At 40.9% G+C, this 108,801-nt stretch overlaps 2 protein-coding genes, 1 long non-coding RNA gene and 1 pseudogene across 12 annotated transcripts; 2 read left to right on the forward strand and 2 right to left on the reverse strand.

Moving 5' to 3' along the window:
• Positions 1–319: 319 nt before the first annotated feature.
• On the reverse strand, positions 320–18,058 carry ARV1 (ARV1 homolog, fatty acid homeostasis modulator). The gene is made up of 5 exons (XM_038395007.2): positions 17,852–18,058; positions 10,931–11,050; positions 7,521–7,674; positions 5,432–5,656; positions 320–4,812 (listed from the first exon to the last, which is right to left on the reverse strand). Exons 1-5 carry the CDS (start codon positions 18,041–18,043, stop codon positions 4,706–4,708), a joined length of 798 nt encoding a protein of 265 aa, XP_038250935.1. The 5' UTR covers positions 18,044–18,058; the 3' UTR covers positions 320–4,705.
• Positions 18,059–18,099: 41 nt separating this feature from the next.
• On the forward strand, positions 18,100–102,725 carry TTC13 (tetratricopeptide repeat domain 13). 10 transcript variants are annotated; one of them, XR_006280076.1, is made up of 23 exons: positions 18,100–18,446; positions 24,215–24,309; positions 32,269–32,344; positions 36,991–37,061; positions 39,073–39,138; positions 43,059–43,151; positions 51,490–51,606; positions 53,334–53,444; positions 56,235–56,317; positions 62,070–62,211; positions 63,714–63,892; positions 64,307–64,462; positions 65,652–65,782; positions 66,368–66,500; positions 74,522–74,614; positions 79,830–79,913; positions 88,125–88,209; positions 90,424–90,533; positions 93,843–93,978; positions 95,048–95,127; positions 95,605–95,678; positions 100,699–100,778; positions 102,505–102,575. XR_006280076.1 is itself a non-coding variant. In XM_038395008.2 (23 exons), exons 1-23 carry the CDS (start codon positions 18,209–18,211, stop codon positions 102,626–102,628), a joined length of 2,562 nt encoding a protein of 853 aa, XP_038250936.1. In that variant the 5' UTR covers positions 18,100–18,208; the 3' UTR covers positions 102,629–102,725. The 10 variants fall into 10 exon arrangements, 3 of the variants coding, with proteins under 3 accessions (XP_038250936.1, XP_038250937.1, XP_043367273.1); XR_006280075.1 differs by having other exon boundaries at positions 95,605–95,778; positions 102,505–102,550; XM_038395008.2 differs by having other exon boundaries at positions 95,605–95,683; positions 102,505–102,725.
• On the reverse strand, positions 25,103–32,643 carry LOC122459407. Its single transcript, XR_006280082.1, has 3 exons — positions 32,631–32,643; positions 26,673–26,675; positions 25,103–25,272 (listed from the first exon to the last, which is right to left on the reverse strand). It is a non-coding gene; the product is annotated as an uncharacterized LOC122459407 (long non-coding RNA).
• Positions 53,934–55,765, forward strand: LOC119852543 (annotated as a pseudogene).
• Positions 102,726–108,801: the final 6,076 nt, after the last annotated feature.

The following is a 108,801-nucleotide window of genomic DNA, read 5'->3' on the forward strand; positions in this document are numbered from 1 at the left end:
ACTGGTATAACATCTAGAACTTCACATTAAGGAAAGCAGAGCTTTCTATATGCATTGTGAAGAGTCTGCAGCTACCTCTGCTATGGAACTGTATGTTAGGAAGAGTCAAAATCAATGCTTCACTTAACATAACTAAGGAGGATTCTTTAAACATGCCATCTTGAATAATTTCATATTCTCAGGTTCTTGGCTTGTCAGTTTTAATATCAGAGTTCAGAGTACTTACCGACTTCCAACCTGCAGCTAGGAGAAAAAACCTCTTATCCTTCTCATCTTCAGACAGACATTAGCCATTTAATTCTCTCATTACTCTTTTTTGTTTTTCCAATAAGAATTTTGTTGTAACACAGAGCAAACAGAATGTTCTTGCATTTAGAAGAATGTATTTGGTCTCTTGGTGGTGAAACGTGGTTTGTGCGGACGATGCAGAACTCTTGTGGCAGGTATTGTTACCCTCATGTTACAGACTGAGGGACAGCAGTAAATGACTTGGCCCAGGCCAAAGAAGACATCGGCCTCAGAGCTGGAAGAAAATTCAGAATATCTTGTTTCCGATTCCTTTGCTCAATTAAACCAGGACCCTCTTGCTCTAGTTTATGCCCAACAATCCTATTAGCTAAAAATGGTTTCAGAGTTCTAGCCCTGTGTGATTAAGGTTCTGTGGGTCATTTAGATTTAGGAATTTCAGCTAAATCTTACCCAGAAAAACAAAACAAACATTATCCTTTCATAAATAACAATGAAACCTGTATTGAGACTATACCTGGTCATTGCACCCTTTTCCCAAATTTGCTACTTTTTTATATAGTACGCAAACATGTGCTAGGGGTTTAGAAAGGTAAGCTAACAGGTCATATTTTTGAACTTTTTTTTAAAATGCTACCCTTCTCGGTTCCTCCTCTTAGCCACCACCAAAAATGCAGTATCACTAGAAATGCTGAAAAAGTCAGTTCAGCACTTTAAAAGCATGAGTGAAAAACACAAGTCACATTAGTGACCATCTTGCAAAATCCTCATAACTATATCTGGGAATGATCTTATTCCCAATTAACTCAATGACAAAACTCCTGTTGACCTCCCTTGCAAAGGAGCAGCCTCATACAGCTAGCATGTGTAGGCTCACTGAGTATAATGGTACTACTTGTGATAATCAGAGTTTGCACCATTTTGTAATCTTATAAAACAGATGTCCACTGCAAAGTAACTAGCATTAAACAGGTTTCATTGGTGACTGTATAATATCATGTGCCTTTATTTTTCAAGTCATCACAAAAACCAGTTATCTTACATACGCTACCATGAGCATTATCACCACCTATTTTTAACACTTCTACAAAGTAGAAAAAAAGCTTTTAATTTAAAAAAAATTGAATTTGTAAAGGTTTACATAAATTTAAAGTGTAAGGCCAAAATATTTAGTTTCTACAGAACTGTAATGAAATTTAAAAGGAAAAAAGCATACATCAACTTTGGAATACACTTTCCTATTGGACAGTTTTGAAAGCAAAACTAAGTCCCTTTCATTTTGGTCTCCAGGTGGCACTGTGGGCACTAGTATTGCTTGGTTGGAGAGCAGAGATTAAGTACTCAGAAAACATATGGCTTTCTTGACAGACAATTGCTTTCTTTTTTTGAAAAGAAGCTGGGAAATAACTTTTCAATTAAGATTAGTTATTTTATTCCCTGTTCCAGCCACAGTCTATTAAGACTATGCTAACAAATTTTAGTGTATATGTCTCTAGCTTGGCTAATGGGTTGACAGAATACTAGTCAATGAGAAAGGAAAGGAAGGCCTAGCTGAATTCCTTGTGTTTAGTCTGCTAATCAGGACATCTTCATTATAATACATTCTCAAGGGATGGGGCTATCAGTACCATATTCTCTAGGGAGATTTCCAGTTTAGGAGACCTCACCCTCAATGTTACGAAATGTTTCTTGGCATCTCTTTATACCATGTTGCCCCACTCAAATAATACTGGTTTCTTTAATGTTTGTCCTTTTAATATTTAGAGACATATGATATCCATATACACAATCATATAATCATTCCCTCAATCATAAGGTAACCCCTTCAGACTCCCTCATCCCCTTTACATTTATTGTGCCTCTCTCAGTTCCACAAAGCTTACAGCTGTCTTCCTACTACAGAGATGCTTGGGATTGTGCCTAATATATAAGGTGTAATCTCACCAGCATTGTACTGAAATTTAACTCCTTGTTCTATGACGTGTCTGTAGATATAGCTAAAGCTCACATTGATGGGTTCTTCTACCATCTCACATCGCAAATTTATCTAATGTGCTGTTGAAGAGATGTCCTAACAACATTAGTGCTTTCCATGTATTTTCTCCTACCAAATACTTGGGTCTTGGATGTACTTGCTCTATTTTTTTTTTTTTTTTTGCCCATGGGCTATACTGTGCCATCAGTTTTTAAGCAAAACTCCAAGAGCTTTAAGGGGGTGCTTTTTATGGCCCAGTGTTTTAACCTTTCTAGGTCCTTTCAGATAATAATCTTCCACTAGATTATTCCTAGGTATGAAGAATGACAGGTAGATTGTCAGTTTCTTTACCATGTAAAAGATAGTCCAATCTGTAACTCAGGCTATTCATCACAAGAGGTTTCATGCGGAACAGTAAAGAGATTGGAGAAACTATTTCAAACAGGAAGCCCCTTAAACTACGTTGTCTCTGAGGTTTCTTACTCCTAACAGAATTCATATGATCCACATATTTCTGTGCCCCCTGTGCAGAAAAATGCAAAAGAAATCTGTGAGGGGACATATGCCTCTTCCCCAGCAGCCCAGGTAGCACATCTGTTCAAGCATGCCTGGTCTCTGGAGCAGCCTCAGAGATACAAATCACTGTGCGGAGGGGGGGCTGGGTGTGCATGCTTGGGTGGGGGGGAGGGGGAGAGAAGATATTGATCACGGTCAGGGGGTGGGGCTGGCCAACAAGTGAGAGGGACTGTCCCTCTCACTTGCTACTGGGGCTTGCCGGGCAAGAAGGGGGGTATGCCTTTTTATTATGTATGAGGAAGGCTCTGGCCCCGAGGTAGAAATGTAGCAGCCTGCATGCCTAGTAACAGGTCTATAAATAAATTTAAAAACCCCCACACAATTAAGTATTAGTACTGTGTTACTGAAAATTGTTTGTTTTTAAATGAAAGAAAATAGCTTTTGTAAAAAAAACCACACAAAAACAAAAAAAACCCCTCCCCCCCAACTTTTTTTTTTTTTTTTTTTTAATGTTGCTGTTGATGGTTGCTAGGAAAATTTATGTGCTTTTTCACTTTTTTCCTGTGCAAAAGTGGCACAATGAGGTTAGTTTACAGTTCAGGATTTATTTTACTTCCCCATTAAAAACAAAACAAAAAGACCCAAAAAGGGCAAATAAAATATTTACCAAACAGCCAATAAAACGACAAGTAATCAGAACCAAGCAATTCTGAAAGTACCAGCCAGGTCTAGGACAATGATTAGCAAAACTGTAGGACTTTCATATGTGAAAGTCTGAGCAATTTAAAATGACATTCTACCTTTTTTTTTGGCTCTTTACTGTTCTGTAATGTAATTTAAATGAAAATCCAGGATTATAGCTGGAATGCAGGGTATTCGTTACCAAGTGTTTGTAACTTAACTTTCATATGTTTAGGAAATGCTGACTAGTTAGTGAATTTTTTCTGTAGTGTAGTTTAAATAACTTACCAAAACAATTGAAACTGTTGTTGATACATTGTATTATTTTGACAAATAAAATTTTCAGAATTTTTAATTTTTTGGCACAGAATCCTCCCAGGAGTAGTTTCTGAAGTATTTTTTCTTAAAGGCATAGGGTGGATTTCAGCTGGTATGAACTGATATTTACAGCAAGTTAGGATCTCACCTATATTTTGTGTTAGACCACTTCAAATCAATTTTACCACACAGGTTGGTTTGTTGTTGATGTCCCTTTTAACCCCATCAAACAGTGAAGGTGGAAATTTTAAATTAAACCTACACTGATTTTAAATGAAACAATCAGAAGCCTTTCTAAACAATTTTCAAGACAGACAGACACATTTAGGGTTTTCAACACTTCCTTTAAAACAGTCACAAATATTAAATTTTGTAGATTAAAATACAAATAGCTCCTTTATTGTTTTGTTTCGCAAACATCTAAGAATGAAGTTTAGTCTGTCCATTGTAATTGTACTGTACAACAGAACAGTTGATTCTGGCCATACTTAGTTCTTTATCTGTTCATGACTCTTTTAGAAAGTACTGGTTTTGTTTTCCCGTTTCAATTTTCTCAGTTACTCCTTTTCCCTTCTAAGGAAAATATCTCATCCAGCTCCTTCTGAAAAAACATCTGAAGTAGTGATTGGTGGTAGTACTGAAATTTTTAGCATCCATTTTTCTTTACAGCTGGATCTATAAAAGCTATGAGGGTAGTGACACTCTCATATTTTTGGTGGGAAAGCAAGTAAGTTCAGACTGAACTTTTCTGGTATAAACACAAAGTAGCCAGACTACTGGAGTTTCTCATTTAAAATCATATAACTGTTTCCAGTCAATTATCATGGAAAGTTTTTGTTCATGTAACTATTTGAGGCTGATTTGAGGCTTGCTGCAGGAGGGTTATTCTTTGAGAACGTACCATGTTGGTTTTTCTTTAGATTTTCAATGTAATCCAAGATTTAGAAAAATGAACACTGGGCTGCCTTTTCAAACATTCCATCCCATTCTCTGGAACAAGTAGACTATGCCATTTTCCAAAATGAATCCACTCAAGATGGCTAGCAAAGTGAGCTTTTGGCTTAAGTTCACGGTAACTGCAAAAGAAAATAAAACAAAATGCTCAATATGTTTTTGTTTTATAATTGGAAGAAGTTTAAACAGTTTGGGTGAAAACCTCTCTGAAGTCGATGGAAAGTTTGTGTGAAGCTTTATTTCAATATGTATATTTAAGCAGGTCACACAGAAAAGATCTGCTTTAAGATTCTATGCACAGCTGGGAAGAAAATGCCTCCTTAAAAGCTAACATACAATTTTCAACTTCAGTAAAAATGATGAAAATCAAACTAAATACATGTTACAAATAATGAATTCTACTTTCCTTCTTTGTCTGAGTGACCCACACTGAGTTGCCTCAATTTGTAACTGATTTGCATCTACAGAGATAATTATTCTGAGGTAAGTTTAAAGTTTTCCCACACATTTTCTGCTTCATTCACTTTTGATGAAAGGTCCAGTGTCAAAATTTTAGGCTTAAAGAAAAACCCACCAAAACAAGCCACCCCTATTTCAACAATACTTCAGAAATTAAACAGATTTTTTTTAAAATCACTGAAAATATAAGTAGAACAATGTGTAGTGGTAACTTATGTAACAGTAACAGTATCTCTTACATTTAAGAGATATTATACTAATAAAACAGAAGCAAAAAAGTACCTCTAATCGCTTGAGAGTTTGATGTCAGGACAAATACTTTTATGAGTTTGAGGCACAAAGGAGTATAGTCATGTTCCCAAATAACAGCTGGAATCAGTAGAAGTTTTCCATAGCTAGACAACAACAGGGCTTTCAGAAGAAAGATGAAGTCTGACTTTGTTTTCAGGCTCTCAGGTCTTGCTAGCCAAAGTGCAGTAAAGATGCCAACCAAAAATGCAGTTTGTTCTGAGTGGAAAATGGGAGAAAAAAAACAGCATGATACACCAAATCAAAACCTTTCTTGATTGATCTTTATGAAAATGACAAGTGCCAAACACATTAAGCTTCTGACTATTTAAAGAAAATTTTATAAATCAGTCATGAACAAAACATCCTCTCATTGCCTCCACACCCACCATGCATCTTTATTAGCCTAACCAAGCATGACTCATTCTACCAGTAACCCAAACCAGGCCAATCTCCATCAAAAGGATTCAGTCACTTATTTATATGACTGCACACATCACAGGAAAATTAATGTGCAAACTTTCCTCTATTTCTACTTTTCCTTCCTAAATACAGCCTGTCTTTTCAGCTAGTCTTTACCCTGTAAGCTAATGTCATCATTACTTATATTCCCTGAAAGGTTAGCAACAAAGAATCTTTTGGCTCAGGGAAGAACACAAAGGCTCAAGGTATTACTGAATTACTAGGCCTTCCCTACACTAGTAGCATTTGGGTTAATTCACCATCAGTGCTGCTCCAGCAATGGTAGCATTGGAGGAAGTGCTAGCGAAGACCAAGCTCAGAGGCACTTTTACCACCCTTTAATAAAAGCCTGCTGAGAGCAAGGTTAGATACAGCAATATGAACATCAATCCTCATCTACAATAGCACTTTTTGCTGAGGATGTGCACAGGTGATGAATTACAGTTAGCTATGCTACCAAAAACTACACCCCTATACTGAAGGTATTAAACTTCAAAGTTGAAAGAATCCTTATGGTTCTATTAGATGTGTCTGAATTACAGAGCAGTACCACAAGGATTTAAATATACTTAAAAAAAAAAGTTAAATTTTTATTTTTTCCCTTCTGTTGTTTCAAATGCACTTTTAAAAGCTTGGAAACATCTCTTCCCTACCTACCAGGTTTGTCATTGTTTAATTTGGCAAATGTTCTTAAAAATTTGTTTAAGGTTCAGAAGTCAACATTTTTTTTCCTGGTTACTGTTTATTTTCATAAGCATCATTGTCAATATCACTCCAACTCTGGGAATAAGCTTTGCAGGGAATCAATATGTAAGGAATTTATGTTTCCAGTTGCTTGTTGCTTCTTCAGCAACGGAATAAAATAACATTTGGCCAGTCACAAGAAGTGGTTTTAGTTTTCTTTCCTTTTTCAATGGCACCTAAAATAAACTAGCAATGGAGAATCCATACATTATTTCCTAAAGTTTCCCAACATTTTTAGAATAGGACAAATGAGAAACTTTAAATATAACCTGTTTAATGCACCTATTAGTAGAAGTAATATATTTGGACTGATCTGTCTTCAACATGTGGAAAGGCAACTGGCATTAAAATGTTATGGTGGGCAACCTAAAATAAGACAAAGCATGTGGCAGAACATGTTTTTAACTGATATTTGAATAAATTAAATCTTACATTAAACGCAGCATGCTGCTAATATCCTAGAAGTTCAGTCTTTGGAATAAGGCATAGCTGTCCATTACCCCTTATAAACACCACCATGTAAATGCATGCCTATTCAGACCTAATATTCTGAAATACTGCCATCTTCTGGTACTGATATTTAATGCTGATCACACCAGACTGCACTGTAATCAGGCGATTGCCATGTACAGTGGCATAAAGGAATGCAGGAAACAGTATATGAATAAATGAAGTAACTTATGTAGTGCTATTTTTCCCTGAAGGACCACAGAAATGTTTTAGACTGTCTATATATAAATCTATCAGAGATCACTCAGCCACCTCCAGGGAGAAATATGGCATGCATTCTGTGCTAGCAAATTCTTCAATGTATTGATCTTTAAGATTTAATATAAAAGATCATTTGAAAGTGATACGAAATAATCATAGTTCTCACCTAAAGAAGCAATTCCAAACATTCTATAAAAATCCCATTCTTTGGCATATCTGATTAAGTCATCAGGGTCTGTGTTTTGGCTTGAATCCTGTAGCTGCAGCCACCTGAGATAAGCTTCACAAAGCAAACAAAATATGCAAAGCTTCCCATGAATCTGATATGAAAGAATGTTGACAGCATCAGTATCAAGTATTTTTAATTCAAGGTCATCTCTTAGCATCTCTACGAATACAGCTGAGGTAGCTTTATTTCTATTCCTGAGAAAAAGTAACAAAATGACTTTGGTTCAGTTCTACTAGATTAGCACATGTTTTAATAACAATTAGCTGCTTTAACATATTAGCCCGATTGGAGAGCTTGGGCGTGGCAAGTCATATGAGCAGCTCTAGGCAGAAGAAAGCATAAAGTTGTGGTATGTGAGTGTGTTTGGATGTGGAGGGGAAAAATGGGACTCAATACAAGCATACTTTGGTGTCTCAAACAGAGCTTAAAGTATCACCTGAAAAATGTGCCAAAAAAAAAAAAAAAAAAAACAAAAAAACAAAAAAACCCCAAATATAGACTGAGGCATGTGTCCAAAATAAATGTGTATCCATATCTAATGTGCCTGGTTTATAAATAAAGTGAGGTTCCACCACTAGCAATAAGAAAACTCAACTAGGGAGATGACTATCAGTCTAGTTCAGGGGTATTCCATTTTTTGTCAAGTTCCAAATTTCTTGGTCAAAGTATAGTCAAGGTCCAGACCTCCAGCCAGCTCCCCTTCCCTTCCTTCCCCGCCCCCAAGCTCCCCAATTGCCTGCCAGCAAAGTTAGGTGACCGTATTTCCCTAATCTGAAAACAGGATGCACGGAGCTGATCTGAGCCACCTGGCATTGCTTCTTGTCCCCCCCGAACGTTTCTCCGTGCCCCATATTGAGCCAAGTGGCAGAGATGGAGGAATGGGTATGGGCTGGGATCTGGGCAGCAAAACAGGGTGTGAATGTGTACTTTTGAGCTTGGAGCCAGGATGTGAAGCTATTGGACTATGATCCAGCTAGTGGTGTGGAGCCCCTTTGGAGACCGGGATAGCAGAGGGGCAGAAAGGAGGCTCTGGGGAGATAGGGGGAGGCAGAGATAGAGGATGTGGCAGAAGAAGGTAACTGGAGGTGGACTGGGGAGGGAAAGAGGCCAGAAAGGGCTCCAGGGACTGGCACCGAAGGACGGGGTGGGGAGGACATGAGACTGGGGAGTGAGCTCTGGGACAGAGAGCACGAGACCAGGGTGGGGCAGTGGGCTCTGGGGACCGCTGGGAGCACAAACATAGCTCTGCATGGCTCCAGCTCCACCCCCAGCTCAGCCCACGTGCAGAGGTGACACATAGTTGTGGCTAGTGCAGGGAGGAGGGATGAACAGATGAAAGGTTTTGGGGGTAGGGGGTGTCACATCTGCCCCTGATTTCTCAGGATGCCCAGAAACAAGGAGAGCACACCTTCCCGCCCCAGCAGTGGCTCTCTGTGTCTCTGCAGCACAGGGAGCAGGAAGCAGCAGGGCGGCTGGCTGAGCTGCTCCTCCTCCCCCCTACATGGGGCCGCTTCACCTTTCCTGCTGCTGGAGTCCCATGCATTGCCTCTGCTTCCATGCCCCACCCCAAACCTTGGTGGATGATCTGCAAAGCAGGCAGCAGCGCTGGTACTCCAGGGCAAGAAAAGCAAAGCAGCCCCGCGGGGAGAAGAGCTCAGGCGGATGCCCTGCTATCTCCCCATGCTGCATAGACTCTTTGCTGAGCAGTATCGGAATTTGAGGTCTGCAAGTCTGTTTCCCCACTCAGAGCTGAAGTCAGTGAGATAAGAGTCAGATATTTTCTTAGCGTGGTCAGTTTGTTTACAAGATATATGCAAGTCCTGCTTCCTCAGGCGGAGGTATTCATAGACAAATCCCTCTTAGGCCTGGTCTGCACACAAAGCTGTGCCAGCATAACTAAAAGTGTTAAACTGCTGCAACTTTTGCGTGGATTCTCTTATATCAATTAAAAACTGGTTGCATAATTTTACAGGTGCAAGCAAAACTGCTACAAGCCAGGTTTAAGTCATATAAGAGTCCACACAAGAGTTACACCAGTTTAACTAAACCAATTTCAGTTACATTGGTGCAATTTCTGAATGTAGAAAAGCCCTTCCAGAAGCCTCAGGTACGACATCTCTATCCTGTTCCCAGAAGCAGGTATTTTGCCACTCTCATAAGTCTTATTGCTTAAACTCTATGCTCCTTTTCACCCTTCAACTCCAGTACTTCTCACCTGGGAAACCACAATTGCTCACCAAGATCACATGGCCTAGAAAGATGACTTACTTTCCTTTTGTGCAGCTGCTCTGCAGCACAAAGGGCTTGTCTACACGTTGCGATAATGTGTACTAAAAAGAGTGAATTCTAAAGTGCACACGAAGTGTTGTGCATTAACTGGCCTATGTAAACCCTGCTAGTGTGCATTAAAAGTTTTAGCGGGAACTTTTAGTGCACGCCAGCAGGGTTTACACTGGCCAGTTAGCACGCAACACTTTAGTGCACTTTACAATTCACACCCTTCCTATATGCATTGTTGTACTGTGTCGACCTGCACATAGGATCTTCAGAATTTCAACTGCCAGACACATGAAAGTGCTTTAACCCACACAAAGTGCTTTAACCCTCTCAACAGCTCTCTGGGTCCAGTCATTGCATGACAGCTTTAGCTCCTTCTAGGGCATTTCACCCTGGGTACTTATGCATCAGTGATTCTTAACATGCAAGTCATCATCATCTTTCGCCATAATAATTTTTGTAACTTATTTTACTATAGCAGAGGAAGCCTGTAAGAGGGCAATACTAGTCTTTTCTAGTATAGTAATATGTTAGTATTGTACCTTATACTACTGCTGAACTTGGAGACATTTCCAGTAGTGGTTGTAATTAACCATTTACAGCAGAAGCAGACCTCTTCCAATGGCTCTGGTCAGAAAACTGACTGCTGAAATATGGCCCCTTCTTATTCAAGAACTCTGCTCCTTGTGTGTATTCCAAAAATCACGTGTGCTCACTCTTCTGACAAATATAAGTTTTTAAACTGTTGTAAGCAATATCTTTAATACGATAGCTGTGTTTGCTAAGGTGCCACAAGTACTCCTTTTCTTTCTACCTGGACTGTAGCTCTCCTAGCAGCAGCTACAAAGTTTGGTATTCTACATGCTTTGTTTATAGCATTAGACCCTTAATTTGGGCAGAGAACAAAATAGTAGTTAAACTTTCTTGGACTTGTGGAGGGGCAGGAGAAAAAAACCCAACATCTTAGGGCAGCTAATAAATCTTGTTTTCACTGTGATTCTTATTTACTTGTCATTAGAGTCTCATACATCTTGTACAAAGTCAAAGAGGGAAAAAATCCAGCAACTTACATTTATCTGTGTATTGAAAAGAATATGCCTGTAAGCCTGTGTTTTGCATAAGATGGCATTAATCAAGATGATAACAGGATCATACTCAATGTACTTGTCCACAGGTTTCTGGCAGGATTTCTGAAATTAACAAAGGAACAAGTTGTAAAAACAAGCAAACTAGCATAAGTTTATTTAAAAATCTGCTGTTCTTATTTGTTTAGCACAGCAACACTATAGTGGCATCAAAGTATCTCTTAAAGTTATGTCAGGATTTCTGTGATGAAGCCCCTATTTTCAATGGATTTTAATTCAGGCAAAAAAAGTTAGCTCCATTTTTTTATCCTGGCGTTCAAACTTTCAGTTGATTTCCCATTCCAACCAAATAAAAAGATATCAGCTATTTTTATATGTTCTAAAATAAAGTTCTGATTTATATATAACAATAAATTACACTTGGGTGCGCTACATGGTATTGTGTGCCATCTCAGGCAGAGACAACTGAGTGCTTTCAAACATCTAAGGAATGCACCAGCAGCCTGCTAAGGCTTGTTATTTGAGCATGGCTGATTTATATTTTCATTTTTAAAAAAAAAAAACTTAACCTTACATTGCAATAATTTCTGTAACGTAAATAAAGATAGCCTTCTACTCTGAACTAAGAGACAATGTTGGTGAAAAGAACCCTTTTCTTTGCTGTGCAGCCCTTTCACAATATAGTAAGCACTGTGTTGTCCGGCTCTGTCCCAGCTGGAAAGCTCTATAAACTGGCATTTTATAATCTTCATAGAAAGTCTGGTTAATAGTCCGGTTGGCATGGGGCCGATGGGCTCCCTATGTGGCTTCCCGGAAGTGGCAACATGTCCATGCTGCTCCTAGGCAGAGGAACGTCCATGAGGGGTTCAGAGTGTGTGTGTGGGGGAGGAGGGATGCGGGGCTGGGGGTTGAAGCACAGGCTGTGAGAGGCTTTTAGGTGCAGCTGGGGGTGCGGGGCAGGGGCTTGGGGCATGAGAGGGAATGCGGGTTGCCGAATCCAGGAGGTGCTCATCTCAGGCAGCTCCCCACAGGCGGTGACCAGTCCCTGCGGCCCCTAGGTGGAGGCGTGGCAGGCAGCTGTGTGCTGCCTCCACCCCTGCCCTGCCTCCACAGCTCCCATGAGCCAGGAACCTCCATTTTTAATCCTGTTATTGCTGGAGAGTTTAAGAATCCAAAAACAGTTAATGAAATTCATCAGAAACCTGTCCCCATGAGTAGTGAAGCCACCATCAGGAGCAATGAATCACAAGGCTTCATGTTAGAGGTATGGTGCCCCCTCCCAAGCCAGTATATTTTGGCCAGGTTCTAAGGGAACCACATTTTGGATCAGAAAAGAGAATGTTATATGGGATTATGTAGCAGGACAGAGTTAGAGGTAATGGATTCAAAAATTTGACTCAATTAACCAGTAGTTTGATAGGCTTGAAATTAAAGTCAGAGAGATGGAAGACAGGATACAATTAATTGACGAATGTAACGACCATTTAATAGAGTGTAAAATCTACCATGGAACAGATAACAGCTCTAATTAAATGCAATGTCTCATTTCATTTCTTTTTCCCCCCTAAAGACGAATCATGAAAGAACATTCTGAAAAGGCATTAATTTACACAGGCTTCAGGCTGGTGTAGCACAAGAAACTTATAAAGAACTGTTTGGAGTAGCGTTCACAGAAACTCTGGACAGAAGCAAAATAAACTCACCTCTGAGCAGGTGTAGTGTAGGTGCTTGATGGAGAGACATGCAAAGTTTCCCCAGGTTCGCATTAAAAGTGCAAAACTTTAGAACATGGATGCATAAGTGGAAATCTAGGAGAGAGTTCTCTATTTGGAGCCAACAAAGAAGAAAAGGATGACAGAGCCAAAGCGAGGGGATATGCAGAAAGACTCTACACTGAAGAAGATCAACTAAGCAAATGCCTGCATCAAGGATACAGGCAGCATGCTTTTAGTGAATGATTTGCATGCAGTTTAGAAATACCATCCCATCCCACCCTACCCAGACTGGGGACCCAGAAATCCCAACAGGGATTCCTCTGAGGAGGCTGCTGTGAACACGCACCTATAAAATAGCAATTTTGATTACAACTGTGGGTTTTCTACTTTGCAGCTTCTGGAAACCACACAATGACACAAAATACACACACAAAACATATGAAACAGCCAATGTAGCATCAGGATGAGTAGTTCTAGTCTGTCACCACCAACACATGATATACATAGAACGCAACAGAAGAGGATTAGCAGGAACAAAAACTTGTCACATCACAAAACCATGGCTGGGTGTTTTGACAAATTAAATAGTCTGCAATAACTGCTGAAGTATGTAAATTAATCACCCTTCCTCAGCCATCTTGCAGAGATAAGATGCATTAAAAAAAGGGAATTGCTTATTATCAAATTAGACTATTTGAGTCTTAGATTGTATTGAAGTTAAATCCTCTGCCTTTATCCTGCCAGTGGCCCGACTTGCAGCTCCCTCACACTAATTGTAGGGAAACACTTCTACTACCACATAAATCTGCTGAATTACGTAAATAAGAATGATAACACAACCTATTTTATTTTCAGTTTTCAGAGTAGCAGCCATGTTAGTCTGTATCCGCAAAAAGAAAAGGAGACTTGTGGCACCTTAGAGACTAACAAATTTATTCGAGCATAAGCTCACAAAAGCTTATGCTCAAATAAATTTGTTAGTCTCTAAGGTGCCACAAGTCCTCTTTTTTTTTTTTTATTTTCAGTGTTGCTTTTGGATTCCTGACAGCTTCTTTGCCCCAGCTCCACCAAATGAATACTTAACCCTCATTCCTGCTTTCTCTCTCCTCCTTGCTGCTAAAAAAAAAAAAAAAAAAGGCTTTTCAATTAAATTTTAACTGCATAAAAACTAACTGCAGAATGTGTGTCTATTGCTCAATTAATCCAGCTGTTTTATTGTAAAGTGTGAGGGAGAGACTGGTTGAATTACATAAAAGTGCCTTGAATTGCTTATGTGGTGTCACCTAGGATTGTGATTTTTACCCCACTGAAGCCCGCCTTTTAAATGTGGCTAAGAGTTTTCCTACCTTCTCTTTCCTTCCTTCCATCAATGAGGTATATTTACAAAAACAGAAATTTTCTCTCAATTTTTGGGTATTGTCAAACCTTGATAACTTCCCTTTACTTTCTTTGCAGTATGTCTCCAGGATGGGAAGCAGGATAACCCTTTAACTATGGACACCTAAGATAAAGGAAATCATATGTCCTCTATCTTCCCTGGGGGCAATGAGGCATGGAGAAGACTTCTACATATTGGTTATCAATTGTCATTTTTCAGTAGAATTTGGTGCATTTATGTATGGATGTCCACATGGCCATCTAGTAGATCTCATTAGTGGAGACACGACTGCTTTGTCCTTAACTGTGCTCTTACAGTGTGAACTATGATGCTTGATGGAAGGAAGACTATTTCTTGAATTTACTTTGTAACTAAATGTTATGACAGTTGTGAGGACTACCTGTCCGAATAACAATACAATAGTGGGTCTCATCCAAGAAGGCTCCCAACTTCAAAAGCTCCTTTGATTAGACATAATTATTAGAAAGCCTGCTTTAATAGATAGAAATTATAATGACACCTGCCATAGGGATTCAAGTAAATTCTTTTAAGGACCAGAATGAAGTTTTTTTCGGGCTAGAAACAGGGTAGTTACCTTAAGGAAGCATGTCCGGGTTTGATAAAACTTCCTCTTTTTGAACATGCTGAGACCTTATAACACAGACACTTGATCTTTTGCTTGGACAATCTCAGACACCCACATTAAACCCTTGCTGGAGGAATTCAAAGCTATGTTGCATTTGGTTAATGTGGTAATTAAACCATTGACTTTGCTTCGGTCTGTAGAACAAGTTCTATTTGTTGACTACTTTCCAGGTCTGCAAATGTGATATTTACCTCATCCAAGTATCCATTTTGAACCTATTTGGTGTGGGATGGAGGATAAGTTTTGGCAACAGCTGACCTCCTCTGTGAGGTAGACACATTGGCCGGTCCAACTCTACGTTAATCAGGCAACAGAGATATAGACTCTTCTAACATAAACAGAATCACCGCGGCTTTCTCCATGCTATCTTTTGCATGATCCTGGGGATCACTGAAAAAGGCATATCACAGAGACCTTGCCCTGCTTTGCAGAGATTATCTATCACCTTGTATCCTAGGTCCTGATGCACAGAGAGGCCACCGGGCACTTGATTGAACTTTTTGCATCTGGAAACAGCAATCACCAATCCATCAAACTGATTTACAATGAATAAGGATACTTCTGGATGCAGGTTTCAACTTCTGCAATGTAAGATCAGGCAAATCCAGAGTCTGACCATCTTTAGGAAACACTAAAACCAAGGGTGGGAGGGAAGGGAAATGTCAATCTGTCATTGCCATGTGCATTTTTAAGACCTGCAGAAATCTCAATTATAATGCCTTGTCTTTGCCCTGAGAGATCTACTGAACTGCGCACATTTCTAATGAGTCTGCAGAGATTTTGAGCATGCTTGCAGCTGTTTGATCATTAATTGATTGCTCTAGTGGGAGAAGAAGAGGATGGGAATGTCAGCTTTCTCCACCATAATAAATAATTTCTCTCTGCCTAGTGTTCAGCCTCTTCTAGGTCAAGGAAGAGGCTCTCTCTCTGTTCTATCTCAGTTTATGTTAACCACTACTTTTTAAAACCCAAAACTAATCGAAGACCTTCACAAAACAGGTGTTTACTGTATATGCTGTTTACTATTAATATCAGAAATGTTCAAGCATAAAACTGAAGTGACAGAACACTTAAAGTTATTGTACATTTTGTCCAAATTCCCTGCTCAACTATTTTGTGTTGTATGCCCATCATTTGGAGTTTAGTTACAAATTTAGGGGTTGGCAAGTGGCAAGTTACATTGCTTTATTTCTTCTCAAGCTGCCAAGAGCCCAAATGTCATGCAAAACTATATGAGCTATATACTCAGTAATAACAATGAAATTCCAGATGATACAAGGGTAATTTTTTTAGCATAAACATTTTTCTACAAAATGTGCCACAAGCAATTTTTTCTGATTTGCAAGGAATAGACAAGTTCAGGGGCTGTACTGGGACATAACATAAACATGAATGGAAAACAAGGGGTAATTGAGGCACACTTCCAGGTACTTCCATTTCAAAACCAAAAGTCAAAATCAAAGTCTTTCATACACTAAAATACAATTCTGTAAGTGACCCTATTTTTCCACCTACTACTAGAAATACCCATAAACAAGCCATTGGCAACAAGAACACAGGTAAGTACTACCAAAAACTGAAAGCTATAAATAAATAAGGAAAGGTCTAAAACAGTCCTTAAAATAGAAAAGGAGTACTTGTGGCACCTTAGAGACTAACAAATTTATTTGAGCATAAGCTTTTGTGAGCTACAGCTCACTTCATCAGATGCATTCAGTGGAAAATACAGTGGGGAGATTTATATACACAGAGAACATGAAACAATGGGTGTTACCATACACACCTGTAAGGAGAGGTTTCAGAGTAGCAGCCGTGTTAGTGTGTATTCGCAAAAAGAAAAAGGAGTACTTGTGGCACCTTAGAGACTAACAAATTTATTTGAGCATAAGCTTTCGTGAGCTACAGCTCACTTCATCAGATGCATTTGGTGGAAAACGATCACTTAAGATGAGCTATTACCAGCAGGAAGGGGGTGGGGAGGGGAAGGAAGAAAACCTCTTGTGGTGATAATCAAGGTGGGCCATTTCCAGCAGTTGACAAGAATGTCTGAGGAACAGTGGGGGGGCGTGGGGGGAGAAATAACATGGGGAAATAGTTTTACTTTGTGGAATGACCCATCCACTCCCGGTCTCTATTCAAGCCAATGAAATGCACTGAACAAAGTGAGGTGTTTTGGAGGCAAATTGCCAAGAAAAAAGGTTAACTATCCATAATAGTAAAAAAAGAAATGCTCCTCAAATAGGTACTGCTTGAGATGTACAGCCTCTAATGCAGACATTAAAGACTGGGAGATGAAGAAGTAATTATAGCAGTTCTCAAATGCACATAAAAGTGACCACCGTTCTGACCCTGGTATTGAGGCAGGCTGCCTCCCAATCTCATTCAAGGCACTACAGAGTAATCTTCAGGTCTGGGTTTTGAAACACAGGAAACCCAGACGTGAGGGATGGGCCCACTTTGCAAGATAGTCCTGACTTTAGTATGAGACTGTGAGGTCTGGTGGCACGAAAATACCCTGAACTAGGCACAGCTAGCCAGCTATTAGGATCCAATCTGCTCCTCAAAAACACCCGTTACTAAAACTGACTGACCACCAAGCTGAGGGGAAGAGGAGACTTCCACTCCAAACATAGGGCCTGCCTATTGGGGGCTGGAGGGGATTGCAGGAGGATGAGAAAGTAGACAGAAAACAAAACACAATTTAGACTGAGGGGATTTAGTGGGTTTGGGGGAATGAGAGATTAAAGAGATGCGGGACCAAGAAGAACCACGCTGCACAACCTCCTGGAGCAACCTGTATTTAGTAACGGGGCGGGGGAGGGGAGGAGAGGAACGGGACAGAACCCAGGTGCCGGCTTAGACAGCCGGGGGGGTCCCGGCCACAGCGCCGCTCGCACAGGGGCTGCCCCTGGGGGGGGGCTGCCCCCGGGACGGCCGGAAGGGTGCCCGTGCTGCGGACGCGGCGTAAGGGTGCGTGTTCGTACGTACAATGCGGAAAGCAAAGGGGCCGGTCACTGAAACACCCACCCCGGAGAGCGCTCAGGGGGCCGGGCGCTTAGTCTCCGAACCGAGACAGGGCCTGAGCCCGGGTGACCCCACCCGCTTCTGAGCCGCCCTCGCTCCAGACCTCCCCGCCCCACCGACGGCCCCCGGCCCGGCCCACTCACGCAGATGGCGATGCGCAGCACCCCGCGCTGATAGTCCCTGTAAAGCTCGGGAGCCTCCCGGTTGCACTCGACGCACTTGTAGCCGCCGGGCTCCCCCATCTCTGGCGAGGGGCCGTTGCAGGAGGAACCCTCCCGGTTCCCGTCCGCTTCCCAGTTCAGGGCAATGAGGAGGAAAGACGCCGCGCAGTGCATCACGGGAGCGGTAGTTTCCAGACTGGGCTCGCTCAAGGGAGGCAAGGGCCGGAAACTACAAGTCCCATAAGGGAGCGAGGCCGCTGTTCTCCCCCCCCCCCCACCTGTCGCTGAGGGGGGCGCGGCAGAAAGGAACCACCTTGGGCATGCAAGTGGGGGAGGCGCATGCGCGCTGAGACGATGGCATCTGCCTCCGGGACCTGCTGCCGCTGTTGCTGGGGCACCGTTGCCCTGGGGCTGCTCGTGCTGCTGCTGGGGGCGGCGCGGGCGGCGCTGGACCTGACCGAGCAGTACCCGGCCCTGTCCTTGCTCAAGCAGGAGCGGCACCGGCAGCAGCGGCAGGGCCAGGCTGGGGGCTGCCCCCAGGCGCCGGACTGGGGGGAACAATACTCGGCCGAGTGCGGTAAGTCGGGTCCGGCAGCGCCACGTCCTGCCCCGCTGCCTGCTGGGGGAGCCGCCGGGCAAGGACCCGCGGAGGGGGCGCCCCAGGCGGGCGGTAGAGAAGTTCTAGAATATCAGGGTTGGAAGGGACCGCGGGAGATCATCTCGTCCAACCCGCAGCTCAAAGCAGGACCAATCCCCAACTAAATCATCCAAGACTTTTTTGCCCCAGATCCCTAAATGGCCCCCTCAAGGACTGAACTCACAACCCTGGGTTTAGCAGGCCAATGCTCAAACCAGTGAGCTATCCCTCCTGGGAGGGGATCCCCTTGTCCTAGGACCCCTGTGCGTGAGGGCCGCGTGTCACCCGGAGTGAGTGCGCGTGGGAGGCGGGTGGCATGTTACTGGGTGTGGTGGGGGGAGGCGCGTGGCATGTCCTCAGGCCTGAGTGTGCGCGCAGCGTGTCCTGCCTTGCCCATGGTTCTTGTGAGGCGGTGGCTGTCAGTCATTCTTTGCTGTCCTCCGCCGGGGGTCCTTTCTCCCAGCCCTGGATGGGACTTGCTTACCCCTGTGGTTACTTAGCTTAGGAGCGGTGGGTTTGCCCTGTTTTGCTTGGCCAACATTGGCCTCCCTGCCATCCCCCTGTGTCTGCGGTGCCATGAGCCTGGCGAGCCTGTTAGGTAAGAGGTGAATGGTAAATACTTGTGTTAGGTACCTGTCACTTGAAGGCAGTGGGATGTTGTGGACTTCTCCCCTCCTTTGACTGTATCTTGCACAAGGAAGAAGGTGTGAGTGATAGAGGCATTTCTAGTGAAATTCACTTCTTTTCTGTGCTTTGTTGGGCTGGGATGACCCTGGAGATGACTGAAAGTAAAACAGGAAAAACAAAGCACAGATTCATCTCTTGTCATAGGGACACTGATCAATTTTAGAACGTTGGCTCAGATCCTCTCAGCTGCTTTCCATGGGCAAACATCATGAGACTTAGTTTGGGCATAACTCCATGAGCGTGAAGAAATTTGTAGGCTCTGGCCCTTTAATTATAAGAAATGCTGTTGATACCCTGTTTTTTTGGAAGACTGAGCTTCAGTTAATCAAGATTTAAATGTGCAACGTAACTTATTGTTACAGCTTCTTTTGTATAAACTGTATCCCCAATGAACACTTTAAAGTTGTATAGTACGTTAAAAATAATCGGTGATGATCCCAAATCATGAATTTGTCTGTTGCAATAAGCTAACATGAAGAAAAAAGTTTTCAGTTTTCAGAAGGCCAATAGACAGTGCGAGTCCTCTTGCCTGATGTTGTTGGTTCTAATCCAAAATGAATGAAAAGAGAGCTGGCAGGTTTGCAATGTACAAATATAGAGCCTGTGCAAGCCTGAATTGTGTATTTGGTGGTATGGAGACTTGCCAGCTCCGTATTCTTTAGTGTATTGAATAGGATTCAGTTTAAAAAAAAAGTTGTCTTGCTGGTAAAGTTAATAATTGTTTCACTGGTTCTGTTTGTTTTGTTTGTTAATAAAGAATCTGCTTAATTTAGACCCTAATTTTGCAAAGGTTTAAGCATGTGCATAACATTACTCACGTGAGAAGCCATCAGTGAGACTAAAGTTCTGCATACACTAAAGTCTTTGTAGGACATTCAATATAACATTTGATCATAAGCGTCTATTTGTTCATCCTTTGTGACTTAGATATAATGCACATCGCTTACAGGCAATGCATGTGAACAAAACCAAATGAATATAGCAATATGAAAAATAGAAAAAACAAAATCCAATGTAATAGAGAAGCTGCCAGATTTATTTATGTAACTCTAGCTTGTGACTTCCATAGTTTCCAGTGTTGTTGTTTTGTGATGTGTGTACTGGTATATCCTCTTAGGTTGTTTAGAGAAGTTTAAAACAAGTTTAGCAAAGACTTGTGAAAAAAATATTTTTGTCTGTATGTATAAATATATATATTTGGATATGGAAATATATTTGGCTCTGCTCTTAAGACTGCTGCCCTTTAAATTGTTTATGTAAAGCATCCACCTTATAGCAAATGGAAATGATTAGTTGTTTATATTACTGTAGCACCTAGGAGCTTTTGTCAGGGACCACGTCCCCATTTTGCTAGGTGCTGTAAAAACACAATACAAAATTGCTCCCTGCTTTGAAGAGTATAAAACACAAAATTCTTAGCACTGTTTGTTTGTTCTGTGTAGCCTGCAGGCGAGGCAGGTCGGTACTTTTGTATGTTTGCAGGTTGCATCCTAATAAATATAAGGTAGCTTATCAGTGACTTGCTGTTTCTTATGTTTATAATGAAATAGGTACTTGTATGACAGGCTGAGTTAGAATTCTCCAATGGAGAGATGTTTGGAAGACAAAAATTTCGATGTACTGGTTGGGATACAGCTTGTATGAAAGATGCTGTGCAAAATAAAACATGTAAAATGGTAGATCATGATTAGTTGAACTAATAATATCAGGTACATTAACATTAAGTTGAAAGTTTTTCTTCCTTATGACTGGTTTCAGAGTAGCAGCCGTATTAGTCTGTATTCGCAAAAAGAAAAGGAGTACTTGTGGCACCTTAGAGACTAACAAATTTATTAGAGCATAAGCTTTCGTGAGCTACATCCGATGCATCCGATGAAGTGAGCTGTAGCTCACGAAAGCTTATGCTCTAATAAATTTGTTAGTCTCTAAGGTGCCACAAGTACTCCTTTTCTTTTTGCTTCCTTATGACTGCATTCATCATACAGTGACTCCTTATTGATTTAACTATGAAACAATATCCATGCTAGTTTTAAAACCAGTGGCACATCAGTCCATTCTCAGCTGTTTAGAAATCTTTCAGTTGTGGTTAAATGAATCCAATAATTGAAAAAACTGTTCTTTTGGCTAAGAGGATCTGGTTGTCTCAAACTTCCCTACTGCTGTCATGCGCTCAGTCAGTTCCTGTCTATATTGTAGATCCAGGATGGCTTCTCCTCTGGTTGGATTCTCTACTTTGTGGTTTGTAAAGTTGTCTTCTTTGTAACCTAGGAAACAACTTGATGGAAGTTTGACTGTATGTATTAACCTATAGATGAATGGGTAGTGAAATTCCTCCATGAGTACAGTAATGTTAGAGTTTTGAGAATCTTGTAAATTGGTCCAGGATTTTTTTTAAAATGTCCTCTCTAGCCTGTGATTTGTAACAGATAGTCCACTCTATTTTTTCCCCTTGTATCCCAGGGGTTCTCAAACTGGGGGTCACAAGGTTATTACATGGCGTGGTCACGAGCTGTCAGCCTCCACCCCAAACCCCGGCTTTGCATCCAGCATTTATAATGGTGTTAAAAATATTTTTAATTTATAAAGGGGGTCTCACTCAGAGGCTTGCTATGTAAAGGGGTCACCAGTACAAAGGTTTGAGAACTACTGTTGTATCCCTACGCAAATAACTTGATCATTAAATGACTAGTAGTTGAATTGTAGCTCACTGGCATAGTAAATACTTCTGATGTAATGGCACGCATCCCATCCCTCCATCTTGATTCTTTATGCAGACTGGGCATGTTGCAGGAATTACCAGATGATACTTGATAGCATGCATTAGGGAGAAGGTCACACTAGGTGATCATTGTAGTCCCTTCTGATCTTAAAATCTGTGAATCTTGGACTCCTCAAACAGTATAATTCCTGTTATGAGAATCATCCCTTTTATGGTTCATTTAGAACCATATCTTCATTTTCTACTTGCAGTGACTAATTTTTAGTTGCTGTTCCAACTTGTATTTTATAAATAGATTGTGTTGCTTTTTGTTCTGTCAATCTTTTTTTTTTTTTTTTTTTTTTTTTTAATTCAGCGTCAATAAGTGCAAAGAGCAGAGAATTACCTGGTTATACCATTTTTGTTTGTGTTTTATAATCCGGACACACAAGTAAGATGTTTCCTACAATAGTAAAGAGGAGGAGCAACAGCTTAACAATTGAAACAAGAAGGCTGTTATAGAGTTTTTTGCGTTTCCACTGTTAAATGTTTTTTAAAACATTGCTATTTGCAGTAGATAAGGAAAGGATTAATTTTGCTCCTTGCACATGTGGTAGAAGTCTTTTGCCTTCTTCAATATTTCAAACTGGTTGTAAAGGTTCCTTACCCACTCTGAACTCTGGGGTACAGATGTGGGGACCTGCATGAAAACCTCCTAAGCTTATTTTTACCAGCTTAGGTTAAAACTTCCCCAAGATACAAACTATTTTCCTTTTTCCCTTAGACTTTATTGCTGCCACCACCAACCGTCTGATATATAACCAGGAAAGAGCCTGCTTGGAAACGTCTTTCCCCCTAAAATCCTCCCAAACCCTATACCTCCTTTCCTGGGGAAGGTTTGGTAAAAATCCTCACCAATTTGTATAGGTGAGCACAGACCCAAACCCTTGGATCTTAAGAACAATGAAAAATCAATCAGGTTCTTAAAAGAAGAATTTTAATAGAAGAAAAAGTAAAAGAATCACCTCTGTAAAATCAGGATGGTAATTGCCTTACAGGGTAATGAGATTCAAAATATAGAGAATCCCTCTAGGCAAAACCTTAAGTTACAAAAAGACACAAAAACAGGAATCTACATTCCATTCGGCACAGCTTATTTTCTCAGCCATTTAAAGAAACAGAATCTAATGCATATCTAGCTAGATTACTTACTAAATTCTAAGACTCCATTCCTGTTCTGTTCCCAGCGAAAGCATCACAGACAGAGAGAGAGAGAGAGACTTTGTTTCTCCCTCCCTCCAGCTTTTGAAAGTATCTTGTCTCCTCATTGGTCATTTTGGTCAGGTGCCAGCGAGGTTATCCTAGCTTCTTAAGCCTTTACAGGTGAAAGGGTTTTTCCTCTGGCCAGGAGGGATTTTAAAGGTGTTTACCCTTCCCTTTAAATTTATGACACTGGTGAAGAAGATTTTTTTATTTCAGAGTTTCTTGTATCTGTAGTCATTAAACTCTGTAATGCCTGAGATTCTATTTTGATTTCTACAATTAAGCAATGTATTATTTTTTTTCTTCCCTTTGCTCTCCCCCACTTCTCCATGCCATTTACATACTCTTTCTGGGTGTATCCCATTTTTGGATTTCTATTCATGTTAGACTTTCTATAGTGCCTTTCACTGTAATATGTTAACTACTGCTTTTTCATGTATTTGTGTCCCATCCCTTATTTCTACTATTCTTTCTACTTTTGTCTCCTTAATCTTTCTCACCTATCCCTTTCCAGTCTTTACCCCACTCTTCGCTGGCCAGCATACCAGCCACCTTTCCTCCATCTGAAGGCTGGACGTAGACCCATCCAGTAGTTCTCCCTAGGACCTGAATGTGCTGGCTCAAGGAATTAGGGACCAAATAGTCTCAAACTGACATACGCTGCTTTTCCCAATCACTTTCACACTTCTTCCTCCTTATGTTTTTTTTTTTCCTTCTCTCCCTCATCTCCTCCTGATTTTCTTCCCATATAGCTTTTCTGTGCTACTACTCTTGCACACAAATTTTGGTCAGCTCCATAGGCAGAAATAGTAGTGAAACTAACTGTATAACAAGGTTCATGTCAGCTACTGCACTTCTTGCCATCACCCCTGGAACAAACATGATGTATGGAACATATGAACAGCCCTACTCTATGGGACTGCCCTGTAGAGGAATTTTTAAAAGGTGGGGTTGGCATTAGGAAACATGGCATTTGCATGATTTGGTACATTTATACCCTGCTTAAGTATAACAGTTCAAGTATACTATCCAGAGATAATTCAAATATTTGTTTTTGCAGATTCACCACTTTTGCATTTCCATGAGTCAGACTGTGAACTAAGAGGGTCTTCATCCTGTGAATCTCTACTTTCTCTCAATACTGAAAAAATTCTGGTATGGTGTATACTATTTTATTATGTACAATAAGAATGCTAATTGGTTGTAGATGTGAGGGAAATGGGTTTGTGTATTTATTTGCTAGAGGTTGGAATTATTATTAATAATAGAAATTATTAATATTATGGGAGACCATAAGACACTAATTTTACCAAAACCTCCTTTTTTTAAATCCAAAGGCCAAATGGTATTTGATAGCATTGCTCTAAACATGCCTAACAGCTTAAAAATAATCAGTCAGTTTAACAAATACAATAACAAATTTCAGAGTAGCAGCTGTGTTAGTCTGTATTCGCAAAAGAAAAGGAGTACTTGTGGCACCTTAGAGACTAACAAATTTATTTGAGCATAAGCTTTCGTGAGCTACAGCTCACTTCGTCGGATGCATTCAGCGGCTGAATGCATCCGACGAAGTGAGCTGTAGCTCACGAAAGCTTATGCTCAAATAAATTTGTTAGTCTCTAAGGTGCCACAAGTACTCCTTTTCTTTTACAATAACAAAGTATTCATAAGCATGTGATCAATATACTTACTAAATAGACTTGACCAAGGGAAAACCATCTCATTGTGGTGTGCTCCAACATGATCAGGTAGGGTCTGACAAAGAAACCTCAGATTCATAATGTGATGTGTCATTCCATATTCTTTATGAAAATATGCTTATGATATGAATATGACATAACTGAGCTATACTTTATGCCAGATGGCTCATGTGAGATATCATTAGAAAGGTTATGATTTACTGGATGTGATTATCCAATTTGTATACCTGTATCATTTCTGTATCTGAAGTTAGGAATACTGACTATGTATCTGTATTTCAACTATGCTACTTTGGGTGAGGCCCACTGCCAACACTTCAGGTACAACAATGGAAAAGCCAGACAGGGCGGATGGCCCGTCAGTGAGGACAATGAGCTGTGAAAAGCTTGGCTTTCCTGTGGACACTCCATACTGCCACTTTACTACAGGGTCAGATGGTCTTGTCACCTGGTACTAAACATTACCTCGGACTTCTTGTAACTTTCCACTGTAAGGGAAGGGGGGTCAAGTTTAGGAAACAAAGGATTCTCGGCTTATGTAAATCCTATTTAAGGGTGGGGAGGAAGGCAAACAGGACTCCTCCTCTCCCTGGCCTGTCTGCCCAAGAAGAAAGATTGCAAAAGGGAAGGCAAGGGTGGGGGAGTCCAGACTGAGACAGAGGTCCCATCTGAAAAGGAATATAACTGGAACTCCAAACCACAGAAACTTTGCAAACTTCCTGCAACAATAGCTAGGGTGAGAAATACTATCTGTAACCAATTTCTTTAGTGAAACTAGCTTAATTTGCGTGTTTGATTTCATTTGCTTAGTAATCTGCTTTGTTCTGTTTGTTTTCCCTTTTTACCACTTAACATCTGCCTTTTATAGTTAATAAAATGCGTTTTGTTTATTATTAAACCTAGTTTCTGTAATTTCTAACTGGAGTGCGGGGTGGGGAGGTGGGGGAAGAAGTGTGCACACTTCTCTCCACATTGAGGGAAGGGGCGAATTTCATAATATACCTTTGGGTCTGCACTCCAAGGAAGGTGGACATCTGAGTGCTGGAGCAAGTACCTTAAGCTGAGTCTTCTCAGGGCTGATCTGCAGGTAGCTGTAGTCCTGCCTGTGTGTGTGTGTTAGAGCAGGTTTTAAGAGCCTGGCTCAGCAAGACAGGTTAAAGGGGACCCATGCTGGCAGAACAGGTAGACTCAGTGGTATCTTAGCATATCTGGTGATTTTCCCAAGGGTTCCAACACATCACACACCACTTTTTTTATACCCTTTAACAAACAAATGATGTCATTGCCAATTATTGACTTCATCTAAAAAACAATTTGAGACAATCCACCCTTCGTTCCAGTCTTAATCCAAATAAGATTTTATTCCCAAAGCCTTTTGTCTCCTCCTCCTTGCTGACCAACAGATTTTCCATTGCAGCTGGGTCCACATAGACTTTACCTTTAAGATAACACTGGTATGTGTGGTGGGAAGGTTTATGTTGGCTCCTTTTAAGACAGATTCCTTTTGTCTTATTTAATACCATGTGAAGTCACACCTGTTGGTCAGAGTCTTCGTTTTTAGAAACTTCCCTGTATCATATTAGGTATTCTCTGAATGAGACATCCTCCCTACTTCATTCCTTCTGGCCTTATAACTCATTATTTTCAAGGCCTTCCTTCTACTTACTAGTCAGGGCCTTTCTTTACAACACATATATTTTCTTAACCAAACTTAAGCTAATTTTAAATTATTTAACTTCATATTTATCCTACACTACAAATTAGTTCAGTTTGGCTTTGTAGAGGGAATTTGTACAAATTGTTTGCTTCTATGACCACCTGCTCTTGGATCAATACACTACACAAGAAAAGTGCTCATGAAAGATTGACAACTTTGGATACTTAGGACTTCTACCCTTGGAACTAATGCCACCACCAGGCCAGTGCACTCTGCTTATTTGCACTCTGTTAGTATGTCTCAACTCCTTTCAAGAAATGCTGTCTCTGGAATTGATAGTTTAGTGCATGCTCTTCATAGTGAATCTTCTACTTCTGAGCCTGCCAAAGATGCCAGGACTATCAGTAACTAATTTAAGTTACTACAGAATGGCCACTATGAACTGGTGTTGTAAAAGGAAGAAGTTTTGTATCCCAATACCTGTCTCCTAATCAGTTCAGTCACTGTACATCATGTTTTGTTACATCGCAAGTGTCATCATCTACTATAGATGTATACACTAATGAAGGCAGATTATCATTGCATAGAGAATTCTGAAGGGACAGTTTCAAGATAAAAAAAATCATAGCGTTTTATAACAATAATGCTGGCTACCCAACTTATTTTATTAAAGATCAGAGTAATTTAGAGGATATAGGTTTCAGAGTAGCAGCCGTGTTAGTCTGTATTCGCAAAAAGAAAAGGAGTACTTGTGGCACCTTAGAGACTAACAAATTTATTAGAGCATAAGCTTTCGTGAGCTACAGCTCACTTCATCGGATGCATTTGGTGGAAAAAACAGAGGAGAGGTTTTCCTCCTTCCCCCCCCTGCTGTTGGTGATGGCTTATCTTAAGTGATCACTCTCCTTACAGTGTGTATGATAAACCCATTGTTTCATGTTCTCTGTGTGTGTGTATATAAATCTCTCCTCTGTTTTTTCCACCAAATGCATCCGATGAAGTGAGCTGTAGCTCACGAAAGCTTATGCTCTAATAAATTTGTTAGTCTCTAAGGTGCCACAAGTACTCCTTTTCTTTTTGCGAATACAGACTAACACGGCTGCTACTCTGAAACCTATATATAACTATAACTAGTGTGTATGTGTATGTGTGTGTGTGTATATATATATATATATATATATATATATATATATATATATATATATAATATTATATTGGGATATATAACTAGTCAATAATATTTGAGAGACCACCAACTACTAATTTAACCATAAATTCCTTTAAGTCCAAAGGCCAAATGCTATTTTATACAATTGCTCTCAACATGTCTTACAGCCTAAAAATAAGCAATTATACCTAATATTGTAACATACTAATCACATGCTTATGAATACTTTATGTACAAATAGGCTAGACCTAGGGAAAACCAAATTTAAGATAATGCTAATTCTTTAATTTCATACTTATTCTACAACTAATCTCTCTAATCCTGGACCCTGTTAATTTAAACTGCCCTGGAAAATTAAAGTGGAAACACCATTCTATTATCACAGCTGGGGATTTTTTTTCTGACTTCACTGATGCAAACTCTATATCCCAGCTCATTGGTGTCATCACCAGCTCCAGTGATTTGTCCCTATATCAACAGTTATGCAAGGTCCTTTTGATTGAAATTTATTTTCCACTTGAAATCTTGAGCAGAATGTTAGTTCCAACAACATTTAATGTCAGATGTATCTTTGGTTCCTAGACATATGGTGAAAGGTGCATTATAAATATGTGCAGTAGGGAGGAAGCAGATTATTCATATTTTAATTTTAATAACAAATTTTATAAGATTAATCTACAGATGTGAACTACAAAATCTTGTATGATGGATTTTCTATGAACAAAACCTTTTAGTTCATTCACCAATACCTTTTAATTACTGTTGACACTTAGCCCTGCAAAGTATTCTCTTGTAAATGTACCTTAAACATAGTGAAATCCAAAAATGATTACCAGGAATTTGGATTTCTAACTGTATCAGGGTGTTTAGTGTAGCTCTAATTTTCTAGTTGAGACAACAACTGAAAAATTATTACACTTTATCCTGTTGTTCATTCCAGTCTTGTATAACAAAGAAACCATGCCCCTCCCATCATATTTGAGGCATCAGATTCCAGAAACTGAAACAATAATATGGAGACTATATGAGAATTATGGCCTTTTCAATAAGAAATGCCAGTGTCAGTGGATAGGGAAATCATAATTAGGATTTATTGCATAGTAATAAAGAAACTGATATTCCTATCAATAAAACCCCAGTTAAATATCAGTGACTATTGATTTGCTTTCCCCCGAAGATTTTTTTTTTTAACCAAAGATAACAGGTATATATTGGCATTTGAATAATGCTAACAGTTTTCTGTAAAAGGTTTTTCTTCCAGCCAGTAGTATGGCTTTAGCATATTGGGCAGTGGCTCTCTTGTACAGTTAGGCAATGTTTGTTCTAGGGTGTGATCATTCCATTAGTAAGGCTAAGATTTAGTCACAGGTATTTTTAGTAAAAGTCATGGACAATTTACAGGCAATAAACAAACATTCATGGTCCGTGACCTATCCATGACTTTTACTATATAAATACCCCTGACTAAAACTTAGTAGCTCCTGGAGCCCCGGGCACTGCTGCTCTGGGGGCCCCAGAACACTGCCGTTGTGGGGCCCCAGCCACCCCTGCTCCAATGCCCTGGGGACCACTGCTCGGGTGCTCCCCAGAGCTGCCCCTGGGACAGTTGCTCCAGTGCTTTCCCCAGGCTAGCCATGCGAGCAGTGACTGGTGCAGCTTACCCCGAGACTGCCCCCGGGACCGCTGCTCAGACCCTCCTCAGGGCCAGCTGCCTGAGTAGCGGCTGATGCAACTGGCCCTGGGACAGCCCCCGGGACTACTGCTCAGACCCTCCTCAAGGCTGCCACTGGGACCGCTGCTCAGGTGCTCTCTGGGGCCAGCTGCCCTGAGCTGCCTGAGCAGTGGTTGGTGCTGCAGACGGTACCACTGCTCGGGGACTCCCTGGGGCTGCCCCCAGGATCGCTGCTCGGGCACTCCCTGGGACCAGCTGTCCTGGGACCACCTGAGCAGCACCCGGTGAAGCTGGGCCCAGGGCTGCTCCAGCAGCACCTTGTGTGGCTGGCCCCGAGATCAGTTGTGCTGAATGGAATGTATATTCCTGTTTTTGTATCTTATGGTTTTGCCTAGAGGGATTCTGTATGTTTTGAATCTGATTACCCTGTAAGGTATTTACCATCCTGATTTTACAGAGGTGATTCGTTTACTTTTTCTTTAATTAAAATTCTTCTTTTTAAGAGCCTGATTGCTTTTCATTGTTCTTAAGAGTCAAGGGTTTGGGTCTGTGTTCACCTATGTAAATTGGTGAGGATTTTTATTAAGCCTTCTCCAGGAAAGGGGGTGTAGTGCTTGGGGGGATTTTGGAGGGGAAGACATTTCCAAGTGGGCACTTCCCCTGTTGTTATTGTTAGACACTTTGGTGGTGGCAGCGTTTAACCTAAGCTGGTAAGAATAAGCTTAGGGGGTCTTTCATGCAGGTCTCCACATCTGTACCCTAGAGTTCAGAGTGGGGAAGGAACCTTGACAAGCTGTTATATTTAAATTCTTGAATGCATGCAGTTTGTGATACTTCCCTTAGAATAATTTAGATGAGCAGTAATATAAATATGGGTAGCATTGACTTCAGTAGCAAAAATCTTTCACCCAACTTTGGTTAAATTCATCAGATTTTTTTTTTAATTGTAAGTTTTAAAATTTATAAATGTAAATGTGATTACAAATAAGTAAAACTTTAACCTTATGGTAATGCCCAAAGGTCCCAGTCAGGATCAGACCCCATTGTGCTAGGTGCTGTACAAGCATGCAGGACAGACCAAAAGAATCAGACTGATCAAGAGCTTCAGGATTGTGTTCCCTCTGTACAGTGGGATTTGCCTTTGGTACTAAAAATGTTGCCCATATTTCTTTGATTCTTTTAGAATTAATATGCCTTAAATTTCTTTCAGCCTAAGGTTTAGCTTCATTGACTTCAACAAGAAAAATTGGAGACAGTAGTACAAAGTCTTTTTGATTGGTTGTTCAGCTACTGCTACTTCTGGCTACAATTTTGCTTCTATAATCCACTCTAATGCCTTTGGTTGTTTTGTGTGGTGTTTGCTGCACTGTATACTTACATTGTGGCAAAACTTGGCAGATTTATCCTTGAAGTTCTGGCAACTGGTATAATGTGAGCATATCTTGATGCTGGCAAGAGTTGGGACTCCTTGGTGTATACAGTTTTTGTCGGCAGAGAGACAAAGACTTTTATAATAGACATGTAAAGATAGCAAGTAGAGAGTTGGTAACTTTGGAGATCCATCTCTTTTGTTTATTTGGTAGCAATTGTTTAGTTCTTTTTGAAAATGTAACCAGCTATTACATGACAATGGACATAATCCATCTCAAAATAAAGGATTCTGATACATCTGCAGCGAGATCCAACTCTGGGTCTATGTTGGAACAGTTCAGTCAGCAGCTTTCTGTCATTTACCATTTCTGTTGTCAAGGTGGCCAGACATGACCCGTTGACTAGACATATGTTGCTCTGAATGGTGTGCGAGGGATATAATATGTACAACTCCTAAATAATGAGGTAGCTGATATATTAATGAAGCTATGTAATAACTTCTGCGATCTACGTTTGGGGGAAAAAAATGGGACCAGATCCACAGCTGATGTAAATTGACTTAGCTGATTGAACTCAGTTATGCCAGTTTAGTCCAGCGAGGAACTGTACAGAATCTTTTGATCATTTGGAGCCCTCTTTCTTCTCTACAGCTTTGACAAAAACGGAACTCAACCACTTAAAAATGTACTTGAATTAAATTAGTAAAGATTACTAGACCAGACACCATATCCTTCATTTAAGCTTGATCCATAAGAGGTATGTTTGCATCACGGTTTGAGAAAAGCATCTTTGTTACCCTAAACTGCAATGGGAGCTCTAGGCAAGACTCGGGGAGACAGTGGGAGTTCTCTGTATGAATCAAAGGTGTTTATAATTGTTTGGATATCTCCATGTACACTTCATTTTCATGTTATCATGTTCTGCAGATACATTTTCTGGAAAGAGATTTTTTCCGGGCAATTGTGCTTTTGTGGTCCCTACTTTCTCTATAATTCCAGTATATATGTTTTAATTGTAAAGGCATGTAGTAGTGAAGAGATTAACAATGCCAGATTTTAAAAAAAACATAATGAAACTTCTGTCTTTTATTATTGGGTCTATTTTCTTATGTATTTGTTTTATAGTCCTTCACTCTTCTCACTGGACAAAGGGTAAAACTTCCCTCCCACTATGTAATACATTGCTTAGGGACATTTCCATAATTCAAGTTAAAATGGGATGTATACTATAGTAAGGACATTGTTTTATATTTTTTGGTTGTCCTAGGTGTATATACTTTCATCTGGTATGTTAAGTTGGCTGTAGTATCAGAGGATAGCAGTGACATCTGAAAAGCAGTTTATCCCCTCACAAAAAGTTAGGAATATATTTTAGTGCCTTTCTTCAGTTTTGTTATATCATGCATTGTGCTTTAATACTAGTAGTTACTTTGATGTCAGATGTTCTTTTAAGGTTTTAAGCCGTAAATTGTCCAATGCTAAATTCTGATTTTGTAGGATTTTTTTTGCTATTGTCAGCTAAACGTTAAAACCATAATGTTTTACAGAACCAAGCAAAGTCACTTGCGGAACAAAAACGATTCCCATTTGCCACTGATGATGACAACACAAATGAAGATTTGGGTAAGATAATTATATAATGTTTGTTGGGGTGGTTCTAGATGCCGCTCACAGGCACAATGTTTTGATACTGTAAAATTATAGTTGGTAATTCTGATGGATGCTTTAGGATCACTTTTATCACTCCTTGAGCAATAAAATTTCAGCCTTTTATTTTTAATTATGTGGAAAGAACATCATGTACCTTTTTTTCCCCATAGTACTTCTTTCTACTCTGCACAGTGGGACATTTCACCGTTCATTTGGTCATGCAAATGTGAAGAAAATATTTTTTCAAACCCTGTTAAACACTCATGAACTCTTCCTACTCTCTCTTTCCTGTCATTGCTGATAACTGAAGATTTTCTGGATATTTGAGAGAAGCTTTCTGTCAGGTGAAATTGCTGCTCCATCGAGCTTGGAACTGCTGTTTTTCCTACCTTTTCCAAGTCTGAAAGGGGGGTGGAAGGTTCTTGTGGATTTCTTTCTCTATGCACTCGTTGGCACACTAGAAGGGCACCTGGTGAACTGCTGTGACGTTGCTCTATGGTCTTCTGCTTCTGTGCTGAGAGGCAGGTGTCTTCTAAACAGGTCTCTGAGGGAACCCTGTGCTGCTGAGGGTTTTATTTTTATTATTTATTTATTTAAATTGTTTGCCATTTACTCTCTCTCTCTTGCTTCAGCTTGGTCTCTGTCTGGTAGAGGGAAAGTTCTTGGAAGAATTTTGAGGAAGGTTGGAGACTCCCTTAGTCTAGCAGTAAATCTTGAACCCCCTCCAGTGGTTCAGCATTTGCCACATGGGAGCCCAGGTAGCAACATCAAAGGAACCCCATTCCTATGTTTGGCTCCAGGGCCTGTCATCCTACCTGCCCGACTCCTTTTTCGGATGCATCTTTTCTGGAGCATGTTCTTAGGAGTTTCCGAGTTGTCTGGCATTTTTCTGAGCCTAGGTCCTTCTATTTGTGCTTCTCCTGCTCTAGTAAACCTTAGGGGAAGAAATGTGAATTGTGTGGGGACTCCTCAAAGCGTGACCTGCTCATATTGCCTACAACATTCTAGGCAGTGTTTTTTCACTGTTTTGCTCCTTGCCCCAATCCTTCTCTTTTTCCATAAAACTAGTGTATTCAGTTATCAGTCTGCCCTTATGTTACAATAGTTTATTACCTTGGGAATGATTGTGATACCATATGACTGATGGCTAATGAAGTAGATTTAAGAATTTGGCAGAGAAGAAAGACAAATGAAGAAAATGCAAGGAGCCTCTCTAGCTGCCATTGGCTCCCTTTCGCTCCTCATACTGCAGCAATACTGTGTGCAGCCTCACCTCCTGACTGATTCTTAAGAGGTGTATGCATAGTGAAGTTTTTTGTATGTATACAAAGGCATATCCCTATGTAGTATAAACAAACACTTCACTCTGACATGTTAATAGTGGTGCAGGTTGGACTAGGCCCTCTCCTAAATCAATGCCCAGGACAAAATTAAGAACTGTCTCCTCACAATGACAGCACTGTCCACCTGGATGTGTATTTTTTCTTTCCTTTACATCGGCAATGGTTTGCAACAATGCCACCAGAATGTGTTTGCTTTGCAAAAGACAGGTTCACGTGACAGAAAAACATCGCAATTGCTGTTAATTAGCACCTTTTGTTGGCAATCTCAGCTGAGATGCCAAGGATTGAATAGGCCGAAGAATGGCTCTCTTGTCCCTAGAAATGATCCCTCCAAGTCAGGGTTGGGAAATATTGGCATGGGAAAATCTGTACTCAATCTCTACCTGTTCTGTGGATAGATGGGTCATTGTTCCCTAGGATTATATATCCAGCACCTTTCACAAACACTAAACTCACTGAAAAATATACTACATATTCTAAGTATTTCTGTCATGGTAATAGATGAACATGTTAGAAAAACGAGTTTTGTGATGAATGTAGATAACCTTAACAAAACTATTGTTTTCATCTTGCTTACCTAAAGAGTTATTTAGAAAGTGAGAAGTAGCCTGAATTCCTACTGTCTTTTTCTGATGACTCCTCTGACAAACTTAGCTGGGCTGTCACCAAAAACAAATATTTTAACACCTCTCCACTAAGTACTGCATCCTAAAATGAACGTAACGTGTTGAGTTTCTACTAATAGCTCTTTTGATGCTTGAAAAATAAAGCCTTGGTAACTCCTCTTAGCAATACAGTTGTCAAGGTAAACTAACAAAAAAAAAAAAAAAGTTTGATAACTTTAGCTGTCTTAATATCTGCAGTTATAAGATGTTCTGAACAAACGAACAAACTTGTATCTTAGGCTACTGCAGCCAAATTCTGCAATTTGATGGGCACATGCAGTTCTCATTATCTTCACTAGAAGTTGCATCTGTGTATCCAAGAGCAGATTTTGGCTTTTAAACTTTATTGAAGAGCTTACTGCCAGACCTATTTAGAAGACCTACTAAAAGCGTTTTATCATAAATGTGTAAAATTTTCATCCCTGACGCTTACAACGTAAATACTGCCATAGGTTGAGACTTTTCTCCAGTATAACTGTAAAAGGTAAGTTATCTAAACTGTTATAAGAAGTATGGCAATCTTCTACAAAAAACATGACGTACCACTGCTGAGTAAACAAGTGAAAAAAACACAGTAGCCTCTCACGTGAAGTATTTTTTTAGTTAAGTATTTTCAGTTGAAATACTGTGGACTACTCTTTATACCAGACAGTAAGCTGTAGAGGGCACATATTGCTTTTCAAAAAGAAAAATAACATTGTCCAAATGCCCCAACATTATATAAGTGCAGAAGACCGGATTAGGAAAAGCCACAACAAAAGATCTTTACATTCTAACCTATCATCATCATCATTTGTGTCTCCCAGCGTTGACCTATCTTGTGTATCTTCTAGACTCCAAGCTCCTTAGCACAGGGTCTGTCTTTGTGTCTTATTCTGCACTGATCACATCAACACTTAATAATAAGCAAAAATTAAACTAATCCATGTGTAATAATGTCTACCATCTGAGAATTTCAGACTGTTCTATGATCACTAATACATTTAGCCTTACTATCTTTTATGATATGGAGAACATTTTACACATAAGGAAACTGAAATAGGAAGGCTAGGTGCCTGATTTTCAGATGTTCTGAGCACCCACATCTACATTTGTGGAGCTGCAGGCACTCAGAACCTTTCAAAAATAATCCTTAAGTGACTTCCCTATTATACATAATAAACCTGTGTCAGAGATGGAATAGAAACCAGGTCTACTGACTCCCTATACTGTGCTTTAACCACAATACCATCCTATTATTTATATTACTCGCTTGCTGGAACATTAAGGTTTCAAAGTCAAGCACTCTACAGTTAGGAAATTACAGAATTAAGGTTACATCAATCCTAGTCTCCTGGTTCCTTATCCCAGACTCTTTCCCTAACCCACGGGCAGTCAGTCATTTTTTGTGAAGGTATAGACAAGGTCCAGACTCTAGAGAAAATAATACAAAAATAGATTATAATAAGTAAAAAAAAAAAAAAAAAAAAAATTTTACAGTCTGTTCAAAAGCATCTGGCTGTTCTGATTTGGTCCCCATTCTGCCTATTGAGTACTCCTGCCCTAACCAGTCCCAGTTCTCCTTCTGCACCCCAGTTTGTTGTTGACTCATCTCCCATTCCCCTGGTGCTGGTTCCTAGTCCAGTCTTTGTCCAGCCAGTCCCAGTCTCTTCTGGATCCTCATCTGATCTGTATTTCCCCCTCCCCCCCATTTCCCTCACCAGCTCCCATCCTCCTTGCCCAGTCAGTACCAGCCTCCCCTCTGTTTTACGCTCCAGCTATCCTTGCTCAATTAGTCCTAGTTCCTCTTCTCTACTCCCAACCTAGGGTTACCAACCCTTCTGGATTGGCTGGGACTCTACCAGAATCTGCATCGATCTCCCGATGGGTATTGAAAGCAATCCGGGAGTTATTAATAGGCTGCTAAAAGTCCAGTGGCAGTGCAGCGGGGCTAAGGCAGGCTCCCTATCTGTCCTGGCTTTGTGCAGCTCCCAGAAGCAACCAGCATGTCCCTCTGGCTCCTAGGCTACTAGTCCTGCCTATAACTATGATAGCATCTAGTGGCTATATTTGGGATTGGGATCTCCTTGTGCTAACTGATTTACAGTAAGATACTTAGCCCTGGTATACGCTGGGGCGGGAGGATCGATCTAAGTTACACAACTTCAGCTACGTGAATAACGTAGCTGAAGTCGAGCTATTTAGATCGACTTACTGTGGTGTCTTCACCACGGTGAGTCGACTGCTGCCGCTCCCCTGTCAACTCCTCCTGCACCTCTTGCGGTGGTGGAGTACAGGAGCTGATGGGAGAGCACTCGGGGGTCGATTTATCATGTCTAGACTAGATGTGATAAATTGACCCCCGCTGGATCTGATCCAGACATATCCTTAGTTTACATTTTGTTAAATGTGACCAAATATTAGAATATTTGAAAAACTGACACATTATCTATGTTGACAGGTTTCAGAGTAGCAGCCGTGTTAGTCTGTATTCGCAAAAAGAAAAGGAGTACTTGTGGCACCTTAGAGACTAACAAATTTATTAGAGCATAAGCTTTCGTGAGCTACAGCTCACTTCATCGGATGCATATGTTGTTTTTATTTTAATGTGTTTGTAATCTTGCTTTGCCAGCAATTGCCTACGTGTTGATTGGCAGCGGCCTATATGATGAAGCAATAAGACATTTTTCAACAATGCTACAGGTAACTGTTCGCTTGTTCTATTTTTGTAATTTTAAACTTAAAGATGATGAACCTTGAAATCAATCATTGAGGAAACTGATTTGTATAAAATACAGATTGTTATAAAATTCTAGCTTAGAACCATTATAGCATTTGAGGCTGGCAAAGCAGATAAAATATTTAACTCTTAATAAATCCCAGGACTTAAATTGGAGAGATTCTGCTATCAGATGTGAAAATGAATATAATAGATAAATGTGTTTTTTAAAAAAATCTCATGATCCCAGTCTCCTAATAAACTAGTAAAATATAAGCCAAACTAGTAAAATATAAGCCAATGTATTTAACTGTTTTAGAAGGAATAGCTACAAAAGAACAAAAACCATACTTCATTTTGCACAGTTCAGTTTCCTAAAAGTTCATTTGATTAGGACTTCTTAGTATATTAGATTGAAGATTTTTTTACTACATATTGTCAGTAACTTACTGGCAAAATAACCTCATATGTGGCACTGGCATTATGGGAGCTCCATGTTCTTATAAACCAGATTCCATCCCAGGTTAATACTGGATTGTCAGTTAAGAACTTAGCTGCTGTAATATTTAAGCAAAATTTTATTTATTCTCTAGTATAAATTCCTTTTCTGTTTGGATGGCGTGGAATCCATATTATTTTATCATTCAGATTGTTTCATGGCAGGCTGACAATTTTTTAAAAAGGGAACCATAGTTTAGTCAAACTTGATTTATAAATATGTATCCTTATGGACAAGATGGTCTAATTGACTGAAGCATAGGCCTGCTTTTTAAGCCAATACAGATATAAAATATATCCGTGGTAGGCTATAAAATGCCATTTAAAAAGTTCTGCGTTGTAATGTAATGGCATCCTTCTATGTTTTTTAACTTTTTCTAATGGCATATGTGTTTATTTGTACACTGAGGATATGTTTGCACTACAGCTGCTGCAGTGACACAGCTGTGGCACTGCAGCTATGCCTCTGTAGTGTACAGTTTCCACATCAACAGAAGGGTTTTTTTCATCCATGTAGGTAATGCACCTCTCTGAGAGATGGTAGCTGAAGTTCTTTTGTTTACTGGGAGTTAGGTTGACCTAGCTGTGGTGCTCGGGGTTCAAAATTTTTCACACTCCTGAGCGACATAGCTAGATCAACTTAATTTTTAGGTGTGGTCTGGGCTACCTTAGGGAGGGGGCAGCTCCCACCCAGGGCAGTAGCAGGACCTGGCTGGCTCCATCCTTGGAGGAACCCATTGTATGGATCAGCCCAGGGCTCCTTGCCTCCTTCCTCCTGCCCAGAGCCTCTTGCTCCTGCAGGCTCTAGAAGATCTAAAATATTGAAGGCTGCAACTGACTAGGTATCCAGGGCAGCAGCTGGGAGAGCATGCAGGGAGTCCCCAGCAATCAGGGAGGGGACGAGGGGAAGAGCTCCAGGCTGTTGCTAGGGTGGGGCTGCGCTTCTTCCCAGCCCCTGCAACCACTGGGGACTCCGTGCACGCTCTCATCTCTGTTGCCCTGCCTCAGCTTGGGCACTTGGCTGGCCACAGCCCTGTATGCCATATGGTGTGGGAACCTCTGAAATGAGCACAAAAGTTACCTATGTGTAGATTTGCTAATGACTACCCATGCCACATTTTAATATCTGGTATTTTTGCTATAGCTTTCATTTTAAAAAAAACCTCTGTGGTTAGAATTATTTTTACCATGGGAAAAGGGGTTTCTCCTCACTCACTCTACTTAGATTTGGTGAAGAGATTTTGCTCATTTTCCAAGTAATTCCCCTGTAGGCAGAGATGAAACATGGACATTTTCAGCTCATAAATTGCAAGTTATGAGCTTATGATGATGATGGGTTATAATAATCTCTCTTGTGTCTTTACCTGGAGACCATGACTAAGGCCTGTTAATATTAAACACTGAGCATTAAGTAAAAGTAGGCAGCTGAAGAAAGATACCTTCGATTCACTTTAATTTTTTTTAAAGATGGTTTTACTTGTGTTTTGCTCTGAATAGGAAGATCCAGAGCTGGTTAGTGCTATTTATGGACGAGGGATAGCATATGGGAAAAAAGGACTACATGTGAGTATTTAATAATTTAAATGATTGTCAGACATACTTTCCTACAGACTATAAGAGATTACAGGAACTATATCAACTAGAATTTATTAAACATATATACAGTCCCAAAGGCTTTCAGTGTGTATTGTCATGCTATTAATGTTTTCTCTGAAACATCCTCTTCCTCTTATCTGAAGATGCTATATGACTGGGGACCATACCTGTCAGACATCAAAATCTTGTGGGGTGTGTGTGTGTGTGTGTGTGTGTGTGAGATCTCATGAAGATCCCTAAAGACTGATAGGAAGTGGTAGAGGGGGACCAGCTACTTTTGTTTAGCAAACATACAGTGAGATGCTCATGATGGCATTACTGTTTGGGCTGTTTCAAGGAGCTTCTATTTTGTATTCTTTGAATTGTCTTATTTATACTTATTTATATTTATATATATTTATTTATATAGTGTTTGTTGCTACCCTTCCTCCTGGGGGTGGTCATCCCTAAATACATATCCCATTCTCGGATTCAAGTCTTCAGTGGCACTAACATGAATAATTTTTGTTTAACTAATAAGTATCTGAACTGTACTTTTGCTTAACACAATAGCGCCTAATTGAACCATTTTCAAAGCAGTTTGTAATATAAAGATCAATAGGTAAAGACCAACACAATGATCCAGAGTTTAAAGAGTTGCATATTAATGATTTAAAAAAATTAGTAAGGATTTTAAAAAATAGCCTTTTGTTTTATATAGTATAATTAAGCATCCAGATCCTGTCAGGAAGCTGCAATTGGCTTTTAGAATTCTGACTTCCTCCAGTCCAGATTAATTGGATGACTCAGTGGAAAATCCCATTATGCAGAACCACTGTGTGCTAGAGAATGTTGACAGGTACTCACTTTCTGTGATCTTCATATTCATTTCTATCTCAGCAAAGAGTTCTCTGGTTTTGGCAGCTGATTTAAAAAAAAAAAAATCCACTCTACAAAAGATGACTTCTGTGATATTTTGAAGTTTTTTTTCTTGACTTGATTCTAAAGATGGGCAAAGGGTTCAGACAAAAGCTTGAGGTTACTCAAAATTCCTTCCCTTCCCCAAAACCCAAACAAACAAATGAACCAACCAACAAAAACAAAACAAAACTCTTATCTCAAGTGGAGTTTCTCTAGCCCAAAACAACAGAAGAACCAAAGAAGCTATAAAGTCTAATGTGGACCTTGCCAATCTATTTTATGTGTAGTTACTCCAGTACTAGGATAATGTGTAGCAGTACTGCAAAACCTTTAGATAGGTAGGGGAAGTATTGGGAATGCCACCATATTTTCTAACCGAGATCATCAAAAGGTCTACATGACACTGGTTTAAACCACTAGTGCTCTGCACAGTTCCAATTGTTGCAGGTGAATCAGTAGTGATAATGGTGGTAAACTTTAGGGAAAAGTTTAATATAGACAAGGCCTAAGGAAATATTTTCTTCAGAGACTTGGGATAAAAAGAGGAGGCCTTATGAACCAGATATAATATTATCTGTGTAGACTCTACAGCTAGTTTTGTCATGGTTCAGCTAAGTTATTTGGAGATACAGATGTCTTTGAGTTAACTTGATTTTTGAAAGTCCTTGAAACTATGAAACATAGCACTGGCCTTTCTGACTGATGCAGCTAATGAATTGCTAATTTGTTCTTCCGGATAAAGCTTTCCTCCATTCTTGGGAAGTAGTGTCAGGAGGAGCTTGTGATGTCACAGAAGGGAAGGAACTCTGGTCACATTTATTTGGCTGTAGCTGTCTCTGCTGGGACTGCTTTACTCAGCAAGAAAAAACAATTAGTGTACACTGAATCAGACAAAACTGTTTTATGGTACACATCGTAGATCGGGGTGGGAAATCTTTTTGGCCTGAGGGCCACATCGGGTTTCTGAAATTGTACGGAGGGCCAGTTAGGGGATGCTGTGCCTCCCCAAACAGCCAGATGTGGCCCGGCCTCTGGCTCCTATCTGACCCCCCCGCTTCTTGCTCCCTGACAGCCCCCCTGGGACTCCTGCCCCATCCAACCCCCCCGGTTCCCTGTCTCCTGATGCCCCCCCCGGGACCCCACCCCATCCACCCCTTCCTGTCCCCTGACTGCCCCCTGCTGCCTCATCCAACCTCCTTTCATCCCTGACTGCCCCCTGGGACCCTTGTCTCATCCAGCCACCTCTTCTCCCTGACTGCCCCAGACAATCCCCTCTTCCTAATTGCCCCCCTGGAACCCCTGCCCCCATTCAGCCCCCCTGTCAGGGTTCCCTCCCCACTCTGAACTCTAGGGTACAGATGTGGGGACCCACATGAAAGATCCCCTAACCTTATTTTTACCAGCTTAGGTTAAAACTTTCCCAAGGTACAAATTTTGCCTTGTCCTTGAACAGTATGCTGTCACCACCAAGTGATTTAGATAAAGAACAGGGAAAGGACCACTTGGAATTCCTATTTCCCCAAAATATCCCCCAAGTCCTTATACCCCCTTTCCTGGGGAGGCTTGAGAATAAACAAGATGAGCACAAACCAGCCTTGGATTTTTAAGACACAAAAAATCCAATCAGATTCTTAAACAGAACTTTATTAGAAGAACAAAAAAAGATAAGTGAACAACTCTGTAAGATCAGAATGGAAGATAATCTTACAGGCAGCCAGATTCAAAACATAGAGAATCCCTCTAGGCAAAACCTTAAGTTACAAAAAGACACAAAAAACGGAACACACATTTCCTCCAGCACAGCAAATTTCACAAGCCAAAACAAAGAGAACATAGCGCATTTTCTAGCTAGATTACTTACTAACTTTACAGGAGGTGGAGGGCTTGCATCCTTGATCTGTTCCCAGCAAAGGTATCACACAGACAGACAAAAGCCTTTCCACCCCTCCAGATTTGAAAGTATCTTGTCCCCTCATTGGTCATTTTGGGTCAGGTGCCAGCCAGGTTACCTGAGCTTCTTAACCCTTTACAGGTAAAAGGACTTTGCCTCTGGCCAGGAGGGATTTTACAGCACTGTATACAGAAAAGTGGTTACCCTTCCCTTTATATTTATGACAACCCCTGTTCCCCACCCCCTGACCAACACTCCTAACTCCCCTGCCCTCTATCCAACCCCAACTCCTCCTTGCCCCCTTACCGCGCTGCCTGGAGCACCGGTGACTGGTGGCACTAAAGCCATGCCGCTCAGAGCACCAGGATAGGCAGCTGTGCTGCCCGACTGGAGCTAGCCATGCCATGGTGCAGCACAAAGCACCGGGTCAGGCTGCAGCTTTGCAGCTGTGCTGCCCAGCAAGACCTCACCGCCCAGAGCATTGCGCCAGCGGCGCAGTGAGCTGACGTTGCGGGAGAGGGGGAACAGCAGGGGAGGGGCCGGGGGCTAGCCTCCCAGGCCAGGAGCTCAGGGCCGGGCAGGAGGGTCCACGGGTCGAATGTGGCCCGCAGGCTGTAGTTTGCCCACCTCTGTTGTAGAGCCTCATATTTTTTGGTTATAAGGGAGAGTGACGATGACTTTATATTAGCTGACAAAATACACTTCATAGTACCACGATTCTTGGTGGAGAGATTTTGAGCACTAAAACATAATGCTTATTGTATAAGGAATATTTGCAGTGCAACCCCAGTAAGTGAAGATGAAACACCGAGGAGTCTGTTTGCAAAATATTGCAGATGATGCATATGCATAAAAGGTGTCCCTTTTAGTTGTTAAGTTTTAGTATACAAACAGTTTGTTCAGTTAATACTTGCACTATAAAGCATCTTGTCCCTATTAGAAATGACAGTGAAGTACTTTGATGGCTGGAGGTTACTGTTTATTGATTGTTTTTTGACCTTTGTCCTTAAAAATTATTAGTGTAACTCTAAGATCATTTAGTGTAATAAGAAACCATGCACTGGCTGCTTATATAGTTTAATTTTATCTTTTTAAGGACATAAACAATGCTGAACTTGCCCTGTATGAGCTGAGCAGAGTAATTAGTCTGGAACCAGATCGCCCTGAAGTATTTGAACAGCGAGCAGAGGTGAGATTTTTCTTTCTCAGACTTTTCAGTTGCAGCTCTTTCAAATATTTAAAAGTATTTCTTCTGGCTTCATTCACCTTTTTAATGGTTAAAACTCTTGCTTTCTCCACTAAATATATCTCCCTGTTTAAATGCTTTTAAAGTATACATATTTGCTACAAGAAAAGTACATATTTCATGGTATTTGCAAAAACTTGTACAGAATGTGTAGTGACTAAAGCCAAATAGATTGGCAGGTAAATGACATAAACAAGTGTTTAGCTTTGTATATATTGAATAATGCAGAATCATACTTTTCTTTGTAACCCGTCGGAATGAATCAATATAGTACATAAAAACCCTCTTCAGTTATGGTTATTGTACTACAAAAAATTCCTAAGTTCAATCATATTGCATTATGGCTGCCAGTTAAACCATCCAACATTCAAATTGTGTGTTAATATAGCGCTTTTGTGCTCAGAAACATAAATGTGACTAATCAAGAATTCCGTAACTTTTAACTGAAGATAATGTTCTATGTGGACAATTTCTGCAGCCCAGCATCTCCCACTATTCTGGATGTCTGGGCTGCTCCCCTCCTCTCTGCAGTTATCGAAGATGGAACAAAGTCCTGGTGCCTCATGCTCTGGCCACTCTCCCGTTCTCCCACTTACTGCCAGATTCTCTGCCTCCACCACAGCATGTGGACAGTAGTTTTGTCTCTGATGCCTATTTTCTTCAGTGACCTTTTTGGCAATTTGGGTGATGGCGAGTAGTGTTCTCCCTTTCCTCCTCCCTGGTTTGGTTTACAGTTGGTGACTTAACCCACCCTGCTCCTCTGCTGCAGTGTCTTTCTGCTGGCTCCTCTGCACCTCTCAGGCATGACAGAGCAGCCCAAAAAGCACCAAACAAAATCTAAACGGTTCTCCATTTGTGAGACAGCCTTCCCGGGCTTGGCAGATGGTGAGTTGTGCCCAGGCTGTACCCAGTCTTCTGTCCATAATTCAGTTAGGTCTTGGGGCTGTGACTTGGAAAGGCATGTGGTATCCCCTACTCACAAGAGTAGTTGCCTCTCCAACTTGGAAAAAATGGATGAGGATTCTCTGAGCAGAACAGGGAGAGGAATACCCAGCCAGCCAATTTAGGGGGTAAGCCCAATGGGCCCCTAGAGACCTCTCCCTTTTCCACTGAGGACAGTGAATTGTCAGATTCTGAATCCGAGCAGGAGTAGGTTAAAACTCAGCAAATATTTTTTTTTCCCCCGAAAAATTTGAGGCCAGGCGTTGAAAGGTTGTCTCCACTGTTCATATTCAACATGAATAGACACTACATTTCTACCCTCAAAATCCTCTTGTGAGGTTTTGATTCCCAAACGGTCTTTTGAAGAAGTGATTCAGGATGAATGGGATAAGCTCAATATGGGCAAGCACACTAACAAAGATGACCTCAGATTCTGTAAGATTCAGGAATCAAAAGCTCCTATTGCAGAGATAGTGAAGGTTGACACCACTGTAATGTCCTGAGCAAGAGATGCGGTTATCTCCTCAGAAGGGGAATTCTACCCTAAGGGCTCCACAGATAGTAAGATGGAGACCACTCAAAGACTTTTGAGGATCCTCAGCCACGCTTAGGGCATCCCCAGCAGCTACCTGCTTTGCAAGGGCATCTCTCTCCTGGCTGGAAGATCTCAGGGCCATAAAGGGTGAGATCACCCTGACTTGGCTCTATTTTAAATAGTTGCCATGGCATCAGCGTTCATAGGTGAGGCTTCAAGGGGTGCAATGAGGTTCTCAGCCAGAGCCATGGCTTCCAGTTCAGTAACCAGCAACTACCTACGGCTCCATCCCTGGACGATGGATACCCACTCAAAGCATGTTCTGTGCTCCGCCAAGTTTACAGACTCCCTTCTTTTCAGGGAAAAGCTACATAGGGTAGTGGTGGACCCTATGTGGAAAAATCTAGTCAGTCTTTTCTGGTGCTACTTACTGCCTTCAGAGAAAGTACAGACTGGCCTTCAGACAGAGAGGATCCTTTTGGCCTTCATCCTCTCAGATACACCAGTGAAGGCAGAGCAGGTTCTTCAAAGGAGAGCTGTGGGACCAGGCTTCGGGGGAAAGCCCAGAAAGAACACCACCCTTTCCAAAGCCTCTTTATAACAAAGACCACGTAGGCCTCTGCCCAGAGCTGAAGCTAGAGGGTAGGCAGAATTTCCTGTTTCCTGGAGGAGTGGATTGCATTGCATTGTGGACACAAGAACAAATGGGTATAAACTGGCCACCAGGAAGTTTAGACTTGAAATCAGACGAAAGCTTTTAACCATCAGAGGAGTGAAGTTTTGGAATAGCCTTCCAAGGGAAGCAGTGGGGGCAAAAGATCTATCTGGTTTTAAGATTCTACTTGATAAGTTGATGGAGGAGATGGTATGATGGGATAATGGGATTTTGGTAAGTAATTGATCTTCAAATATTCAGGGTAAATAGGACTAATCCCCTGAGATGGGATATTAGATGGATGGGATCTGAGTTACCCAGGAAAGAATTTTCTGTAGTATCTGGCTGGTGAATCTTGCCCATATGCTCAGGGTTTAGCTGATTGCCATATTTGGGGTCGGGAAGGAATTTTCCTCCAGGGCAGATTGGAGAGGCCCTGGAGGTTTTTCGCCTTCGTTTGTAGCATGGGGCATGGTTGACTTGAGGGAGGCTTCTCTGCTCCTTGAAGTCTTTAAACCATGATTTAAGGACTTAAATAGCTCAGACATAGGTGAGGTTTTTCATAGGAGTGGGTTGGTGAGATTCTGTGGCTTGTGCTGTGCAGGAGGTCGGACTAGATGATCAGAATGGTCCCTTCTGACCTTAGTATCTATGAATCTATTGACGAACAGACAGGTGGGTCAGGGAGATAGTGAGCCCAGGATTTTCCCTCAAGCAACGGGCTCCCCCATCCATTATTCATCCATTCCCCCATCTCCCACAACCCTATAAAGTGTAATCTGATCCAGAATGAGATGTCTTGTCTTTTAAATATGGGAGCAATTGAGAGTATTCCCTCAGAAGCACATGGCAGGAATCTGAACCATTCTTATCCTCAAAAAGCTCAACAAGTGAATGAAGAAAACAAAGTTTCGGATGGAGACCCTAGTATCTATAGTGTCATCCCTGTCTTGGGGAATTTTCTGACTTCAGTGGACCTAGCGGATACATGCTTCCATATTTCTATCAGATTTCTAAGGTTTGCTTATGGCAGGAAGCATTATCAGTACAGGATGTTCCCATTTGGCCTGTCCTCAGCCCTCAGGGTCTTTGCCACCAATTTCTTTGTAATCAGCCAGACTCAGGTCGCAGGGTATCCGATGACATCTTGATCAGAGCTCCATCTCCGTCTTTAACACACACAGCCACGTACTGGACACTTAATCTCCTGCAGGTACACTTCTTTGTTACCAATGTCAAGAAAAGCCTCTTGACTCCATCCATCAAAAATACCTTACTTAGGAGTGGACATGGGCAGATCTTTGCTATCAAGGTATCTATCTCTAGAAAGGTTCCAGAAGATTCAGGACCTTCTTCCATTATTCTGGAGCCACAGGAGGCCTACTGTAGCACTGGGCCTTCTACTTTAGGCTGCCGAGTGTTGTGCACAGGGATCACTCCAGGGGCGCAATCACACATCAGGTGTCTTCAAGGCTCCATCTTAAATGTGTGGGACCACTCCCAAGAACACAGTAAGTATCACCAAAGATCCTGATGCAGGTGCTTATCTTAAAATGGTGGTCAGCCCAGGGCAATGTCCATGAAGATATGCCCATATGTCTTCCAGATTCTCTGGTTCTCACAACCTAATCCCAGCCTGGAGGACTGGGGAGCACACTTGGGGATGCAAACAGCTCAAAGCATCTGAAGCCTGGAGGAAATGGCTCATAGTGTAAACCGCTTAGTACTAATAGCAATCAAGCTGGCACTGTGATGGTTCCAATCCAGGATAGTGGGGAACCACACCCTAATTCATTGTCACATATATGAACAACCCAGGGGAAGCAAGGAGCCCAGTGCTACATGTAAAAGAATGGAAATTATGCGGTGGGTGGAGCACTTTCTCCTATCCCTCAGAGCGATTCATGTAAAAGGGAGACCTGAACCAAAGGTGGACTGGCTCGACTCTGAATGGTGCCTGAATCACAAGGTCTTTGAGTTAATTGGCCAGCCTTCCTTCAGCTGACCTCATTAGAGAATCATATGAATGTGAAGAAACCAAAATACTTCACCAGGGTGGTGGATCCCAGATCCATGTGGAGAGATGCCCTATGCACAGATGACTGGAGAGTCTTCTCTGTGCATTTCTACCTTTCCCATTACTAGAGAAATTGGTCCAAGTATAAAGCGAGAGCAGGTGCCAGTAATACTGATAACCTCACATTAGCCAAGGAGACCCTGGTTTTCAGACCTGATAGAGCTGAAAATTGGATCTCCGCTACCACTTTCAAAGAGACAGGACATTCTCTTGCTAGGTCCTCTTCATCATCTGAACCTGAACTGGCTGCATTTAAGAGCCTGGCTATTGAAAGGGAAGTGCTAGTATTGCTGGGACTGCCCTCCAAAGTCATCAATACACTACTTACATATAGAAAAATATCCACACTAAAAGCATATTCCTCTGTCTGGGCCAGCTTCTGTGGCTAGTGCCAGGAACATGAGACACATCTCAGGAATTTTGGCCATTTTGAACTTTCTCCAAGAAGGCTTTGACAAAGGTCTCCAACTGAACATTATAGCATAAGAGCTTAAGAATGGGCATACTGGGTCAGACCAAAGGTCCATCCAGCCCAGTATCCTGTCTGCCGACAGTGGCCAATGCCAGGTGCCCCAGAGGGAGTGAACCTAACAGGTGGTAATCAAGTGATCTCTCTCCTGCCATCCATCTCCACCCTCTGCAAACAGAGGGTAGGGACACCATTCCTTACCCATCCTGGCTATTAGCCATTAATGGACTTAACCTTCATGAATTTATCCAGTTCTCTTTTAAACTCTGTAATAGTCCTAGCCTTCACAACCTCCTCAGGCAAGGAGTTACACAGGTTGACTGTGCGCTGTATGAAGAAGAACTTCCTTTTATTTGGTTTAAACCTGCTGCCCATTAATTTAATTTGGTGGCCCCTAGTTCTTATATTATGGGAAGTAAAAAACTTTTCCTTATTCACTTTCTCCACAGCACTCATGATTTTATATACCTCTATCATATCCACCCTTAGTCTCCTCTTTTCCAAGATGAAGAGTCTTAATCTCTTTAATCTCTCCTCATATGGGACCCGTTCCAAACCCCTAATAATTTTAGTTGCCCCTTCTCTGAACCTTTTCTAATGCCAGTATATCTTTTTTGAGAAGGAGACCACATCTGTATGCAGTATTCAAGATGCAGGCATACCATGGATTTATATAAGGGCAATAAGATATTCTGCGTCTTATTCTCTATCCGTTTTTTAATGATGCAGAATATCCTGTTAGCTTTTTTGACTGCTGCTGCACACTGCGTGGATATCTTCAGATAACTATCCACGATGCATGTCAGGTGTTTGTTCTTAGTAGTGTGATGTTTTCAGGATCCATGGGTTTGCTGGTGCAACAAAGTGGGAATTTTCTGTAATATTTTTATGAAGCCTGGACATGCCTCAGTTTCCATTGCATTGCTTTGCATTACTTTGCATTGCTATCCAGTGGGTATAAAAGGGTTAATGCTGCTCTTGGAATGGAGCAAGTGATATGAAGTGGTTGAGTCACCTAGTTGTCTGGGGTAGAAGGAATGGGTCATTAAAGGCCTGACTGAAACCAGCCTCTGTCAGTGTCGAATCTGGAAGGACAACAGAATTCCTAATAACTGAACAATTGACACCCAACGTCAGGAAACTCCAGCAGGTGGGCATGTGAATTCAGCACGTCTCTGCCTGAGGATAAAGAACCAAAAGGTGTCAGGTAGCTGAAATAAGGTTTACCCTTGCGGGTGAGACAGAGCACTCACTTTGGACTGACAGAGACCAAAGTAAAGAGCCAGCATGGACCCCACAGGTGCTTGGTGCTGGAATGCTTGCTTGGCCTGAATGGGGACTGTGTCTTAATCTTTATTTCTGTGTGCTAATCTAAGGACTTCCCAGTGCTGTGTTCCAGTTGACTAATAAACCCTACTCTGTTTTGAAAAGACAGCCTGCTGCAAATGCTTGCTGAGGTGCTTTGATCCCTGAAGAGCGTAAAAGTCTATGACCAGGAGTCTTTCAGTTAGACTCCATGGGCAGAGTTCATGGTGTCAAACAGGAGTGCTGGAGCTCAGTGGTTCAGTCTCAGGAATTGAGGCTGCATGACCTACTCCTAAGAAGGAGTGGGACCCCTTGGGGGGGTCTGCCACACAGAAGGGGTTCCTCCAAGGGACTATTTAAAAGTTTGTTTGTAGTACAGAGCCTGTGGCCTGGTAGAGAACCCACAAGTAGGCAGATTTCTTGGAATAATCTGATTAGCCAAGTCAGTGGTCAGGCTGCTTTTTCCAAGAACCCGTTGCTTGTGCTGAGAGCCCTGACAAGTCATATTTTGAACTACTAACGCCAGCATCAGCATTCCATTTGTCTATCATAACCTGCTTTCTGATAGCCATGATGTCTGCCACATGAGTGTCTGAGCTGGTGGCCTTATCTATGCAGGAGCCTTACTGCTTGTTCCACGAGGACACGGTGGTGCTCAGAACTCTGGAATAGTTTATTCCATGCTTCTCAGGAGGAGGTTCTTCCCTCATTCTATCTGAGGTCACAATATCCTACCGAAAAGAGAGAGTGCACCTTTGATGTCAGAAGAGCCTGAAAATCTACTTCAAACGTACAGAATCCTTGAGAAGGTTGGTTGCCCTATTCATGTCTTTCCATCCAAAATGCAAAGGACCCAGAGCTTCCAAGCCTCCATTGCTAGATGGATTTGTTTGTGCATTATGGAGGCATACAGGGCACCAGAGTCTGATCCTAGAAGGGTTCAGGGCATGCTCTCAGCTATCCCTGGCTAACTCATAGGCAGAAAGAGCAAATGCACCCACACAAGCAATTGGCAAGGCAGCCACCTGGTCAACGGCTGCTACCTTTATCAAGCACTATAAGGTGGCCTTCCTGTCATCTGCAGAAGCTCCATTTGGCAGGAAGGTGCTGGAGGCTGTAGCCCAGATATAAATCTTTTAAATGGGGAGGGATACCTTTTTTCCTCCCCTCTCTTCTTTCTGACCTTTTCTACAACCCTCCCTACATCTGTTCACCTCTTGCTACTTCCCAGACATCCAGACTTGTGGGAAACGCTGTACTGCAGAACCGAAAATTTCTTACCGACAGTTTCCTTTTTGCGGGTAGAGACTCCAACAATTCTACCCACTCCAAATGGTTTTTATAAGACAAAAAATCAGATGCTGGCATGGGATTTTTACCATGTGAATGTTTTATGGTTCACTGTACATAATTGGTCTAGTTACCTCCGGAGTGTTTGTTACTAATATTGTTTATAGACGCTTTTATGGCTTTGGAATAACTCATCTGATAGTAAGTGGAATCACAGTGGGAATGATCCAGAGCTCATAGCTCCAAGACTTTGATTTGCATCAGTGAGCTGCAGAAGGAAGGGGTGCTGCCCAGACATCCAAGTTTGTGGGAGACACTACTAGCAGAAAGGAAATGATGAGTAAGAAACTTTCAGTTCTTTTTGCAGTCCAAATATCAAGAAAATGAACATCTGTCAAAATACGACATAACGTGTATACAACTTTTTCTAATAAAAAGTTCTGATTCACAGTTTTCATGCTATTTTAGGTATGGTGGTTCTGCAATACTCTCTTAATTTGTATCTAGGTGTATATACTAGAGTTGGTCAAAAAAATTTCGATGGAACTTTTTTTCTGTTCGAAAATACCATTTTGTTTGAAATCAAAATGTTGATTGTGTCAACTTCAACTATTTTGACAGAAGTTTTAAAGTGAATTAAAATTAGAATAGACTATTTCAACTCATACTGTTCTGACGTTGTAGGATATTGTATTGACGTTATCAAAATGAAAGTATATTTCCAAATATTTTGTTCTGTGAAATATTTTGAGATTTTGACTTTGTCCTGAATCAGGAGTAAAACAAATATCAAAATGTCAGAATTTTTAGTGGGATGAAAATTCTGTTTTCTGACTAGCTCTAGTAAATACACAAATTAAACTACATGTATACTTGAGAACAAGATTAATTGTACAGGCATGAAAGTGAAAGCATATTGCAAGATAAAACAGTTCTAAGATTGCTCAGCATGCACTAGGACAACTCAGTGTAATCTTTCTAGGTTAATTGCTTACTTTGGATTTATAGATATTGTCCCCCCTGGGACGAATTAGTGAGGCATTGGCTGATCTCACCAAAGCTATTCAGCTGCAGCCATCGGCACGACTTTACAGGCACAGAGGTACTCTTTACTTCATATCTGAGGTTAGTTTTTGCCATTAGATGCTACTTTCATGAAAGAATAAGGATTTCTCCCCTCCCCATTGAAAACTGATCTTCAAATAGTTGTGATTGACCAGCAGTTTACATGCCTTTTTAGAGAATTGTGATCAGAGGAGGCCTTAAAGTATTTTCATGAATAACTTAGTGGAGAGGAGCAAAGTGGAGATACATTGTATAAAAATTAATGCAGACAATCTATAATCTCATAACTATATTTTTGTGCCTTCTGGGGTCTGTGGGGCTGCACAGAGAGCTGTAGCTCACGAAAGCTAATGCTCAAATTAATTTGTTAGTCTCTAAGGTGCCACAAGTACTCCTTTTCTTTTTGCTTTGGTAGTGAATACCATAATTGCCAATGGGGATTATTGTTGGATACTCATTTTTAAAAAGGAAAAATATACAGAACTACAGCTCTGTGTGTGTACACACACACCCTAGACCAGCAATATAAAGCAATCTCTTATCCTTGCAAAATGCTGAAATACTATCTTCTTGCTATGAAAATAATTATTACAGTAAAAGCTGTTTTATCTGGCACTTCATCAACCAGAAAGCTCTCTAAACTAGCATTTCTGATCTTTATTGAAATTCCGGTTATAGTACAGTTGGTGCAGGGGGTTGGGGCGTGGGAGGAGGTGTGGAGCACGGGCTCTGGGAGGGAATTTGGGTGCAGGAGGGGGCATGGGCTGGGGTGCAGGAGGTGGTATGGGGTGCCAGATCCAGGGGGCACTCATCTTGGGTGGCTCCCCACAAGTGGCGACCTGTCCTGGCTGCTCCTAGGCAGAGGCATGACGAGCCTCTGCACGCTGCTTCTGCCCACAGGCACCGCCCCCGCAGCTCCCATTGACCGCGGTTCCCAGCCAATGGAAGCTGCGGAGCTAGCGCTCGGGGCTGAGTCGGGGCAGTGTGCAGAGTTGCCTCCTGTGCCTCCGCCTAGGAGCAGCCAGGATAGGTTGTTGCTTGCGGGGAGCCAGCTGAGGTGAGTGCGCCCTGGATTCGGCATCCCGGATCCGGCATATTGCACCCCCTCTCATGCCCCAACCCTCTGCCCTGAGCCCCCTCCCGCACCCAAACTCCCTCCCTCTTGGTTAACCAGCATTTTTCACTTACCAGCACTTCCTCTCCCCCCACCCCCTTCCCCCAGCATGCCGGATAAAACAGCTTTTACTGTGTTGTTATTATTTTGGTGTTTTTAAGGACACGGCTTCAGGTTAGTTTAGATATTGTTGTCTCAAAAATGGTATGCACATTGAATAGCTGATATCCCAAGGGGATGATGTGAAATCAGTTTATTCAATTGACTTCACCCAGCCTATTTTCAACCCATTTCTCCATTCAATTAATCCAATTTTTTTCTTGCAGTAGTTGCTCTGAGAGGAAAGATGGAAATAAATTATGCAGTACATTCCCTTTAGTTTGCCATTCTGACTGACATTTGGCTATCTCTGCTGCTTTATATGGTGCTGGAGCTGAATGCCTTCTATTTTCCTTCTTAAGGATATTTGCTTTCCTTGTTCCTTCCAAAGAAGAGGCATTTTATATTAGCACTGTTGAGATTGAGTCAGCATATTAGTATAAACCTAGAACTCCAGATCACTCCGTTGGAGTAAAATGCATACATGTAACCATAAGAGGGTTTGTTTGTATTCCTCTTTATCAGCTAGATCTAGCAATGTCTGTGTCATCTGAAAGCTATTTTTGTCCAACAGGACTATGCAACAGCTCATGAAGACTTTCAGCGCTCCTTGGAACTGAACAAAAACCAGCCTGTAGCTATTCTATACAAAGGCTTAACCTTTTTCCATAGAGGACTTCTGAAGGTAAATTTGTTTTTAAATATCCACTTACTTACGAACAATGCCTTTAATATTAAAGTTACTTCTATAAAATATTCTGGCTATTGTAGAAATTCTGTAGGTGTCCTTGTTTTTTCTCATGCCGGAGATAAATCATCATACCAAACCTTTTTAGGCTCTGTTAAATCCAGTGGCACTTCTTGGTTCACTGAAAATATATCTGATGCATCATAGTGACATGTAGATATCAGATATTCTCACTGGAATGCATGTGACTGATGGAATATATGATGTCAAATAGCGACAGATTTTCAAAAGTGCTTGACACTCGGGGGCTGACACTGAAAATGTGTCCAGTTAAGTCCAAAATTTCTTTCTATCAAATGAAAAAGAATGCCTAGCAATATTGACAAGGAAGGGGGCTGGAGAGGAAAACAGTGATAGCTTCCTTACCGCACGGATTAGGAGAGGGTAAGCGGGGGTCCTCTCCGGGCAGCCAGTACGGATCTTTACATGTGCATTTCATGTATGTCAAACTTGAAACTCTCATGCATACATTATTGAAGGGAAAAGCTATGTGCCTCCAAAGACTCGAAACAGAAGGCAAATAATTCCCCTTCACACAAAATGGATTTTCTAAAAATCACATGATTTTTTGGAGGTCTGACTCAGATTTTTGAATGTTTGAGGTTGACAATACTGGATCTGTTCCTAACTTACTTGAGTGGGGAGGAGCTGCTGGTGCTTTTTTCTCGGGGTTTCTCCCTTCCCAGTCCATCACCTGGGTGCTGCTTGTTTTCCCCTATACTTTTTCCATTCCTGAACTTTTAATCAAAAATCAGGAAAGAGAAGGTTAAGGACCTTAAATGGTAAGGCTGTCTATTGTAAATCTTATCTTAAAGTAGCACAGCAGCCCTTGGTAGTGAACTAGATCACCAATGTAGTGCTGACGTGAGAGAAATGTGCTACCTATGGAATCACCGGCACACTGGGTTACCATTGGTGCACTTCTATCCAAATTGTGGTCTAAACTCACCCTGATTAATTTGAGACTTGATGAGATAGATCCGGGAGTGGATGCATGATTGTAATTAGTGCAATAACTGAATTCTTAACACACTCAAACTAGAATTGAAATACTGTAATTTGCTGGTTCTGTCGTTTACCTGTTCTCTAATTCAGAACACCTGTATTCATTTGTTTAAATCCCCCCCTTGCCTAAGGGCTTAGTGGGTGTTCTTCTACTGACTGAAGTCCTGCCTGTGCTTTTTGTCATTTAGTAAAGCATTAAACTAAGAAGTATGAAGAGAATTAATTTGAGTCCTAGTTAATGAGCTATGAGTCGGAGGTTTAGGTTAATGAAGTCTGGACCATATAAAGTAATTTGAACTCCAACTGACATGGCTCTGCCAGCAAAAAACCCTACTGTAGATCAGCAAAAAAAATGATTTTGCCAATGTAGCTTATTCCATTGGGCAATTAGTTTAAGCTATACCAGCGGAAGAACTCTTTTGCCAGTATAGGTTGCATCTCCATGAGTGCAATATACTGGTACATCTATCCTGGCAGACTGGTTTAAGTGTAGACTAGGCATAAATTCCCTCTGTAGGGCTTTGAGCAGGAATCTGTAACCACTTGAGGGGCTTTGAGCAGGAATCTGTAACCACTTGAACGTAGTGCAGAATACATCAGAACAATAAGAGGGGGAGGGCTGTGAAGTGAGTCTGCCTGGTCACGTGGTGCAGGCTGGGACCGTGGCGGAGCCGGGGGCTGCGTCTGCATCTGGGCGAGCGGGGAGCGGCCGGAACGGACGTGTTCCTGATGATCCGGCGCCACAAGACGACCATCTTCACTGACGCCAAGGAGTCCAGCACCGTGTATGAGCTGAAGCACATTGTGGAGGGCATCCTCAAGCGGCTCTCCGAGGAGCAGCGGCTCTACAAAGATGACCAGCTGCTAGATGACAGCAAGACCCTGGGAGATTGCAGCTTCACCAGCCAGATGGCGCGGCCCCAGGCGCTGTCCACGGTGGGCCTGGCTTTCTGAGCTGGGGATGACTCCTTCGAGGTTCTCCGCATCGACCCCTTCTCCAGCCTCCTGGAGCTCCCTGACATCATGAAATCCCAAGACTCCAGCAGCAGCGCGAACGAACATGCTGTGCAGTGAGATCAGGGGGCGGGTGGGCGCAGTGATTTCCCCCCCTCGTGCCCCCCCAGGATGTCTCCCGCGGGCCCCCAGCACACAGCCCTTGCTTCCCCATCTGGGATCAAACTCCCTCCACCAGCCCCCCCGAAATCTACCTTCTCTTCGGTTTGGAAACAATAAAGGTTTGGCTGTTTTGTTTTTTTTTTGGTTTTTTTTTTTTTGTTGTTTTTGTTTTTTTGTTTTGTTTTTTTTGTTTTTAACACAAAAAGTTAAAAGGGGTGTTGTAAATGAGGTGGGGGGGTCTGGAGAAAGAAAGGATGGCTTTGTAGTTAAGGCATAGGACTGAATCTCAGGAGAAGAGTTCTGTCCCTCGCACCATGTGATATTGGGAGAGTCTCTTACTTCATAGCTTAGTATAGCCATAAAAAGGATTATAGCTTTTTTTAGTTGTGTGATTTTAGCACAAACTACTATAATATTTTACTTGTACATTTTTGGATTTTGTAATGTATAATGTCTTGGTCAAACTTTCCACAGGTCTTGCATAACAGCACAAAATCCTTAGTAATTATTGAATTACTGTACTTTAAATTCAAAGTTATAGAATTTAACTTTAGACAGGGATAATTAATGACAGCTAATTATGATATCTACTTTTGTTTTATGTAGGAAGCTATTGAATCATTCAAAGAAGCCCTGAAGCAGAAAGCTGATTTCATAGATGCATATAAGAGTCTGGGACAGGCCTACAGGTAAGCATGTTCAGAAATAGCTTTTTAATAGCGCTGGCTTAAAGCCTCTAGCACACTTTCAACACTGCATATCAATAAAAATAACACAATAGTCTTTAATCATAGATTTGTTTCTCTATATTTTGATGTGTTATTGTTGATAGTTAATAGCATGGACTTCAGGGTTGAGCTCAATACAAACAAAACAAAGGCAAAGAGGTTTTAGTATAAATCCAAAGTAAACAGGTCTCTTAAAGTATATCTACACTGCAGTCAGAGATCTGTTTTTCGCCTTCCTCTGTAGCATGGGGCATGGTTGACTTGAGGGAGGCTTCTCTGCTCCTTGAAGTCTTTGAACCATGATTTAAGGACTTCAATAGCTCAGACATGGGTGAGGTTTTTCATAGGAGTGGGTGGGTGAGATTCTGTGGCCTGCGCTGTGCAGGAGGTCGGACTAGATGATCAGAATGGTCCCTTCTGACCTTAGTATCTATGAATCTATGATTGCAGCTTGGGTAGGTATACGCCTGCTAGCTTTAATCTAGCTAGCACAGCTAAAAATAGCAGTGAAGATGTGGTGTTGGGGGGCCCCTGAATGAGCTAGCAATGCAAGCATGTACCCAGGAGGGCTTGTATAGTCCATGCTTCCATGTCTTCCCTGCTATTTTAGCCCTTGCTAGCTATATTAAAGCTGATACGAGTATATCTACCCAAGCAGCAATCACACTTCCAATTGCCATGTACACATACCCCTTAGGGCCTCATTTACCTGATCTTTAGCTTCTATCAGTACCATAGTTGAAACATATCCTCAAGTGATATTGTATGAAAGTGGGGTAAACATTATGAACCACAGTTGACTATTTTACTCTCATAATAAGAACTTGCTAGATAGTTTCTGAAATAATAATATTTAGACAGCAGTGAGTGGTTTTTGCATGTTTAAGTTTTGACTTAATTATATAGTGCCACAAGTGTGATAGATGCTATATAAATGAATATAAACACAGGGTCTCTGCCCTTAAGTATTTGCAATCTAAATACTTACACTAAAACTGGGAAGTAATTATTTTTAAAAACCAACCTGTTGTTTTTGCTTTAAGTATCGGCAAAATAAATTCTTTTTGAAAAACCTAATGTATTTAAATTGGACTCTTATTCAGGAGTTAGGTAATGGGTCACTCTTTAGTTTTGCTTTTAATAATGATATGGAAATGACAAGAAGAGAACTTGACTTTGTTTATTAAGGTTTTGAATTTGTGTGTCTTTAAAGAGGTGATCTACAGATAATAACTAGGAAGAAAAGCAGTTGTGGATAGGTTATATATTTAAAAAAATGAATAATACATAAACCAGTCATCACCCTGACTACTATGCCTGTATACTGTATTCCTTCTCTTCCACACAACCCTCTGTACTTCGTCAGTTTTTTCTTTCATATTTTGGATTATTATGTTTGGAAAACACCTACATTATGTGATTGGTGCTGCTGCAATATAAATTGTTGCCTGTAATCTAAATTTGGCCCCCTGGCAATATGCATTATAATATAGTCTTGAATTACATGATCACCTACTATTTTTTTCTACAGGACCCCTGCCTCATTTTGTGCACAGAATGGACTGTGCTTGTTGACTGTGTACCTATTCACAAGTTTTTATCTTTAAAATACAGTCTCTTATTTGCCTATGCTTTATTTACCACAGGATCTAAACCTTGCACTGAGTATGCAATTATTAATTCTTCATGGGCTTTCTGTGACATTCATCACTGTAGTATGGATGCTTCATAGACGTGAATTCATTGATCTTCACAACATCCCTTTGAAGGAAGAAGTGGGGATTTTTATTCCTGTTCTGTACATGGAGAATGGAAGCAAAAATTGTCAAATGTCTCGTATGTTTGGGTGCCCAGTTTAAGGATCCTAGGGTCTGACTTTTTCAGAGAGTTCAGGATTGCCAACCCAAAAATCATGAGTCAAACCCCCCAAAATCATGAGATTATTTTTTAAAAGATTATGTTGTGATTTTGATCTGTCGTTTTTGAACTCACTGCCCAATGTGTGGCTGTGACGGTTAGCATTGCCTGATTTGAGTAAGGTGATTTTGGCCACCACTGCAGGAGCTTTTACTGTGTCCCTGATGCTGGAAGCTCTGCAGCATCTCCCTAATCCCAAAATTCTAATTTAATTGTCCCTCCATCTGTCCACCCCCCCATCCCTCCCAGCCCAGCAATTCATTATACAACCCTCTCAGCCCTCGCATCAGTTCTGTCTTCTTCCATCTCCCACATCTACTGCTCCTGCAGGTTCATGATTCTTCTCTGCCTGGAGTGGGGAAGGTCCTGGGGCTCTTTCCCTTCCCAGTCCTTGTGTTGTAGGGATAGAGAGGGGAGGGAGGAGGAGCAGAGGGAAGATTGATCCATCTTTCACTGCAGGGAGGAGGAAGCAGAGCCCTTGCACTGTTGGGCTGTGTGCTCCCTCCTGTGAGAAAGGTATAGACTGCTCCCTCTCCCTTCTCTCCGCTCCTGTGAGCGGAGCAGAGAAAAATCTGCCTGCTCCTATAGCTGTTTCCCAGGAGGTAGGTAGCCAATAAGAGGGTGTGGGGGCCCTTGCACCAGGCAGGGTTGAAATTCAGGAGAGGGATGGAGCTTCTTGCATCATTGTGAGGCTGATTCAACCCCCAGCCAAAATTGTGTTACGTGTGAAGAAATTGCAAGAGTTGGTGACACTGGAATATTTAATTTTCATAGCCCTTTAAATGTTCATAACACAGGTCCCATTGACTTAATTTACATTTATTAATGCTTAGCACTGGTGCAAATCAGACCCCAGGGCCTCAAGTTGGGAACCCAGAAAATGAGGAACACGCAATTAGTGACCACCTGTGAAAAGCTTGGTGTAAGTGATTTCTTCAGAGTCACATTGGAATTCTGTGGCAGAGTAGGGATAGAATCCTGTTCTCCAGGATGGCCTTCAACTGTCTTCACCATGAGATGCTTCTTTCTCTTCCTACAGTCCCCTGCCTCATTCATTACACATCTTCCAACTTCTGCAACAAATGTGGCAAGGATCCTACAGAAAAAAGCCTCCTTCACTGTGCACTCTTGCTTCATTCCCTGAGCACCATTCATCCTGTCCACTGAATAAATAAGGCAGAGGTGCTGCAGGGAAAAAAGTATGATTATCATGTAATTAAAGACTGTATGCGCAAGGAGGCAGAATTAACAATCGCACAAGCAACCTTATAATAGCATATTTTAAAAAAATAGTCGATTAAGGTTATATAGTGGATGTCTCAAAATAGACAAGGTAGGGTGGTATTTTAGAACATTAAGTTCGTACTTTTGTCTTTCTTGCCAAGCACAGACCCAATGCAATCACCAGTGCCTTGGTGCACATCTAATCATGCGCTTTCCTGGTAACATCATACCCACCATGCCTGAGTGCTGGAGTCTGCCTGCCTGTAAGGCAAGTCCTGTTTTATTTTCCCCAGTAGTGCTTGTGTAAATCTGAATCCATTAAGATACACAATGTTAACTTTTTGAAAAGTAATCTCTTTATTCTTGAGGAGGTTTTTCAGCACAAATATTGCTTTCTTTTCTAATATAGGCAGGCTCCGTCAATGGGGGTTTTGGCAATTGTTAGCAAAATGGATGTTGGGATATGTAATTGACGGGAGCGGGCAGTCATGGGTATGTGGCAGTGTTGTTTCATTTCTTATTCAGGTCTGCTTATTTAAAGTTTAGCAAATATTAAAAACATGCCAAAATGTCTCTCAAGTCACTTGGAAAACAAAGCTTTATTTGCCAACATTTTTCAAATATTATTTGTAGATCACCTTTTAAGATAAAGATTAGATCATAAATGTATAGAATATTTTTAAGGACAGAAGGGGTTCATTGTGATGATCTAATCTGACTGCCTACATAGCACAAATCTTAAAATATCACCCAGTAATTCCTGCATCAAGTTCAATAACTTGTGGTTGAAATAGACTATCTTTTTTCAGATCATCTGCTTTTGTAAAGGCATTTGAATCTGAATATTAATCAGTTAATGAACCAGCTTAAAAAACAAACTAGTTTTTCTGCTTGGTAATTGCATGTGCTTTGATTCTTTATTTTTAGTGCTGCTATCTTAAATGTGCGTGGTTGATTGGAACTCATTTAATATATTAAAATTGGATACTGTAAACGTAATTCAGAATCTTTGGGTTTTACATGCCAGTTTTATCAAAAGGATATTAACTTAATTTTATTTTTAAAACTATATCATGTTCTATTGGCTGTATCTACTTCTGAAATTATATAATTCTAAACATAATGATCAATTTGGCCATTAACTGAAAATTGGCACATGTTTTTTCAATTGGCAGCTTCTGAAAGACATAAAATTTACTTACACTTCTGAATCCATCCTTATAAATAGCTTTTGTTGATGGGGAAGGGATATCAGCTGGACTGGTTCAGTTGTATCTTATTCAAGGATGCTTATTGTAGGAGGCTTTCATTCTTGTTTTTTCCGAGGAAGTACTGTTCAGGAAATGCATGAAGTTTCATAGTCAGTCAGTGGTTAATGCCCACAAAATTGTGTGAATCCAGGGTCTAGTGCAAGGGTCTCAAACTCAAATGACCACGAGGGCCACATGACCACTAGTACATTGGCCCAAGGTCTGCACCACTGACTCCCTGCCCCCTGCTGCCCTGGCCCTGCCCCCACTCCACCCCTTCCGTGAGGCCCCATCCCTGCCCTGCCTCTTTCCACCCCTTCCCTGAAATCCCCACCCCAACTCCACCCCCTCCCTGTCCCCGAGGGGTGCAGGGTGCGGCAGGGTAGCTCAGGGCAGGGGGTTGGGATGCAGGAGGGGTGTGGGGTGCATCAGGGGGCTCAGGGCAGGGGGTCAGGGTGCCGGATGGGGCAAGGGGGCAGGCGGCTCACGGCAGGGGATTGGGGTGCAGGAGGGGTGTGGGGTGTGTCAGGGGGTCAGGGTGTGGCAGGGGGTTGGGTGCGGCAGGGGATTAGGGCAGGGAGTTGGGTGCAGGAGGGGTGTGGGGTGCAGCAGGGGGTTCAGCTGCAGGAGGGAATTGGGGGATGGGACCAGCACGGTGCGCACTGGGGCAGGGCAGGCTATCTGCCTGCCCACCCTGCCCCCGCGCCGCTCCGGGAAGCGGCCAGGACCTGGGGGGCACAGGGGTCTGTGTGTTGCCCTGGCCACTCCTTCAGGTACCTCCCCCAAAGCTCCAATTGGCCATGGTTCCCCATTCCCGGCCAATGGGAGCTTCGGGGGAGCTACCTGGAGGAGCGGCCAGGGCAACACACAGACCCTTGTGTCCCCCTCCCCCGGGTCCCAGCCACTTCCCGGAGCGGCGCAGGGGCAGGGCAGGCAGGCAGGGAGCCTGCCCTGCCTCTGGTGCGTGCCGGGCCGGAGCCGCTCTAGGTAAATGCTGGGGGGGCGGGGATGCAGAAAATAATCGTGTTTGAGACCCCTGGTCTAGTGGGATTCTATATCCAAGAGTAGATCCTTTTTAAGTGAAGAAATGTTAACAATAGTTTGGTTGTCACTGCTCAAGAAGTTGCAGATCTCTTACCTTAGTCAAAGAAATTGTCCCTGATGTGATTTTTAAAAAAAAGAAAAAATCAGCCCTAGCTATATCATATCTTTTCTTAATATCTTCATTTGGACTGCATTAAAATTATTTGGTAAAAAGGTAAGTTTGTATGTTCACCATTGCTTTTTATGTTTCTCACTTATGACTTTATGGAATTACCTAGGGAACTTGGTAACTTTGATGCTGCCACAGAGAGCTTCCAGAAGGCTTTGTTGCTAAATCAAAATCATGTTCAGACGTTACAACTCAGGGGAATGATGCTTTACCATCATGGTAGCCTAGAGGAGGCACTGAAGAATTTTAAGGTAAGCACAGGTAGACCTTAAAGATCCATACTAAATTAAGGATTGATATTTTTTAATTAGACCTAATGCTTATCAAATTACAATTAAAATGAAACACAATAATATTATCTTCCACATTCTGAATATGAATGAAAATTTGTATTGCAAGTAAAATACAATTCTGTATATAATCTCTGTTTTGTAAGTATGATTTGTAGTCTTACAATTAGTGAATGATGAACCAGTTCTGGCATGGGAGGGAACTGAGACATTTTCCCCCAGATTTACCAGTTGTTAATACTAGACTCTAAATGGTATTTTATAAGGTTCTGAAATGCTCAGATTGGTCTTATTCACTAATATTTTGGTCAGAAGTGGTACCCAAAGTTTTGAAATTCCATAAGAGGTTGGAGGGTTGTTCTCATAAGACAAGTAGCCAGTTCTGTAATCTCAAGGGTCAGATAAGCATCTGAAGTTTTGGATGCTTATCTAAATCTTTTGAGTTTTCTCCATCATGAACAGTAACAGCTAACACTTGTGTAGAGTGATCCATCTGAAATTGTAAAAACAGGTGCCTGCCCATGAGGTAGTTAAATTATATTCTAATTTTGCAGATCCAGAAACTAAGGCACAGATGTTAAATGACTTGCCCAAAGTTATACAGTGAGTCATTGGCAGAGCAAGGAACAGAGCCAAGTCTAAGAATCCCTTCTTCCCTATCTTAACAGGCACACTTTCCTTCTTATTTATTTAGAACATTGTATATCTTTATGTAAATTACCATGTGTCCCTGTTTTGTAACTTAATTTGTAGATCTTGTTGTATTTAAAAACCAGCTTAATTTTAAATAGCAAGTGCTGTATGAAGAGATGCAGATAACCCATTGGTGTTTAATGTATCCATATAATCAGAGAATTTTGTTTTGGTGTACCAAATTCTAAAGTATGCAGTTGTCTAGCATTATGCTAAACTATCATGATGTAGTGCAGAACTGACTGTAAGGTAATAGTAGTGCAGTGTGAATTTCAGAGCTATGATGCTTGGTGGAAGAGAAGAACTGATGGTGGATACATTGTATAAAGTTGCATCTTAAGAAAAATGTCTCCTATTTTTAGGGTCTGTTTGCACTAGGAAATGACGTGTTACGACAATGCTTATCAACAGTGGGTTCCTTGTAGCCTCACTCATCTGGTGCGTGAAAACTGTTTAGCTGCAAGTGCGCTTCAACAAAATTCACTTGGTTACTGAAAGTGTGATCAAGATCAAGTTTCACTAGCACTGTTACATTTGTGTAATGGTGCTGAAAATATTTTTCTCCACCTTAGCTAGCAATTAATTAAATTGTTTTTAATATCAGTTGAAGAAAAGTCATTGGGAAAACAGTTGCTGACAACTTTGAAAGTAAAGAAAACCATTCCCTGGTGTCGGCCTTGCGAATAAAGAGCTTAGTAATGTATATTAGACTGTTCCAAGATATCCAGGTTAATTTTTGTATTTATTGACTTATTTCTTTAATCTTCTAGAGATGTCTTCAGCTAGAGCCATATAATGAAGTATGCCAGTATATGAAAGGTCTCAGTCATGTTGCAATGGGGCAATTTTATGAAGGCATAAAAGCTCAGACTAAAGTTATGTTAAATGATCCACTACCAGGCCAGAAGGCTAGCCCAGAGTACCTAAAAGTGAAATACCTCCGAGGTAAGTTACGGTTGCGCAGGGCTGGGAAGAATCCTTTGATGTAGGATAAATTGCCTAAGTGTTAGTCATTCATGGAAAACTATTGTTAAGTAAGATGTATTATTCACCTGAGTGCTGTGTGAGTGAGCTGTCTTCACAATTGTCTTGGTGCTTTTTGTTCAGAGTTAAAAGCCAGGACCAGAAAATCAAATTTGGGTCTTGGTTAAGTAGTGAAAGTAACTATGGTACCACTTAACTGGCCTAGACTTTTAACAATTTAGCTAGGATCAAGTTAATATTGATTAATTTAGTAAAGTATTTATCTTAAATCTCTTAACAAATATACAATCCTGTTTTAAATTCTTATTTGGGGGTAAATAAACTGTTGGCCAAGAACAAAAATAACACTTATTGGTATTGTTTTTCTTTACCTCTGCAGATATTCTCGATATTTGCATGCGCATCTTGATACCCCTCTTACTGAATATAACGTAGATACAGATCTTCCTGGAAACTTTAAGGACCATTGGGCCAAAAACCTTCCCTTTTTAATAGAAGACTATGAAGAACAGCCAGGATTGCAGCCACATATAAAGTGAGTGGTTTTTAGAAGACCATTTAGAGTATTCCTGGTAGGATTATTTTTTCAAAAAGTGGCATCTGAGGGTTATTTATCACACATGGTTAACACTGCCTGAGCCCACAGAAAATGTTTGCACTTTTTAGTTCAGAGTGGCTGCAAATGCTTGATTTAGCTCACTAAAAAAGAGGCAGAATCAGAACTTGGTCAAAATGATCTTCTCTAGTTCCAAGTAATTCAGTAAAGATAATTCAGGTTACACAGCCATGTTAACTGTTTTGTTCTTTATTTTGTCTTGGAACTGGATTAGTAATTAGATTATAGATCACTTCAGTTTTAGAGAAACTCAGGATAGACTTCCATCTGGATATCCATCCTTAGTGTAAAAATCCCAACCTGGAGTTTGCTTACTGTTGAATATTTAAGGTTTCTTTTTTTTTTGTTTTTTTTTTAAAGGGTATAGTTTCTCAGACATTAAATATATTACTTGTAACTCTGACTTAATGTAATTGTGTTTTAGCATAATTTATGTTACATTCCACCTCTAGAGTGGTGGTAATCAGTCACAGAAGCAAAGGCTTTGTCAGAATAGGATTTAAAAGTTTAACTATCAGGGAAGTAGACCTTTTCCTCATATGAGATTTTCTTCTCTCTGAAAAAACTAACCTTCAGTTTTACGGTCATTTGACACAACATGGTTTAGAAACTTGTCATTTTGTAGATATGTGCTCAAACCTGCATTTCTTATGCATGCAAAACATATACTGACTTCAGTGGGAGTTTAGAGAAGGAATTACAGAATCCGACCACTAGTCTGTTTACTCCTCATGTTTTCTTCCATGCCATAGCTCTGATCCCTAAGAAATTCAGGATTAATATACACTGAGGAGATGACTCACTATAGAACCTTGCAATTTATTAGATATCTGTTGGAAATCACTTATTCTAATAATTAAGTCTGATGGTGAAATATTGTTCCTGTTGAGATGAATGAATTTTGCTATTGACTTCATTGGGGTCAGAATTTCATCTCGATTGTTTTGTGTGTGGTATCTACAACACATGTGTTTTTTGGTACTTGCTTTAATTCTTTTCTGGGCTTGTGTTACTGACCACCACAAATACAGATTGTTTTTAAGCTGTTTTCAGGAGCCATCATGGCAGATGGTGGTTGATAATTACTTTGTGACATTTTTTCTTCAAGGGATGTGCTATTTCAGAATTTTGAAAGCTATAAACCTGAAGTGCAAGAACTTGTATGTGTGGCTGATCATCTGGGTTCACTGATGCAATATGAGACGCCAGGATTCCTTCCAAATAAGAGAATGCACAGAGGTATGCAGGGAGACTCTGCATCTGGGAATGGCTTGCTTTGATAGCGCTATGAGCTAATAAACTTAAGGTTGTTCTACACCGGGTACTTACATTGGCATAGCGACGTCTCTCAGGGGTGTGCAAAATTCACATCCCTGAAGGATGTAGCTTTGCTAACTAACTACTGGTGTAGACAGCACTAGGTCGATGAAGAATTCTTCCGTAGGCCTAGCTACCGCTTATATGGGAGGTGCATTACCTACAGTGATGCAGCTGTAGCAATTTAAGTAAAAACATACCCTTAAAGTGATATGCAGTTCTAAAACTTTTTTCTTTACATTTCCATTTATCTGAAATGTATTAACCAAAAATGTTTAGATGTAAAATTTACAAATACCCACACTTTGTATCTTAACATGTACATATTTTCATCGTGGTCTAGCTCTGGACTGGAAGCCATGAACTACTGGGTCTTTATACCAGCATTAACACTAACTGCTTCTGTTCCCTTGAACAGGTCACTTAAGTTGGCTGCTTCAGTTCCTCCCCGTAAAATGGAGAGTCTCTGATTGGACTAACTGGTTCTACATATTCTTTGTTGTTCAGCAATGGGGCTGGCTGCGTTGGAAGTAATGCAAGCTGTACAGAGAACGTGGGCAAACTCAAAAGTTCGAATGAATGGGAAAACCAGATTGATGCAGTGGAGAGATATGTTTGACATTGCTGTGAAATGGCGAAGGTAATGCTCAGAGAAGAGAGCTACTAAGCCTACCTTGTAAAATTGATGCAAGTTCCTGTTAGTGGAATTTTAAGACAGACTGAACAACTGCAGGCTTTGTACTAGATGTGGAGGCAGATTTCTTCAGAATCTTAGTCCCTACTGCTTTAACTGCATCCTCACTTGTGGGCTGGTCCACTGTGCAGTGTTTGCAGCGATTTTCATAAAGGGATGTTTAACAACTCTTCATCCAAAGGAGGAATACTCTTGCAGGTTGAGGTCTCCTTGGTCTGCACTTGCCAGAGATTAGAGGCACTGCACTTTTCACAAGATGAATTTGAAGAGCTAAATAAATAAGTATTTTAAAGGAGACAGAGGGTAGTGAGATACAAATCCAGCTAGCAGAATAGAGGTTGGTTATTGTAAAATAATTAGACTTTTTTCACATGCAGAGGACACTTGCATTGTATTTTTTTTTTCCCATCAGTTAATCCATTTGGGCAAGGAAATTCATTAATAGTATGAACACTACTGAGTTAACTGTAGGAATCAAAAAGATTTGGTATGCAGCGCATGCTTTAAAGTTCCTTTTTATAAAGAAATTTCTGGGCTTTTTTTCTGAACTTTGCAAGGAAGAATAAAAACAAGTTGGTAGCTTGTGATGGCACTCATTGTTTTTAAATGGGAGCCTGGATCTAGCCATCTTTCTAGCCTCTGCTTTCAATTTTACTTGTTCTCAATAAGGTAAAAATAACTTGAATAGTAAGACTATTTTTGTTGTAAAAATTGTTAAAAAAATTTATACATTACATTACTGAGTATTTACAAAATCTTACATTTTTTTTCACCGCTTCCTCCAACTACTGCCCCTTCCTGGGAGTTGCAATTCAGTTTGAAGAACTTTGTTCTAGATTACTGTTTCAAATGCAGTCCAACTGATGACCAAAAGTTTCTGAGAAATGCACAAGGCACAATAATTAGCACCCTTAGTGACAGTCACAGCAGAGATATAAATGAGAATCAACTATTTCATTCTTCTTTGAGTGATTGGCCACATGGATGTCACTCTTGGCACATGTGTGTGAGATTGGATTATTTTAGTTCTTAGTGTCTGTTGGGGCCATGCCTGTGCTATAGATGGCTTTAAGCTGCCCACTCCTCCACCCCACACACACCTGGGGGCAGATGGCTCAACTGTCCTTCAGTTCCTTCTTACAGCCTGTGGCAGCGAAATGAAACCCTTGTAATGTCCACTCTTTGCTCTGTGCATTGCTAGTGTGAATTGGGATTATAGTTGGTAAAATGCATGTTGATTTAAAAAAAATTGCTTTTTTAGGTAGTCCACATAGACTAGACACCCCAACAGCCAATACAGGGTTGCTAGCAACATGGCAGAAGCTAAATCACCAGAATTCATTGCGTATCTCTTGTGTGATGAATGATGAGTATTCAGTGCCTACTCTGCCTAGGAGAGGGACCCATCCCTGGGTGGTGATCTGTATGTTGCTCCTTCGGTGCATGCACTTAGAGCTAGAGCAGCCTGCTGGAAGCTGTTCCTCCTTGAGAAATTGATACAAGCCTCCTCTGACTCAGAGAGGAAAGCTACTGCCCAGCCTCAGACATCTGGTAAGTCTTGCTCCATTAGTGCCCTGATGAGCCGAGTTTTCAGGCCACATCTACTCAAGGGCCCTATTTGTCTGCCATTATTCCAGCATTGACGTCCTCTGATGGGCAGGAGAGAGCATGGTTTTAGGGATGAGCAAAGCACAGGTCACCATCTCTGTGCCTAGTAAGTTGAGCACAAGAGTTGTCATGCTTCTGATTTGTGCTAGGCTCCATCTAAGAGTCAGAAGCCTGTTAAGCCCCTTCTGCTTCCCTGGTACTGACCACTAAGGAACAGAAGTGGCACCTACTAAATATGTGGACTCCACTTCTCTTGGTACCAACCTTACCACTGAGCACCTTGGTACGCAGAGTCTTGGCACCAAGTGCATCAGTACTAAAAGCCTAGTACCTTCAACCTCAGTCCTGGTTGCCTTGAAACAGTGTCCAGCAGTATCTACTACCTTGCTACCAGCTATCTTTTAGTACTAAAGCATACATGGTGCCAAATGGATTTGGTGCTGAAGTCACCTTTCTTTAAGAGATTTAAAACACCAGCTTCAGAGTTACCAGAATATCAGGCTAAGGAGCTATCCTGGTACTGGCCTCTCCTTCAGAGGCAGGGCACTCCCAGTAGAATGGCCCCTTCCCTTGGAGGAAGTATATTACTACTACTACTACTACTCCACCTCTGAGTATTGTAAGGACTCATCTCCCACCCATCTGCTCTCAACTTCCTGGATAGCACAGTGAGAATTGGGAAAGCATTCTAAAGAAGATTCCATGAGAAGTAGCAAAAAGAGATCTGGGAGTCATAGGGAACATCCCTCCTGGAACCTCTCCATGTGTTGTTCACACCACAGTGCCTACTATGGCTAATGCAATAGCAATGAGAAAGGTCATCGTAGCTTCACGACTTGAGGATTCCCAGAGAGTTCCAAACAACAAGCAAGGACTTACCATTTGAGGGCAACAAACCTCCACTCCTTTAAAGACCGGTAACTCTACTTTCTGGGCCTCTTTTTTCCGCCCCAAAAAGAAGTTAAACAAGTCAGCAACTCTTATTCAGACAGCACTTCTCTGTCCAATATTATCATCGGCCACAGAGGACTTCAGAGCTACAAAGGAAGAGAGAGATTCCACTGGAGATGGCCCTCTGTCTAGTCTTCTGCTGCCCCTCAATCTGAGGCTTCCACCAGGCAATTTCAAAAGCGTGGTAGAACCACCAGAGGATATTTTGTGCTTTAGACCCCCTCCCTGCCCTTTCCACATCAACATGGCAACTGCCTCTTTTATTTCCAGGAAGGTTGGGCTAGAATCATCTTGGACCAGTTGGTCCTACAACTGGAAGCAATGGAGGAAGTGCCCTTAGAATTTAGGGGCAGACATTTTTATTCCTGTTACTTTTTCATTCCAAAGAACCAGTAGTTGGCTACCCATCCTGGATTTTCAACATCCCAACAACTTCATTTGCTGTTTCAAGTTCAGGATGTCCACTTTGGCCTCCATAATTTTCTTGTTAGATCCTCAACGTTGGTTTGCAGCTCTTGACATGCAAAATGCGTTTCCATTCATCCAGCCAGCTAGATATACCTGAGATTCCTGGTAGAAACATCTCACTAAATGACCATTGTGGCCCCCTCATCGCCGTAGTATCTGAACATGTCAGTCTTTAATGCATTTATCCTCACAACACCCACATGAGGTAGGGATGTGCTATAATCTCAATTTTACAGACAAGGAACCGAGGCACAGAGAGACTAATTGACTTGTCCAAGATGACACAGGAAAACTGGCAGAGCAGGGAGTTACTCCTAGGCTACTGCCCTAAACATTGGACCATCTATCAGTGAGTCCATTAGTACCAGTACAGAGTCCTGCATTTTAGTTTTCCACAGCATTGAGGATACTCATCAAGGACTACTACAGACTCTGGCAAAAGAACTGAGAGACAATGGGGAGGGAAGCGTGAGGACATCTAGGGCACTGACATGACGCCAATCGATATTGTTGGCCAGAAGAATCCAGTCTCATGTGTATGCGCACCAAAAGCTGGAAGTCATGTGGACAATACATCCTGAAGAACCAGTTAGTGTATGTTTGTAACAGTTTAGACTAACGGTTTATACTAAAGTATTGCCTAGAGGCCTTAACCAAGTCAGGACCCCATTGTGCTAGACTCTGTACAGACATCAAAATCATAGAATCATAGAATCATAGAATATCAGGGTTGGAAGGGACCCCAGAAGGTCATCTAGTCCAACCCCTGCTCAAAGCAGGACCAAGTCCCAGTTAAATCATCCCAGCTAGGGCTTTGTCAAGCCTGACCTTAAAAACCTCTAAGGAAGGAGATTCTACCACCTCCCTAGGTAACGCATTCAGTGTTTCACCACCCTCTTAGTGAAAAAGTTTTTCCTAATATCCAATCTAAACCTCCCCCATTGCAACTTGAGACCATTACTCCTCGTTCTGTCATCTGCTACCATTGAGAACAGTCTAGAGCCATCCTCTTTGAAACCCCCTTTCAGGTAGTTGAAAGCAGCTATCAAATCCCCCCTCATTCTTCTCTTCTGCAGACTAAACAATCCAGCTCCCTCAGCCTCTCCTCATAAGTCATGTGCTCTAGACCCCTAATCATTTTCGTTGCCCTTCGTTGTACTCTTTCCAATTTATCCACATCCTTCCTGTAGTGTGGGGCCCAAAACTGGACACAGTACTCCAGATGAGGCCTCACCAGTGTCGAATAGAGGGGAACGATCACGTCCCTCGATCTGCTCGCTATGCCCCTACTTATACAACCCAAAATGCCATTGGCCTTCTTGGCAACAAGGGCACACTGCTGACTCATATCCAGCTTCTCGTCCACTGTCACCCCTAGGTCCTTTTCCGCAGAACTGCTGCCGAGCCATTCGGTCCCTAGTCTGTAGCGGTGCATTGGATTCTTCCATCCTAAGTGCAGGACCCTGCATTTATCCTTATTGAACCTCATTAGATTTCTTTTGGCCCAATCCTCCAATTTGTCTAGGTCCTTCTGTATCCTATCCCTCCCCTCCAGCGTATCTACCACTCCTCCCAGTTTAGTATCATCCGCAAATTTGCTGAGAGTGCAATCCACACCATCCTCCAGATCATTTATGAAGATATTGAACAAAACGGGCCCCAGGACCGACCCCTGGGGCACTCCACTTGACACCGGCTGCCAACTAGACATGGAGCCATTTGATCACTACCCGTTGAGCCCGACAATCTAGCCAGCTTTCTACCCACCTTATAGTGCATTCATCCAGCCCATACTTCCTTAACTTGCTGACAAGAATGCTGTGGGAGACCGTGTCAAAAGCTTTGCTAAAGTCAAGAAACAATACATCCACTGCTTTCCCTTCATCCACAGAACCAGTAATCTCATCATAAAAGGCGATTAGATTAGTCAGGCATGACCTTCCCTTGGTGATCCATGCTGACTGGTTCCTGATCACTTTCCTCTCCTCTAAGTGCTTCAGGATTGATTCTTTGAGGACCTGCTCCATGATTTTTCCAGGGACTGAGGTGAGGCTGACCGGCCTGTAGTTTCCCAGGATCCTCCTTCTTCCCTTTTTTAAAGATGGGCACTACATTAGCCTTTTTCCAGTCATCCGGGACTTCCCCCGTTCGCCACGAGTTTTCAAAGATATGGCCAAGGGCTCTGCAATCACAGCCGCCAATTCCTTCAGCACTCTCGGATGCAATTCGTCCGGCCCCATGGACTTGTGCACGTCCAGCTTTTCTAAATAGTCCCTAACCACCTCTATCTCTACAGAGGGCTGGCCATCTCTTCCCCATTTTGTGTTGCCCAGCACAGCAGTCGGGAGCTGACCTTGTTAGTGAAAACAGAGGCAAAAAAAAGCATTGAGTACATTAGCTTTTTCCACATCCTCTGTCACTAGCTTGCCTCCCTCATTCAGTAAGGGGCCCACACTTTCCTTGGTTTCTTCTTGTTGCCAACATACCTGAAGAAACCCTTCTTGTTACTCTTGACATCTCATTGCTAGCTGCAGCTCCAGGTGCGATTTGGCCCTCCTGATATCTTTCCTACATGCCCGAGCAATATTTTTATACTCTTCCCTGGTCATATGTCCAAGCTTCCACTTCTTGTAAGCTTCTTTTTTATGTTTAAGATCCGCTAGGATTTCACCATTAAGCCAAGCTGGTCGCCTGCCATATTTACTATTCTTTCGACTCATCGGGATGTTTGTCCCTGTAAACCTCAACAGGGATTCCTTGAATACAGCCAGCTCTCCTGGACTCCCTTCCCTTTCATGTTAGTCCCCCAGGGGATCCTGGCCATCTGTTCCCTGAGGGAGTCAAAGTCTGCTTTCCTGAAGTCCAGGGTCCGTATCCTGCTGCTTACCTTTCTTCCCTGCGTCAGGATCCTGAACTCAACCAACTCATGGTCACTGCCTCCCAGATTCCCATCCACTTTGCTTCCCCCACTAATTCTACCCGGTTTGTGAGCAGCAGGTCAAGAAAAAGCGCTCCCCCTAGTTGGCTCCCCTAGCACTTGCACCAGGAAATTGTCCCCTACGCTTTCCAAAAACTTCCTGGATTGTCTATGCACCGCTGTATTGCTCTCCCAGCAGATATCAGGAAAATTAAAGTCACCCATGAGAATCAGGGCATGCGATCTAGTAGCTTCCGTGAGTTGCCGGAAGAAAGCCTCATCCACCTCATCCCCCTGGTCCGGTGGTCTATAGCAGACTCCCACCATGACATCACTCTTGTTGCACACACTTCTAAACTTAATCCAGAGACACTCAGGTTTTTTCCACAGTTTCGTACCGGAGCTCTGAGCAGTCATACTGCTCCCTTACATACAGTGCTACTCCCCCACCTTTTCTGCCCTGCCTGTCCTTCCTGAACAGTTTTATAACCATCCATGACTGTACTCCAGTCATGTGAGTTATCCCACCAAGTCTCTGTTATTCCAATCACGTCATAATTCCTTGACATCACCAGGACCTCCAGTTCTCCCTGCTTGTTTCCAAGGCTTTGTGCATTTGTATATAAGCACTTGAGATAACCTGTTGATCGCCCCTCATTCCCAGTATGAGGCAGGAGCCCTCCCCTCACAGACCTTCCTGCCTGTGCTTCCTCCCGGTATCCCGCTTTTTCCACTTACCTCAGGGCTTTGGTCTCCTTCCCCCGGTGAACCTAGTTTAAAGCCCTCCTCACTAGGTTAGCCAGCCTGCTGGCAAAGATGTTCTTCCCTCTCTTCGTAAGATGGAGCCCGTCTCTGCCCAGCACTCCTCCTTCATGGAACACCATCCCATGGTCAAAGAATCCAAAGCCTTCTCTCCGACACCACCTGCGTAGCCATTCGTTGACCTCCACGATTCGACGGTCCCTACCCAGGCCTTTTCCTTCCACGGGGAGGATGGACGAGAACACCACTTGCGCCTCCAACTCCTTTATCCTTCTTCCCAGAGCCACATAGTCCGCAGTGATCCGCTCAAGGTCATTCTTGGCAGTATCATTGGTGCCCACGTGGAGAAGCAGGAAGGGGTAGCGATCCGAGGGGCTTGATGAGTCTCGGCAGTCTCTCCGTCTGGACAGTACCTGTCCAAGAGAAGTTAGTCTAAAAGACAAGATATAACATGGGTGAAACAAGTGAAAGAGGGGGATGTGGTAACAACAATATGAAAAGTTTTTATCCTAAACTTGGCAGTGTGCCAATTATTAGGTGTAACAAAGCTAATCAGTAACAGTAATCTGTTACTGTTCTTAAATGTAAATCTACTCCAAATAATATTTGAAGCATATCTGTCAGGCAATATTGAGGAAGCTTGCCCTCCCACCACCTGTGCTCCACCTGTTCTTTGGATAAATGGAGGACTTCGCTCTTGAGCTAGTGCCTCCCTTTTAGCAGCCCTATGTGAGAAAAGATAGGGAAGTGAAGTTACTGCCCTCTTTTCCTTATGGGAAGTGGTCCTCAGATACCAGAGGAGGATACAAGTTGCTAGGTTACGGCATGTGTTTAAAAGTTTCTGTGGGTTCATTTTTTCCTGAAAATACTCTTGTTTTCCCTTTTGTATTAGGTAGTTAAAAAAGAGCTGTGAACGATTGTTGGATACGTTGCAGCGATCTACTCTGCTAGCATAGAGTTAACTATTCCAACTGCCTAGCTGCATTAGTGAGAATTTTATTAACTGCTTTCTTTCCTGTTACAGAAGCTGATACACGTTTCAGTAAAAAAAAAAAAACTGAATCTTGTTTTATGATCTCTGAATTCAAGCTTTGCCTAAAGCCATTGATGCATGAACCAGCTTTTCAGAGCCACAGGTTGGCAGTTATGTTTAAGATGGAACTTTAGAAATTTTCACAACTGATATTTTCTCGATTTTCAAATATGACCTGTAATAAGACTTCTTTAGCTGCACCAATTTTAACAGGGTATTTCTTTGTAGGATAGCTGATCCAGACCAGCCCGTGCTTTGGTTAGACCAAATGCCAGCTCGAAGTCTTAGTAGAGGCTTTAATAACCACATCAATCTAATCAGGTATGAAGTTTTTGCCAAATCTTGTTTGCATTAGGAATTGTGCTAAAATATGTAGGCTGTTCATGAACTATTATAGCTGACAGTGTTCAGTGTGTACATACTATGTAATTTATAACATTTTGACTGTTTTGTTTTTAATTCTAGTAGAGCTTTTGTTTATTTTTCCACTCATTAAAAACAAATTATCATCTCTTCTGATGTTTTTTTCACCCCCTTCTTTTTTCTGAATCTAATGTTTTATGTTATCTTTATTTTGGGGAGAGAGAACTTTTCATTCTAGTTTTTAATTCCCAAATTAAAATACCTACTTCATATACCTAAGATTAAACCCATTGTGGTTGATGTATTTTCCACAAATGCTACTCCCAGAAGGCAATACTTCCAGCTGTAATTGCACAGTACTAAGCAATCTGTGTTTCCTACTTTGTAACCATCATCCATTAGTAGTATTTAGAGGAAATGTTTAATCATGGAAAGGTTAAAGACACAGGTGTCAAAATACCTAAGAAGCTGAAAGGTAACCTGAAGTTTCAGAGAAAGGTTTGAACTTGAAAATTCAAATTATTGTTGTACGTTCCTTCTTCATACCATAAAACAAGATTTTGTATAGCAAGCATTACAGCTCCACCTACCACGAAGCAATGAAGAAAGGAGAGACACATGTGGCAAAATCACTGTCAATCATGGATGGAGAGTGTGTACACCTGCAATATGTAGCTAGCTCCTATCTTCCCTTTATGGGAAGCAGAATCCTTGTTTAGTCTGCTACTTTCTTTCTGAACCCTGTTTTTCAGTGTTACTCAAAAAGGAAAAAATTAGAAAAAGATCTTTCTAAAAATATTTTACAGAAAGAATTCACTGATGTTTAAAGCTCTCCCAATACACAGGATGATAGTATTTGTCTCGTTCTCTCTCTCTCACTCACTCACTCACTGCAACTCCTACCATTTCCCATTCCACAGAATGTAGCTCAACAGTTGCCTTGTAGGGCAAGATACATTAGCTGTTCCTAGCTCTTCAGGGACACTGTTCTGCTCAGACTTCTGTATTCTTCCTCTCAAATTAAATTCTGCTTCCTAGGCCCCAGTCTTCTCTTAATTTTTGCTGTATCCTCCTCTCTCTCCCATTAAAAATGCAATAGAATCCAAACACTCTTCATTCTTAAAGTGTGGAGGGCAACCCCTACCTCAGGCCATAACTCATTACCTGTTGTTTTTTCCCCAATATGGGAGATAGAGGGAGAAGCAAAGCTTGAACCTCCAGCTTTGGCTTGTGTTGTCAGCAGAAAAAAAAAGAACTCTAAGGAATGCCCTACTCTTGCTAAGGTTATTAATAGTGAGAAAAGAGTGCCTGCTTTGCAAAGGGATTTCTCTGTTCCTGACCTCCAGTTCAGTAACCCTGCTTGTCTCTCAGTAGTCTAAATATTTTATATGCCTTTCTGTCATCAGATAACACCAGCAGTCCTATAGCTTGGTGTTCCAACAAGTCTAGTAAGTTCCTGTGAGATGTCTAGGCTATACTTATACTGTAATGGGTTACTGTAACTTCATAAGGTGCAGGACCAGACTGAATCAATTTCTGACCTTTCCTTTTGGCCTGACCTGTGCTCCCGGGGTTTGTACCATGGCTTGAATAATACTGATAGTGCTTTCTTGACAGAAAGATTGATTAATATCCCTACCTGGATTACAGTTTGCAAGGGCCTAAATCTTCCCAGACTAATGAACCTTCCTGCTTCCCCATCACAAGTTTTGACTGCATCTTTTCTGACTCCAAGAGCCCACTTTCTCCTTTTGCACATTACTGAATTCCTTTCTGAGAATAACCATTTAATCTGGGATTGAATGAGGCAGATGGAGAGAGTAGTAGGTAGTAGTACTCTCCCAAGCTCTGCCTTCCATCCACTCATGACATCAAAATGAGATATTACTTGCAATAGATTATGCAATACTGCTAATCTATTGCACAAATCTGCACAAATAGGATTATCCTTTCTTGTGTGCTTTAATCAGCCATAAAAAGAAAAGGAGTACTTGTGGCACCTTAGAGACTAACACATTTATTTGAGCATAAGCATTCGTGAGCTACAGCTCACTTCTTGGATGCATTCAGTGGAATACAGTGGGGAGATTTATAGACACACAGAGAGAACATGAAACAATGGGTTTTATCATTCACACTGTAAGGAGAGTGATCATTTAAGATAAGCTATTACCAGCAGGAGGGGGGGAGGAAGGAGGAAAACCTTTTGTGGTGATAATCAAGGTGGGCCATTTCCAGCAGTTAACAAGAATGTCTCAGGAACAGTGGGGGGGGGGGAGAAAACCCATTGTTTCATGTTCTCTGTGCATATAAATCTCCCCATTGTATTTTCCACTGTATGCATCCAATGAAGTGAGCTGTAGCTCACGAAAGCTTATGCTCAAATAAATTTGTTAGTCTCTAAGGTGCCACAAGTATTCCTTTTCTTTTTGCAAATACAGACTAACACGGCTGCTGCTCTGAAACCTGTCATTAATCAGCCATGAAATAGTTTTGCAATACTGCTAATTCATATATCATAACTAGGCTTCAGAATGAAAACCTTGTTGAGATTAATGGAATCATTTCATACCTCTGGGCTGTTGTTTCAGGCAGATTTAGGCATTGGTTTATGTTCAGTTTATATTTTGAAGGTTATTTTCACAACCATAAATGCTAGGGTCTTAATCTTTATCAAGCTTGGATTCTTGAGCACAAGATAGCAGCCTCAAAAAAGTTTAGTACTAATTTTCAGAGCTGCATGAACTAGCCCAATTTGATTTCTATATATAGTAGTTAGATGAACCAAAAAGTTGTGTAGGTTGTTTCAAGGAGTACCAAGAGCAGTAAGTTTGATTGCTTGCAGTAGAGCTCATAGTAGACTGCTGGGAGGCTGGAGGTGAACCAAAATTACCTCTTTATTTCCCCCACACACACACTTCGACTTGCAGGATAAAGTACGTGTTCTCCTGGGAGTGGGGAAAGGGTTTGGAAACTTGTTACTTTCACTCACCTGATTTCCTTGCATAGTTATGAAAGATCAGGTCAGACAGTGCTCAGCCTAGTCTCATAGGATCCCTTTGGCCCATACTGTCACCATTGTTTCTGTACATAATAGTCCTTTTGTTAGGTCCATACTAACAATACCTTCTTTGTCTGGGACTCCTTTATTCAGGGTCCAATTCCATTCAACAGTTCTTACTACCTGAGTCTGGCATCTTTGAGGATGATAAATGAAGGTTTCTGCATTCGATTTTTTCCTTGTAGAGGCTTAACCGCGGAGAGTCCCAGAAAACTTTCCATCGTAGTCTTTTAGTCACTCGAATATGGAACATTTCTGTTGGGTGGCCCTTTGGGAACACCTCACAAGTGTTTACGAAGTCTTTTCACTTGATTTTCTTAGGGTTCTGTACGGGTCTAGGGCTTAGCATTCTTAAGCTGCCATTTCTGCTCTTTTGAGACAGTATAAGAGTGCCTTAGGCTCACCTCCATCTGGTTATAAGTTATCAAATCTTACTTTGCCTTTTTGAAAGTCTAAACTTTTGTTTTTATGGGCAAAACAAGGATTTGAGACCTGTTCTTAGTGATGAAAGCTGTCAGTATTCCTCCAAGTATATGTTGAGACCCCCCCATTACTAATACCTGTTCTTGGGCATTCTGAAGAGGTGGCAGTGCCAATCAAGTAGAGGGAGTTGAGGAACAACAAATAACTCTTGAGCCTCTACCTGATGTCTTTCCTTATTCATTACCACTTCTCACTGGCTAGATCCAACATCCTTTTAGGCTGACTTTGATATCTGAGTTCTCCAATGAGTTCTATCATTCAGTTAAATGCTGTTTTCTTATTTTTACTCCTTCATACTTCTGCCTGTGGTACAGAAACCTTTTGTGTAGGATGAAATAAGATGGGACATACAACAAGGGCAAATCTTATCAGTAATTGTTTATCATCCATTCTCTTTCCCTTTCTTTTCTAACATACACACTTGAGTATTCTAATTCTGATCAGTGTTTATTCCCATTGAGGTAAACGAAAATCAGTAGGACTGTGTGAGTAGTAAGTAGTGCAGCACAAAAATGAGTTAAGGTACTATAATCAAGCCCTGAATAATTATAGAAAGAGGATAGAGACTGGCTATAAACATATCTCCCCATGATTGACAGTGGTTTTAGCCTTCTGGTATATGTAGCTGTAACGTTTGCTATATAAAATCTTATTTTGTAGACTGGAGAACATGAAGGATTCCTACAAATGCAATAATGGTACGTAATGTTCCCATTCAAGGCATTATGTATGGCTACAATTCTGACAGGACTCTTTTGAGAGTTTACAGGTTCATACCTAATGTTCAAGGAAGAAGGCACCAAGTCAGCTGTTTGTATGCTTGTGAACTGCTGATTAAATATTTAATTTCCTGGAAGAGCAGTAGAGTGCAGTATTTAGATAGTATCTAGAACTGAAAATCTTCTTGAAAATGTCCTGGAGTTTGAAACATCTGGTGTCTTTCTAGATGGAAATGTGTTTTAAAGTTATTGCACTCCACTCATTTTCCCCTACCCCTTTAAAAAAAAATGTGAATACTTGATATTTTGCAGTGTCCTTAAAATATTCCCCTACTCTGAATCTGGATTCAGTGAATCATCCCAGAAAACTTTGGTTTAAAACAAAAAAAAATTACAATTTTATGTGTTGGATTTAGGGAACAGTTAATACAAACACATCCATGAGAAGAGGATACTTAAGTTGTTTAGAACAGACATCATAATCACATACCAGTGCTCAAAGTAAACCAGTTACAGTTAGGATTATCAGTCTCTGCATTTTTCTTTACAGATAAACACATACAGCTTTCTAGTATACAAAAAATATTTGCAAATCCAAATTGGTAATTGTGGTACTGATTTTTTTTTAACTGTACACAAGAACACTGGAGGTAATGCGGGAGCATACATGAAAAGTAGCTTGTTGAAAAGCAGCAAGAGCAGTGAGACCTTGAAGATTCTACAAGCCCCTATTGAAAATAAATGGCTTACTTATTTATTCAGACAAACCTCTGATTAAGCTTCCACTGCTCTTCCATACACTACTGTATGGAAATCACATATCATGCTTTTATGAACAGCATACGTGTTAGTTATGAAGTGGACTATCCTAGTAGACATTTTAAGACTTTTATTTATCTTCTATCTACAGGGGACAAGTCGTTAACATGAGGTACCTGGAATATTTTGAAAAAATACTTCATTTTATCAAAGACAGGATCCTTGTTTATCATGGGTAAATGGTTTATTTAATATTTTTTCCTTCCTCCTTCAATATCAATTCAAATTTGTATTATATTCATAGACCATACAGAAAGTCTGGGGAAATATTTTCATAAAATTCCAGTACATCCATAACTGTGTCCTCTTACCAATGGGAGAAGAAATGCCATATGAAAGAAAGCAAAGTAATCTTCTCTTTTACATATGAATGATAATAATAATTCAAGTAATTAATTTTTAAGAGTACCTGTACCCATCCTTCTGGCCTATATCAGGCATGGGTGGATCTTAGCCCTGGCTTACAAGGGAGAGTGTTCAAAGTGGTCATGGAAAATGTTGTTGATTCATACACCAGATTACGGGAATATGAAATAATTAATTTTTCTGAACAGTATTGGTGGTTGATATGTGCAGCCAATAGCAGGGTGGGAGACATGGGCATGGCTTTGTATGGATCATCTGTAGAGGGTAATATGTAGGAAATTATCTTTGACAGGTATTATGAAGGCTGGGGATCAGCCCTTATAAGTGAGTCTGATCTGTAAGTTTAAAAAGCCACCCTAAAGACTTTTCTCTGGAATAGTGAAGTTTGGAGAAAGTTTGATGGGAGGTGATTAAGGACAAAAGGAAGATACTTAATATTGCTGTTGGACTACAGAGGATATTTTCAGACTTCCTCACAAGTGAATTACAACCTTCTAATGTCTCTACTTCCAAATACATGGTTCTTTTTGTAGCTAAAATGTTCTAATAGTGTTGTAAATTAATTGATATGTGTTTATAGCCTTTACTTCAATATTAGCAAAGAAATCTTGTGTGGAGTTCCCCTATTTTTTCTGCAGAAAGAACAAGGAGTACTTCTGGCATGTTAGAGACTAACAAATTTATTTGAGCATAAGCTTTCGTGGGCTAAAGCCCATTTCATCAGATGCGTGTAGTGGAAAATACAGTAGGAAGATATCTATATATACAGAGAACATGAAAAAATGGGGGTTGCCATACCAACTCTTAACAAGACCAATTGATTAAGGTGGGCTATTATCAGCAGGAGAAAAAAAACTTTTGTAGTGATGGTCAGGATGGCCCATTTCAAATAGTTGACAAGAAAGTGTGAGTAACAGTAGGGGGAAAATTAGCATGTAGAAATAGTTTTTAGTTAGTTTTAATGACTCATCCACTCCCAGTCTTTATTCAAGCCTAATTTAATGGTGTCCAGTTTGCAGATTAATTCCAGTTCTGCTGTTTCTCATTGGAGTCTGTTTTTGAAGTTTTTTTTGTTGAATAATTGCAACTTTTAGGTCTGTAATTGAGTGCCCAGGGAGGTTGAAGTGTTCTCCAACTGGTTTTTGGATGTTACAATTCTTGACGTCTGATTTGTGTCCGTTTATTCTTTTGCTTAGAGACTGTCCGGTATGGCCAATGTACATGGCAGAGGGGCATTGCCGGCACATGATAGCATATATCACATTGGTAGATGTGCAGGTGAACGAGCCTCTGATACTGTGGCTGATGTGATTAGGTCCTATGATGATGTCCCTTGAACAGATATGTGAACGTATCTACATAGGAATGTAAGACGTTAACTGGTTAACCGGTTAGCATTAATCTTACCGGTTAACCGCCTTAACTCTTAACCTCGGGCTGGAACTGCTGGTCAGCCCCAACAGTCCCACACCAGCTGGCCCAGTAGCCCCACATTGTCCGGAGTGGGCCCTGCTGCGTTGCCTGGCTCGAGCGGGCCCAGCCACGCTGCCCAGCCGGCCCGCCAACCCCAACTCCCCAACCCTGCCCCCCACCGGCCAGATCGGCCCCAACAGATCAATCAGTTAACTGTTTAAACAATTAAAATATATTTAGTTTAAACGGTTAACTTTTTAAACTGTATTTACATCCCTAGTTCCTCTAGATCAACTGGCAAAGCACAGTGTGGAAAGTTTGCGATATTGCTGCCTATGTTGTACGTACTCTGTGTGTAAACAGTATATTTCAATAGCTAGGGGGTGTTGATTTGCATCTTCCATAAACAGCAGATTTACTTTTGGAAAATTAAATTATTCTCATATTTAGGAATAGATAAACTTCTGTGCTTTATTAAAACGTATTGATCGGAGTGGTCCTGCATGCTCTTGTTTACTGAGCACTAGGGGAATACAATTTATACTCCCACATGATGTCTGAGAGCAGAAAGCTTTTTTTGCAAAGTCTAGCTATTGTTTCCTGACCCTGATCCTGACTCCCCCCCAAGTCTAAGGTATTTGGGCTGCAATATTAGAAATAGTTCCAACATGTGCACTGGGCTCTTGGCTTGACCATGCTCTTTTTCTTTGTGCCAGATTCTCCCAGCACAAACAGAGCAGCACAAACAGAGCAGTGGATTTAGCATTCCCCCTTCACCCATTGCAATCTGAGATTTAAATGCTGATTTTGGGGGGTGGGGGGCAGCAGGGAGCTAACTCTTGCAACCTAGTGTCTCCCACAGTTCTGGACATCTGGGCTGCTTTTCTCACCTTTCACCTCACAAAGACAGATCAGTGTTTTTGGTGCCATGCAGTCTGGCCACTTCCCCTGTGTTCCAGCTTGCTGCCAGATTCTCTGCCTCTTCAGACAGAGAGTGGCAGTTTCTTTTGCTCCTGCCCTAACTCCTTCTATTTTAACTTTTCTGCTCAGTTTTTTGGGCAGTGTTGAGCAGTGTTTCCTCCTCTGCATTCCTCCTCCTCCTCCTGGGTTGGTTATCCCCTGAGAGGTTTAACCCTCCCTGAGCCTCTGTTGCAGCATCTCCTTGCTGGCTCCTCTTCCCCTTGCAGGCATGGCAGAGCAGCCAAGAAAGTACTGGGTCAAATCCAAGTGATGCTCTATTTGTGAAGTATCCTTCCCCAGCTCAGCAGACAGTGAGTAGTGCCCAACCTCCATCCGTAATCTGTTAGGTCCCAGTGCTGCGAGTTGGATAGGCAGTTGGGATCCCTTGCCCATCAAGGCAGCCACAACTCCAATGGGGCAAAATGAACTGGGACTAGTCCTATTCAACATATTCATAAATGATCTGGAAAAAGGGCTAGATAGAGAGGTGGCAAAGTTTGCAGACAATACAAAATTACTCAAGATAGTTAACTCTTCACAGTCAGCTTTGGATTTACAGAGGGTTCTCACAAAATTGGATGACTGGGCAACAAAGTGGCAGATGAAATTCGATGTTGATATAAGCAAAGTAATGCACATTGGAAAACATAATCTCAACTATAGATACAAAATGATGGTGTCTAAATTAGCTGCTACCACTCAAGAAAGAGAACTTGGAGTCACTGTGGATAGTTCTCTTAAAAACATCTGCTCAATGTGCAGAGGCGGTTGAAAAAGCTAACAATGTTAGGAACCCTTAGGAAAGGGCTAGATAATAAGACGGAAAATATCATAATGCTTCTATATAAATCCATGGTACACTCATATCTTGAATACTATGTGCAGTTCTGGTCACCCTATGTCAAAAAGTATATATTAGAATTGGAAAAGGTACAGAGAAGGGAAACAAAAATTATTAGGAGAATGGAACGGTTTTCATATGAGGAGAGATTAGTAAGACTGGGACTTTTCAGCTTGGAGACGAGATGACTAAAGGTGGATATGATCGAGATCTACAAAATCATGACAAGTATGGAGAAAGTACATAAGAAAGTGTTATTTACTCCTCATACCACAAGAACTAGGGGTCACCAAATGAAATGAACAGTCAGCAGGCTTAAAACAAAAGGAAGTATTTTTTTCACACAATGCCCAGTTAATCTGTGAAACTCATTGCTAGGGAATGTTGTGAAGGCCAAAACTATAACAGGATTCAAAAAAGAACTAGATAAATTCATAGCCAAGATGGTTAAGGATGGAACCTCATACTCTGAGTGTCCCTAGCCTCTGTTTGCCAGAAGCTGGGAGTGGATGACAGGGAATGGATCACTCAATGATTGCCTGTTCTGTTCATTCACTCTGAAGCATCTGGCATTGGCCACCGTCAGAAGACAGGATATTGGGCTAGATGGACCATTGGTCTGACCCAGTATGGCTGTTCTTATGTTCTTAAGCCTTCATACTAAAGGTGTGGTACCATTGCCCGGAAGACATGAAAGATCAAGTACGGGTTCTGACAGATGTTCAACTCCTTACAGTGATGATCAGCCAACAACATCCAGAAAGACATACCCATCTGCCTTCCAGATCCTTTAGTCCTTGTAGCAGGCACAAGCCTGGAGACCCAAACAGTCCATGGCCTCTGGAGCGAGGAGGAAAAGGCTGACAGTATAAACTATACTTAAGAGGGGACTGGGAGCTTTTTCCTTTACAAGTTAATTAGATCAGGGAGTTTCAGGGATCAGACCAAAATTCCCTCTGTCGAGTACTTGATCAATGAAGATGGTCCAAATCACTTTGTCTCAAGAGCTGAACAGAATTCAAGGGTCCTCATGGAGGTATTACCAAAGAAGTATCCGCTGGTGTTTTGCCTGACAAAGAATATAGCATTGTTTCTGACTTCTTCCCAAGAGTGAGATCTGGACTTTCTTTAGGATGTTTCTTTGCACTGCGTCTCCTATTACGTCTCAAGATAAGGAAGCACTGGAGCTCAGGATCTCCACAACAGGTTAAAACCAAAAGGGGAGGTTGTAGGGATTGCCAATCTTACCAATGCTAAAGAAGCCCAAATATAGGAACAGTGCTCCAGATTCTAATCTCTTTCCACAAACTCTAGCTTCTCTTCTGAAGAAGGGGAACTCTTGGCTTTGGATAATAATAGACAGGAGTCAAAGGTGCAGGAGAGAGGTTCTATTTGTCCCCTAGACGTGTGTGAAGCAGTGAGGATAGCTTACCAAATCATGAGCTGGATTCTCCGTCACTTGAAATCTTTAAATCAAAATTGGATGATTTTGTAATGTATGATCCATCTTCATCCAAATTATTGGTTTTCCTATAGGAATTACTGGGTGAAACTTGATGGCTTGTATGATGCAGGAGATCAGACTAGATGACCATAATGCTCCCTTCTGGCCTTAAAATATATGAAACCATAGAGAGGTAGTGGGTGACTACCATTGAGATCTAGCCAGAGAGAGGATGAGTAGACTAAAGCCAAGGACATTCATCTCCAATCCAAAATTCAGATAGAATTTGCTATCCCCCTTGATTCATCTTTTGAAGAGATCTATAGGAAGAAGTAAGAATGCCCAACAAATGGAAGAGACTTAGTTGGCAGGCCCTGAAATTCTACAATCCTAAAACTAAAGGATTCTCTGTTCACAATCCACAGGATTGGAGCTGTGGCATCTTGGAAAAACACAACATAAAATATGAAGATGTCATTCCCAAAGATCTTATAGAAAGGGGAGTCAAGGCTTTCAGGGTATTGTATTTGTGGGAGAAGAGACTTCAATGGTGATACAAAATTATATTAATAAGTATTATAACTTATTTTTAAAGCCATTAAAAGCTTGTTTACACGTTTTCTGAACATTGATATAATTACAAGAATGTTAGAGCCAGGATGCTTGGAAATAAAAAAATTCACATTTAGCTAATTATATTACAAAATGTTAAAACTAGTGAAAGGTATTCCAGAAGGTTTCTGCTTCTATCTCCCAAAGATAAGCAAACCTCAAGCAGACACAAACCATGTAAATACTTTTTGGAAGAAACCTGATTGTGAAAGGAGCGTAGGTTTGTGTTATCAGAGTAAGAAATCTAGGTAAAGTGGACTCTACCAACCCCACTCTCTGGCAAAGAAATCTGCTTGTGCTCTTAAAAATTTAGAGGAAAATGTGTAGTTGGAAATGTTTTAAATGTTTTTATTTTTTAAATATTGGAATGATAAACACCTTTGTGAAACACAGACTTGCAAATATGTTAGCTAAATGCAAATCTCCTAATGCCATTGCTGTGTGAATGGTAAAATGCTTTATGTTCCACCATGGAATCTAATGACTTTGCACACTAGTGAGAAACAATTAGAGCTGGCCTAGCACTTCTTCTTGTTCTTTAAACTAAATATTTTTAATAACTTTTAAAAGAGATTTGGCATCCAACAATTTAAAACTACCCCTGCCTCCCCCACCGTAATATTGTGACTTTAGTGAAGCATGTACCTGCAAGCAAGGCTTTATGAGCTGCTGAAGAATCTTCCAAGTTCCTTCAAAAGGTGGCTTTTCCCCCACTCGCAAAAGGGTGTGCTCCTCTATCCCAGTCAAGGGTACTTGAGCCTCACAGCTTAGATACTGAGAGTACATGGTATACTGTCTGTGATTGCATCTACATAGACGATCGAGTCAAGCATGTGTAGTCTGTGTCTTAACCATTCAGTAGCTGAAGGAAGGGCCTTTAAGTCCATGAGGGAACCATCAAGTCTTTGCCAATGCGTGCAGTCTGTAAGTGTATGACCAACATCTTCTAACTGGCCACAGTGGCAAAATGCGGAGTCAAAAAGGACCCACTGATAATCATTAATAGCTCATCTGGTCACTCTGCATCAGAAGCAATTGGGCTTTACTCAGAGATGACGTGAAAGGTCAAAACTAAGGGGCTGGACTGTTGGATCTGTCATGATATAGGCATTTGCTATGTTTTGAAGCTTGATCATGACACCTAGTATGCAACCTGGAGGTAGTTCTCTTCTTTTCAGCTTTGTTTGTCCCAAATGTCTGAGTGCATGAGAGATCAGGCTCCAGAATGGAAGATTTGCTATCTTATTACCTGATTTCCTTTCTGTGAGTGACCTCTGTTCCCAGTTTGCCCTACCTAACAAGCTTTTTTGGATGTCTGTGGGCCTTTTGCGGATCCAGGTAAATGGTTAATATTGTTGAATAAGGCTTTATCATCATGTATGTGTTTAATTTCCTAATCAGAATTTAGCATTTCCTTGCAGCTTTGAAAGTATGAGTCTGGGGAAATGGTAAGAAGGGGTGTGGTGAAGTCTGAAGACCAGTCTGAATATTTACAGAAGAGATGCAATCTGAATGTCTAATCTGTGGTGAATTCAGTTTAGGGTTGCCAACTGTCTAATCACACAAACCCAAACACCCTGGCCCGGCCCCTTCCCTGAGGCCCCGCCCCACTCACTCCATCAGCCCTCCCTTGGTTGCTCGCTTTCCCACACCCTCACTCACTTTCACCAGGCGGGGGCAGGGGGTTGGGTTGTGGGAGGAGGTGCGGGCTCTGGGCTGGAGCCGAGGGGTGCAGAGTGTGGGAGGGGGCTCTGGGCTGAGTCTGGAGCAGGGGGTTGGAGTACAAGCTCTGGGAGGGAATTTGGGTGCAGGAAGGGGCTCAGGGCTAGGGCAGGGGATTTGGGGTGTGGGAGGGAGTTTGGGTGCAGGAGGGTGCTCCAGGCTGGGGCAGGAGATTGGGGTGTGATGGGGGTTAGGGGTACTGGTTCTGGGAGGGGGCTCAGGGTTTGGGGTGTGGGCTCTGGGAGGGAGTTTGGGTATAGGAGGGGCTCCGGGCTGGGGTTGGGGTGCAGAAGGGGCTGAGAGCTCTGGCTGGGCAACGCTTACCTCAGGCAGCTTCTGGGTGGCTGCACAGCAGGGCTAAAGCAGGCTCCCTGCCTGCCCTGGCCCCGCCCTGCGCCGCTGGTGGAAGCAGGCAGCACGTCCCTGTGGAGGGGCGTAAGGGGCTCTGTGCACTGCCCTGCCTGCAAGCACCGCCCCTGCAGCTTCCATCGGCTGCAGTTCCTGGCCAATGGGAACTGCAGGGGAGGTGCTTGCAGGCAGGGGCAGCATGGAGACTCCCTACGCCCCACACACACTCCCCTGGGCCGCAGGGACTTGCTGGTCGCTTCCCGGAGCGACACAGGGCAAGGGCAAGCAGGCAGGGAGCTTGCCTTAGCCCTGCTCGCTGCTAGACTTTAAGTGAGCTAAAATCTCCCAGATTGGCTTCAGTAGCCTCTGGGAGATAGAGCCCGATTCCGGGAGACTCCTGGCAAAACTGGGAGGGTTGGCAACCCTAATTCAGTCATAGAAAGAAAATCATTAGGTAAAAAATGTCGTCTTGTATTGTTTAATTTTCACCTCCTGACCAAATGGGAAGAGCGGGGAAATTTGCCAAGGGAAATGCAATAAAATGTAATGTAGTAGTTCACTCCATTGACCATCATAAATGGTTGGTTACATTGACACTAGATGAATGTTCTGAAAAATGCTAGATTTGTTTGACCGTTGTGTTTCTGTATGTTAAAATTGTTGCATATGTTTTATTATAGTGCTAATAATCCTAAAGGTCTGCTAGAAGTTAGAGAAGCACTGGAAAATGTACATAAAGTAGAAGACCTTCTTCCCATAATGAAGGTAAGTTTTGCAACAACCTTCAGCTCATGTGGGTAACAATTTAAATAGACAATTGTATGTCTAATTTAAAATGAACAACTGTAGGAACTATGGCTATATTCTAAAGAATTAATGTACTAATCAAAATAACTGCAAATCTGCTCATCTAAGGCTTGATCCTTTCCTTAGATGCATGTGATGTGTACCTGAGAAGACTTAATCCAATAATTATTTTTAATTAGTAAAAAAAATATATAATATATGCCTGTAAAAGGGAGAAAAAAATTCTATGTGTACTGGTTCCTTAAAGCCAGCCTTCCTAGTGATGAGGATTTTTATTTAGAACCTGAATGACTGGCTCAGCATAACTGTGTAAAACTTAATTGAACAAACTGAAGAAAAGAGTTTATGGAATTGGAGTTTATGGAGTATGGAATATTTTTTTCAGTTCAGTGCCACTGATTTGAATGTGGCTCAGAGCAGCAATGAGCAAAAGTAGTTGCCTGTTAATGGCTGATGACCAATGTGGAATGAACTGGTGGCTTCTACTCTGATCTAGTGGAAAAGTGCCAGAATCATCAAACCCAGCTCGCCCCTTCCAATTATTAGCACCCTGTTGGTAGCCTCTATAAAAAGGCTTTGGATTATGTGGCATGGAAACTGAGTTACTCTTTCATCCCTACTAACCATTAGGTCCTTCCAGCTCAGGGTTTAGTTCTAAGATTTTTCAAATAAATCTAATGTTAGATGAGTCAGCTGAGTATTTAAATCTTTGGGAATATGGCAAGAAGGGCTTGATTTAAAAAAAAAAAAATCTCTAAAATGAACAGAATATAAATAAAATATTCAGACTTGAATAATTCGGAAAGGAACATTCACACCAATCAAAGCAGGGTAATTCAAACTGATCAGGTATTAGGTCTTCACAGAAGCTTCAACACTGCTACTTAGGCTTTCTGTGTGGTTCTCTGATAAGTGGCGCAAATGTCACCTGCAAGTTACTTTCTTAAAGTGTATATTAAGGATTGTCTGAGGGGTAGGGCGGTTTAAGACCATATCTTTAGAGCCCTGTCAGCTCTCAGTCTCCAACCCGGTGCTCACCTTTTTTTTTGGAGTGGATACCAGTAAAACTAAACAAAAGCCTGGGAAGGAAAAATTGAAAGATATTTGATTGTGCTGTATAACACATTATGATAATGGAAATCATAATGTAAGGCCCTCTAAAGCAAAATGGATGCCACTTTTTGCAGAGGTACTTGACAAAGGGAAATGTTATCAGCTGATTTGAAAACACAGATTAGTACAGAGAGATGACAAAAATATAAAACTATTTAAGGAACTGTGAATGATTTAGCTAGAAATAAAGATCTCTTCCTAAGAATTGGCAGCAAATATTCCTGGTCTTCAAAAAATGATGATGATTTTGATCTGATTTGGATTGCATGTATACCGTTCTCAATTGTACATATCACATTGGAATGTTATTTCTCAATAAAAGCTTTTAATTTTTTTAAATAATGAAATCCTGTTGGCCAAAACATAATTCCATGGATCATACTATTGTATTTTAAGACATGGTTGCAAAAGCCATTCACTCAACAATGGAAATGGAGAAATTGTCTTTAATGCTGCATGGATAAATTTGAGAGAGCCAGTTAGTATTTAAGTGGTCTGGTTGTTCAAATAGGTGGGTAACTTTGAATAGAACTTGACTCTTAGCTTTATTTGAATAAAGTTATTGTGGTTTATAATTGACACATTAGTTATGGCCTTTGGCTTCAATTTTAAATTTAAATCACTATTTTTTGGCTTTGCAAAATTTGAAAATGCGTTTTTGTTTGTTTTTTGTTTTTCCTTCTGGTGAGGAGAAAAATATTCAAAGGATATTGAATGAGATTGGCTAACAGTAAAAAATTGTGAACTATGTTCTGGATTGCAATTTAGAGTAATTTCATTTAATTACAAAGTATAAACATAAAATACAGATTCTACAACTTGTATTACTGTTTTCACATTAATATGCCAAATGATGAATATCATACTGGGGCTTGGGAAAAACATTTGTCTGTATAGTTCTAGCGTAGTCTTTTTTTATTTAAATTTTTTATTTAGGAGACCATAGCTGCACTAGCTATCTCTTGTTAAAACTGTCCTCTAGAAATCAGTGTTACAGAACAGTGGCTAGAAAGCTTATCCTTCTATATTTATTCTAATATATTTCCTTTTTTCTGAAAGCAGTTTAACAGTAAAACAAGAGATGGGTTTACTGTAAACACAAAAGTCCCTAGCCTCAAAGATCAAGGGAAGGAATATGATGGATTCACAATTACAATAACAGGAGATAAGTACGTTTGCTTTAAAAATTCATATTTTTAATATTCTGATCTTTAAGGAAATGGCAACAAAGAAATGTTGAAGTATGAATTATCAATAGCAATTAATTTCTTGTTCTAATGACATTTTGTACTTGTGTGATTGGGCCCTTTGTGTAGATAACTTAGTTTCACTGAGTCTGGAAGTGGTTCTCAAGTGTGTAGCGTCTCAGCTGACAGTGACCCTATTATTCAACTCATGCTGTTGAATGCACATTGAAAAGTTTTATCCTTCATAATGGTATCCACAAAATTCTGATCAGCAGAACTGTATGGCTGACAGTTTTGATTCACCAAGCCATCTCCACACATATAGAGTAAAATGTTTTCTGCTCTGAGGACTTTTCAGTCTACTTCATAGACCATAAAAACAGATCTGAATGCTCTGAATCAGAATGGATTGTAAATCACCATCATAGTGGATCCATTCTAAAAGTGGGGATGGACAGAACAGGGGTTTTTGGCCTTCTCATTTTACTGAGATTTTTGAATGTTTTGTGGCGCTTCAGGCAATACCCTACTAGTTAGACTCATGTAATTCCTAGTTGGCAAATTGTAGTGAGGAGGCATTGGGTCCATTACTGGTTGAGATAGTAAATACCCCCTTTGAGAAGCAAGAAGCCAGCACTCCTAAAGAGTGATTTTTAAGTCCATGTTCAAAAGATCTCTATGGTCTGATTACAACAATATGGAACTGATCATTTTCTTAGACGTTCTTTCCATTCAGATTACTTAGGGAATATAAATTCTACACTATCATTTAAAGTGTTCTACAACCTACTGCAGACATCTTTAGTGTGGAAAACATTTTACTGAACCCCAGTGGATTTTTCCCTTTTGAATTTTAATCTCTAGACCTTCTGCACATTCCTAATAGAATGAAACTATCTTGTGCATCATCCCATTATGAAAGTATTTATCTCTGTGAAACTGTCACATCTATGAAAATTTAAATTACAAGTGTAAAATTTTGGTAAGAATCTGAATAGTTCCACATAAAGACCAAATTTTTAGTAATTAGCACTAATTAGGAAACAATTCCATTTCTGGAGTTTCAAAGTTAACAAAACAAACATGCTGTGGATTCTAAACAAATAAAACAGACTGAAATAGAAAGGTACCATGAGAGAACATAAGCACGGCCATACTGGGTCAGACCAAAGGTCCATCTAGTCCAGTATCCTGTCTTCCGACAGTGGCCAATGCCTGGTGCCCCAGAGGGAATGAACAGAATAGGTAATCAAGTGATCCATTCCCAGCTTCTGGCAAACAGAGCTTCTTTGCCCATCCTGGCTAATAGGTCCATCAATGGCTATCTTCCATGAATTTATCTAGTTCTTTTTTGAACCCTGTTATAATCTTGGCCTTCACAACATCCTCTGGCAGGTTGACTGTGAGTTGTGTAAAAAAAATACTTCCTTTGTTTTTTTTAAACCTGCTGCCTATTAATTTCATTTGGTGGCCCCTAGTTCTTATGTTAGGAGAAGGAGTGAATAGCACTTCCTTATTTACCTTCTCCACACCAGTCATGATTTTGTAGACCTCTATTATATTCCCCCCTTAGTTGTCTCTTTTCCAAGCTGAAAAGTTCCAGTCTTATTAATTTCTCCTCGTATGGCAGCCATTCCATACCCCTAATAATTTTTGTTGCCCTTTTCTGAACCTTTTCCAAGTCCAATATATCTTTTTTGAGATGGGGCGACTACATCTGCACACAGTATTCAAGATGTGGGCGTACCATGGATTTATATAGACGTAATATGATATTTTCTGTCTTATTATCTATACCTTTCTTAATGATTTCAAACATTTTGTTCGCTTTTTTGACTGCTGGTGCACATTGAGTGGATGTTTTCAGAGAACTATCCACAATGACTCCAAGATCTCTTTCTTGAGTGGTAACAGCTAATTTAGACCCCATCATTCTATATGTATAGTTGGGATTATGTTTTCCAATGTGCATTACTTTGCTTTTATCAACATTGAATTTCATCTGCCATTTTGTTGCCCAGTCACCCAGTTTTGAGAGATCTTTTTGTAGCTCTTTGCAGTCTGCCTGGGACTTAACTATCTTGAGTAGTTTTGTATCATCTGCAAATTTTGCCACCTCACTGTTTACCCCTTTCTCCAGATCATTTTACATTTCTTGTTTTCATAGTGTGTGGATAATTTTTTTTTTTTTCCTGAGTAACACCTCTGAAAAGTTACAAAGACAGACAACTTGGCAAAAATAGTAGGCCAAGTAGGGCTCAAATTTAGTTATGGTAAAACAAACATCCTTGAAACTCAGACATTAAGTAATAACATTCCATTAGAAGGCAAAAATATTGAGAGTAGAACAGTTCATATACCGGTGCTGCACCATATTAGCCAACAGAGACCTCAAGAAGGAAGTGAGATCAGGGGTAGGAAAGGCATCCATTGCATTTACTAAACTCAACAGCATATGGAAATCAAAGATGTACAGCACCTAAACAAAACTAAGAATTTTCAATTCAAACCTAATCTCATTGCTAACATATAGCTGTGAGAGCTGGAGATCTACTAAAATATCAAACAGAAAACTAGACACATTTTAAAATAAATGTCAACAAAAGACTCTGGGCATTGGTTGGAAAGACTTAGTCACCAACGAAGAGACCTGAGAAATCACCAACCAGCAGCTCATTTCTACCAGAACCAGAAAGCATTAGACGTATTTGGGGCATCTACTTGTGGTGCCAGCACACACATTTCCACTTAACAGCTTCATGGGGGAAACAACTGGTATGAGGAAATGAAGGCACCCAAGAGAAACCTTAAAAAGAGCCCTTAGCAGGGTGGGCAGGCTAGTCTATCTCAATCCCAAAGAGCAAATGGAAGGAGCAGCAAATAACGGTGGTTAATGGAAGAGACTGGTTTCCACCCTGTCTGCTAACATTGGTGCAGGAAGGGTGTAAATATAAAAATAAAACTTAAATGTTCTGTCTAAAAAAAACCCCCAAAGCCTCTAGACTTCCTTCCATCAAAATATTAGCAGTTATTTGCAATTAAAAATTGCAGATAACACCTATCACTTTGTCAGTAAGAATATTAAAATATATTCTCTGATATTCTATTTCAACCTCAGTACTTCTCATTTGAGTGGGCAGCATATTTGTTTTCTTGCTTTAAGTAGGGGTGGTATGGGAGAAGGTTTTGGCAGAAGGAAGAAATATTAGCCTTAACTATCCTGCATTTTTGCACCTCTTTTAAGTATTTGATTAATGCCTTGACATTTATTCAAATAATCTTTTGTATTAGAGTTGGGAACATATTATTTTCAGTGGAAACTCAGACAACAGAAGAAAGAACACAACTGTATCATGCAGAAATAGATGCACTATATAAGGATCTAACAGCCAAAGGAAAAGTACTAATTCTATCTGCAGAACTTGGGGTAAGGTTTTTATGGAAACAATTAATTTGAAGTTGAAGCTAGCATGAATTTTGACCTGATTTAAGGGGCAAATTTTTAACAGTGAGGGTAATTAACCGTTGGAATCTTACCAAGGGTTGTGATGGATTTTCCATCACTGGCAATTTTAAAATCAGGATTGGATGTTTTTTTTTCTAAAAGATATTCTCTGGTTCAAACAGGAATTAATTAGGGAAGTTCTGTGGCCTGTATTATGCTGGAAGTCAGACTGGATGATAACAGTGGTCTCTTCAGGCTTTGTAATCCATGAATCCTCTATATAATTAATTTTTAATATCTATACTATCATTTTTTATTTTTGTCAAAATACATTCCAGTTTACTGTGCATTCAGATTTTTTGGCACAGTTCCTAAATAAGTAATAAAATTCACCTCTTATTGAAATGCTACTAGTAAGAAGAAATTTAAGTGAAAGATTACCCTTAAACAATGGAAACCTATTAAGTTGCTAAGTAATAGTTTAATTCCAAACACACAGCATGAAATGTTCCAAAATAAAAATGCCATTATTTTTTTTATCCTGGCTTGCAACCACGGCATAGTATTACCATGATGAGCACTATTTAATGTTGTTCATAGACTGGTTCTTGACAGCTAGTTGTAAAATGAGAATTGACACAAATACATGATAAAACAATAGAATTGTTTTCAAGTTGATTGCATTCTACCTGAGAACCTCGCTGTGCTTTAGATTTATCAGGATCTTTAACATAGCATAATGCCTTAATGCTGGGTGAAATATAATGCTAGTTTGTTGTTCAAGCTAGTTCCTTAGCTTGACCTTTTTGAGTTACTTGATCTTCCAATGTTCACAATAGGGATGGTTCAATTTTATTGGAACTTATGAAATATTTTTCTTAAAAAAAAAACAAAAAAACAACCCACCGTATTGTTGAGTATATTGTATCATTACTTAATGGAGGATATTACAAAGTACACTAAAATTCTTATATGTTTCTTCATCTCATATCTGTACACTAAAGTATTTTTTGAGCCCCTGCTTGCATTTTTTTTTTTTTTTTTTACCTAGGAGGCAGATGATGTGTGCAACCTAATCCTGTCTTTAGTTTATTACTTCTATAACTTAATGCCACTCTCAAGAGGATCCAGGTTAGTGACTGATTTTGTGCATTATCTGTCCATCTGCTATTCTATTTTAGTGAATGTGGGATTGTTTATCTGCTTAGTGGATTTGTTAATAAAGGAACTTGTGATAAATTGCAGTTTCTCATGTGTTTCTAGGGTCTCTTATTCTAATGATACTGATAACATTCCTGATGCTGTAGCCCTCAGGAGGCCAAACCTTTATTGACCACTATGGTCTGTAGTTAATCAATATTAACTAAATAATCAGTCAGTAACCATTCCATCGATAAGGCTATAGAACTACAGTTCCTCAGTACCTGAATCCCTGATTTTTACTAAGGTGTCAGATGTCTGGTTTTATCTCTAATAAAAAAAAAAAACAAACCTTGAAGTGCTTTTTTTAATTTTTAACTAACGAGTAAGAAGTTGAATTTGTGTAATGTAAAATAATTCCAACTGAAAAATATTACGGAAAGAGACTTGTTGCTCTTTATTTTTTAGCGTGATAGCTTATTCGGTGATCATGGGAGCACTGATGGCAAGTGGGAAAGAAGTAGCAGGAAAAATACCAAAAGGAAAGGCAAGTTCGACATAAAAATACACTGGCTCAACCTAGATAACAGAAGTGATACTTCTAAGTATGGAAAAGCAGCTGAAGGAATAAGCAAGGACTCGGTGTGTGTATCAGGTGTTTGTCCACGCTTTACCATGGTGGCTTACAATTTTATAGTGTTTTTTAGGATTCATTGCTTTTTGTGTTTTTGTGGATTCTCAGATGACAACTGTGATATAAAGTATATTTCAGCATCTATGGTTAGCCCTGAGGCTGCAGCTGTTTCCCTCTGATGTGGACCTTCCCACAGTAATCCATGCCTTTATAACTTTGAGGCCAGATCCCAGTGGTGACCTCCTACTTGTGGTTCCCCTTGAAAAAGTCTCTGAAGATTCAGCTTGAGCAGAATGCAAATTTTATCTCTGGAGTGCAGTGGGCTCTTATGGGCATACAATAGTAGTGTTTCCTCTTTGCTTTCAGATGAAGTTCAATGTGGCTGCAATTTACAGAGTTCTAAATGGTCTGAAACACATTTATATGAAAGAGCATCTCACCCCATCTTCTGCCACAGGAGTTATTTATGAACTGCTGAATTACCTTTGCTGTTGGTTCTGGAGTTTAAAGTGAAGTTCTGGTCTGAAAAGTAACTATGTAAAAATGATACCACCTCACTCATCAGATATGTTCCTTTTGTGTAGTTAGTCATAGCTGCTGACTTTACTGACAAAAATAAGCTGCTTCTTTGAGTAGTATCTCTAGGGGGCCACGCTCCAGGTGCACATGCACCTCTCGAGGCTTTGATTGGAGATTTTTCCACTAGCAGTGCATGGGACCTCAATCTGGTACTCAATTACAGTAGAACCTCAAAGTTACGAACACCTCAGGAATGGAGGTTGTTCGTAACTCTGAAATGTTTATAACTCTGAACAAAACATTATGGTTGTTCTTTCAAAAATTTACAACTGAACATTTACTTAATACAGCTTTGAAACTTTACTATGCAGAAGAAAAATGCTGCTTTTAACCATATTAATTTAAATGAAACGAGCACAGAAACAGTTTCCTTACCTTGTCAAATGTTTTTTTTAAACTTTCCCTTTTTTTAGTAGTTTACATTTAACACAGTACGTACTTGCTTTTTTGGGGGGTGGGAGGTCTCGGCTGCTGCCTGATTGCATACTTCTGGTTCCAAATGAGATGTGTGGTTGACTGGTCAGTTCGAAACTCTGGTGTTCACAACTCTGAGATTCTATTGTACCTTATGAAACATCCATTCGAACCTATGGCAGCCTGTTCTCTGTTCCATTTATCTATGAAAATGGCCTTTTTAGTAGCCATCATGTTGGCCTGTAGAGTTGGGGAGATTGGTGGCTTGATGGCAGATCCTCCCTTTACAGTATTCTTCAAGGATAAGTTTCTTTACATACACATCCTAAATTCTTACCTAAGGTTCTCTTGGAGGTTCCTTCTTTGCCAATCTGTTCATTTTACCAGTGTTTTTTCCCGAAGCCACACAACTCTCTGCAGGGGCCTCTTTTAATACCCTGGGTCTTAGAATGGCTGTGGCCTTCTACTTGGATAGGATAAAGCAATTTTGAAGGTTACCCAGGCTGTTAATCTCCTTCACGAATAGATCCAAGGGATCCACGATTTCTGCTCAGAGACTATCAGGATGGATATCTGGATGTATCACTTGTTATGAGACTGCAGGCTTTCATCCTCTTCAGAGGATGACAGCACATTCTACCAGGTCACAAGCAACATCCACTCCTTTGCTTAAGAACCTACCAGTGTCTGAGATGTGTAGGGCTGCTGCGTGGGTTTCAGTACATACATTTTGGAAGCTCTACTCTTTAATCCATGTCATCAAATCCAGTGCAGCTCTGGCTGCTGCAGTACTATCTTCAGTTCTGAGCTCAGTTCCAAAGCTTGCTCCTCCCTCTGGAAAAACTGCCCGGAAGTCAGCTGAAGTGGAGCACTCTGAGACACTACTCGAAGGAGAGGAAGAGGTTACTCACCTTGTGCCATAACTGTAGTTTTTTGAGATGTATATCTCTATAGGTGCTCCACTACCTGCCCTTTCTTCACCTCTGCTTTGGATTGTTCTCTATGGACACATTTGTGTGGAGAAGGAACTGAGGGTGGTTTGCCCACTTATCCCTGCATTGCCTCGGTGTCCAGCATGAGGAGGCAGAGGGCATGTGTGCAGGCTGAAGGGGCACTGCTAGTGTACAAATCTCTAATCCAAAGACTCGAGAGGTGCATGCGCAATGGAAATTGAGCACCATAGGGGGACACATCTTGGACAAACTGCAGTTACTGCACAAGATGAGTAACCTCTCTTTTTACTGTTAGCACTGCAGAGCCAATTCAGCTAAGGGAGAATGAGCTGGATTCTATTCCTCCTTATGCCTCGCCAACAGAATTGTTGATTAAGCTCCAATGAGTTTAAAAAAAACTATTGAAGAAAATATTATGCAGGTGTAACCGATAAGAGTTTGGCTTGCAATACCCTTTACTGGTGATGAGGCATGAAAAAGGAAGTACAGAACCTAGCTTCTCTCTTCACTATTGATGAGTTTAGAAGGCTGATAGCAAGAAAAAATTGAGCTAATTCAATATTGAAAATTAAGACAATAAGCAGAGAACAAATAAGAATGGCCATGCTGTGTCAGACCAGTGGTCCATCTAGCCCAGTATCCTGTCTTCTTATGGTGGCCAGTGCCAGATGCTTCAGAGGGAGTGAACAGAACAGGGCAATTTTGAGCAATCCATATCTTTTCATCCAGTCCCAGATTTTGGCATTTCACAGTTTAGGGACACCTGGAGCAAGGGGTTGCATCCTTGACCATCTTTTGAACCCCCAATTATAGTTGTGGCCTTCATAGTGTGCCATGGCAACGAGTTCCACAGGTTGATTTTGCGTTGTGTGAAGTACTTCCTTATGTTGTTTTAAATCTACTGCCTATTAATTTCACTGGGTGACCCCTAAGTATTGTGTTTATGTGAAGGGGTAAATAACACTTTCTCCACACCATTCATGTTTTTATAGACCTGCCATATCCCCTCTTAGCCATCTCTTTTCCAAGCTGAAAGGTCCTAGTCTTTTTAATCTCTCCTCATATGGAAACTGTTCCATATCCCTTCTCTGTACCTTTTCCAATTCTAATATATCCTTTTTGAGATGAGTGACCAGAATTGCACACAGTATTCAAGGTGTGGGCGTACCATGGGTTTATATATTGGCATTTTGATATTTTCTGTTATTTATCGCTTTCCTAATGGTTCATAACATTGTTAGCTTTTTTTGATTGCTGCCTCACATTGAACAGATGTTTTCAGAAAATTATCCATAATGACTCCAAGATCTCTTTCTGGAGTAGTAACAGCTAATTTAGACCCCATCATTTTGTATGTATAGTTGGGATTAGGTTTTCAAGTGTGCATTTCTTTACACTTATCAATGCTGAATTTCATCTGCCATTTTGTCGCCCAGTCATCCAGTTTACTGAGATCCCTTTGTAACTTTTGCAGTCAGCTTTGGACTTAACTATCTTGAGTCACTTTGTATTGTCTTTAGATTTTGCCACCTCACTGATCATCTCCTTTTCCAGATCATTTATGAATACATTGAATAGCATAGGTCCCAGTGCAGAGTCTTGGGGGACCTTGCTATTTACCTTTCTCCACTGTGAAAACTGACCATTTATTCCTATGCTTTGTTTCCTATCTTTTACTTATCCATGAGAGGACCTTCCCTCTTATCCCTAACTCCTTAGTTTGCTAAAGAGCCTTTGGTGAGGGACCTTGTCAAAGTCTTTCTGAAAATCCAAGTATACTGTATCAGCTGGATTACCTTTGTCCACATGCTTGACACCCTCAAAGAATTCTAATAGACTCTCACTGCCAATTCTAGTCACTTCAAAGTGAACTGCACTTTGAATTTTCCATGTCCAGGAGCAGGTCTTTCTCAGTGGAGGGCCAATTACTAACCTGTTCTTTCCAGCAATCCACCGTAGCATGAATTTGGTAAGCTTCAGGGCAGAGTACCAAAAGTATTTTTCTGACTAGGTTTTTGATTGACCTTTATGAGATGAAATAGGGCTGTGGTGGACAACCTGCGGCCCGTGGGCCTCACGCAGCCCATCAGGGTAATCCACTGGAGGGCCGCAAGAGACTTGTTTACATATAAGTCCATAGGCACAGCCGCCCGCAGCTTCCAGTGGCTGCGGTTTGCCGTTCCCGGCCAATGGGAGTTTCGGGAAGCTGCGTGGGCCACAGGGACATGCTGGCCGCCCCTTCCTGCAGCTCCCGTTGGCTGGGAACGGTGAACTGTGGCCACTGGGAGCTGCAGGCGGCCATGCCTGCGGACAGTCAATGTAAACAAACTCTCTCACGGCCCACCAGTGGATTACCCTGATGGGCTGCGTGCGGCCTGCAGGTTGCCCACCACTGAAATAGGGTGTTGCACTTTGACTGGCTTTTACTGATGTTGCCCTGATGTCTTGGCTATGTTTAATAGTATACATGTCAAAATTACAAAAAAACCCACCCTTAAATCATAGCTGTTACTCATGCTAAACTGGCGTTCAGAAATACATGATGGGAAGAATTAGATTAATACAAAATGCTAGAAAAGCCCAATATTATCTGAGATTTCTGGCATTACTGAATTTCTTCAGTAGGCCATCCACTAATACTACAGAACAAACATCCAGCCTTCCAATTTTTATTTATTAATGGGGAATACAATCTATTGTTTTAAAACCACCCTTGATTTCATAATGTTATGCATTTAATCACTCGTGTCCATTAATTCTGATTAAGACATCAGAAGATGTGCTAGATTCCACTGCAAAAGGATGAGAACATTGGTGACAACATGGGTACTTCTCTAATTCCATGGGTTTAGTCTTTTTTTAATAGATTAGGAAAGGCATTGGGCATTCTCATGGATGTACTAACAATAAGTTAGCACTTTTCAAAATGTCATACTTTCTTACTCCTTTGTAATTATTTGTTGATGATCTGTTTTGTTTCAGTTGGTTGATTTTGAAGCCATGACAGCACCTGGTTCTGAGGCCTTCAGCAAAATAGCCAGAAGCTGGATGAATCTCCAAAGGTAAATGTCTTGTCAAAGAAAAAAAATTCAAAATTCTTGTATGCAGACTTAAACAAAATGTATACGTGTATGTAAAACAAATATGACCTGTGATAGTCCTTAGTAAACCATAAATGTTAAGATGATCATGCTTCCTCTGAGCCAGTTTATTGTACTAAAGCCTGTCATGATAAAATTCATTCTAGTGCACAGGGCATGCACAAGGCCATGTGTACCAATGAAAATCCACTTAATGCCTATGCTAAAGGTTAATGTGGTACATATAGCCTTGCATAGAACCTCTGTACTGCGGTGAATTTCACCGTTGGTTATCAGCAGGATATTAGAATTGTTAAATTGTTTAAACTGTAACTTGATACAGATTTTTTTTAAAAATTGCCACCAGCTAAATACCCTATAGCACTTGTGCATAGTAAAATTAGTGACTTTCAATGTTAAGTTTAAATAATAAGTCATGGGCCTGCCCAGCAGTCTAGAAGTAGCATAAGGTGTTGAAGCACACAAAGGGATAAGAATTTGGGTTTGGTAGCACCTGGGGGAAAAGTGAATCACTATTGATCCATCCTACTTTGGCTAATTCACGTGGCACTGGAGGGATCCACATCTTGCTCATTTCTTGGAGGTTTTCTGCAATACCAGGCCTCTGAGTGCATTTATGGTGGAGAAATTAAAAGGAGTTAAAAATGTGAATGTTTTTAGTGCAGAATGAAATCTAGTGTTTTAAAACTACCCTTTATTACATAAATATATTCTAGTGTGTGTGTATTCAGACATATTTACAATGGAGTACACACGTTCATTCCTGGTAACGGGTGCTCACATCACAAAAGTTTCAGAAACTTGGCACTAATTGTCCCTTTGTGGTCATTCTCAGTAAAAAAGCAACATTTTGAATGGGCTGGAGACTGAAATAGGTTCCTAAATATTCCTAAAGGTGGTCCCTCTAGGTCAAGATTAAGGCACTTTGTGGGGTAGTTTAAGGAAATCCTGCACTGCTGCTCTGTGCTGTACCTCTTCTGTTGATAGTTTAACTTAATTATCTATGGTTGTCAGCCTGCTAACTTTCACTAGAACTATATTCTATTTAAATGAAGGAAAGCGTAAACATTCAGGTACATTAATTTGAATCTGAGACTGATTGCACTTTCAGATAATAAATGTACTTGTAAGTCGAACAAATTCAGTTTCCTTATATAAAGGAAAGGAATACATTAAATATACTACATTGATGCAACATTGAAGCAGGCCATTTTTTTCTAATTGAAACCACACAAACTTTGAGTTTATCATCTTGTATACATATTATGGTATTAAAATTAATACTCGTGTGCAAACTGTAAATGTTCATTTTGCAATTTTTAATCTCTCACACATTTCATTAATGTATTATTAAAGTATTAAAACAAGTGTTGACACCACCTTCACTATGAAGAGTAATGCAATGATATATCAGTTTGGAGTGGTTATTTTACAAAATGAATAATGGTTGTTAGAGAAGTAAATCTTAGTTCATCCTAATTATTGCCATCCCAGAAGGCTCCTTTATATAGTGATTACCTCATTCTCCATGCTGAGGCTACTTGCTGAGGTGTGAGTCATGGTGAGCAAAAGATTTGAGCAACAAACTCCTGACCAAGATTGGGTCCTAAATCAGTACAGACTGAAACTTTGTCCTTGAAGTAAATTTTTAAACTCTATTGCAGTTTAATTTTGTTCTCTTTTTCAGTATTTCTCCTTCTTACAAGAGTCTCTCATCGGTATCGGAGAGTTTTCCAACGTTAAGAACAATGATTGAGGTGCTAAATGCAGATTCTTCTCGTTGTCTTAAAAAAACTATAGTTGCTGTGTAATTTATACAAATAAAGGGCCAAGACCTCTTGTTTTGTAAATTATTTTTGAAAAGGAAAAATTATGAATAAACTGGGTCCTTTGTTACTTTTGATACAATTTTTGATAAATGTAATGCTTGAACCATTTTCTTTACCTTAGGGGCTCTAAACAAACGGGAAAATCTTTGTCTGATTGAAAATATACAATGAATGTTTCTATGCATAATTTAATGCCACTGCTTTCCGAATAGAAAATTTATTTCAGTGACCAAACCTAAGAGTGATATAATATAATTGAATGGGAACTATTTCGAACCTGCTGCAGATATGGATTTTGTTCTTAAAAAATGTTTTCCTTAATGCACTTTGAAAATCCCATATCTCCTCTGTCTTTCAGTCATATGTCTTCAGGTTCTTCAAAACAAAAAATTTAACTGTGAAAACTTTATGAACCATACCTATGTGTATAATGCATAAATACACACGTTACATAATGTTGTCCTATGAAGAAGTGTTTCAAATACCTGTTTGACAAATAATGTCAGGAACACTTGTAAAGAAATTGGTTTCAGGAAAAGAAACTTTAGAAATAAAAATAAACAAATGATATGCTTAAAATGAGCAAATTTCTGGTGAGCAAATGACAGACTTATACTGGTGGGCGTTGAGTTACTTGCAAGTGAGTCTGGCGTGCTCCTATTGGGTTTTTTGATGGGGAGGGCAACAATAGATTGTGAATGTACTGGGAGAGCCACCTGGAATGGTACTGAGGCTGGTTTGTCAGATGATGGTAGGGAGGGACAGCATCCTGGGGAAATTCAGGGCTAGTTGGTAGCCCATCAGGCTGGCCTGGCTCAACTCAGGCAGTGAGGGTGACACCACAAATTGTATTCCATTGAAAGAGGTGGATTTTCTTTCAGGCAGCAACAAAAGCGACCAGCACCATTTGCAGAGAGTCCCAGTAAATTGTGGCTTATCTTCAGGATCAGGGGGACCTATGTAGCCTATGCAGATTCTGTCTCCTGAGTGATCTTGGCAGCTTTTGTGAAGTAGGTCGTTTCAGCCACAAAATCTCCAGTAGACTAGGGTGGGTTAGATGGTTTTTTCCCTCAATGTGGCCATTTTCTCAATTACTTAATCTGACTAGTTTTTTGGTCTTTAATGTTCTCCTGCACCTCAAAAACAGTAAACAAAAAAACCCCACTTCTGTTTCTAGGATCATGACTTTCAGAAGTCTTTTTTTACAATATCACTTTACAATATTCACTCTTTGTTGTCACAAGCACTTTGTGGGCACAGTATTCCCTCTGCTAGTCTCCGTTAACTGAGTCCTTTGTTTTATGTACTCTGACGTTTCCAGAGCTCAAGGTTACGTGGGCCACTGCAAGGCTGTCCCCTAATCAGAGCAAGTGTGAGAAATATCTGAGGGAGCAACTTCTTTGCAAGGGATGTAAAAATGATATACCTGCAGCCATTTGTAGCTTGAATGTGACAGGTGCAGAAAGATCATTTAGCAGCAGGGGACAGGCAATCCCCAATACCCTAATTAGCAGACGCTGCCCAGAAGAAAATAGATACACGTCTTTATGTAACCCTTCCTCCTCCAGGCAGTGAGTGTTGCAGCTCCCTGATGAACTCCAGCTACTCAAGATACACCCAGCTTCCCCTCTTTAACATCCTACTGCCACAAGAGGTGGCTTTTTGAAATTTTGAGGATATACATGAGGAATAAATAATATCCCCCTAAAGAAAGTGGCAAAGAACCAAGAATGCCCATGTCTATGTGACTGAAAGGAGGGACCTCTGAGAATGTAATTGGTGTAGCAGTGGAGTTAGGATAGGAAGGAGAGTTTAAACATTGCACCCTCAAAGAGGAGTTAAGTATTAAAAAACAATATTGTGCTGTCACCAGTAGACTATATTACAGAGTGACTGCCATCACTCCATACTTAAAGTTGCATTTCAGTTTCCATTATAAGCTCAGTGTTCCCCTGTCCCTAAAATCCAGTGACACTGGTCTTAGATCAGTAGGTTAGATCTGGGGCTGTGACAGAATCTTTCAACAAGTTTGAAGTTACCTGAACAGGAGGGTTCCTACTTTGACATCCTAAAGATAGTGTACAAAAGAGTTTAGTTTTCTAAAAAAAAGTCACCATAGCAAAGAACAGAAAATGAGAGAAATCAAAACTTAGTTTATGGGGGTCCCCCAGCAGATCTAGAGTAGAGGTTCTCAATCAGGGTTATGTGTACTCCTGGGGGTACCAGACGTCTTCCAGGGGGTATTCAACTCATCTAGATCAGTGTTTCTCAACCTGGGGGGTCATGGGATGAGTTTAGGGGGGTCGCAAGTACAGAGCCAGCATTAGGGGTGGCAATTGCCCAGGACCCCACACCACCAGGGGCCCTATGAAGCTATGTTACATGCTTCAGCTCTGGGCGGTGGGGCTTGGGCTTCAGACAATGCTTACAAGTGAAAAACAGCCTCAAGTATCACATTGAAATGTAAGTACAATATTTATATTCCAATTGATTTATTTTATAATTATATGGTAAAAATAAGAAAGTAGCAATTTTTCAATAATAGTGTGCTGTGACACTTGTATTTTTATGTCAGATTTTGTAAGCAAGTAGTGTTTAAGTCAGGTGAAACTTGGGGTGCACAAGACAAATCAGATTTCTGAATGAGATACAGTAGTCTGGAAAGATTGATAACCACTCATCTAGAGACTACACTAAATTTTTTGTGGATTTACAACCCTATTTCAATAGTTAACTAGGATCATTGGCTCAAGTCACCTTTAAAAAAGGACATCACTTGATAGCTGGAGACCTAAACTTTCACTTGAAAAAAAGCATCTCTTGCCCATTTCTTTGGGGGGAGAGAGACTTCAATGTAACCTCAAAAAATGGGTGTGGTTGGAGCCCCTGTTCGCTTTGAACATTATAGTTCATAGTGCACACCAAAGCTACTTGAGAAGGGTAGTGAAAACATCCATCTTCTTCCACTTATCTCTTACTCCTCCCATACATCACTGAAACAAATCATACTTGGTTCCACATTAGCTACCCCCCTGTGTAATGCAAGTGCTGTTAGAATATTTTTTTCCATTGTGCATTTGTAACTCCCATTTAATGCTAATGGAGCTGCAAGTGCAGCAAGAGTGGCCCTTTGGAGAGAAGAGCTTATTTAAGTTAGGATTAGATTTTAAAGCTGTTTGACTCTTGGTACATTATTGGTGTACATGCACTCACCAGACATCCTGTTTAATATCTGTTGGGTGACTAGGTCCAGACAGTGCTTGAAGACCACATATGCAAGCAGACCCAGGGCTGCAAGAATAGTCAATCACGTCTGACTGGAAAGTGCTGTGACTTCCCCCAGCCAAGAGTTGCACCAGTAACCGTGGTGGAAGTATACTGATTATTTCTTTCACCTCCCTTCCCCAATTATTTTTGTTTTTCCTCCTGCGATGCTGCAGAAATGGACAAACCTTGCCCAAAGGTCAGAGAAGCAGACAGTTATGAGCAGGGGTCGGGGTACAGGAAGTTTTCCTTAGAGCCATGCTCTCTACCCACTCTTGCCTATGTGCAACAGGAACATTTCTGAGTTGGATATTCAAAGAGCAGAGTTCACTTGAGGGAGCTTATTTCTATAAAACAATTTTTGGGACCAATAAATGTGACTTTAGAGTACTGAACTTTAGCATCCTAAACTCTAGAATCCCCCAGGAAGTCTAGAATAATGGAAAAATATCTCATGGAAATTCGGTGTATGGTATATTTACTAGGGAATATTTGTCTAACTCACAAAATTGTCACAGCATTTGGGATGATTAGCATTACTTGCTCAAGAGAGGGAAGCATGCGACTGGAACAGCAGCAGAAGTTAAAGTGCAGACCCTAGGTCCATTGGTGAAGCTTGTATTATGGGGAAAATTGCACACAGCTTTCCTGTACTGTCTGGCTCTAACTAATGCTAATGATCATTCTCTTCAAAGTCTTATGATCAAAAGGGAGTACGTTTAAAAGCCTAAAATAAGTGGTGTTTCCCATAAGAGAAATGAGAGATGGGAACTGTTACGGTAATTTGCTGCCAAATTGTGATCTTGGAGTCTTATCTTGTTCACCCTCCTGCTTGGACATCTTTTTCACCTCCCTTCCTATAAATAAGTACTACCTATTTCTATTGTACCTTCTATCTAAGGATCTCAAACTTTTTACAAACAATAATAAATAGAATATCTGTGTGATAAAAGTAATTGTCTTTAGCCTGGTGGAAAAACTGAGGTAAAGCAGCTTTGCAGTTGTCAGGAATAGAACCCAGATCTCAGGACGGGCTTTATTATAGCCATAAGACATCTTTCCTTCCAGATTATAAGTTTTCCTATGATTGTATCATTTTGGGCAGAAGGAGGAAACATACTAAGGTGGGCTGGCTGGCTAGGAAGATACTTTTGTGCTTTCTCTTATACTGTCCCTCATGCCTAGGAGGAACTCCCCATAAAACATCTGCAAAGCTACCTCAGATTTCAGAGTAGCAGCCGTGTTAGTCTGTATTTGCAAAAAGAAAAGGAGGACTTGTGGCACCTTTGAGACTACCAAATTTATTTGAGCATAAGCTTTCGTGAGCTACAGCTCACTTCATCGGATGCATTCAGTGGAAAATACAGTGGGGAGATTTATATACATAGAGAACATGAAACAATGAGTGTTACCATACACGCTGTAACCAGAGTGATCACTTACCATTTCCTTCACATGGCTGTCTTTGTGTCCATCAGTTGTCTTTTGTCTGATACTTAATCCCTGCACCCCAAAGTGCTTACAGTCTGTCTTTTTATTCTGTATTTGTACAGTGCCTACCATAATGGGATCCTGGTCCTTAGTAAGGGCTACTAGGTGCTATGATGATGATAAAGTCAAAGGAAAAAGTTTTTTGAGGTGGGAGGGGGCAGGAACATTTCCCTGGCCTCTTCCACAAACAAATCCCTGCTGTTGGTATTTTTATCTACCATTCTTTCTTCCACTCTTCTGACTTTATGCACACCTAACCTTTCTTTCAAAATAAAGGCATCTCGAAGAAAAATATTAATTGAAAATGAATAGACAGGTGTGGTTGGTGTGTGACAACTTGTTTTTCTGGCTGTGATATCCAGAGGCGGATTAATGAAGAGTGAGCTTGAGTCAGATGCTGCCAAACTAGTTTAACAAATACAATGAGTGGGCTAATGGAAGATGAATGGGAGAAGCCAATTGTATGGTAAGAAGTTAACCTTCATCCTTTTCCCTCATCAGTCCAGACATGGTGGGGTTTGCGGCAATACCATTTTCAGCTCAGAGATTGGTACATTTGGATATGACAGCCCAAACCCAGGCAGCATCAGAGAAACATCAGCCTGTAATCTTCAACCATATGCATGAACCCATATGGATACTGGTTAGAATTCATGTGTTTACCTTGCAATCAGTACCTATAGCAGATAGAGCTCTAGTGATGTGAACTTCTATCCTGGCAGATGGTACCTGTCATTTTTAATGAAACAGAATTCTTCTTCTGCACTTCTTTTAACCCTTAGGACTTTGTGCTATTGGAAACATTCCTCTTGTACCACACCAACCAGAGCAGAAGTTTTATTTATTGTATTTATTTGTAGAAAAATCAATCTTTTATTCATTGCTCTGGATACTTTCACTATAATAGAAATACTATCCAATACTTCTATATATTTATGCAATAAAATGTAATTATTCTAACAGGCTGCCCAGTTACAGTCAAGCTACTGAACTTTCACTTATCTTTTAAAAAAAAAAATCCAACCACTACTACTGAGCCTGTTTTAATATGTTGAGGAAACCAACTCCACACAGCATAACTCAGCCAGTAAGAGCTTGCTAAATATCTCTACTGTTGCGGGGACAAAGTGAGAAGGGTAAATCGATTAGGAGTCAGAAGATGTAGATTCTATTTCTTGCTCTGTCTCTGACCTGCTGGGTGACCTTGGGGAAATTGAGGCATGGGGCAATTTCTTGCCTATCAGTAATTACCTCTTTTGGAAAGCACTGGGTATTATTAATAATTTCTGTGGAAAAAGCATTAGCAGCAAGACTACCTGATTCAGGATGATACCTCCTCTGTGAGTCATGGGGTTTCTTCCAATAGGTTTATTGCACTGAATAAAATACTGAAATAGAAA

The sequence above is a fragment of the Dermochelys coriacea genome, chromosome 3 (genome assembly GCF_009764565.3).
Source record: "Dermochelys coriacea isolate rDerCor1 chromosome 3, rDerCor1.pri.v4, whole genome shotgun sequence".
NCBI classification, from domain to species: domain Eukaryota; kingdom Metazoa; phylum Chordata; order Testudines; family Dermochelyidae; genus Dermochelys; species Dermochelys coriacea.

Bases quoted from the DNA above. Each gene is read 5' to 3' on its own strand.
- ARV1 (XM_038395007.2), bottom strand. From the start codon at position 18,043: ATGCACTGCGCGGCGTCTTTCCTCCTCATTGCCCTGAACTGGGAAGCG. The intron at 7,675-10,930 runs GTAAGTTGCTGG...CTTTCATATCAG, and splicing joins TTTTCAATACACAGATAAAT to ATTCATGGGAAGCTTTGCAT. The intron at 4,813-5,431 runs GTACTTTTTTGC...TTTCTTTTGCAG, and splicing joins AAACTCTCAAGCGATTAGAG to TTACCGTGAACTTAAGCCAA.
- TTC13 (XM_038395008.2), top strand. From the start codon at position 18,209: ATGCGCGCTGAGACGATGGCATCTGCCTCCGGGACCTGCTGCCGCTGT. The intron at 24,310-32,268 runs GTATGGTGTATA...AATGTTTTACAG, and splicing joins TCAATACTGAAAAAATTCTG to AACCAAGCAAAGTCACTTGC. The intron at 74,615-79,829 runs GTATGAAGTTTT...TTCTATCTACAG, and splicing joins AACCACATCAATCTAATCAG to GGGACAAGTCGTTAACATGA.